The sequence below is a fragment of the Strongylocentrotus purpuratus genome, unplaced genomic scaffold (genome assembly GCF_000002235.5).
Source record: "Strongylocentrotus purpuratus isolate Spur 01 unplaced genomic scaffold, Spur_5.0 spur5_scaffold_11, whole genome shotgun sequence".
NCBI lineage: Eukaryota > Metazoa > Echinodermata > Echinoidea > Camarodonta > Strongylocentrotidae > Strongylocentrotus > Strongylocentrotus purpuratus.
This window is the reverse complement of record NW_022145596.1, coordinates 13,469,797-13,613,975: the sequence shown is the minus strand read 5'-3', so window position 1 is coordinate 13,613,975 and position 144,179 is coordinate 13,469,797. Positions and strand designations below refer to the sequence as shown.

Below are 144,179 nucleotides of genomic sequence, written 5' to 3'. Positions count from 1 at the left end.
ACTCATAAGCATGTTCTGAGAAAATAAAAATAAGAATCTGAATAAAAGATTGCTAAAGAAAATACCAAGTACCAAGTACGTCTTTATGAACGACATGTTCCTTGAACAAAAGCTTAAAGAAGAATTCTGAGAGAAAGGGAGAGGGATGGGAAGAGAGACACGGAGGGGGGGGGGGGGGGGGGGGGGTGGAGATACTAAGAAAGAGGGTGCCAAGAATTTCTTTTCATGGATAGCATCCTCCTCTGAGTCAATAATTGCACAAGCTAAACTGTATCGCCAAAACAACAAAAGACCAACCCCTCTCCCTTGTAACCTGGCGAGGCAAGTTTTGATGAATCTTTCAAAAGGCTGCCATTAAATGGAAAAATAGCACCCTACAGGCACATACTTGTCTTTGTTCTTCAACATATCTGAGAATACCTTTCCTTGAGCTGTCGGGAAAGGAAATTTAAGCCTTCAAATAAGTCATAAGATGGTCTTCCAAGAGTGCTAAATGCAGTAAGGATACCATTAAAAATGGGTGTCTTGCCAAATTGTATCAAAGTTTTCCATATGGGAATTTTCAAAATGTCCAACAGAATTCATTTTTTGAAAGAATGTTTGTCAAAAGCATTTTTCTTGGCTGTTAAATCAGAGTCTGTACTTGAATTAGTCTATATTCACAAATTCACGACACCCAAAACAGGAGATTTTAAACAAATGCATGCATACCTGTAGATTGGTGTGAACCAATACAAAACTAATTTACCCTTGATAATAAAAAAACAAACACGCAGGGTTCCAGCCAATTTGGTAAATGATCAATAAATAAATGCACTCCTTTGTTGTCTAACTGTCAATCAAGTTTGGAACAAAGCCCAATATTTCTATCAATCAAAAAAATGGGGCCAGTTTACAGACATGGGAAAAAGTGTTTACAGTTACTTCTAAGTACAATAAATAGTTTGTGTAATATTATGATGTAGCAGGCAACTAGAGTAACAGCTAACAAATTCACCTGCACTTGTTCTGTTAATACCTTGTTTTGCCCCAGTGATCTTGTACAAGTTACAGGAAATATGTATTTTTTATGATTAATTAGACTCTTTTCAAAGCACGACATCACTATCAAAAAGCATTTCCGAATTCTGACTATAAAAATGTTTTATGGGCCCTACATCTATGGTTTTAGGTAATATGGAAATTTATAATATCTAGCTTGAACAGGTTTATATAATACCATATAAATTACAAAAAACATCGTAAATTTTTCAACAAATCCTTTGGTTAGAGGGCAATGCCTGCTTTCATATAATAAATCTGCTACGGTAAAGCTGATCTGTGTCAGAATGAAGGAAGTCTTTCATTTCCGGAGGTTTATGGAGTTTGAAGAGATATTTAGGGGCCCCCTTGGCATTGGAACCTACTTAAAGATCAAGAACAGTCAACTTTGACTTGTCCTAAATCTGTATGAAAGCTGTCAATCTTCATTACAAGGCTAGTTAATATCCATATTATACTCTTTTCACACTGGTTTTGCTTAACCCCGTACTTTGCTTAGCCCCGTACTATCCTTAACCCCTGACTACCTTTTTTTGGCTTTTCTCACTGCAATTCCTTAGCCCCGTACTAGCCATGGCCATGGAATTCATTAATTCGCTTCACTGCGTAGTCCCGGACTATTTTTCGTTTCTGTTCTCATTCATTTGCTTGGCAACGCAATTGCGGAGTTAGCAGGAGTTAGCAGGAGTTAGCGCCACAATTGCGAGGTTAGCCCTGCTATTTTGCAGGGTTAGTTTACCCCTACTATAGGTGGGGTTAGCCCACTTTGGTAAATACGAGTCTGAACAGAAAGTGGAATAGGCTTACACCCGGACTATAGGTAGGGCTAAGACCCCCCTTTAACCCCACCTATAGTGTGGGGTTAAGCAAATTTTTGCCAGTGTGAAAAGAAAGTGGAATAAGCTTAACCCTGTACTATAGGTGGAGCTAAAACCCCCCCTTTAACCCCACCTATAGTACGGGGTTAAGCAACATTTTGCCAGTGTGAAAAGAAAGTGGAATAAGCTTAACCCCGGACTATAGATGGGGTTAAGATACCCTTTAACCCCACCTATAGTACGGGGTTAAGCAAAATATTGCCAGTGTGAAAACAGTATATGTGCACCTCTAAAGTAGACTGAAGTGATATATTATCTGTTTGGAGCCAAAAGGGTATTAACTCATATACTTTAAAACAGAGTTAATGCCCTTCTGGCTCTCAACAGATGACATAATTATACTGGATTACTAGTAAAGTTCATTCTTGCTGATTTAATTGTACAATGTTTAAATCTCTAAATCATACATGAATAAGCATGTGACGTAAACTTGTACAATAATATAATCTGTTCAAAGCTGGATGGGTTTTAATCCTGACTAAAGAATATTCCCTTCTGGATCTGAACATATGATAAAGGCTATGCATTAAATTGTCATACTAACATGTGCAGAGATAAACTGTGTGATTGGGGGGGGGGGGGCTAAATTAGGGCGTTTAGGGCCTATTCCTATTGTAAATTTAGGATTAACTAGTTGTCCTGCTGTAACTTTTTTATCTAATAAAGTATTTTCTACTAGAATATTATACTAACAAAAATTGATATTTCTATATTCATTTTGCACAGTACCTACTCCAAAAATAGGGCCTATAATACCCAGCAGTGCACCCAACGTGTAAAAGTAAGACAATAATATATAATTTGAATTTTAATGATCAGACTATAATATAAAGGGCATGGAGTTAATGAAGAAAAGACTACCTGACCTAAATATTAAATGGAGACACGGAACCTGTCAATATTTTGGTAAGATTACATCTAAAAAGGAAACAATAGACAGCGATTGAGGAAGTAAGGTAGTTCAGGCATATTTCCTGCTGCACGACCCCCTAAGAAGCAGACAGTCTAGCCGGTTTTTGTCCCTGTACAATGCGATTTGAATTCAAGAAAAAATGTTTGCCTTTTTGTTCTCTTCATTTGTATAGCTTCGATTCTCCTATGAAAATTGTTGATTTAGCTTCTTTTTATCCTTCTTTTTATTTCAAGTTTCTTAGGTTCTTTCAAAAAGTTGTTTTATTTCTGTGAACATTTTTAGAATCAGAGGAATGAATAACAACAGTATGTCATCTTGAATTCAATGAAAAGAAATAATATTCCCTAGATAAAAAAAAATACTTTGAAATTGGATATAATCAACATGCACCAGTTATATGGTAGGTATAATTTGTAGAGACAAGCAAATGTTAAATTCAAATCATCATGCATCCAAAATTGATTAACAAAAGAGAAATACTCATATTCGATACAGAATCCAATAAAAAGTCGGATATCAGTTATATATTTGTACTGATCTAAAATAATAATAAAAGTAATGTTGCATCAATGGGATTCATTATAGGGAAATGAACACATTATCTGCAGCAGCTTCTTTCATTACCTGTCTAATATAGTTTGCGAGATTGAATCCTATTCAGAATTGGATGGAAAACGATGCATGGATATTTCACATTTTCGCAATTATTCCTGTAAATTGACGAAATATGGGCAATCTCCACTGAATTATATCTCTTCTGTTAGTACTCCCTCAATATTCATCTCTCCTTTTCTTTTTCCATCATAACAAGACCCCCCATTTCATTTCATACCCTTTCACTTGCTTTTTTCAGTCAGGATCTTTTTTTTTTTTTTTTTTTTTTTTTTACACTTCTCTATGACTTTGAATAATTATATACATCATTTTGACCACTATTCACTTGTTCCATTCACATTTCTTTAAAAAATCTCCAATAGGAAAATATAATTTCTCTCAATCTTTTCACATAAATTATTTTATCTCATTTCTACTGCTTCAAAAATGAATGAGGATTTCCTTTTCTATATAGGCTCACTTTGTATAAACATTATATACTTGTGCCGTAGGCCTATACAGTATGTATCAACATATGCTAAAAGACCCTCGTAAATAACACAGAAAACAGGTAAATATGTTGAAATTCAACCATAGTTCTCCTCTAGAAATTTCCACCTGACTTCACGCCTAAATACCTAATAAGCAGCCATTTGAGGAGAATATTTACCTAAAACTTGTGATAACATCTATATCCTTTGCCTGAGTGATCGTGCTGTCTCCAGCCTTTGCCCAGTGACTGAACATGGAACAAACCTTGCCTTTCATAGTTTGTTGAAAATTCTTCCATTTTTAATTGGTTCTTCTGTAAAGAAACCAGATAGGTACCCATCCGCAAAAAAGCGCCACCTTTCTCTTTGATCGGAACCTTTTCGGTTCTACCGAGGATATGATTTGTGATGTTAAGCTGGCGTTACGAGGCGTAAATTAATGATTGGTAAATGATAACGGTGCTATATTCTTCTGGTGTTTAAATTAGCAAACAAACATATATATATTCTTTATCATAGCATATCTCATTTGGATACTGGTGCTATTCATTATAATAATAATAATTACAGTGCTTATATAGCGCCTAACACTTACTTTGTCAGAAGTCTCTAAGCGCTCTACAATAATGCAGCATAATTACCCTGGCTTTAGCAGTGCAGCTGTTACGCGCGCTGCGTTTCAAGGAATAAATTCCTACCAGGTACCCATTTACTTCACCTGGGTGGAGTGTGGCAAATGTAGATCAATGTCTTGCCAAAGGACATTAGTGCAGTGGCGGGACTCGAACCGCGGACCTTGTGATCGACAGTCCGGCGACGTATCCACTCGACCACAACACCTATACTTTTCTACTCCTGATCATAGCATATCTAATTGGAGATATTTTGGCTTTCAGGAGTGATATATTAGTCTTCAAGTTTGAAGTTTGATTAATATCAGAAAATGGAATAAAAGATTCTTCTTTCAGTTCTTTTCGTAATTGATATACTTCCTTCTGTATATGAGGTGGTATCTTTTTTAATTTCTTTGATCTATCATCTGTAGTGGAAATCAAGTGTCTCCAATTCAGGGCTAAATATCAGAATTAAAGACTAAATTGATGAGAACTAGATCTCTTAAATACAAATTAGGTTCTTAAATTTTTATATATCGGAATTGAGGACGTATACATGACAATTTGATTACTAAAATTAGAAGAAAAACAAATCCTAGTTTGTTATCAAGTATCACTGTATTAATCTGTAGGTGGTCTCGCATGAGCATGCTATGAAGGTTTTGTGGGTGACGAGACAGTGCCTCACCACAGTACTGACGCCATGCAGGCTGAATACTGTGCTGGTTGAGGAAAAATATTCAGAGGTTTATGAACTCATACCATTTCAAAACAATGTGAACTTGATCGACCCTCGTAAAAGTAGAAAAATGTCATGTCATTGTGTGAATGGCAAAAGCCATGCAATAGATTTTAGTCAATTTAAACAAATAATTTTTCAGTTTTACAGTGTAGGGATAGAGAAATGTCACAAAGTTGATATAATCTTTCTTTGTTTACAATTCAGGCATTGTACGGCTATTAAATCGAAATGTGTTACGTACAAGCAGTTCAAGAAAGTTTAAAATAATGTATTTTAAAAATTTAAAATTAGCCATGCATGTATTTATATGGCACCTTCTTCCAGGCACATGGTGATGTATGAAATAAAGTCATATGATTGGTTAGAATTTGATCTTTTGTTATAGATATTGGGATGATTTTGAAATGCTGGTGTCATGCTGAAAACATCACAGCTACGTCCCCTCCAACACAATGATTACCGGTATACTTAATTAATATAATAAACAATTATACTGCATAAGTATGTCCCTTTGCTTTGGGAACAAAAAGAAAAGAAAAGAAAAGAAAAGAAAAGCAAACAGGAAATGTGTTGCTGAGTTCCTTTCATCTTTTTAACATTTGGAATAAGATTGTTACTTTTAAGGGCAGACATATATATTGTATGAATGATTCTATGAAAGTTGGGGAGGTTATATTCCATAAAACTGGGGCAGCAAGGGCAAATGAATGTTCACCAAATGTTTTTGTCAGAATAGGAGGAACAGTGAACAGTTCTTTTGTTGTTTAAAGTACACACAACTGTTTAGGCATATTATAGGCCTAATTAGACAATACATCATTCCAATACTCATACCTGACATTAATGGACGCTGATTGCATATCTTGATAAATTAGAATTCCAATATCAATCATGCTTGCAAAATGCTTTACATCAATTCTCATAGTCTAACTTCCATACTCACAAACATTTTTATTTCAAGCCTTTGGAGAATTTGATGAGCTTATTTGTGTTTTTTGACAAAATGGTAGCAGGCATTATCACCTCATTTAACCATGACACATATATGTAGTCTAATTTATGCTGAAAATAGAAAAACTAGGGAGAAGATACTTTACACATATTTTGAGGAAAAGTGTAAGAACAAAATATGTTACAAAATGATGTAAGGCTAAAGGATCATGTCAAAATTGTATTGTTATATTCACGGACGTACTACATGTAGGTTAATTAATGCATCTGTACTGCATCATACAATGATACTCATTGTCATATTCATGATAGACGTATAGTGTACAAGGTTGTAGCTTCATTTACCCAGCTTATGATGCATAGCGATATTGATTATTTTTCATTCTGATCTCAGTGTTAATCTGCAATGTAACTCACACATTGTTATTACACCTTCCACTTGGGGCATTACTCATACATGTGTAAAAAGCAGTATCCAATGCATACTACGTCAAAATTGCATTAAAAATGCAATGTTGTTTTCATGATTTAGCTACCTTTCCAAGTATCTTATATATGGTACAACTATTCAACTTTAGAAAATTCTTCTAGTTATGATGCCATCTATTGTTATTTGTAATAGTAGGTCTGTGTTTGTATAATAGATATACCAATAGAATTCTGATTATACTTATTGAAAAAGAATCCCAACCATTGATCCTTTTTTATTGCAAATTTCAGAGGTGTTTGATGCTAATTGTAAAACTAAAAATTGCCTTGGTAGGTATTTTATTACTTCTTTTTAGACTGAACCTTACAGCCCACACTGTTGGTATTTTTTATACCAATCAAATATATAGATACAAATAAAATGTATTGTCTTGTGTAACTATAAGCTGAATTAATATATAATTTCATGATTACAACCCTTTCAAAATGGTATGATATGGAATTGTCTACTGAGCCAATTAAATAATTCAATTTTTACAACCATTGCAAAATGCTAACTTATCCCTTTAAGAAGGTGTACTCAGGTAAGATACAAATTGTCTGCCTAGGGTGGGAGACTACCATGAGCAGATAACCCAGTTTCTAACAGCTGCGTTCCTTCGTTTGTCACCTTAACACATTCCTTCTGCCATCCACGACTTCCAAAAATAATATGTTATCAAATAAGTGTCAAGATTATTTTCATGCAGCATATGAGACTATCCGTAAGGGAATGAATGGGATCTCCCAATGAGAAAATGAAAACACAGAAATTTGCAAACAGCATCGAAAATCATCATGTTTTTATTCTATCCTGAATTACATAATCCCATACCTCCTTGTGTGTAGATACATTTTGTTGGTTGAAAGGGCAATGTTACACAATTTTTTTTAAAATTGGGATATTTTTTCATAATATGAAAAATCACAAATTATCGTTTTCATTAACCCCTTTCTTTTATTTCTAATTTAGCTTAATGTCTCTGACCGACTGTCTGTCTGTCTGTCTGTCTGTCTGCATGTATCTCTTTCTCATGTTTTCTTTTTGCACATATATCCCTCAGTCAATTTCTTTCTTTTTTCATATATTTCTCTTTCATATTTCTCCTTTGCTGGAGAGTGACGGCCCACCCACCCTAGGGGGAAACCACTTCCTCTGATCACATTCATTCTGAACAAACTAATGTTAAGCGGCGGCAGACGAGACATCACACGTCAAAGGAGATGTATGTGGGACTGAAGATAATCAAATATTTGTTGAGATAATAACCAGGGTCCCCAAATTGATCATGCCCGGACAGGATGAGCTTTTGTTGTCTCTCGGCTAGCTTTGATCTCCCGTGTTAACTGATCCATGCTATGTACTTCTTTGGAGGCCTACATTCCTTAATACCTGTACAAAGATATATGGTCCGTTTGGAGCCAGAAGGGTGTTAACTCTGTTTTAAGTTGATGATTTAATGCCCTTCTGGTTCCAAACAAGAGGATATGCTGTAAATTGGGGGGATGTGTTTTTTAATCATTGGTAAATAAAAAAAAGATTAGATTGATACTTGACTGCAACACATCTTGAGTCTATGCATAAACATAGACCTAAAAATAACACAGACTTTTGAATTTAAAGGTAATACAAAGTTTTGGGAAATTTAGAAAATTGGGTGGATAATGAATCTTTACAATCTTGATATAATTGGATGCCCCTGTGGATGTATTATAAGCACTAAAACAACTAACCCCAGAAACACTTCTGTTTTGGAGAAAAATTAAATATAAAAATTTACCGGTGCTCCCGGTAAATTTTGGTAAATTTCAAATAGCGCCTACGGCCGTACAATGGTAGCTGCGACCATGAAAATCTCATAATATGTAGTTGTGATATATAATTTCCAAACGGGAATAGCTAATCGGTCGATTTTAGTCAAGAAACATTGTTTCATAGCTAAATTGATATCTTGACCTTGAGAGGGAGCTATACAACATAAAGAGTTTATTTATAATTTCATAACTTTAGACTCGATTTCAACCGGGACAACGATCAATGAATATTGTAGGAATGCATATGCTTCCAATATGCTTATTTGAACCAAATTCATGACCCTATACCAAAACTTTGTATTACCTTTAATGTTTATAGTAAAGAGTCTTCCTCTATCATATCCAGTTTCATTTCCTCACAATCAAAGTTCCTACGATCTATATAACCCCTCCAATCTTATGGAAGAGTAGAAGTTGTGTGGTTTTATAAACTTGACTAGAGATGCAAATATCTTGGGTTCAGGCCCTGTCACAGCACTAATGTCCTTTTGCAAGACATTGATTTGAATTTGCCATTCCTAACCCAGGAGTGGTAATACTGGTAAGATGCTTTTCTTGAAATTCAGAGCTATAGCTGAGGTAATAAAGCTCACTGGAAGCAGGCATAATTTCATAAAGTGATATACCCTTTTATGGAGTATTATTATTATCTAAAAGTTCATAATATTTATTCAACTATATGACAAAAAATAAATGATTCAGATAGTGAATGTGATGTTCAAAAGTGATTATATTAATGCTGAATTAAATGAAATTTTTCAAACCATTACAAAATAGTGTATCCCCCTCAATCTTTTTTCCCAAATTTTGAACGCACAATTAAATATGACTCATTTGTGCAAACATTAATAATGCAAATTAACTACAATTCCTCTTATTTGAAATATAGTGAATTCTCAAGGATTTTACAGTTAGTATAGTGCAAATATTGAGGTTTAAATTCCATAGATATACTCAATCATATACAATTCAATTGGCAAACATTTCTCTCTAAGGTGAACATAAAAGTCTTCTTCAAATGTGTGAAACATCTCACATTTTCACGAAAATGCAGAGTAAATTTGACAACTTCATTGATACGACATGTTTGTTTTTAATTCACAGCAAACAGTATTTGGTGTATAAGCAAAGTCTGCATGCTGATAACAAAATGATACAAATGCATTCAAGATGAAGAAAGAGCCTGGGAGAAAAGCAAATCAAAATCAATCAAATTTCAACCTTGAAATATGATAAATTTCCTCAGGTGATAGAGTATTTCTGGCGCTGTTTTTCAATTAAAAAAGACGAGAATAAAAGAACTGTACAAAGGACACTGTACAAACTGGACATCCACAAATCTACATACCACTGAGCCGACTCCCAAAACTTGGCAAGATCCGCCATTTTCTTCCGATACACCTTCCTCTTCTTCCCTCCGCTCTGACTCTGAGCCCCACCCTTGCTACTACCACTTCCAACACTTGATGCATCATCCCCACTCCTCTCCTCCCCCTGCTCTGCACCATGAGGAAACAGCATCGGCATGGTGACGAGATGCTGCTGGGTGGGTGGGGCTTGAAGAGGGTCTGTGATAAAGTCCACTAGAGGATGCGAGAGGAATTTGACGCAGGTTGTGCTGAGGGTTGTGACAAGGGTTGTGTCGTGACATCTGTCACAGTGAGCAGCATAGGTGATGTTGGCCCAAGGGTGAGAAGCAAATTGGCAGATTCTTTCTGTACCATGTCCACCGGAGCATATCCTCACTATATGGTTCATAGCAGTGTCACATATTTCTCTTGATGCTAACTCAAAACAACAATCATTAAATCCCAAAGAACATGTTTATACCAAAAAATGTGATAGTCTACGAAAAATGAAGGCCATAAGAGTCAATCTTAATTTAAATATCCATCACGAACTGAAACAATTTCAGTCAGTTATGATTTTAAATCAAGTCATTTTGACATTTAATCCTCAAAATCCACAGGTGGCCCTTGATCCTCACTCAACAGAAGCACTGGTGGTAGACAACCGCATTTAATGAAAGAGGACACTCCCTAGGAATGTTATCAAAGCAGAGTGTGTCACTTCTGCAGTGACCATAGCTACGGTATACTCCTGCATTCCAATGTGATGAAACATCAATCCAAGATGGCTGCCCCCATGGTCACAAAACAACTACTGATACTGCTGTAGAATTATAATCCGATATCGCATCAAGGACAGGGCACAAGGGATGCTGATATTCCAATTCTCCTGTGAAATCAGGTTAAATCCATCTGGCATTCACGAATTAAGAAACAATGTAATACAGGTGACTGCTTAATAATGAAGCAATTGTAGCATCACCCAGAACAGGCATCCAATTAATGCGATGATAGCCGCACTAAGTAAATACTGCCAAGCACAGGAATGGAGGCGTAACGCTGATGTGCTTCCCCATCTCCGACGACACAACACTCAGTAGCATGCTCGCAAAATGACCTTCCGACACCTGACTCATCCTCTACGTTAACCGGCGTGTACAGTGGGAAACACAAGCAGGCAGACAGTCAGTCGATGCTCCTAACATACACAATCTGCCAGGTCCTCTGGTTTTGCATAGCAACCACACATAGCGACAGCTAGGTTTCCTTTTATTTCCCTATATCGAGCTGCCGGCTTGCAACTTGATAACACCCACGACTTCAGACGAATACCCATGAATTATTTACACCCATTTTGTGTGTGTGTGTGTGATCCAAGCACCATTTGTACTGTACCATAGCAAAGCTTCATGGCAAAATCTGTCTCCTTACTTCAGTAAATGTCAGTAAAATTTAATTGATTTTTACATGCATACCTCGACTCATTATTGAGCTGCATAATCTGGACTTCACAAGATGACCGATAGGTTTGGTCAGTCAATGTATAGGCCTATATACCATACTAACGATGTACGTAGGAATAATTAATAGCCACAATGTAAATACACACAAGGCAATAAAATGCCACTAATGACCTCTTCTGCACATCAACGTGACATCCGAATTCAAATTAAGATGCTGATGACAATAACGACGGGATGCTAAGACTATGACGTGTACCATGCATACAGAGCATGCATCCTCGTCTCTGCAACGTACAGGCAATTTCACTACATCTCGATCTGCTCAGTGAATGCTCATGGAGTCAACACTTGGATGTATCGAAGTGTGCGAGAAGAATACGGAATCAAATATTCACAGAGATTAGGAGGTATTAAAGAAGCAAAATGGCTCCTACTTCCTTATGCGCAAAAACCCTTTGGCGATCAACAAAACACAAAGCTCATGCTCTGATCTACACTGTATCTTGCGAGTACAGCATAGAAAATATGAAATGAAACCCTTTTTTCCAGGCTAGATTTACAACAATAACAAAATATGAGTCTGTTATTTACAGAATACACACAATTCTACTTTTTTAAATGTATCACGGCAGACACATAAATCACTTTGTTCTCTTTTGAATGGTTTCTATAGCAGAAGTAATACTTTCACTCTAGTAAATTCCTTTAAATTTTTCTCACATATTGTCACCCCTCACAGTACTTTTTAATGTTTTCCTAGTTTTCAAAAGCTTTTCACTCCTGTGCATTTTTTTCCAGTCAATACTCGTTAACCTCTTTTCACAACGTTAATTCCACTCTAAAAGCTATCAAAGCTTCTTCCTACGACATCCCAGCATGCAGCTTGTGTAGACGTCTCCATGACGATAACATGCAAGCCCAGTCATTTAAAAAAAAGATAGCGGTTTAACATTTATTTGGAGTGAGTGATCACATGTATAAAGCGCAGGCAGTTATTAGGCAGTGAAATGGAAGAGAAGTGGGAAGCGAAGTGGGAGGAAATGGTATGTGAGATATTTTGAAGTTCAGAAACGTTTTTAATTTTTGATGGGTGGATGATATATATGTGTCAGAGATTAGGGTAAAGAGGTGCAGACAAAAGACCAGCCTGGTTTTCTATGATCCAACCTTGCCCTCATCTAGATGGCTGGAGAATCTGATTAGATTTGCAATGAAAATCTCGATCGAATGTGTGAAAGTGCTAGCAGTAGCAATTCAAAGAATTTTCTTTTCTTTCTGATAGCTATTGTGGCACTAAAAACATTTGACAATATCACTATCACTGATATGTTCATCATCACTATCTCTCAGTTAATATTTGAGGCTCATATTGAGAATAGAGTATTGATTACCACATGAAACTACTCTTAAAAATACTGAACAAAATACTATAATTAACTGATGCCTCATGCATAGGCCTACGTGTATACATACATTAGATGCAAAGCTTACCTGACAATGCAGCACACATGATCTCACGTACCAGACACAAGCCCCAATGAGAAAGAAATGAAAATGAAACGCTATATACATCCTGGCATCACATACTAAAAATAATAGCCTTGTGGATCATAACAATACTGTTGTTCTTAAGAAAGATTAGTATGTGCTGCCAATCATGAGACTAATTTAGGCAAATCTTAGTTTTCTCTTTATTTAACCTTGACTAATATAAGGTACTTGTTAGAATCATAGGGAGATATAGAAGAGGTATATGGCTTAGAGCCAGAGAACCCGGAAAAGAAATGTTTCCCATATTTAGAACACAAGGATTTGGCTCATATTTGAGCCGTAATTTCCCATTTAAAAAATGAATTAGGGAAGTGTCCATGAATTATTCTAAATTACTCTCGGTACATGAAGAAAGTATGAACACTTGCTAACTGTCGTAAGCACAATAGAAAAGTATCAACACAAATATGAACATATGGAGCAGTGTATTGTGTGTAATTGTTCTGACAGATTGCTCTTGAAATGCTTATATTTCATATATCAAAAATAAAATCATGGCTCATACTATACATCATTCACATGACACATGAACTCTGTTTCTCTTTTTATTTTCCCCAAACATTTCACAAGCAGAAATATCATAATAATATAAATTTATTGTATTGTATTTAATTTGTTAAATAACTATTCCCAGCTGAAATGGGTCCTCTCTATAGTATAGATCCATATATTAGACTTTCTCTCTCTTTCTCTCTCGTCTCTCTCTCCCTATCTATCTCTCTATCTCAAGATCATCATACCTATGAAAGGTAAGGGTATTGTATTTTGTAATGTTTTGACCATCAAGCAACATTCCAATGTATGTAACAGAACACACAATGTACCATCTAAATATCTAATCATTCCAGTCCTTTTCAGAAAGGGGAAAAAGAATGCCAATAACCTTACTCTTGGGAATAGTAAGGCATCATTGGCGCCCATTACAGTCATTACTGATTGAAAAACCAAATTTGTTTTTCACCTTTTTAAAAATATGTGGGGCACAGCCTAATTTAGTAGACACCAATCCTTGGCTAAATATAGCCTACACAATGATTTAACATTACATGTCATATCCAATGTATGTTCACTCATGCAGTACCCATAATTGGTTCAAAATAAATACATACCCCCCCCCCCTCAAAAAGTGCAGTAAACAAGCGCTCTTTTTTGGCTTTGCTTTGCTATTGGAAAGGTACAATTTCCACATGGTCAATTTCATATATTTGATTGTGTTTATATACAATGGGTGAGATCTTCTTATAACTGGCCAAGCCTATTAGAACTATTTCAATTATTAAAATCATGCTGCTCGCATATATGTCATGACAAAGCAATTATTCTTTTCTCTCCTCTTCCCTCATGTCTGGTATCATCTGTTTTTTGGTTTTTCCTGAGCGCATAGGGACTTAAATTTTGTTGTGATATGCCCTATATAAGTATAGTTTATTATTATTATATATTATTTTGATGCCCATAGCCCACCGGCTTCTCCTAAAGCAAGCATTTTTATCATAAAAACTCTCAACTACAAGCAAGAAGTGCTTCAAAAACATCAGTTATCACACTGAAGTATATAAGAATATAGAATATATTGGACTCAAAATTATTCCATGGCTTTACTGTTAAGATGGAGGGGGTAAAAGTTTGGGGGAAATCTATGCTTACATTTTTGTTATTGTTTTTTTTTTTTTTGGGGGGGGGGGGGCCAAATTACTTCTCCTCCCCCTCCTCTTATCCATCAAATTGAGTAAACTCACCTCCTGTGCAGCTTTGATCCTAAGTAACGCATCGCCCCAGTGTTGAATGAAACTGCTCGTCTGACCAGAGATCTGGGCGAGAGACTTCCTGGATGCTCCTCTCCCTTCATGTTGGGAGGTAACGAGGTTCTTTTCTTTGACATCTTGATTATACTAAACACTCTTCAACTTGATAAAATAGTATCATCCAATCACAAAACACAAGGTGTACTCTCACTGTAGTCTCACAGAAAGATAAACGATGCTGACAAATAGGTGCTGAAAGACAGTCTTGTCTCCATCTTAAATATTACTGGTCTATATATGCTCCAATCTACCGGTATATATTTTCCTCTTCCAAGTAAATTGTACCGTACCATCAAATGACGGAATAATTCAAAGGTGTTTGATACGGTGGTAATGTAGATTGCATTAGGATCGTACGATGCTCCTTGACACTAGCAGACAGACATTCAAGAAGCTTGATCTGTGCAGACCACCTCTCGCTGATCACTTGAATCGTGCTAAATAAACTCCTCAATTTCAGACAATGTTTGTGCTCTTCAAGCTGACAAAATCGCAGAGTTCTATTTCTTTAGGAGTACATCTTGAAACCCTTCCACAGCAGGGGTACATCACAGATCATACAGATTCACGGGCTTGAGAACTTCTTCACGCCTGTCTATCACACAACAACGGCTCCTCGTAAGAATGCTAAACTTCCAAATGGTATTTCGACCCCCTTCGCAGCACCCTTCACAGGTGGATTAAGATTCCTACCCCACCTGCAGAAGGCGGCATCGATGAGCTCTCGAAACCTTCAAGAGGGGTCTCCTTGCCAGGCTGTGCAACGGACACCACTTTTGTTTTCTATACCCTACAACTTGAGTAGTGGACTACAAATACAGTCCGGCATAGTTTCACATATAGCTACCTTCTGACTAAGAAATATGTTGTATGCATAGCATAGCAGGACAATTGTGGTAAAAAATAATTAGCTTTGTTCAATCATCCGTTGTCCACTGTTACTCCATATTATGTGGCCATAAATTGTATATTCGTGGGATGAGCACCATTGGTTCAACGAGTCTCGGAGGCAGGAACCGCTAATCCGCACAAAGGAAATACTTCAGCCATGGCATTCGCCCTCGCATACCTTCGCATCTCCAAATATGCAAATTGCACAATGAACATTAAAATGATTTTTGTCACAATAACTGTTGAGCTTTGTAATAAATCAAGCTTAAGGTCAATGGATCTGACAAATGAAATTATCATACCACAAATCTGATTTTGAAAAATGATTTACTGAAGATCGTTATCAAATTCTAAGCACAACTACATTGTATAGTTCTTGCAGTGATTGTAAGATAAGTGCCAGTTCACAATGAAGATGACAATGATGCAGCTTTGGTAATGTTCCAATCACCTAAATTTCACAATTTTTGCTCTAGTTTCAGAAACCGACATCAAAGTGAAGTGAACAGGAACAGAGTCTCGTCACCAGAGGCATTCTCGTTGACCCCACACCACAGACTGTTATAAATATGATGTCAAACATCCAGTGCAATGCAGTCTTAGTCAAAAAGAAATTCTTGATGACAAAGACAACTATCTCTTCTTGATACCTCAGTATCCTACAAATCCAAATTTGTCCGGCAATTAAATTTAAGAAAAATAACTGCTTTCAGAACATGCACCAAGTGATGGTAGTATAGTTACTCGGCAACTCCGATTCGCCTAGAGCACTTGCAAGGCTTCTTGAGTTGATTGCAACATTCAATCAATATCATCACAGCAGCAGACAATACCTGGAATGTCTTCTATGTGTCCTCAAGAACACAGAACACACTGATCATCACCAACCTGCCTGAACAGTCTTCCAGATGTGCACACGGGGCCAGTGGGCAGAGACGGAGCAAGAACCACTCCCGAGGAATGCCTTTGTCCGGCAATCGATGGACATTGATAGAGCAAAAAGGAAGAGGGAGACCATCCTCAAAGGAGTTCTTATTGATCGTGAGGTTGGGACTCACATGAGGCTTCACACTTCACTGCATGTGACTGTTGCAACGTTGCAATTGATTCAAGTGAACATATTTCTTCTATTCATTCAAAACAGTCCCCTCAGTTTCCAATGCCAGGACAGCTGAAATTGCTTTCAAAGGAAATATTATCTCAACACGCAAACCAAGAAGAAACCATCAAAGAGGTCACCATAAAATGTACAGCTCTCCAAACATCTAGAAGTTAGTGGTTACTGTTATATTCATTATTTTCTTCAGGACAAAGAAGTAGATCACCCAAACTACAGTACCTAACCCCCTTCTTAACTTTTATCCTTTTGGTCAGGATAGAAAACACAATACGACAGCAAGATTACAAGAACAAAACCAAAGGATGGTGGAACAGAAACAACTTCTGACCAGCATTCTTTCAAGCATTGTCCAAAGCTTATCCAAAAGTCAATACTATCTAACAGATCAGGGTTTTACCAAAATTTCTGAAGCCCTTGATGGCAGATGAATGCTACAGGACAATAGAGGAAAAGACCATCCAATCCATAATACATTTGACCATCTTGTAACAAGGGCCACTTTGGAAATGGGACAGGCCCTAACTTTGCCAGTGGTCTATTCTTCGGACAGAATAAAATTCAATGGATTGGTACTGGACTCAACATGTGGGTCCTACAAAGGATACCATAGCCTTAGATTGCAAAGATCCCAGAACAGAGACCACCGTGGAGGAACACTTCACATTTATTACTTTTCTGTCAAGGATAAGCTACTTTTGCCAGTTTTAGGCTGAATTACAACCTCCTACAAGTTCCAGACAAGGGTTTACATCCAAATAGGAGGGTTAATGAATGAAAACTTGCAACTTATAGGGTGTTAATGATGAAACAAATAGACTTTGGCCAGAAGAAAGACCCATGGGATTTTTTTCATGACACTTTTTTCTTGAAAAATGTTATTAGTGTAGATTGAGATTTTGAAGGGTGGTTTTTAAATCAGCTTCATGGCAAAAAAGAGCGATGCTCCAAATTTAACATAATAATAGAAATAGATGCATTCAATGTAGAAGATGAGGAAGCTAAATTAAACATTCTTGATATGGATGTACTAGTACAGCGGATTAGCTCCCCATATAACGAGAATTGTGCACTTTTTGATAAAAGCATGAAACTTCTAGCATAGTTAGTTTAGACCATAAGATTCATTTTCAGATGTGGAGGGAAGTCAGATTTGACCTCTGATGACCCTGAGAGGTCAAATTCAAAATGGCCGCCAGTCCGCATGGTCTAATGTACAAACACGCTTAACTTTTGAACCAAATAGTCCAGAAAAACATTTAAGGTGTCGTTTCCAACTAAATTGAGGATACCAATGCATTTGGTAATATTTTTGAGATCGCCAGATTTCGGGCTTTGGCATTTAGGTCAAGGTTAAGGTCAAAATTGACTAAAAATAGCAAGTTTTCAATGTTTACAACGAAACAAATCCCATTTATTTGTCATTTGTTCGCTCCTATGTTCTCAAATTTCTTTAAGAGTGGTTCCCCTGCAGACCATGAGATTCATTTTCAGATGTAGAGCGAAATCAGATTTGACCTCTGATGACCCTGAGAGGTCAAATCAAAAATGGCTGCCAGTCCGCCGCATAGTCTAATAATTGTCCAAACACGCTTTACTCTTGAACTAAATAGTCCAGAAAAACGTTTAAGGTGTCATTTTCAACTAAGTTGGGGATGCCAATTCATTTGGTAATACTTTTAGGTACGCCAGAACTCTGGGCTTTGCATGAAGTCAAGGTCAAGGTCAAAATTGACTAAAAAAATAGCAAGTTTTGAATGTTTACAAAAAGTTTTCCCATTTATTTGTCCCCCTTTGTTCTCACATTTCTTTAGGAGTGGTTCCCCTGCATAGTCTTCATCGTAATCCCTGTCAGTTAGTTTATTTCATTAATTATAGCACCAAACCAGTAGTTGTCTTGTAACTGACCATATGCATATAGCATGGTCAGTGGGCAGCTAGGCAGTATACGGTACAAACCTCAATTCAAGTCAGGGAAACTGCTCCTTTCCGTTACTGCTCAATAATACAGATGTTCTTTAAGTTACTTTGTGTTTTATTTGGTTTAAGTAATTTAAATAATCGCTACAGAGTTTGAGGAACATGCCATAAAGCAAACAAACATCACCTTGACCAGCAACCTGGAGTTCAGGCAGCATTCTTGAGGGATGGGAACTTCTGACAGTACTGAAAGAGATGGGGAATCCATCTCTAGAACAAAGTCAAGACATACTAGTCATTGGCACAAGCGACATATCATGGACATCCAATTGGCTGAAACGGGGAGAAGGATTGAGACCCTAGGTGAGCAGTACACAAAGTTTGTGACAGAAAGGCTAGAGCAGTGTACGACACCTAGCTGTCACACAAACACTTCATACGAACAAGTTGCCATTTTTCAGTCGGCAGCCGGCGAAGGTTATATATATGTTAAAACAGAAGGCACAGCTTGCAGCACTTAAGAGTGACTGTGGTCTCTTTTTGAGGATTTACATCTCGTGTCAGACAAGGGATGGAGATATGGACAATTTCTTCTCTCATGAAAACCAGGCAGTCCCGCCAGCTTTGTTAACTGGAGGTAAATGCGGTTTGGAGTTAAAGCAGATCTACTTCGCTGCCTGGAATCAAATCTGCTCGAAAACAATAGTGCACCTGTGGCCCAAGCAATAATTATTGATGGTGAAGCTGTGGTTCAAATGCTCAACCCTGGAACATCAAGAACATTTCAAGAGTATGGAGAAAAAGTGTTTGCCCCATACATCTTTGCTCAACTCGAGAAAAGCATCCGCATCGACCTTGGTGTATACTTACCTGCTAGCCTGAAAGCCTCAATAGGGCAGGAAAAGGGTGGCTCCTTCTATTTTGCTGCCAGAAAGCTGGAAGGACTTCCTTCGATTCAATGAGAACAAAACCGAATTGTTTGATTTCATGTCATGTGAAGCCGTTTACCTTCCTCTACCACAGGGCAAGGAACTGTATAATATGCAACAGATTGAAGTGGAGTAGTCTGCTCTGCTGCTGAGTCACACTTGGCAGGCCTTGTCCAATGGGTGTAAAAGGGTATCCATACGTATTGTTGGTACTGATGCGGTTGAACTGGCCGTGGCTTCATTTAGCAAGACAGCTCCTGATGCTGGGGATCGCTTTTGGTGTCAGATCAAGCTTTCGGTACAAGGCTTTTCATAAAATCATGATAGTTGCCACCATGAGTCTGACACAATGTATGACTCTTCCAATCTTTCATGTTCACCGGGTGTCACACTGTTTCTACATTCACAGGAAAAACTTAGAAGTCTTTCCCAGAGGTGAATGATTCCTTCAATGAACTCCTGTGCATGCCTAGGGAGGTCAGTGAAGGATCAATGTTACTGCCAGAGCGATTTGTGGTGCTAATACGACCGAACCAGTGAGAGCATGATAGTGAATGATGCCAGGAAACAGCTCTTCGCACAGAAGTCTAGAAACCTGGAGAACTTTCCTCCATCCCAGGCAGCACTCAAGCAGCACCTCAAGCGCACTTGCTACCAGGCCAACTGTTGAAACCAGATATTGGCCAAGAATCCAGAGATGCAGAGTCATCTGACTTGGGCTGGACAAACGAAACAACTGGGTGGCAGCCTCTTTGGACCACTCTCCCGGAAGCATACAAATTGTGGCATGAATAATATCCACTGTCGCTGCAAGAAAGGATGCACTGAACTGTGATCTTGTTCTGGAGACTGTTAGATTTTGATCGTTACCATCATTAGGATATGCATAAGTTGTGGACAGTGCTAAATTCATGTAAATATCTATAGCTGTGGTTATGAACAGGTTTTAGGTCGTATTTGGAATAGCTTTTTTTGTCTTCTGGGCCCAATTTCATAAAGCTGCTAACCGGTAAGCAAATTTTCGTGCTATAACTGTAGCAGACAAATTTGGTTAGCAAGAAAACAAGACGTCCACCTTGTACGTTCACAATGGATTGCATTGTTACAAAATTCATTTTCGTCCAGTAAGCAGCGTAAGGTTAATGCATTTTCGTGTGCTTACGGTTAGCAGTGCTTTGAAGTAGAAATTAATACGTAAGCACAGAACCAGCCGATAAGCAGCTCTATGAAATTTGGCCCTGGATAGTCAAAGTGGTGGTACACGGGTCTTTTTATTAATTTTTAAAATAATGAAACCTTAAGTGTCAAAATAGAGGCAAAGTTTATTTTAAAAAAGAAAACAGCACTTTTTTGGCCTAATATGACCTTTAACTTGACCTTATTGCAAATCCCTGAGTTCTGGCGATCTCAATGTATTACGTAATGAATTGGCATCCCCAAGTTAGTTGGAAATGACACCTCAAACGTTTTTCTACACTTTTTGGTTCAAAAGTTACCACGTTTGTACATTAGACCATGCGGACTGGCGGCTATTTTGGATTTGACCTCTTAGAGTCATCAGAGGTCACATCAAACTGTTAAATAAACTAACTGAAAAGGATTAAGGTGGAGAACTCTGCAGGGGAACCATTCCTTAATAAATTTGAGAACATAGCTAGGGAGAACAAATGACAAATAATGGGGATTTAACCTTCTGTAACCATTCAAAACTTGCTATTTTTAGTCAATTTTGACCTCGACCTTGACATAAATGCCACACCCTGAGTTCTGGCGATCTCAAATGTACTACCAGATGAACTGGCATCCCCAATTTAGTTGGAAATGACACCTTAAATGTTTTTCTGGATTATTTGGTTCAAAAGTTACTGCGTTTATACATTAGCCCTTGCGGACTGGCAGCCATTTTGGATTTGACCTCTCAGTTTCATCAGAGGTCAAATCAAACTGAAATAGACTACCTGAAAAGGATTAAGGTGGAGGACTATGCAGGGGAACCATTCCTAAAGAAATTTGAGAACAAATGACAAATAAATGAGATTTAACCATTTGTAACCACTCAAAACTTGCTATTTTTAGTCAATTTTGACCTTGACCTTGACCTAAATGCAAAACCCTGAGTTCAGGCGATCTCAAAAGTATTACCAAATGAATTGGCATCCCCAAGTTAGTTGGAAATGACACCTTAAACGTTTCTCTGGACTATTAATTGGTTCAAAACTTAAGCATGTTTGTACATTAGACCATGCGGCCTGGAGGCCATTTTGGATTTGACCTCTCAGGGTCATCAGAGGTCAAATCTGACTTCCCTCCACATCTGAAAATAAATCTTATGGTGAAAGCAAACTATGCTAGAAGTTTCATGCTTTTATCAAAAAGTGCACAATTTTCTTGCTAAGCCGCTGCACTATACTAGACAAACATACTAATGATTATAATTGTGTTTTTTATTTACTCTTAAAAGAAATAGGTTGCTTGATGTTTTAATCTTTTTGTTCTATTGATCAATTTTAGTTGTGCTCATGAAAGGACACTAAGAAATTCAACGAGAAAGTTGTTGAACAAGTCAACCACAAAAAGATGTACAAGCAAACAAGGAAAAACAAGTTTGTTTTTTTCTTCCTTCAAATGTTTAAGGCAAATAAAAGACTTGATGGCAAGAAAAGAGAGAAACACTTGAACTTTATTCTGATATTCAACAAAAGACTAGACATGGGGTTCAAGTGTTGGAACACTTTTTGTGTTTAATTAACACTCAGCAAACAATAAGTTGCACTTTGTATGTTTGCCGCAAGTTGTTGTTCTGCACTTTCGTCTGCAGCGACTTGATGAGAAGAGTCATGTCATCCTTCATCCAAAGTCAATTTCTATTTTTGGTCTTCCAAAGGTAGACAAACAAAGAAATGAATCACAATTGATGCCACTGATGCAATCATCACATTATCTTATTAAATTATCTCATCAAAAGTGATATAAAATTGAATATTTCAAGTAGTCGGTGGTAGATTACTGTTAAAATATGGTTTCAGAATTTTAAATAATAGATTGATGCATTAACCATATGCCCAAATCGACTGTTGTACAGTTAACCTGCATGAAACGATGATCCAATTAGAAACTGGCATTCTAAAGAAGGTTATGAACATTTGCCTAACCACTTGATATTTAAAAAATGAATTATCACAAGGTTTCTAAAACAACTTTTTTTTCATTATGATAAAAAGAGAAACACATGTATGACTATCATTTAAAGTTCCACATTTCCTCCATGGAAAAGTATTCTTAACTATCTTTCAGTTACACTCTGTTATCTTTTCCTTTCCTTTTTTCCCCTGGTAAAAATAAATTTGAGGGAAAAAAATGCAATACAAAGCTTTAAAATACATGTTTTCCAATAAAATATTGGTCTTTTAGATCATTAGTATCAATTTTAAGTTTAAATCAAGAAAAGCCTCTTTTTCTCCATTACCTGCACTACCATTTCTACTCTCTTAATTTGCATCCCACTCCTGACACCAAAAACTAAACAACTTTTCCCCAGAGATGGAATTGAACTCTATTACCCCATTATAAACAATCCATGGGGATCTATTAAGCATATCTGTTTCTTTCTGACAAACAAAAGAAAATCCATTAGACAAGGATTTAAAAGTAGCAGTTGCCCACTTGCCAATGACCACTTAACATCTTCAAGGGCAACCTAAAATTGCCTTTCTTGTCCATATGACATCCATTTCCAATGCAGAAATGTCCATTCCTCATGCTGTTTTTTTTTCCATATTAGGACCTATAATTTATTTACAAGTAGGTATTTTGTTGTTGTTATTTTCGTATTATCAGCGTTTCATTCTTTTTGAGAATATTTTTCTCTTCAAGTATGTTTTAACAATAGTTTTCTATTGAATTTGTGATCCAAATAACATTTTATGGCAAATGTTTGACGTGCGGTATGTACAAAAAAAAACATATAAAAGATTATTTAAAAAAACATATTTTATGAAGAAAAAACGTAATACTGTAATTTGGAGGAAAATAATTCCGGGAAAAACAGAATGGTTGGCAGCTCTGCATATATGGCAACATAAAATCTGAAATATGAATTTGGCAACCTAACTGTCTAGTTTGTCCCAATGACAACCCCAATAAAAAGCTGAATGACACACCTGAAGACCTAAAGGTTACCAGGTAAAGTAGCCGTGCTCCATGACTCTACAGTGTGAAGAGTGATAGAGACTGTTTGCAGTGGACTTACGGCACTGATGATGGGTTAATTATTCTAACAGCCAACACCAAACTGTGGATACTGTATACTTCAAAGGAATGGTGCATGTACTTCAAAATAAAAGTAAAGAGAGAAGTATCTAACTCTTCAAGGTACTTATAAAACTGAGGTAGGTATGACAAATTCCCACAAAAGAGGCTGGGACATCATGGTATCTACTAACATTGTGTGAAATATCCATCTCAGAAATAGAAATCTGTGGGTAATTTTGGTTCTTCCCTATACAAGTATGCAAAGCTCACTCTGAAAACAATGAAACAAGAAAGTAGGAAATATACATCAATTATAAAACACTTGATAATGTTCTAACCTAAAAGTGTCTGACATGCATATTGTAATACACACATAACCAACGACTTGTTTTTTGTACAATACAGGCTCGTTCAGGTATGATACAGTAAAACCTCTGCATATTTGTTATAATGAAATAATAAGCTTCATATTTCCCAATCTTATATAAGTCATCTGGTGCAAGCAGTTGCCTTTCATTTTTCATGTTAACAAAACAAAGCACTTTTTTTGCCGTGGTTTACCATGCTACATCTGAACAAGCCTTTAAAAGAATACTTAATACAAGTAGTTTATTTGATTGAATTAACTAATGAGAAGTTTGATTTTGGTTAGTTATTATTGCCCAATTAAGAACATGATTGCAAATGGACTTCATGAATTTCATCAGTCATTGAAAGAGATTTTGCTGAGCATCAGTTGTCAACAAGCCCTTTACAAGTTGGCTATCAGTGGATAGAGATCCCTAAGGCTGAACCTGACAGGTCCAATTGGACTTCAACGTCATCTTTGAGGACCTGACATTGACATTCTATTGTCAAAAGAAGATCTTGGTATGTCAAGAGGGTGCAAATAATAGACCCTTTCCAGTGTCAAGGAGATACGGTGGTGATTGGTAAGGTGGACTTTTCTCGCTGAAACTTGTAAAAGCAAAAAAAAAATGTTCCATTTTTAGAGTAAACATGTCCCTGGGTTCGTAACTGCAGTGTACATTAATAGAACTCTAGGCTTGGTGTAACTCAGAAGGCGCCTTTGGCAAACACTTGAAATCAAGTAGAGATTGAAATACTAGTATATTTCATACTAAGGAGATATTTACTCAGCTATTAAAGTGAAAAGGATGTAGATTGAACAAAGAATACCATATACCAACACATTTATCTAACCTTTTAACATTTTTGTGTTATTGTTACCTCTCAAAATGTACCTCTTCACACTAAACCATTAAAATGCAATGAGCCATAATATCCACCATTACTTTTTTTTCTTTTATTCACATTGAAAATGTTGCTAAATCTTCAAACTAGACTCCTCTCCCAGATAAATAAACAAACTGATATTCAATTTAAATCTCTCAGTTACTCTGCATCTATAATGATATAAGATTAAACTTAAAGTTCTAAGAAGAATCATCAATATTATGATTATCACTTGGAACTTTTATCCAAATAAGAGAGTATAAGAACACATTTAATATCTCCAGTTTAAGAAAAGAGCATGCACGTTTCATCCACACTTAAAGCCCCTCTAAAGTGATGGAAAGCCCAAATTCGCCAAAATATTATGGCAAAATTTCACTTAAATTGTATCATAATGTGAAAGAGGATGTAATTTAAGACACGCTGCTGCAAAGATTCCCCCCCCCCCCAACAAAAAAAAAAAAAAAATGTTTTTGAAGACATATATATTGCTACATTGCTAAAACAATACATAATTTGGGTTTTCTGTTATATGCAGAAAATCTCTTTTTTTTTTAAATTCTTTCATCAATATTCAACTACAAATACATTTCTTTTGAAAATCCTTGCAGAAATGTGTCTTAAATGACATCCTCTTTCACATTATGAAACGATTTAAGTGAAATTTTGCCATCAAATTTTTGAAGCATCCAACACTTGTAGGGGCTTTAACATGTGCAGTGCTATCAAAACATGTTGTGTTCTACAAAATGGAGAGAAAATACTGAATAGAATGGCTCAATTTGGGTCACATGGATCATAAGGATAACAAAGAGCAGAGAAATGTCTGAACAACAAGTGTCCTGAGGGCGAGGCTTTGAAATAACAATGGGAGGATTCAAAAGACGAGCGGCGCTAAATGTTCCAATTAAAACTTTGTCTGGAGTTGGAAACACGTCACAGTTTATTTCACAACAATTTGAGCAAGGAGGCGGATCATGATGCATGCTATGCCGAACAGAAGATTACTATATCTTGTCGTGTTTCTTATTCTTCACTTTGGGGGGAGGGTATAATTAGTCAATACCCCTGAGAATGCAAGTGATCCCCTATTTGTTGTCTCGTCCTTGATTTCTGATCATTTTTTTCATTTTTAGAATTATAGATGTGCCAATTTGGCTACTGTTGAGAATACTTTTCTGATTAAAGCATGATCATTAATCCAGGGAAGACCGCAACAAGGATAATCTGCAGTGAATCATCAAGCTGTCCTCTCTGGGGTTTGAGTTTCTTTGAGAAGCAGCCATTATTTGTTTGAGATCAAAGAGGAATAATCATTGAATACATTGTTAAATGTATCCATTCATGAAACATTTCTATTTACATCATAGCTTTGGCATATAATGTTAAAAAGTCATTCATTATTTCCAACATTTCATGTGAATCCTTACTTCATTACTGTGCGTGTAGATTGAAGACAATATTCATTATCGGTACCGTCCCACTAGCCATTCTCTTCTGCTTAGCCATTTTTTAAAGAGCATTTTCCCTATTTTTTAGTTTTGGTCATGTAGTACATCTAAAAATGGACAATGCAGAGGAAAGGGAGTGGATGAAGCAGCACTTTAACTACATCCATATTAAACTGTCTGTATATAATCATGTTTTTCAAAGTCTTGTATTTAATCCCTTTTATAAACAACCATGTTTCACCACTTTTACTAGGGATTCCACTTCATATTCCCACTAAATAAAGCTCCCACTAACCCTGAAGAGTATCATTAGCTCTTCAACTTATTTCATGAGACATTTTAAGGAGAAGTCAAAGAAATGTTAAAAATCCTCCAGTTTATTTTATTCTAAATCTTTTCCAGCCCCCACCCGCTCCCCCTTCAGCTTCCATTCACATGTAAGCTTTCTCTATATACCGTTAGTAGATTTATTCATGGAGGTATGTTCACTTTGCATCAAAAACTTTCTAAGAAACTAACTGTTGTTTACCTTCAAATTATCTGATTCTTATGAATCCTTACAAATAGGAAGAATTCCTAAACTTTCTATGCAGATATCTCTTCAAAATGTAAAACGGTAGGGTGACTAAGTGCCATTCATTGCACAGTTAATATTTAAAATGATAAGAATACAAGTGGGGATAAGTGATGTACTGGTACTCTTTTCTATGAATGCAGGCTACCTTGCCAAGTCGGATTGAACGGAGGTGTCAGCTTTTCTTGCAAACAATAAAAAGGTTTTAACGGAGAGGTGTTTCTTCCTATTGAATCTTTAACCAGGTTCTGAATACAACCAATCAAGAGCTTCACTTCATTCTAATGGAATATGTCAATCTTTCAGCCTCTCTCCCTTGCTCTGCCACTCACCATCTCTCTCTGTCTCTCTCACACTCTTTTTCATTCCCTCTTGTTCCCTCTATATCTCTCTCTCTCTTTATGTCTGCCCCTCTCTCTCATTCTCCCTTTATATCTGCCCCTCTCTCTCTTTCTTTCTCTGCACCTCTCTGTCTCTCTCTCTCTCTCTGCTGTCTGCTGCCAAAGTAAAGTGATGCAAGTTAATGTCTGGCTATCACAGTCTCATCAGACAAATATTTGTCTCTTTTCAACTTTCATAATGCCCATATATATTTGATAGACTTTAATTATGCCCCGATATCCTCAATATCATGAATGGTATAAAGCCTAACATGCATTGTCACAGACAAACAAGTGCATTGAAAGAAGGACTCATTTTCATAAGAGGGTTTAAAATCAAATCAATCTAAATGAAAGCCCAAAAAGTAGTTTTAATGATTAATCACCATTAACCACGTCAAAACAACACAATAAAATGCAGGATAAGAACTAGGAGACACAATTCTACAAATTATGGATTAGCTTACACGAAAATTGGCCAATTATTTAAAAACGCTTTCTTCCAGGTCTTCCCAACCTTGTCACTACAAAGCTTTAACAAGACAGAGAAGGACAAACGGTTACGACGTCTGCGCTATATTTTTTTTACGGAGGGAGGACATACCTGTAGTTTGATTTCAAATAGACATGCTTAAATGTTGTAATTAATTCCCAGGTCCCCCCCCCCCCCCCCTCCAAAAAAAAAAAAAAAAAAAAAAGTCAAATTATGTCTTCTGAGACAGACAACAAAAGCAGACATATAATCTGTCTCTTAATGATTCAATTAATATCATTCCATCTACTTTCGTTTTCATTCAATGACTGCTTCACAATAAAGATGACTTTTTAGTCCAGTGGGGTATAATCCTAAAATGACACACATAAAAATTGGCAATTTGTTGGTCAAGACTTTAATCCCATTAGAATAATCCTGATTCTTTACAAAAGTAATATCAAAACACCATAAAAACATGAAAAACATAGGAGTCACAGAGCAATCATTAAATTTGGGTAGAAAGGACGGAGTTGAATAGTCAATATACAAAGGATGGTTAATTTGTTTTATGAGTTAAGAATATCAACCTCATGATCCCACTTTTTAGATCAACATTTAACAATGCAAAACAACTTTATTACAACTTTCCAGTTCATCTTGCCACAAAGGAGGGCATAGATGAATAGTTGTGGAGTTTATAGGCCTGGTACAACAAAAGGAAAGAAAGAAATTAAAAATGGTCAACTCCATTGTGAAGATTTTAAACTCATTCGTAATATCTCATTCTATGTGAGACAGAGAAGGGACAAATTCATTACAATATCTAAAATGACATTTTGTTTGAAAGGGATGACTTTGGTAGTTTGTTTAAATTCCTGGAAACTTACAATAGACCAATTTGTGTTTTTATGACTCATGGTATCATTGACATAATCATGGACACAGAAAAGAATAGACATTCATTGCTATGAGGTGTCTACCATGTTTTATATCATCTTGATGTTTGTATGAGACATGGTCCACAGGTCCAGTGATAACTCCTCCATGGTCCATTCCTTACATCTGTCAAATTTTGAATTTAGACCCAACACTTACCCCACCCAGACCCTGAACCTAACCTAGAACACAACTGCAACACTAACCCTAATCATATATCCTTGGGCAAATATCACCAGAGCACGAGTTGAATCACTCATCTTGCCATAAGCAAGGAGGTTGATTTTGAAATTCTACTTGACCTGGATTTAAATAATAATAGTTTCTTTCTCCTCTCCTGTCACACACATGCACCAAGGTTTGTTTGATATCATTGGACCAAATGCATATTAGATTAACTAGAATATGAATAACTGCCCAAATAGGAATGGAATGACAAGTTGACAAAGTAAAAGGTAGACCAGATGACGCTGACCTTGGGGAGAATCTAGACGAAATGGGCCGAGATGAAATGGGAATAAGAATAGATGAATTAAGGATCAAACCAATTGTCATTGGACCAAGAAGGTGTTTACCCTGGTACAAACATACCTAGGCTTTTCCACGAAGGACTTTGTCAACCCCTGGACACGAGAAAGAACAAAGGATAGCAAACAGTCTAGTCATAGGCAGAATCCTGCGTCTATTGTGTACAGATGTGTTTTGGCTAAAGCTAAAAGACATAATTTTGTTTGTGGATATATCACCCTGTTGTCAAGTAAGGGTAGAATCATATATTTGCACTCCCATGAGACCATTTGAATGAACATCATTTGCCTCAGTAGACAATACATGCTTCAATTACAAAACAGAATGAAAAGTTTGAAACTGGGAGAGATAATGAGAACTACTTCATCACCGTTGTTGATTACATTTTTGTTTGAATTATCCCCCACCTAGAACTTCTGTATTTGCTCACCAACCGGTATGGAATATATTGGCAAATGAAATTGATGATTTATAATGATTATCCCATTATGCTGTGTTTTTCACAAGTGTAAGCTTTCACATGGACATCGATATAACGCCTAGGTCAAAAATCAATCTGTTTAATAGATGTGTTTTTTCTACTTGTACATAACATGTCCTTCCCTGGAATTGTGAATACAATTAAACTCAATGGGAAATAAAAGAGAAGGATCATTAGCTTCTAAATTTGGAAGGAGGCCATCGTGTAAGTTACCCCATAGCATGGTCCTCGGTCCGTTCTTGTTTACCGCAGGGACAATGGCGTAGCCTCCCCATGGGTCTAACCACAACAAATTGATTCCCCCCTCATCAGTCTGATGGGCATTTTTTGAGGTTCCATTTTGGACAATGAGGGTGACCGTGGACGTCCACCCTTTGGCATCTTGACTTTGATCCTCTTACTACCATTATTGACAGCATGATCAATGATCAAAGTAATGGCTCGAACCCCCACAAGTTGTTTTGCCAAAATTTCATTCCAGTATTCCATCAAATATGTTAAGAGGTGTTGTAGTCGAGTGGTTTCAACACTTGACTGGAGATGGAAAGGTCATGGAATCAGTCCCCAGCATTGCATTTCTGTCCTCAAGCAAGGCATTTCATCTACAATTGCTTCTCTTCACCCATGCGTTAAATGAGTACCTGGAGTATACTGCACAACGTTGTAGTTTGGTGAGCTGTAAAACGGTGAATGCCAGGAATGCTCCCTTGTGAGTGGAGAATGTGTACATATTGAATGCGAGCAAGTCTGAGTCCAGTGACCAGGGTAATAAGAAGTGCCAAAAAATAATATAGACGACTGAATGTATTAAGTGCTATATAAGTCTAGAATATTAACATTATCAGTTCTGGGCCCCATCTTACAAAGAGTTGATATCAATCCCAACTATGTACATAAGAGATAGGAGACTGCAAACTTGCGATTGATTGGGGGATTTATGATTGATTTGCATCAATCGCAACTCTTTGTAAGACGGGCCCGATGAGATTTGTTGAATAGATAGGTCTCATATTGCTCCATGTTGATCAAATGAGCTTAAAGTCATGCCATATATTCTTCTGTTCTTTCCATGAATTGAGATGGATCTAACGGCAAATATAGGAAAGAAATACAATTTGAAGCTTGTTGTTGTTGACGTTTTTTGTTCCTTTATTTAGTCAACCAAAACATTTGGTATTGACTTCGTCTAATGGACATTTAAACATCTTTGTACCGTATTTGCCGGCGTAAAGGCCGCACCCCCGATTTTGACATTTAAAAAAAAAAAAAAAAAAAAAAAAAAAAAAAAAAAAAAAAAAAAAAAAAATCATTTTTTTTGGTGTTTTTTTGTTGTTTTGCTGCCGAAAACCCACGCGTGGAAGGACCTTCATTTAACATCGAGGTGCAGTTAAAGGCGCTGATTTGTGCTTGTAAACTTGTCACAAATAATAGTAACAATGTCGTTCTTAGAAGAATGTGTAAGATCATTAATGTGAATTAAAAACAACTAGAAATTTAATTCGTCATGGGGACGAATTAGGTGGTCTGTCTTCAAGTCTTATGATAGATTATAATATTTACTATATTGAGAAAGGGAGAAGTTATATAGACATGTAAACAATGATCATCATGATGATCATGATGATGATGATCTTGATAGTAATGGTGATGATGATGATGATCATCATCATGATGATGTTGATGAGTATCATCAACAGACTACGATGACAGACTGAAAAAAATGAGAGAACATTTAGATAGTATTTAGTCTCAGCTTTAACATACTCAAAAATCAACAAAAATCAAGCCGAAATAACGGCGATATTGCTCGCAAAAGACAAGAATGTAGAATCCAGATTTGAGAAAAAGTCATCTTCCTTAAGGATTACACATTCAAAAAGTAATGGATCTAGTGATAATAGGGTAATGATAAAGTAAATATGGTTGTTTATTACATTATTTGCGATTCTACGTGTTTTAATATTCAAAGGAGATGGTACAGTGAAAGGTCAAAAAGAAAAAAAAGTGAAGAAAAAAAATTGTTGGAGACGCCCGGACTCGAACCAGGGACCTCGAGGTCGGAAGTCAAGTGCGTTACCGATATACCAAAAGATTTCCCATAGAGATTACACGTAAACGGAAAATGGAATTATCAAATCCCACTTTGTAAGTGAAATATGAGCATGATCCCGGCATCTGATCGAAAAATAAAGGGCACACTTGTGATAGCTTATTGTCTCAGCTACAACATACTCAAAGCTCAGCGTAAACAAAGATAAAACGACGGAGATATTGCTCGCGAAAGACGAGAATGTAGAATCCAGTTTTGAGAAAAAGTCATGTCCCATAGAGAATACACGCAAAATGTGAAAAATTGACATCCCTCCTTTAATCGCAAAAATACGCCATGATATTGTTGTCAAAATGAATTATTGTGTTGACTGCATTTGTAGAGAATATTCTAAGGTAGAACATATCAAAATTTGAAAGAAAATTGATCAATATTTACAGAGATACAATCAATTTTTCAAAAATCTGCTGACGTCATAATATGCAAATTGAAATTTTGAGTTCGGAGGCCATTATGATGACGTCATGAGTTAATTGAGGATCAAATGAGACATGAATTCATATCTCCAACTCATGCTTTTTCCAACCATGATATAAAAATTGGGGGTCAATGGACTATCTGAAGAGCTATTTTGATTTTTAAAATGGCATGTTTTTGATCAAATTTGCATTATATTGCCCATAGCAGCACGCGCGGATTTTGAACTTTGACGCGCGCTCACGGCCTTATGAAAGGTCAAGAGTGACTGAAATTAATGTAAATTGTCATTTACGGTAAGAGGAATCTAAATCATGTAAAAAAAATTAAATTTGACTTTTTACGCGCGCTGTGAGCGCGCGCAACGCGCGCGGGGACACTTACGGACGGAAAATTTTGAAATGCTTAAAATGACCTGAAACGTGTGCAAACAAAATTTGGGACGAATTGGAGCATTTTAAAAATTTTAAGCGGGCGTACGTGCGCGTCGAGGTGCGCGCACGGATTTTGTTGACATTTTTAGTTGACCTTTGACCGGAAGTTGATGTATACTAAATATGGTTTATTTTTGATTACTCGTTATTGAGATATGATAATGACCTGATTTTTACAAAATGGCGCCTGGATGACGTCACGATGACCCCATGAACTTGAAAAAGGTTTCGGGAACTTCATATCATAGGGCCTGATGACTAGCAGAAATTTGAAGGAAATTGACCAGGTCGAGTTCGAGTAAACGTATACACAAAAAAAGTGTACGGAATAAATAAAAATAAATAAAGAAAGAATAAAGAATAAAGAATAAAGAATAAAGAAAGAAAATTCTAACGAAATCAATAGGTGATCTGTCATCGACAGACCACCTAATAAAGTACCTATGGTACCAGTGGTGTACCTTGTGGTACACCATTTGTTATAGAAAAAAATTTGAGGAACTATTATTATAAACTACATATTGAGATCTATTAGAAAGATTACTTTCAAACCAAGATGACAGTCAAATTTTAGTGTTGTTGTAGTTTCCGAGTGGTGAGTCAACACACTGATTACTGAGCTGGGAGACATTGCCAGGCATAGCGCCATAAATCGAAACTTAAAAAAAAAAAAAAAAAAAAAAAAAAATTTACTCTTTCGCCGCATAGGCCGCACCCCGAATTTTTGATATTTTCTCTTCCAAAAATACTGCGGCCTATACGCCGGCAAATACGGTATATCAAATGAAGTTCTCAACTTTCAAGATAACAGTACAAAATTATTTTAAATCGCATCAATACACCTGAAGATAGTATGACATGATTTTTCATTATAATATCTGTAGAGCTCTCACGGTATTGTTTGTGTATCGTTTACATTATTTATACTCCATCGTGTATTTCATCATCCCTTCTACAGTCGCTTTCTTGATGCTGTTTTCACATCAATTGTCACCTTCTGCTTTGATCGGGTTCCATTCAATCAATGAATATCAATAAAACATGAGAATAAACGCCCCACAACTTATAACGGGCATTATCTTCCTTTCTCCCGATGTATTACTACCAGTGGAACATTTACATCCCTTTGAATTCATTCACGACATCGCGATGGATTGAATTTCTATTTTTATCCGGGCTCATTATTTCAATCCTGCAAAAGTATTGTAAGAACATCTTCCCGTCATGAATACCTCAGCAGGCAGAGGGGTCTAATCTTGGGACGGTGAAAGCTTACAAAAGCTCCCGTCGTTGCCTAAAAATTGGGATGAAAAGGAGAGATCAAAACATATTGATCTGGTTGTGAATCCACGCAGACCTACGGTAAGAGATTAAGAATGTTATCTTCCTTTCAGTTTGGTGCCGTCCATTGTCGGCACAGCTGAGACCATAGACCGCCAGACTATATTTGATATCATGTAATATTAATGAACCTGAGCCAATCAAGCTGAACGTGCCGACAAAGACACCAAAGAAGAGCTGGCAATTCACCGGGGACTGTCTATTTTGAATGCTCTTAAAGGGATCCGGTAACTTTGTCTCAGATTCTGAAACAAAATTCTGGATTTAGCTCATGATGCAATGATAATTATAAACCTTTAGGTCAGTCAGGAACCCCATGACTTTTACAAGCCGATCGCTTGTCTGATTATCAAGATATTTATGATTGGAATTACAGATTTTGAAAACCGTTCACCTGACGGTTTTCATAACACTACAGTCTATTGGGGAAAACGAGTATGGTAAAACCGGTCACTCAAAGATTTTTACTTTTTTGAGGCACCTCTTGATCATTTTGAAGCGCAATTTTTTTTAGGGCTTCAATATTACACCATATCACAGACACTGATAACACGTACAGGTAGGGCCGTGTATCTCAGATTTAACATTGTTAAACGATCCCTTTAAAGGAAAGGATCCACTCTACAATATGAGTAGGTCTTGCTGCAAGGTTTCAGACTACAATCATATTAATGAATTTTAAACAATACAATTTTTTGTGAGATTGAGTAAATAATAATTTTGCAACTAGGTTTTTTGGCATATACTTGTAATACAATACATACTACTAACTCTTAAAAGTAAAATGCCAGAATCTTAAAAAGATTTGTCCAAGTATACTGGGAATAAGAATAAGAATATTATCTTTGTAGGGTGTGCATCACATAAGCAACTTGTGTTTTTTTATGATAGAAAGGGCAAAGACATAGATCTATTCCATTTCCATGAAAATACACTGTTTTGGAAAAATAAAAACAAGAATGAGAGAATAGGAAGGAGTTTGCTGCCCATTTAAGGTGTACCAATCGAAAGGGATCACTCTTCGTGGACATTCATAACTATTTCATTACAGATGTCCATTCCATTTCAACAGAGTTCCATTTCAATGATTTTTAACAACATACATGTAAATGCAGCTAAGAAGTCTAAGACGATCTCTCCTTTTTAAAGTCACCTTGTCGATAATCATATTCGATGCAAAGACAGAAAGGCTTACTTTATTCTTAGACTGCTCATCTAGATCAATAGCAAGACAATGCCATGAGTCTATTTTGGGGATTCCGAGAAAGTGGCCCAGGCTCTAACATTGGAACTGGATTAAAACTCCATGTACATGTAGCCATACTTGCAATTCAGATTATGGCATTCTGCCTCTCTAAATATTTGTGTTATGAAGGTAGGACCATATAAACTTCATGAAAAATATGACATAGCAGTGTATAGGTTGATTGCTATTTTTCTTTTTGTCTTTTTCGGATGAGTTCTTTCAGAACTTATAAAAAAGTGAGATTTCCTCAGCAACTGTTTCATAATTCTTACTTTTTTTCATCTTTTTCATAGTTTTCCCAAGCAATTGTTTTAGTTTACTTACTTTAGTAAAAAATCAAATATAACATCAACATGAATGTTGCTTAAGGTTTCTGTGACTTTCCCTCCCATCTCTCTTGTTTCTTGCAGAGGAACCAACAGGCCTTATTATGAAGACTGTAGAAAGCTTATCAACATACATGTATCTGTCACAAGAGGGCAGCATTTGTTATTTGCCCACGACATGCCTGATTCATTTTTGTGTAATTCATCATCCCTCCTTTTCTTTCTTCTTTCCCTTTACCCAAAATTCAGGAAGAATGCTTACATTTAAAAAAAAATTTTTAAAGGTAGGAGGTCCAGAGTTTCATCACAGTACAAAGACATTTCATATTGATCCAGATCCAGGGCTAATTCTGCAGTAGAAGTGTTTACATTTAATCAGAGCTTCCCTCAATTTTTTTATTCCCCTTCAACTTTATTTTTAAATACTGCAATTAAAATCTGAAATATGGCACTTAAAGTTTGTTGTTGAGACTTGAGAAACCTCAAATCAGCTATTCGGCACAAAATTGCATACCAAATTCATTTGCCATATGTTTGTACATTTATGAGGTCAAGTGCAGGTGTAGAATCAGTGAAAATGGGGTCAGATTGTAATTGTTTACTTTTTTGGCTCTTAGCTTTGAACTTGCAAATATATGATTTCTTTAAAAATGTCTTTGAACAAATATAATAATAAGTAACAGTTGAGCAATGACAAAGAAGTCCTTTTCAAGCCATTTTGCTAACAAAGAAATGATGTGCATATAATTTTTATGCAAACAATAAAAGCAGTCTAAGGCCATTGATGTAAGCTTCCAGAATACCAATTGCAAACAAGGTCAGTTTATTTCGACTATACAAAAGATTGATAAAATATTCAATCATTGAATAAAATGGAGGGTATCTGGCAGACATAAAGAGTTCACAAATTAGTTTCATAAGATGTTAATAGTTTATATTTCGGAGCCTGGAATCTAGTTGACTTAACCTTGTTCGTTCTCTAACCATTCATTGAAAAGTATGCGGAAATTCATTGTCTAGCGGTAATCCATTTAGGTCTGAATATTTGTTTGTTCTGATCAGATTTCTGACCTTAAAGACTTCATTTTCTCCAAGACGTCTTGTCAGGGAAACAAATCTCCTCGTCCTCCTTGACAAAGTTCAAGATGGGGTCAAGTTTGGTGGCCTACATGTCCCAATAAGTTCACAGATTTAGGTTTTGAGGGGGTGCAACTTGAATTCCAAAATGGTCTCCTGCATTCTTTATATTTTGTTTCATGTTATATTTTCTATTGTAGTTAATTCAAATAATGGGTATTGCTTATTTCAAGGTTAAATTTCATGTAACCATCTGAGAGTTTGGACTAATTTTTCATAAAACTGACAGCAATTATTTGAAAAAAATATGATACAGCTTTTGAATTTTGAAACATGTGAGAATCTTATGTATTGTAAAATTGCATCTGTACATCATACAGAGGTTATTCTTTAAACCATGACAAATATTTTTATTTGTCAAGTTAGTGTTTGCTACATCTGATAAACCTTTGATACTGTACATGTCCTCAAATTTTGTCTAGATTGTAATAAAGCATAAAATAAAGAAATTCCTTTTTCTTTCTCTGTTCAAAGGACCATCACATGTGTTTCTACTTTAATTCAACGTAATCATAACTTTTGAGAGACTGAAAAATGTGAATACCTGTTGTGATGCGGTAATGCATGATTGGCCCACACAAATGTGGCCCTCCGGAGCTAGGGTTAAGCGGTGAGAACATGTCTCAACAAGAAAAAATTGCTTTCAAAAGTCAAGAAAAGAAATTGATCTTGGCTCTAATATAAAGGGAGTGCAAGCTGAAGGAATGTTAATTGTTATTCAGCCTCCATTGAGATATAGAACGTCTTATTTTTTCAAACAAATGAAAAAGTAAGGAATTGCTTCAAACTCCAAGAAGTTGAAAGTGACCAGAATACAAAATATGCTAAGAAATGAATCCCTTCTTGCTTTATGATAAAGATATTAGGAATTCACTATTATCACACACACCAAACAATATTGTTGCTTATATATGGTATTCTCCTGAACATCAGAAGAAAAAAACTAAAGAGTATGTGTATTTTAGAAGAGGTATGGCCAAGTGGTATTACGTTGGTCTCAAAACTAGGAGGTTCCAGATTCAAAACAAACCCCATTACAACCACCACCATGAAATCCTTTCATAAGGCCTCAGCTGGAGTTTGCCAAACAACCCGCTATTTTCAGACTCTGGATATTATCCTGAAGCTCAAAAGTGCATCTTCACCAGACCAATACGCTAATCAAAAACTAGCTCGGACGGGCGCAAATTAGCCCGCTATTTCCTAAATAGCGGGACATTTAGGAAACAAGATCAATATTTCTCGGTATATTTTCTTGACCAAAGATCCCGCTAATTGCAACTGCGTGCTGAAGACGCAAATTAACTGGCTAACTTGCGATCGGGATAGTTAAAATAGCGGATGATTTGGCCAACTCGACCTGATGAGGACAGGCCTATTCTTGCCTTCAACAAGTTGGGTAAAATAATTCATCAATCAACCATCAACAAGGAATCAAGGAAATCTCACCTGAAGAGTGTCAGCGATAGGGAATGATGAGCCGTTCTTACCAACTGGATAGCTTCTACGTGCTTGTCGCAGGGTACTCCATTGATGCCTACAACCACATCATCAAGCTTTACATCTCCTGTGTGATGTACTTTACCTCCAGCTTCAATCTGTTGAAGAAAAAAATTTAAAAAGGTCTTTAAAATTGTGGAAAAGTATGTGTCAATTAAACGAGGGATATGATATACAGAGGCTTCAAATGCTGATCTTGTTTCTTGGATATGTAATAAAAATAGACGAGATTGGCTTTAGAAATCCAAGTGACATTACTGGTACTTGATAAACCTGAATACAAATTTTGATGATGCTTTCATACTTGAATAAAACCCATCAGTTCTATACATTAAAATTAGTCTTTTCATTTATGTACTGCATGAAATCTTTAAAATATTGGGTAAGAGTTTGCTCAGCACAAGGTTATCAGGCATCCAACCAACTTAGGGAATTTTCTTCACCCAACTTGAGTAATATATTTTCAGATTAGGATCAAAATGTTTAAAAATTACTTGAAAATGGGCAAAATATTAACCAAGCTGATTGGGGGGGGGGGGGGGGGATACATAATTACCCTGTTGAAACATCTTTTACCCAGTACTTTTAAGAGTGCAGGTAAAGTTGGATCATTAGGCAATGAGAACACATTCATGCACACATTCATGCACACAACTGACATGCACTATAACTTAACATATCAATTAAATTAAATTATCAATGACATATATTTTAATCTCCTTTTATCGTGTAATGTCCCTAAAAATGCATACAGTATATGCACAAAAATACAGATCAAATAAAGCTCCCTTTGTAATTATATTATAAGAGTAAATGAATTCCATTCCCTTCTTCCCTTGTAAAAAAAAGGAAGAAATAAGCTCTGGAAATATACATTCTGATGATAAATAATCTCATTTCTTTTCATATAGGCATACAAATTGAAATTCTACCACTATGCATACATGTACTTGCACCAGTATTTCTATTTCACACAAATTTGAAGGACATACACTTAACAAAGTGTTTCTTTTAACAAGATCATCCCTAAGCTGACTCAGCAGTTCAAATCTATAGATTTATTCTACAAATAGCAACATCAATTGAACTAGAAACCTATAGACCATAACTGCGGGAGTCCACATTTAGAACAGCCGCAATAGCGCACTTCCCACTGGGAAAACGCTTAAAAAAAGAAGGGGGTAACTGAAAGAGCTATTTATAAAGCAATCCATCTTCACACCTCCCCGCTTATACTTTTCTTACCCCTTAATACGCTAATCAATACACTGGACAATGCATATGTACGTCAATCCCTTTCTCTGGTATTAGAGAAGTTAAACTGCTAGCCATTGATCAAACCTTTTCATATTAAATCGTCTTTGACAGGATAGAAGAGAGGGTTTTTACAGGAATAGGGACTTCAGTCGAGTTTGTGAATAGATGCTTTTTCAAAAAATGCGAAGCAGGATGCTTGAGTGTGGAATAGAGTGTCACTTGAGGGAGAGAGTTATTGTCGGAAGATAGAGAACTGTTGTTAAACATGCATTATTGACCAAATAGTACTGTTCTTTGGTTACTAAGTGCTGTTGTTGTCATAATTAAAGAAGGAGTGGAGAAATATTTGGCTGTGGAGAAATATTTGGCTGTGGAAAGCTGAAACGGGTGCCTGGGAAAACATGAGAACTACTGCATGGAAAGCCCTTTTTTTCAATAGAAAATCCCCTAAACGAGCTCCTGTGAACAAAAGTGTAATTTAAAACACTGAGTCATAGTAAGGAATGTTTTACATCGAGTCATTGTAAGAAACATCTGAACTGAAAGGTAAAGGAGGATGGGAGTGTTCACAACCAGGGGCATCACTAAAAAGGGGGGTTGATGGGGTGTGACACCCCCCCCCATAATATATTTGTTTTACACAAATTCAACGTTTTATGGGCTGTCAAAAATTAAATCAAAATCAACCATTTTTGTTATTGCGTTGTGCCTGATAGGAAAAATGTGTTTATATATATGTCTGCAAATTTGAAAATCTGATGACCCTCTTTTATTTTTGTTTGCTCTTTGGAAAATTTTCAGCTACTTCTTTAGCAAGTTCAGTCTGAAATCTCTGCCCTCCCTTCTACCTCAATTCAACATTACCTAGCTATGCCCCCATTCCCAGTAGTACCCGTTGATCCTTGCATAACAAGGTGAAAAAAAGCCTGTCACTTTTCCTTTTCATCCTCGGCACAATGCTGTGCGAGACAATGGCGATTGGTAGACACAAACCAAATTACGCCACAATGAGAAAATGTCATGGGAAATGTAAATATGTCATTGAGATTGGCATCTCCTCGCATATTCCCACATACTTTTAGGTACACAAAAGAAACAGCAGGTATCCTATTTTAAGGCAAAGAGTCATTGGGAACACGTACAGGTGTATCAGGATGCATTTCGCTATTAACCCCCTCTGAGCCACCATGTTTTTGACAACTGTCATAAATGGACTCTCAAGATTAAAATTTTGACTTGAATTGGTTGGTTTGATTGATAAATTCAATCATCTTCCATGGATGATGGATACAGTGTCTTTTTTTGCATTGGATGTAACTAATTCAGATTCAGGAAGTACTTTGCACTTTGGCTCACAGCATGTTGCTATATTGGTTCAAATATATTGTTTAGCTCTCTTTCTTTTATAGGACAGAATTCGCAACCCATGGGACCTCCGTACGTAAGGGGTTAAAGGTCTTTTACATATATTATTAGCCATGAGGTTGTACATGTGACAAGTTTTTGCTGTGCAATACAAAAATCATGCTAAACGTTGGTCAACAGATCCGCTTTTGTATAATTGGAAATGTTAACACGTACACCCTACAGGGCAACAAAAGATATTCCAAGGTAAGCATACATGGCGTGACAGTGAAATTGGCATCATCACAATTTAGACATAGTTCCTTTGCATATAAATAGAAACATAGAAATATATTTCATCTAAAATAGAAACATGGAATAATCATTTACATCTCCTATCTGTCACTTTGAATTGTACATTTCAGGCTGTCAATCAATTCTCCATCTATTTTGACATATTGCTTTTCAAAGTTGAAAATATTTTCTGGTAATTTTATAGCAAGATTGCAAAGGTCTTTAAACTAACAGTGTACCTGTTTGGATTAACAATTTTTGCAAAATGAAGTAGTAATCATTCATGTGAAACATCACTTAATTCAGATTTCATGTAATTCAATCTACACATCCTCTGCTGATAGCAAGAAGGGTGTTAACTTTATAAACACAGATGCAATGCCCTTTTGGCTCACAGCATGTTGCTACATGTATATTCTTTAACATACATGTACATACATACTGTATGTAAAGGCTTTATTAAAGGTAATACAAAGTTTTGGGAAATTTTGAAAATTTGGTGGATAGCCATTTTTTTACAATTTTTATATATTTAGATGCCCCTGTGGATGTATTATATAATAAGCACTAGTAAATTCAGCCCCTAAGACACTTCTGCTTTCAAGAAAAATTGAATATAAAAATTTGATGAATTTCAAACAGTGCCTACATCCGTACAATGATAGCTGAAAATCTCAGAATATGTAGTTGTGATAAATAATTTCCAAACGGGAATAGCTAATCGGTCAATTTTAGTCAAGAAACATTGTTTTATAGCTTTATCAATATCTTGACCTTGAGAGGGAGCTATACACCATAAAGAGGTTATTATTTACAATTTCATAACTTTAGACTTGATTTCAACCACGACAACGATCACTGAATATTGTAGGATCGCATATGCTTCCAATATGTATTACCTTTAACTGATACAAACCATTCAATTCGTCACCAGTTATTTGGATTCTAATCAATATGAAATAAAGAAATGATATAACCCTCTTTATCAATTCATATGTAACATAATTTTTTATTTTTTTTTGGGGGGGGGGGGGTGGTGGTGAAAGGGCCAGTGAATCAAGCAAGCAGTGGCATGTTAAAAGCTTTATCAAAAGTTATAGTCAATGAATAACAATAAAAGAGAACAAATCAAAATTCATCTGCCAAATATTTCTCTCCTTAGGAGTTCATTGGAAATTAAAGAAAAAAGGATAAAAGAACAGGATGTTCTTTCTGGGTGTTTTTTAAGACGAAACAGACCTGGATATTGTTTCTATCTTTCTTCTTGTTTGTGTGTGCTCATCAATTTGTTTTCACATTTTGCATGCTTCATGTTATCTGGGCAAACAGTGTCGAGGACGGCACTTTCTATGGGCTAGGTGTTACCATAGGGTCATGTGATCTCTCGTGCAAATGTTTGCACATGCTCACGACACAAAGAGGGCACTTGTGTCTCAGATGGATGCAGAGAGAGGGAACGAACAAGAGGGAAAGAACGAGAAGGGAGAGAGTGAGAGGCAGAAGGAGTAAGTAAAAAGAAAGGGGTGAAGAAATGGAGAGAGACAGCTTTGGAAAGAAAGAAAGAAAAGATAGAGAGAGAGAGAGAGAGAGAGAGAGAGAGAGATAGAGAGAGAGACAGAGAGAGACAGAGATAGACAGACAGAGACAGACAGACAGAGACAGACAGACAGAGACAGACAGACAGAGACAGACATACATACATACAATTAAATGTATACAGGGGTGAATCTGTATTGTCTCAAATTCAAGAACTTATAATATGAAAGGCTTTCTGATGACTGTTAACAACTTATGTATCAATAATCGCTGATCTGCACATGCCCAGCAGCAAAATAACCCTCATTCACTTTCAGGGGAAAAATGGGGAAAGGAGAAAGGGTGTGAAAAAGGGCCCCCAAATTGATGATATACTTGAATATACTTGAGAATATAGGCCTTCTTAATGATAAACTTGAGTTACAGAAACCTTGGCTTGAGGTATGTAACAAGGACACTTGAACAAACAGCTAAGATCAATCGGTCGGACTAAGAGAACAAAAGGCAGAAGACAATTTACTTTGAGCGGTGCGAATTTCAAGGAAGTCTGAAAAGTTTTATTAAAAGGCTGTTTGTTATTACAGTTCATTGCTATTATTGCAACTGTTTGCCCCCATTCTTGATGCTTACTGGGCTGCCATATTAGTCACACCTTAATATACCAATTTATAGAAAAGGTTTTTGCACTCCTCATGAAGTGAAGAATACAATCTGTGCAACAATTTTTTTTTTTTTTAAAGAATCCATATACATTTCAAACAAAGAAATATATTAATAATCCAAGCCTGTATTGAGGAATTACTTTCTTCACTGCAATATAAAAAATACAAATTAAGAAAAAACAAGTCAATCCCTCTTTTGAACAGAGGTTTTTGTTTCCCACTTTGTAGCATTCATTTATACCCACTTTTACAACAGAATTTAAAAAATACTCTTCAATCGTGCAACAAAATCCAATTTGCCAGAACACAAAGGTCAGGTAAACTCATTGTTTTGTATTTTCCTAAAAAAACATTTGCAAAAATCAAAAGTGGAATTGACTGACACAATATTGCTATAAATACTGAAGTGTAGACCGTAGGCCCATATGTTCTGTGAATGTAGTTATCATTGACTGTCTGTATTCTAACAGAAGAGGGCGACATTAGACTTAACTTCAAAGACATTTTAGAGTTCAGGTGCAATCAATTTGGCTGACTGGAAAGTAATCAACAAATACAAATGGACTTAAAACACATTTCACATCCTATTCTTTCATCATTCAAGGTAGGTATTATTCTCTTTTTCAACTACACTTTCAATTTATTTCCTTTACTATTCCTCTCTTTATCTCATCATCTCTCCTCCTTCCATTCCTTTCTCCTCTTGTTCCTCTACTTTCTAATCCTTCCTCCTCCCTCCTTCTGCTACCCTGCCCCACATCTCCCTTCTCCCTATCCCCCAGCCTCTCCTTCCTCTAGATCAGGCCTTCTCAACTGGTGGCGCGCGCGCGGTCAGTCGGAGTGGCGCGCGACTGTTGCAACAACAAAACAAAAAACAAAAAGAAAGAAAGAAAATATATATTTTAGAATTAAATACTCAGCTAAATCAAGAAGTTGCAGTCGAATTTGAGCCCAAAATGCCTGCTTAACAAACAAGAAGAAAGGGGAATTTATCGTTTTTTACCATTTTATCTAAATCTAAGGTCTGATCACAACAATTAGCTTACGATGGGATACCAATTTTAACATTGCCAATCTCTCGAAACATCTTGTTTTGTTTTTTTGATTTTTCACTTTATTTTGACATTTCCTGTGTTTATTGCACACACAAAACTACATATAAATATACCTCCAGTGTAATTTTCCCCAGGAATCGTACTATTTTTTTCACATCAATATGAAATTAAGATTGATTATATTGTGGAATGAAATGGTTTTAAAAATGCCCCATTTGGGCCTTTAGAAAGCCCTAAATCCAACAGCTTCAGGAGGCTCTGCCCCCTGCTACCCCGTTAGGGCTTCGCCCCTGGACCCCACCCATTTTCGGCGCAGTCTCTACGCTCCCTCACAGCACAGTCAACCATACATGGTGGCACTTCAACTACAAATTCTTTTTGTTTTGGCACTTCTAATAAACTAGTTGAGAAGGCCTGCTCTAGATCTTCCTCTCACTTAGTATTGCTTCTTCTGTATCAACTATTCTTTCTTGCTCACATTTTATTTTGTACCTTCTCTATTTTCATGCATCACCACTAGTTGTAGTCCTGTCCAATTTAGATAATAATACACACTGGAGTGTATTTTCCCTGCTCTAGTTTTCTTTTTCAAATTCATCTTTTCTCTTCTTCTCCTATTCAATTTCTTCTTCCAATATTCCTGTTATTATCCTCACAAATCTCACAACTGCTAATTTGCAAATTACAATATCTTTAATATTGATGTGAAAATTAGCCTGCAGTTACATGTACATGTGAAAATGCAGAGCTGCCAACCTTGTGCGACCAAAAAAAGGAATCATGATGGTAGAAAAAAGGAATTTCAAGCAAAAAAAAGGAATTCATTAAAACGAAACTTTCAACCACGCGCGACACACTTCCAATGCAGAAATTTCCATTCCTTAAGCTGTTTTTTTTTCCATACAAGGGTTTTTTTACTTTTTTTTTATTTTGGTATTATCAGTACCGGTATTTCATTCTTTTTGATAATATTTTTCTCTTCAAGTATGTATTCATTATTCAAGCATGTTTTAAACTTAGTTTTCTATTGAATTCGTGATCAAATCAACATTTTAGGGCAGTTGTTTGATGTGCGGGAAGGAAAAAAAATATATAAAAAAAACGAAATTTATGAAGAAAAAATGTAATACCGTAATTTGGAGGAAAAAACAGAGTAATTCCGGCAAAAATGGAATTTTTGACAGCTCTGAAAATGCGAGCACAATTTCATTTTCTCTGTGCAACCCCTCCCCAAAAATATATATACGGTATATGTTACAATCCCTATTTCAAATTATGTATACCATGCATGTTGGCCTTTTAAAAAAATTCTCAAGACCGACATCCACCCCCCTTCTGGCAGAATTTTAATTAAACCAAATGGTAGACGACTAGACAGATACTGCATTTGCCACCAAACCACCTGCACAGTACATTAGTATATGAAACCGATCTATTCACATGCTGTTAGTTATTCAATAATGTACAAGCAATCAGCAATATACCTCTCACGTTGTGGAGGCAACACCATCTGTTGCTTGTCTCCTGAATACTTGACATATTTGGAAGCGTGACGTCAGCTGCAATAGCTGGGACAGTTATCATGACGACCGTAGAATATTGAATTGTGAAGAGACTATCCTTGTTTATTCCTTTTATTTTAAAGCCTATCTGCACTAGTTTGGCTTGGAGGGGTTATACCTCCCTGCATGGTCACTGACAGGTGGTTATCTCATCAAATCAGCTCTCAATTAACATAAGCAAAAGGGGACCATGGGGGACCAACGGTAACCTATTAGGCATTGTTTGCTATATAGAGGGCGCAAGTAGCTATAAGTAGTGCAGTGGGGCTTTAAAACATCATGTTTTAACCATTATACAACCCTTTTTTTTTTAAAGATATGTATCAATCAAGTAAGATGACTTATGTCTAGAAGATCATTTTACACTGATCGTCAGTTTTCAGATAGGTCTCAGTACAGGATTTGAACACAGGACCTTTGTGATTTGATTAGATCAATTCTGATAGGAAGCAGGTTTACATGCCTATACATGCACACGAGAATGACGCACATATACAACTGAATTATTCATACCTTTACCAAGTTTTGTAACTTTTTAAGTATGTGAAAAAATGGATTTGTCCCAATTTCTTTTGTTGTTGAGAATGTGACATATTAGAGCGAACATCTAAAAGTATCCAACAATGAAAGGGCCTTTAGAATTAAACCAGTCCACCTTTCATTCCAAAACATAATATTAAGGAGGTAAGGATAAGTACTGTAGTTGTTGGGTTAGTTATGGGGGGGGGGGGGGTTCTTTGGGAGGAATTGTTCAAGGGGGAGGAGTTAATTTTCAAGGGGTACTACGGTATATTGTTGGGGTGGCTGCCCTATAATTAACTGTTCAATTTTTAAAAAAGTGCATTTAACAAGCTTGCATGAAATTTTCTCTAAACATTATTTCATTTTTTAAAATCATACAGCATGTATTGCTTGCTTAAGTGCTTGCTTAAGTCGGGTCAACTGCCCGAGCTGTGATGGCCATCCACACATTCCTGTCCAGCATGGCAGCATGACAGCATGTATATTAGGTATCTTTCTTAACCAAAGTATGTACTTACATACATGTATCTGCAAGTTCTTTATCTATCTCTGATCAGGTCTGTCTCCTTGGTAACAACAAAGTTTGTTTGGTTTTTTTGTTAACATTTCTGTAGCTCCCTTACTCCCTGATCAAAAGGGAGAGCAAAACCAATGTCACCTTTCTGACCCTGCATTCAGACTACAGGGATTCATTGTATAAATGTAGCCATACAAGAATCTAATACCTAAAGAATAAGTACTTAATTTGTTCCTAGTTTTAATCTTTTAAAGAAACATGGTATAACGAATCGCATTGTTGCGCAATGTTTTTAATAAAACTCAATAAGGAATCAGCATTCCGTTGCAGTCTAAATGTTGTGTTGCATGACCTCTTCAGAATTCCCTTCTCTAACTAACGATTCTTTACATGATGTTGTAAAATTGTTTTTTCCTGTAAAGTCTGCCTGCTTCTTTCGCTACATAATAATTCTTTATACGTTTCTTTATACAAGTTTCATATAAATTTCCAAAAGTCTAAACAGGGTTAAAAGGCTATACAATAATTTCTAGGCCACGCTCTTCAGTGGCTGTATTTAAATCTCCCTTCGTCTGTATGTATGTTTATTCAGGTCTTAAAAGCAAATATTAAAAAAATTGATATGATTATGTTACACGTGCCACGCATATATCCAAGACACCACAGCATATGACCAATCAATAATTTCAATTCAAATGAACTAGATGTTTTTATGCAAACAAAAGTTGTCCTTTTGTAGGCCAACTTTCTGTTATTTTGATATAATTATGTTACACATGCAATGCAAATATCCGAGACACCACAGCATATGACCAATCAATAATTTCAATTCGAATGAACTAGATGTTAAGTTAATCATGCTTTTTATGCAAACATAAATTGTCCTTTTGGAGGCAAACTTTCTATTATGTTGATATGATTATGTTACACATGCAATGCAAATATCCGAGACACCACAGCATATGACCAATCAATAATTTCAATTCAAATGAACTAGATGTTAAGTTAATCATGCGTTTTATGTAGTTTTATGCAAACAGAAATTGTCCTTTTGTAGGCCAACTTTCTTTCATATTGATATGATTATCTTACACATGCAATGCAAATATCCGAGACACCACAGCATATGACCAATCAATATTTTCAATTCAAATGAACTAGATGTTAAGTTAATCGTGCTTTTTATGCAAACAAAAGTTGTCCTTTTTGTAGGCCAACAAGAACCACTGCTGATTCATACGGCCTTCTGTTCCTCTACTGGTAGGGAATCCTTTGTCTTCTCATCGGGTAGGAATGCCACTGAAACTGATACGGGTGTGTTGATATAGTGAATCATTGTAGTGAATTAATTAAGCAGGACTACATGTATGTGGAGATATTCTTCCACTGGATATATATGCAAGTTATACATGTACATGTAAATCGTGAGTTTACAATGTACAAGCATTGTACGTTGTGTAACTAGGCAACTGTAGATGCAACATGCAGTAGCACAGATCTGTCAGAGAATCTTTCTACAATAAGGACTCTTGAGGAGGGCCAATATCTTTTGAATCAAGTTTAAACAAAAAAGTTCAAAACAACAAAAATATTTCAATGGGACATAAAAACAAGTGATACCTATATAATTACAACTTACATAACCAACATTTATCAAATTTGAGTGAGGACTCTGAGAATTGAATTAAGAATAATAGTAATTTCAACCTTTGTGAGTGCATGTACAGGGAATTAAGGTACAATTTTAAAATATTTGTATGCTAGAAATATAACTGCTAATTTCATTTACATTTAATACAGTCTACGAAGGAATAGAATGTACGAATAATCCTAAATTCTCGACTGTAGTACTGTACCCACTAGTCTATAGATCTATATGAACATGTAGTTAGAAATAGAAATAAATGTACCCTGCATTGTAAACGGTGGGAAATCACTGTGTGTTTTAGAAGCAAACTTAAGAATTCTTTAGGGATGCATTTGGGGGAAACCCAGAAGGATGAAGGAGAGGAATGGGAGGAGAAAGGGGGAAGAGAAAGGGGGAGGAGAAAGGGGGAGGAGAAAGGGGGAGGAGAAAGAAGGAGAAAGAAGGAGAAAGGAGGAGGAGAAAGGGGAGGAGAAAGGGAAGGAGAAAGGGGAGGAGAAAGGAGGAGAAAGGGGAGGAGAAAGGGGAGGAGAAAGAGTGGGAGGAGAAAGGGGGAAGAGAAAGGGGGAGGAGAAAGAGGGAGGAGAAAGGGGGAGGAGAAAGGGGGAGGAGAAAGGGGGAGGAGAAAGGGGGAGGAGAAAGGGGGAGGAGAAATAAGGAGAAAAAAGGAGAAAGGGGGAGGAGAAAGGAGAAAGAAGGAGAAAGGGGGAGGAGAAAGGGGAGGAGAAAGGGAAGGAGAAAGGGGAGGAGAAAGGGGGAGGAGAAAGGGGAGGAGAAAGGGGAGGAGAAAGGGGAGGAGAAAGGGGAGGAGAAAGGGGGAGAAAGGGGGAGAAAGGGGGAGGAGAAAGGGGGAGGAAAGGGGAGGAGAAAGGGGGAGAAAGGGGGAGGAGAAAGGGGGAGGAGAAAGGGGGAGAAAAGGGGAGGAGAAAGGGGAGGAGAAAGGGGAGGAGAAAGGGGGAGGAGAAAGGAGGAGAAAGGGGAGGAGAAAGGGGAGGAGAAAGGTGGAGGAGAAAGGGGGAGGAAAAAGGGGCAGGGGGAGAAAGGGGCAGGAAAAAGGGGGCAGGTGGAGAAAGGGAGGAGAAAGAGGAGGAGAAAGGGGAGGAGAAAGGGGCAGGAAAAAGGGGCAGGAAAAAGGGGGCAGGTGGAGAAAGGGAGGAGAAAGAGGGGGAGAAAGGGGGAGGAGAAAGGGGGAGGAGAAAGGGGGAGGAGAAAGGGGAGGAAAGGGGGAGGAGAAAGGGGAGGAGAAAGGGGAGGAAAGGGGGAGGAGAAAGGGGAGGAGAAAGGGGAGGAGAAAGGGGGAGGAGAAAGGGGGAGAAAAGGGGAGGAGAAAGGGGCAGGAGAAAGGGGCAGGAAAAAGGGGCAGGAAAAGGGGGCAGGAAAAGGGGGGCAGGTGGAGAAAGGGAGGAGAAAGAGGGGGAGAAAGGGGGAGGAGAAAGGGGGAGGAGAAAGGGGGAGGAGAAAGGGGGAGGAGAAAGGGGGAGGAGAAAGGGGAGGAGAAAGGGGAGGAAAAAGGGAGGAAAAGGGGGGCAGGAGGAGAAAGGGAGGAGAAAGGGAGAAAGGGAGGAGAAAAGGAGGAGAAAAGGAGGAGAAAGGGGGAGTAAAAAGGGGGTATAAGCAAGTGTGTTTACGATACACTTTTAAACTATGGAACTAATTTTCAAAGCATTGCTAAAAAAAAATTTAATGAGTCTTGGGTTGCGTTTATCTAGCAAATTTTTGGCTAGAATCAGGTTTCTCAAACGTCTTTCTGGCAAATTTAGAAGTAGATAAACGCAAAGCCTTTTTCAAACGTCTTTAGATATGGGCATATCTAAAGACGCAAAAAAGTGCGTTTTGAATGTGACATACAGCCAGAATCACGTTTCTGAGAGATCGATAAACGCAAAGCTGTTTTGAACCTCACATACAAATATGACCACCCAGGTGTTGTGTACAAGCATACGTGTGAAGTTGACTCCGAGAAACTGTCTGCTTCCCGGGTCAAAACAGCTGGGCAGACACAAGGCCTTTATTTTGAATCGTGAAGGGTAGATAAACGCGACATCCCGCAAATCACGATCGTATAGAGGGGTACGATAGTGGGGTTTGATAGTGGGGTACGATATGTACATATCTAGTGGCAAGCCTAGATAAACGCGCTCTTGGTTGTTCTGATATCTCCTAACAATACACCATTACATTTCAAATAAATTCCACTCAGCTTTTCACAAAACCCTGTCAACACACATACCTTAGTCTGCATTCCAGAAAGAATTGTTCACTTCACCACATAATCTTCATAATCCGCTTTAGCGTTCTTCATAAACATGTAAAGAATTAGCCCTAAAATATCACAAATCAATGCTGACATTTCTTGCAATGCGTTTCACATCAGCAAGCATTACATTTGCCCCATATCAAACAGTGAAACCTTACTGTCTGTAAAAATGTAGACCAATACTGTATCATCATTATTGTGATTTCTGATGGCAGTTGTATGGGTAAGGGGGAAAAATTGTGCATGCTTGTTATTTAATAGAATGAAGAAAAGAAAAGTCTTCAATAGGGATATAGATTAGAAAACAGATTATTGAAAAAGATTTTTTAAGACAAATCTGGAGAGAATAGAAAGTATTTAATTCGACAAGACATCATTTAATCAATTGATTTATTTGCTGCGTATGATGGTGAATGAATGAGATATATCTAAGGACTATATTCTTCATCCTAATTAATCAGTTTGGGCAATGGGCATCATTATTATTTCCATTATTGTATGTTGGGGACAGCCCATTTGAATGTCTATAACACAGGCACTGATTTTTAAGATTTAGCTTTTTCTGAAGAAGCACCCCACTTAGTCTTTTGAGACATTAGCCAAGTAGACAACCACAAGATTTAAGATGCCCCATAAGGGTTACATGTAGTAAAGAAGAAACTCTCTCATGCATTGAACGCACATGTTGGCTTAAATGACTCATGCACACAGTATGAACAGGTTAACGTTCCCAAGACATCCAGTCAGAGTTTAAATACATAGTCAGATCCAGTTGGGGGGGGGGGGGGGGGGAGACGGATTGGCCGAGGGCTATTTGCCCCCAAAACAAAAGAGCCTCTGTGATAGAGAAAAGCCCTTGTAAGAACTGCTAAGGGTTTGTAATGCATGATGTGGTAAAGTTAAGTTTTATTTTATTTTTTTGTTAACACCCCCTCCCCACCCTTACTCAACTCTTAACCATTATCTAGAATGTCCTGGGCAAATTAATTTAATACATGAATTAACACAGTAGGCCTAAGTTGTTATATCTACTGTAAATATTATATAAATCAGCATTACTTTGAGTTTGAGAGTTAATCAACATTCACAACATTACACACTTATGATCTAATCGTAATTGCAATTGGAAATATGTCCATACTACAGCACAAAGTGATTTTTTATTTCATACAATTTAAGTACCTCTCACAAATAAACTGGAAGTTCAATTTGTCACAATTAAAATATTTTGTTTTCTGTATTCTCTGTTTTTACAGGTCTAACAGTGATGGATTCACTCGATTACCCAGCAGAAACGATCCTTAAATGGGGTTATAACGATCATTTTGTCACTAATTTCTTCCTGTAATATTTACCGTTATCCTGCCCCTTTGCATTTTGAATAAAACATATCCTGTGGTTCCACATGACCAACCTCCATGGTTTCATGACTTTTGTTTGAAAGAGAGGAATTTGCAAACAAAGTACAGATGAAAATCATGCAAAAACTGTGAAATGGAAAATTGAGATTTAATATACATTGAACTCCAATGGTACACATGCACACGTGTTATTCTGTATCATTACAATCAAACCATCACAGATTCAGGAACAGACATATATGTACAGGGTTTGAAATTAAAGTGAAAACCTGTTTATAAAGACTGCTCAAAGAAGACAAGAAGAGTGGTCTTTATAGGCAGGTGGTCCTTATGTACAGGTTCCTTTAGCATATGTTCTAATAGGAAACAGTGTTCAAGAGAAACAATAAATGTTGTCTTAATAGACAGGTGGTTTTTCTACATGTATACAGGTGGTTGCAAAAAGCAGATTGACTGTACTAGGATCCGGTTCATGGTCCCCAAAGTTTCACTCTGCACCCCTAAAATGTTAAAATATGAACAGGTTTTGTGCACTCAGCCCTCCAATGTGTTGCTTTGGATCCACAGGAAAGAGGTTTGTGTGGATCCATGAGGTATTTCATATAAAACAAGTCAAAATATATTCAAACACGATGCATCATGCTACATGTAAATGATCTATATTACTAATACGCAAAATCGCCGCGGGGGGTCCAAACGGGTACAAAACGGTTCCTCAAAAACGTCTTTCCCGACCCCGCCCGCCTCCGCCGTGGCGCGGGGAGGGCGGCACAATTCCACGAGGTCTGTCTCCCGTAACCCGCGTGCCACGTCGACCCCGCGATCGACGTCCACGCCGTTAAACGCGGTTTCGGGGTGCCGGGGAGGACGGGCGGACGAGAGCACGGCGGGCGTCGCGGATTGCGAGGAGGCGACGAACCCGCGAGAGCGAGTCGGCAAGGCGCGCACCCGCCCTCTGTCTAATTATCAAAGAGAGACGAAGAGACACACGATGGACGAGAATCCACTCGCGTCAACGGGTGTAGCAAGTCTCATTGAAAAAGCTGCGGCGTATCCCGAGTAAGACCTCTTGCTATAGGGTTCGCTTTGTAGCGTGTAAGAGAAATACACATCAACAGACGACTCACCCGGGTGAGGGGATGTAGCCAATATGTATTCTCAACTGGTTGAGCTTACCCGTGCTATGCGTCTTTCTATAGGATATGCTTTGTAGGCCAGGCGCCCACAGTGTACGTGTATTACACGCTCTCAGGTCACACACATGCACACACCACAGTCGATTAGAGTCGAGGCGATTGCGACAACTGGCGCAAACCATGGACCTATTTTCACGTAAAATCTTTACTCTGAAAATAATTATACAAATTCTGTGATCTATTCCAACATAATCATAGTCCAAGCTTCTGTTTTATTGGTCTTTTCATGAAAACTACATCAAAATCACAACAAGAATAGCGCAAATAGATCTGTGATAGTACGCCTTCACGTGACAGTTCAGTTGCAAACTGCCTTGAGTCCACAGTGTATTGCCACGGCAGCTGAGCTCTGCTGTCGGCGGTGCTGTCGGAGCTGAGTGTGAGCATGGAGTAGCGGTGACCGGAGTAGCCAGGTCTGTCCGTGGTGTGAGGAGATTCTAAACAACACTTTGAAATTGCTATTATTGCCCCGATTTCAATATAGTTTCGTGAATAGATGTATGAAACCTGGGCTTGGATTGTGATTATTCTGGCCATGTATAGTTGTATACTGAATTTCGATAATCATTTTTCAAAGTAAAGTTTTCACAAGAAAATCAGACGGTCGTCATGGTCGTTTAAAAACATGATAATACTTTTAGTATGATACAGTTCTTGCATCAAATCAATTTTTAAAGTATGGGGGGGGGGGTCATGCAGGTAACTCAAAGCGATTTGAGTGCAGGCGTGGTGTCCACGGGTACAAAGGGCTGAACCCCCGAAAGCTCAGGGGTTTTAGGCATTTAATTACGGTCAGATGAGCATATTTTTAATGCCTTATTTGTGACACTGGCAGGTCGATCACTAATTGGCGTGGGGTCCATAGTAGAGTTGCGTACCAACTACGCTGAGCTGAGAGTACGCTGGCCTACGTTACTATACCCTGAGGGACGCAAAAAAGTACGCAAGATGGACGCAAACAATTTAATATGTTTAACAAAATTCGCGTACTTTCGGCGTAGAAACTTGACGCAGAAAGTATGCCTTTTTTTACGTAACACTACGCTACTAGACTAAACAAACTGCATCTTTAAATGAATTAATGAAAAATTAGCCCAAGAAAAATGAGCCCCGAAAAATAAAAAAAAGTAGCCCCCCAAATTGTTCCCAAAATTTGATATAGATCGAGTCCCCGAAAAAAAAAATCTTTCACTGGATTCTACGCTCACAGTCCCACACACAGTCGAGTCAATTTGTGCACAAACCGTCCGATTTTTCGCGTAAAATCTTTACTTTGAAAATAATTATACACATTTTGTGAACAATGCCAACATAATCATAATCCAAGCCTCTGCATATGTAGTCTTTTCATGAAACTACATTGAAATCACAACAATAATAATGCAAATAAATAGTAATTACCGAGATCCTATCTGACATAGTTTGTTTTACGATGCGCCATTCATGGTCAAACAGCATATATTATAAAAATTCTCTATATAAAGATAATCTAAATTTTGTTTGGATAGCACATAGGCCTCTATCTATCTACCTATTTGGCCCCCTCCCCTAGAATCCCGTGGATTTTCCACGGGTCCTGCTAGTTTTAAATAATATACACACGCAATATCCTAATTACTTTAATAATAATAATAATAATATTGTATACTTATAGAGTGCACACACCGTCCGGGGACGCTCATGGCGCTAGCTCAGCAACAGTTCTCTTTGATACAAGTAAGTAAACAATTTTGCAATATTCATTTACTGTATATCACCCATTTCAATCCTCAGCTCTGCTTTGTTCCCGCATACTTTGCCACTCTTCATAAAGTGCACAAAAGTGAAAGAAATGATGATGAAGGAAATATATATGGATCACATATTGGATTGGACCCATTCCCTATGATGTGACAGGTGTCAATTGAAAATTATAAAAGTTAATGTTTCTAATACAAGGTCAAATAGAAAGGTTACAATCATTAATAAGCAAATAGGATTGCAATTTCTCTCTCTCTCTCTCTCTCTCTCTCTCTCTCTCTCTCTCGAGACAAATCCCTCTCAAGACAAATTGCTCTAAATGTTTTACTTGACACCCACTGGTTCAAAAAATATAGTGAAGACATCACTAAAGAAATATAAAGAGCAAATGGGATGATATCCTGAGGATCTAGATAATTGTAACCTCTTGTTCGCTTTTAGTCCTCTTCAAGAGTCTGAGAATAACAACTTTCAGAAGCAACAATCATTTAGGTTTTTGCTATCAATCAACTTAATACTGACAAATAGCTTTTCAAGAATTGTTCTTTTAACTTTAGAAATTAAACGTCCATAGGTAGAATTCAATAAGCTTCTCCCCATGCTGTGAAATTTAGGAGGGTGTGGACCAACTGTGTTTTTTTTCTCTCTTCGCAAGAATGAAATGCACATATACTGCTGTGCAATCTGTTAAATCCTGACTTTTCTCCTAATCTTATTTTTTCATTAAGTGGTGGAAACAAAATCCTGCACAGGAATGACATGAATAGGGTGCTGTCACTGCTATGCATCAATAGTATCGTAGTCAGAGTCTTAAGACCCTCAAATCCTAATTCCTAGGACTTAATTCCCAGGGTCTGCTGGAGGTAACGCTGAAGAATGGCTGTTAATTGAGGACAAGTCTAAAAATATTCAAAATTAAATCATGTGGGGGGGGGGGGGGGCTGACTTGTGAAAGTGCTCGGGCGAGTCGCCTTGAACAGCCCCAATCGATCTTCTTTTTCACAGCTGATTTAGGAGGAGCCCAGAAACAAGATTCAAATTGAGATGGGGAAGGGGCTGTTCTTGAAAGATTGGTTTTGGGCAAGTCGCCCTGAACAACCCCTATCAATTTAATTTTTCATAGATAATTTTAAGAGCCTAGAAACAAAATTCAAAATTAGATTGGGGGGGGGGGGGGCTCTGCATAAAAGTTGGTGGCCTGGGGGCTAGTCACCCTGAACAGCCCCCATCAAGTTTCTTTTTCAGACAAGTAGATGTAGTTAAATGTTATTCCTATGACTATAATATTGGACATGTTCTGGTTTTGACTTTCAATTTTGAACATGTGCAATGTAGAAGCCTGCGATGTTACATGGTACATGTACACGTACATTCATACATTGACATGGTAATTTGCAGAACAGAATACAGATACTTATCAGCACCAGAAGTAGGGCAGGAATTGATGCATAGCCAGTGAATGAAGGCCTTCATTTCTTTAAATTAATGCATTGATTGACCATTCTTTATTTACAATTTTACATATATCTAAAAATAAACAATTCATTTAATAATTATTCTGAATTATTATCTTTTCTTTATCATTACTTATTCCTTCTCCTTTCATAACATTTCAAAACTGAAAAGAAAAAAGGGGGGGGGGGATCAACCATAATTTGTTTTCGCGCCTTCTACTGGTCACACATCTGATACATGGAATATCAAATTCACCAGATCAAAGAAGTTAAAGTATGTTTATGAAAACATAATTGTATTTACATTGGAAATGAAACTGTGGATGAAAGTGATGCAGGCATATGTCTATACTTTCAGAATATGAATAAATTGGAGCAGACTTGACAGGTTGCAGAAAGAGGGTGGCCTAGGTATGCGACCTTTGACCTCATGAAGATGTTTACATTTCCCCACCTGTAAATGGATACAGGTACTAGCATCCTACAGAGCTGTACAGTGGCAATTTGTGACTGTAGCAGGTTTCTTGTTTCACTTTCTCTATCTTCAACTCTCCATCCTCTGCTTTCATCTTCATCTTTCCTTGCTTCTTCCTTATTCTTCACTTTCACTTTCTTTCTATTTTACAACCTTGCTTTCTTCCCATGTCTTCTTTTTATTCTTCCTTCAAGATTTTTCCTTTCTAGTTTCTACATTAGGATTCATCACTGAAGCAGATTTCTGTTTCAATCAATCTCTCTCTCTCTCTCTCTTTCTCTCTCGCTCTCTCTCTCTCTCTCTCTCCCTCTCCTTTTCAACTTCAACTTCTATTTCTTCTTAAATCTTACATTTCTTTCACTGTGCCTATTGTTTTTCATCCCTGCATTTCTCCTTCTACTGTACATGTAATCTATCTCCATTATTATTTAATTTTGTCCCCTCCTCTTCTATATCTTCATGAATGATTAAGGTTCTGGTTAAAATATGAGGAATGTAATTCTAAATAATCTGGAATGATTGTCACAAAGCAATGTAAAATTTTAATTTCAGCTATAGAATTCTAGCTGTTGAAGTTCACTTGTCAAAGAACCATTAAATTATTGTACATAATTTGTGCAAATGTTCCTTTCATCATTTCAACAACAACAAAATCAAGAAACAATTCAAATTGGGAACACATGACCATGAAAACCATTGTAAAAATAAAAGAATACCCAATACCTACAATATCAATTAGTTTGATTATGAAGTTACAAAAAATTATCTGAGACTGCAAGTCCCACAGTTTTGGTAACAACAAAATATCTTGATCAAGTCCAGCAACTTAATTTCAGAAAAAACGAGAATCTGTTTCTTGATAATAAATAATCTATTGTGGTACAAAAACCTGTACACCTGAATCTGTTCATTGACTCCAAATTGTACAGATGTTGCATTGTCAAGCAAAACTGCTTGCTTGCAATGATGCAACCATTTTCATTCCTTCCTTCCTTTCCTCTCAACGAAACTGAGAAAATCCAACAATACAAAGAATGAGATCAACAAAGAATGAAAGGAGACTGTCAAAAAGGCCGGCTATTGATCCCATCTGATCGTCTGAATTGACCAACAAAGGACCCGTTTCTAAACAAGTCCTCTTCAGGTGAAGGAAGCCAGACTATATTTCAAGCTATTTTTGTCTGTTTAAAGGGAGAGATCTTACGAGTGTGTGTGTATGTTTGGTTTATTTCTACAATCATGCAAATTGTTGTAAATCTAATTTTCGTGTTAAGCTAATGTGCAGACGTAAAATAAGGGGAAATTTATTGCCCAAAATTTATACTTGAAAATTTTAGAAAGAATTTGAAGTTGTAACTTGTATTGCATGGACAACTGCAGTACAAGTATTGTACTTGGTGATGGTATAAAATGCTACATTGACTGATCTTTATCTACAAACCATAAAAACATCAACAATACTTCTCCTGAAAAAAAAAGATTTTGGCAGACTGATCCCTTCATAACCTCCTCCAACATGGATAAGAGGCATCATTTCTCAGTGGTGTAATACTATTGTAACCAGGATATCCAGGGTTTTTTAATATCATGCCAATGCGCTACATGTAGTATGCCTTGATAAGATCCAACTTCTTTTTCCAACAAAGTAATATCATCATGATCAAGAGGGGGGGGGGGGGGGGGGGGTCACAACTTTACAACATAATTGCCAAACTAATGTGGTAAAATAATGCACACTAGAAACATTCTACCTTAAGTGCCTACATACACGTACATGGTATAATGAAATTACAAACTGCATCCTTCTTTGCTCGATATTATTTTTTTTTTTGGGGGGGGGGGGGGGAAGGGGTCATATTTGTTTTGCATGAGATATCTTTATTACAGATTGCAGTTTGAAACCTAGTGGAATATTTTTATTTGTTGTCATCATTCATCATCATAACTCAAGAATACCTTTAGACCTACTATGAACATGGTGGAGTTTGGAGCAATAATTTGAGCTATTGGAGTTTACAGTGAGGTTAGCAATGGACTATAAAAGAGAAAATTGTCGTGATTCTGGGTAATAAAACTCTCTACATGTGTAATAAGCATAAGTACTCTCTACATTTAGAATTGTATTTTGCAAGATATTTGCTTTGAGCTTACAATCATGTGCATTGTACATGTAGATCACTAGATCTACATGTGAATACAGTATGCCACAATTAATTGCTCACTAAATTTCATATTATATTCAATATCTCTATATAGCCACATGTACATGTATGTGCACAATTGTCTTTTTACTCCCTTTTTGCCAGTAAATGAACACTACATGTACATGTACATGTAGAGTGGGTGAGTGAGTGCAGGTGATGGTGGTTGCAGAATGGATCAAAGTGCCCTAAATTTAGGATTTGTGGTTGGTCAAAAAAAGAAAGATAAAACATAATGTATTCAGATACAGGGGTCCCCTTTACAGTACATCTTGGCTAAAATTTATTAGGTGTCCACCTTTTTCTCTTTCAAAAGAAATGTTAAAAATTGTCCTTGCATTTTCTTTACTCATTCAGGTGTGAAATTCTATTCATCATGGTCTACCTGAAAATACACAATAATCCACAAGATCAATAAAAGAAAAAAACATACATTGTTTTAGAAGGATACGGTAAGACTTTCTATTGATTTCTGCTCTCATAGTATTGATTGGAATGTTAACACTATAATGGGTCAGATAAGCCTGGAAGCCCAGCTGCTGCCTTAGCATTCTTCCCGTAAATGTGGTAAAGCTAACGGCCATGATTATACATGACAATCAGTGTGCAATGTAGGGTCACATAATTTAGTACCGGTACCATTTGAAACAAATTTAAAACTGAATATAGTTTTGACTCTCAATAAGTAATTTTGATGATTTTTGATGATTCAGAATGTGAATCAGATCTTTCTCTTTTTCATGAGTGTAATAAATTCATGGAATTGAAAAGTGCACAAGGTCTGTAGATCTGTACTTGTTCAAAAAACCTATGAGAATCTAAAAGAAATTATGAAAATAAAATCAAACTGAGTGACACATAAAAGTGAATTAAAAGCAGTGATTTTATATAGTTACATGATATAGGTCTAGAATAGTCTATGACTTAATCAATCAAAAAATACAACTTGACAAATTCAAATGGCTTATCAATCAAATAGCTAGACCGAAAGCTTCATTCTCTGATATCGACGGTTGTTCCGCTGAGATTACATCTGGCTCCTCGATCCTCTGACTGTCTCTATGGGGAAGGCTGCCAAATGTCACTCAGTTTTATTACAGAATGACCCATACCAGACGGTCATTTCTGTCCATCGAAAGGCCGCAATGCTCAAAAGTACAAGTGCCAATCTAGTCTAAATTGACAGAATAGTGGAAACTTTATGGTGTATGTAAGGCATTATTATTTCAGACCACTGTTACGATACCAGACACGAGTCATGACATCAACACATTTATTTGCATCATACTCGTCACCCACACTCTACTCACTTATTCCACTTTTATTTGTTTTAACTTTTGTTTAAATCTCAATCATTTGAAGAATGTAGACTCTATCTACGAGTCAAATTATGCTGAGAGAAGTTGACGAGTTAGGCCTAAAAACAAGTTGCGTGGTTTTCTTTTTACAAAGTACAATAACAGCGTTGTAAATCTGTGTGAATCATCGAAAATCTGGACGCACAACGTACCTTCGCTATTGTGAGTGGGCAGTGATGCTCTGCACCGCCTTTCAACGAGAATCCCCACGGAGCGCCGCCCTGCAAAACCACCTCGATAGTCTGTCCAGAATTGATGAGATCGCCGATTTCATCCATGCTAAATCTGGGCATTGAGTCCTATTCCCACCGGTTCAATGTAACCAAATGTTGTCTTTAATCGACCTTTGGTCCCAATGATGATTTCACGCGTTGGTAAACAAGGGAATTCGGAAATTTAAATCAACCAAATTCTGGTCGAAGTCCGAAGGTTTGCTAGTCGCTACAGATTTAATCACATTCGAATATGCAACACATAATTATGATATGCGCATGCTGCGGGTCTTGATGATCCGGTAGGTTGGAGCGGGTATGTTAGTGAATATTTGCGCCAATTCGCTATGCTTGATTCAGTATCGAAAACGGGACAAAGATGAAATGTGATTATTTTCTGTAGATTTAAGCGGTTGGTACAGGTGCATCCCGGAAGTAAAATGCCGGTATGCAAAATCTTCCCCCTCGTAGCTGTGCATGAGATTGACAACGAACATTTATAAACAAAACAAAAGCAAATTAAAAAACAAAGAGAAGAGCCCAAAATGGTGAAAGTGAACTGTTTTTATTGGGCATGCCTTGTACTGAAGCTAAGCAATAACAACACGCATCACGCATATACTAGATCTAGACCACAGAATTATTTATTCATCTAGCTGTCACAATTATCATAATTGATGTGCCCGGTGTTCGCGTGAATCAGCTGTAGCCAGCTGTACAACAGACTTGAACCATGTAAATATCAACATTGCATCGCATCAACACGCACCGTATCGCTTACCGATGGTACATGCATTGAGTACGTGTAGAATCGAAGCATCTGCACGTTCGTCGTATGAAGATAGTGAACTAGTACTACTTAGTGTATCATCATTTGGACTGGATATTTTACTTTACATGATTTGGAAATCTACATGCAACATGAGGATTGGTGATTGTTAGATGATGCTATTGGTGGTAAAATGAAGGAGTATGGTGACAGACTGAGTGATGAAATCAAGATGAACAAGCGAGTGGTACTTGCATCAAGGCCGGGTAAATAATGCCAGTGACTATGTCAATGCACTATAACTTCAAACTGCTGTGCTGTGTGTACAAGTAAATGTAGATAAACTAATACTTAGATATTGACTCAGACTGGCCTTGGGGGAAATACAACATATATTTCCCAAACTAGACTCATATTGCCCCGAGTCAAAGACGAGGGCAATATGGGCCTTGTGAGGGCAATATATGTGGTATCTCCCAAAAGTTAAGCCAGTCAATATTGTTTTTGTTATCCACATCAGAGCAAATACATAAATCAACCATGACAATCTCAAATAACTGAAGAAACTTTGTCAAACTAGCACTGTGCATCCAGTGCTTGACGAAATTTTCAATACACTTCAAATTACAGTGTGCCTTTGGTGTGATGTCACGTCACAATAGATCACAATAGAGTGCGCGCAAAATGTGCAGGTTCTTGTACGCATAATAGATGCGCAATGAAAATGACAAAATACGGCACGATGAATATGAGACTTTATTTCCTACTTTTTTAACACGGCTTTTTCATGAGAGGGTAATATGGTCTTATATTTACTGATTAGCTCTTTTAGGATAACAAGAAGTGTAATATGATTTGTAAAACTACTGCTCAGATGTCTGATACGGGTAATAATGTGAAATATACTCATTGACTACTGATATATAAGCTTGCCAAATAGAAAGCGAAGTGTCTTTTTTTTCTCTCTCTTTAATACTAGATTTTTCATGGGTTTGAAGCAGGACTTGACACACGATAAATATGGTCTATCTAAACTTTTTTTTATCATAATCTGAAGAGTTGTGCATCATGACATGATATAACATGAATGGATCCCAAAATCATTTTTTTTAAATCTATTTTGTTAGATCAGAAATTTGTAAACATTCCATTTAAAATCAAATCATATTTTAAGCAATATGCAGAATCAAGATTTTCGAATTCTGAATATACCAGCATAATTTTTGAAACCCCAATGTAACTGTCAGAATTATAAAGAAAAAACATTTTATAACCTTTTCTCCCAAATCTTTTAATTTTTGTACATAACAGGAATCAATACAAAGCCTACAGTGGACCATTTTGAGGTAGAAGAGTGCCCTGTTCCTGAGATCAAAGATGGTACTATCATTGTCAAAACGCTCTGCCTGTCAGTAGATCCTTACATGGTAAGATTGATATGAATGTCAAGCAGTAAATCCAGGAAATCTGAAGAAATTTTGTAAGAAGGTCCTAAGAATATGTATAAGTAGCAAATAATATGGTTTGCATTGTATATATTAAACATTCAAATATGTGGGAGGCAGTGGTGGATCCAGGGGGCACATCCCCCCCCCCCCTCAGCCATGTTTTTCTCTTGCCACATAATTTTAAGACTTGTGCCCCCATGTCAGAGAATCCGAAATACCTGTAACCAAGAGGGGCATGCTTTATTCACCATTAACCCCCCCCCCCACACACACACACACACACACACACACACATTCATACCCTGAAACAGATAGGTATGAATGTCTTCATCTTTTGCCCTTACTTATTTAACTTTTTGTCCAACATATTTAAATTATTTAACTTAGAGACACAAATGAGTAATAGTTGTTTTTAGATGAAAATATATGAACTTCTTGATTTCTGTATTCTGTGAATTTTTTTTTACACCCAGCGCTGTCGCATGAACTTGGATACTGGAACAGACTACATGTCACCATGGCGATTACATCAGACCATTGATGGAGGAGGGGTAGGCATCATCGTGGAGAGCCAGTGTAGAGGATTCAGGAGGGGTGAAATTCTGGAAAGTTTTCACTGGCCATGGCAGGTGTATGCCCTTATGGAGTTGCGGGGAGTCAACTGCTTGCTAGTAAAGAAGGTGCAAGTCAATACTTTCTTTATACTTCTTGCTTTTTAACTTTATTTTGATTGAATAACAGTGCAGTATAAATTTGTCTTCATAACAACATCTATTGGGTGATAATAACAATGACTAGATGTAACATTGAACATTTAAGAATATGACACATACTGTGTTTATTCCACTGATAGTAAACTCACATTAAAAAAGATTGAAAGAGGACCTCAGGTAAGATGCCAATACTTCTTTACCTTTCCAGGTTGATAGTTCAATGTAAAACAAAATGTTACCAGTTATGTATATTTATGAAAAGCAAAAAAAAAAACGGAACAATAATATACTTTTATAATTTACTTTTAATAAAAATTCAAAATCATCTATTTATTTCATAAAGAAGTTCTTTGAAGAAGAAAAGGTCTTTTTGCTTATTCTTCAAGAGGACATTGTTAAATCCATATTTTTGTATGAATTGAAGGGAATGTGCATTTGTGCTGTCATTCAATGCTTCATCAAGAACTGTATATTGCATTATATCAGTGGGATACTGTACTTGGTACTTGGTTGGGTTATCCCTTTGGGAGCTTACTCAGGAAGCTATACTGGGATGTACAACCAGACTCATTTATTTCTCCGACCCTTCATATTATGCATTTGAAAAAGATTGTCTATAGAGGTCATCGATGTGAAAGTGATTCAAGTGGCTTCTTTACCTTATTTTATACAATACATTGGATTTTTACATGGGATAAAACAATGATAGTAGCTTTTATATACATGTGGCCTTTCTAGACAGTGTTACAGTACTATACCACCTTTGACCATTCCCTCCCCCTTTCATTTGCTCTCTTAGGTTGACCCCGCCCTGATCGAGAGACACTTCTCCCTCATCTGTGGTCTCTTTGGTCTTCCTGGTCAAGCAGCGTACATCGGTATCAGGGAAAAGGGTCATGTGATCCCAGAAGCCAGTCAGTCGTTTGTTGTGAGTGCCGCAGCAGGGGCTTGTGGATCACTTGCTGGTCAGGTAAGTCAGATATGGTTTGTCAACAATTAAGCTCCCATATTTCGAAAAGTTACTCTGAATTTTGCTCTTACTTGACTGCAATGTCTCTCAATACTTATCCTAATAGTAAAGCAATAAATATTTGTGCTATTTGTATTAAATCTTTAAAAAGCCATTTTCAAATTGTTATCAAATTAGAGATGGTTTACTAAAACATTCCAATGATAGCCAGATACAAAACGTCAGTAATTTCCACAAAAAACAGTCAAGTTGTCAGGACAAATGTGATATAGCTTGTTTATTTGTCTTACCGTGAGACTTTTTTTTTTCTTCAATTAGCAATATGATATATCCGTGTATATCTTTTATGAAAGTTTAATTCTCGCAAATATTTTCTCATTCATCTACCTCTTGAATTCTGACTGGGCACACCTGAAATTTCAAAAAAGGAAAATGAAAATGGAACAGGAGAAATCTCTGCTCTAAAATTACTGATCATAACTAAAACTTGTTTTCTTTTAAAAATTTTTTTTTATCAAGATTGCCCGTCTCCAGGGCTGCAGTCCCGTGGTTGGTATCTGTGGCTCCGATACCAAGTGCTCCTTCCTCCAGGAGGAGCTAAGCTTCCATCATGCCATCAACTACCGCACCCAAGATGTCTTCCTGAGGATCAAGGAGTGCTGCCCAGAGGGCGTCGACATCTACTTTGACAATGTGGGCGGAGACATCAGTAATTCTGTCATTAAGCAGGTAAGAACCATGACGGTGCTGATTTATTCCCATGACATTACAGTTCTCAACTTGCATTTCACAGATTACTTCTGCCATACTGCCTAAAGCAGGGGATCAGAATGATAAAGTGTAACCCCACTTTTGTAATGTTATGCAGACATGTTCTGAATCCCGATGGCTCCTGTTAAGAACAGATCAACAAAAGTAGTTGCATTAGACAAATATACCATGCACTGAGAGGCTCTAATTATGGATCGAGGTGGCAGGAAAAGCACTATTTTCTGAGGGGTGTAGCCCCGCAGTAAATAGTGTTATTTCTGTCGCCGAGGAATCCATAATTTTACTAGTGGCTTGAAAATGTGCATGATATATTTGTTTTATATTTTTCAAACTAATCTTCATAAAAATAATAATAATAATGTTTACTGTCACTGAAGTAGTGTAGAGTGCAGCGAGAGCAGCACAGAGAGACAGTACCGCGACCACGACCGATATCACATTGATCTTGATAGATCGCATATATATAACATCATCCATGGTATAGTGCCATGTATGACGTCACAGTTACATCATAGCAATGTTATGTTTGGTCACCTGATGCTATGTTGACCAATCACTGAACTGGATTTCATTGACCAAAAATATAATATATAATTTAACATCACAGATTAAGAAGGGTTTAAGCGCGTCATTAAATATTTAAATGTCCTCTCTATTTTTGCCTAACCATCATTAAATTATCAAATCAAGTGACTTTAAAGCTCCTTCCAGGATGTTTTAAACATTTCAGCAAAAGGAACTTGGCCAAGACGAAAGCCGAAAATCCATAGTTAGAAAAAGAATTAGCTTGAGATGGACTCCGACTGCATTAGTGTGCAAGAATGTTACAGAAGTTAAACTTGTTGAAAAGGTTGTTATGTACTTCTGGATGAGAAAAAAAAATACAATGGTATTTAAGTATTTAATTCAATTGGATGGATTTATTTTACTGTAGCTATCTACTCCAGATGTGAAGGTAGTCTTTTAAAAAAAGAATGCAGAAGAAACAAAATACTTTTGATTTCTGTATAAAGAAGAGCTCTCACTGTCCTGTGTGGTAAGGTAGCCTTATACATCACAGATTTGCCCTACCCCAACACCCCACACCCCACCCCCACCCCCCTCTGTCTCTCCCTCTCCCTCTCCAACTATCATATCACCACTTCCTGCAGACATTTGGCTGGTCATGCAGGACAGGAATACCACAGGGTTGCCACTCTCAATAATGAGCATTCTGCATCTCTGTGAAGCTCTTTTGCACCTTCCAAAGTGGTTACTTATAACACATAACCTTTTGACAAAATTAATGGTGTGCAAACATGACATGTAAAATGTTTCTAATTTGTTTTTTTAAAATGGAAGGACCAAACACAGATGTGCACTACCCTCTACAGCTGATCAGAGATCAATGGAATACATCAGGGATCACTATTGGGTCCTTTACTATTCACAAGCCAATTTGTCTTACTTGTGTTTGGTAGATGAACGAGAACTCCCATATCATCCTGTGTGGTCAGATATCCATGTATAACACCAATGTGCCCTACCCTCCACAGTAGATCAGAGATCAATAGAATACATCAGGGATCACTATTGGGTCCTTTACTATTCATAAGCCAATTTGTCTTATTTGTGTTTGGTAGATGAACGAGAACTCCCATATCATCCTGTGTGGTCAGATATCCATGTATAACACCAATGTGCCCTACCCGCCATCACTCCCTGAGGAGATCGAGCAGATTCGGGAGGAGAGGAACATCACAAGAGATCGCTTCTTGGTCCTCAACTACGTGGAAGAGTTCCCTGCTGCCATAGCTCAGCTTGCAGCATGGTGGAAGGAGGGAAAGTTAAAAGTAAGAGTATTGTTATTTATTCAAATATACTCCATATTTATTAAGATCCTCCTGATTTATGGCAAATAGAATAAGATTATTTTGAGGGAAGATATAATTATTTATCTAATGAATATTGGAATCAATCTGTAATTATGATAACAGAAATGATTTTAAAAATAGTAGGGGGGCAGAACTGGTGAATATGATGAGAGGTCAAAATATTTACTTGTATCAATTCTACATTATTATTCATGATATGTTTTATATACATTCATGTGTTACAATTTTTTGGTTGACACCTTTGGGATGGGTTACATATTTTACCATTTTTTAGTTAATTTGGATCTTATAACCTCTTACTAAATTATTAAAATGCACAAACAACATTTCATCTTAACCGAATAGCTGTAAAGTACCCTGACACATGTAATCATATATTTATATTTTTGATATACCATGTTTGATCCAGGTGTTGTAAGTGAGTACTTGATTTAAAAGAAAATTATGAATGTTATTCATTGATTGCCTAGACACCTAATTACATCAGATCAGCTAAAGCTATGGTGATGGGCACCTTGAACTTAGCAAACAACCATTGGTGCTAAGGACAATATGAAAACAAATTTAATCTGCTTGAAAAATTATCATTTTATTTACTTGTACGTTCTTTCGTAATATGCTCATTTTTCACAGTATAAAGAGACAGTGACACATGGTCTTGAGAATGCTCCATTGGCGTTTGTTTCCATGATGAATGGAGGGAATATTGGCAAGCAGATCATCCATGTGGCAGAACCATGAAACCTTTGCAAAAGTATCTATCTACGCATATATCATTTAAAAGGCTGAATACAAACTTTATATCATGTGCTAGGTATGAGTCCGTGATCTTATTTAACATGATCAAAAACTGTTTTAATAATTTTATTCTATTGAGAAATTGTAATGCCTTGTTGTAAACTTTTGGTTGGATTGGTGCAGAGGCTGTAACCCTTGTTTGTTTGTTTGTTTACTTGATTTTGTGTCAATTATGAGGACATTTTTTAAAATTTGCTTTAAGATATGATATTGGATGACTTTTGCTACTTATATAAATAAATATCAACCTTTTGCACATTCTATGTTTAAAAAAATGATTATATCTATGTAAATAAAGCAATGAAAAATTTACGCATTTTGAGAAGTGATCAGTAAACTACCTATGTATAAAAGGTCTATGTAGAAGGTAATAGTGAACACTGATTTAAAAAAATAATTTCCCCTTAATCATGGCATCTATGATTACTGTGTTCAGGGATTTGGGATAGATATCTCCCTGGTATCACCTGCAAAGAGTCAGAAACTAAGGCATTACCTCTGTGTAAAACAGTATGAGCTTTTATCATTCTTGCTCTGCACAGATGATAGGGACATGTCCTTGGGTACAAAATAAGCTGAAATTTGGGTCAGTGCTATGCAAGTTGATATTTTATTAGTTACAAGATTATTTTTTTATCAATTTGGGGTTTCTGGGAGTATTGTTCTTGTGTGTTAGAATTAGATCTGCCCAAGACCTGGACAATATGAATCCCTAAACACAATGGATTATGTTCTGGAGCATGCAATTACTTGACCGATTGTAGCATTACGTCAATTATTGGAATGGAGACAAAAAAATTGTCTGCTCCATGCATATGATAGGGATATGTCCTTGGGTACAAAATAATCTAATATTTGGGTCAGTGCTATGCAATTAAGATACATACCTTGCTGTTTATTAGTTACAAGAATATTTTCATCAATTTGGGATCCCAGGGAGTATTGTTCTTGTGTGTCAGAATTAGATCTACCTAAGACCTAGACAATATGAATCCCTAAACACGATGGATTATGTTCTGGAGCATGCAATTACTTGACCGATTGAAGCATTAAGCAACAATTAAATGAATGGAGACAAAAATCCATGTAGGTCACTCCATTTATTTTTAGCACTTGAATTCAAAGCATTTATGAAAAAACCCTGTCAGTGAAAAGGAAGGTTGAATTAAATTCCTTGTTGGGGTCATGATGATGTGAGATGCATCACAAGTCTGCATGAAACTGTAAAAGCAGCAATTTGTTTTTTGGGGGTAAGCAAGAAAAAAACAAATTTGATTGTAAAAAGAGACAGCAGAGGACCCCCCCCCCCCCCAACCCATACAAGGTGTGAAACTATTCAAAGTATCTTATGATTTTTTTTTTCTCTCTTTTTTTTCATACTTAACAAAAGATGTCATGGGTAGATAAATACTAATTAATCATAAAATAAGAATTAAATGCAAAATACGGCAGAACAAAAATGTGGTTCTTGGTGCCATGAATTGTAGTATCCACCTTTTTCCTCTTAAAAATATGCTGTTCGTGTGCACTGCAATCACCCGCAATCTCTTTATGCAAGTAAATTAACGGTAGGAAATGACTTTTCAATAGTGTATTTTGCAAGGTGAGGTGTAGAGATGATTGGTGAACACTTCTTGGGATTTTATTATTGATAATAAGTAAGTAAAATGATGAAAGAAGTTAATATGATACTGTAGCTAAATTATAGGGTACTATCTTGATGTGTTGTTAGACTTGCTAGAAATGTTATGTGTTGTGATTCTAGAGAACCAAGTGATTGTTCTTGCCCTTCAAGTTGTGACTTAAACTTAAGTATTCCAACGTGTTCATACATATAAGCCTATTTGGTTTGATTATTTCATTAGGTTTGAACATTTCTTACCAAATTCTTGTGAAACTTTTAGTGAAGTGAAGTAATGCAATAGCATGGTGCTTGTTAGCTGATATTCATTTATAAATTCTTTTGTAGTTATGGCATTTCATATAAGTATATAATCATAATAAGTTATCTGTATCAGTTCTCTCAGTTCAAATGTTTTGTAGCAATATGTGCTGAAGGCAAGAGCTACATGAAAGTATATATAGAATTTGTTTCTTCTTTTGCACTGTATGGCAGATAATCGACATATCAACAGTACACAGTATTGATTTGCAAGTCATCCAAGGCCAGTACAAAACTGTTTTAATTTCTTTAAAATAATCATCATAAAACCAGATGATATTTTTCCATTAGAGATTTAAAATACAAACGATTGTATTTTCTTCAGTACAATTCAAACCTAATGGTAATATGTTTTAAATAAATGAGGTTTTATGTCGATGTCAAGTTAATTGAATTGATTTCAGGGGTGACTTCCCCTTTAAAAACTGTTCAGCCAATAATGTTTTACTGAATGCTGTATTGCACAAATATGTCTAATTTCATACTTTGGTATGTTTTTATTTTTGTACTTAAATTATATGTGTTTCTTGTGCTTGTGTGTGGAATTGTGTGCAATAGCCTCTTGTATATTTTTTACCATGAAATTTAGAAGCATATATTTTAATCATTTTTAAATACATCTTGTTAACCTTGAAATTATCAGCTAGATAATGCCTCTTTTCAAGCTGAGGGGGGGGGGGGGGGTGGGGGATTATGACCCCCCAAAAATAAACTTAAATGTTCAAAAAGGTGATCAAAAAAATTATTGTATTAAATGTTCTTTCAGAAATGTAATTTATGGGTAAATATGTCACTTTTCTCAAGTCGAATACTCCATTTAAAAATAAATGTTTAAACAATAGTCACATATTGAATGATGATATTTCTCTTTGAAACATGCTGACAAGAGTTTTATGTAAAATGATAAATTGCAGAAATTATTGAAAAATTAATTTTAACCTATACATAAATAACTAATTTGTGAAAATCGATATTATTAAGTTATTGAGATCAATGCTGATCATACTAAATTGGTGTATAGTGACTGCTTCAGGCAATTTTTAATAATTTTGTTTACGTTTCTTTAAAAAGAGTGCAAGATGTTGCAGTAATACTAGATAACAAGGATTCAGCTATGTTTGTGTATTTTTTTTTATGGAAACATAAATGATATTTATAGATGGAAGTGATACTGTTATTTTGACTAATTAAGGATATTTTATTTCATTGTATAATAGGAATTGTGCACAATGGTATTGTTGGCAATATGTGTATTATGTGTCTCGGTGTATGCGATTAAATTTGTATGCTTTATATTTCGGAATATGTTGAGTTATTGATTTACTTTTTTCTATCTCCCCCTCTCTCTTCCACTTCACACATATGTGGAAGAGAAAAGGAGAGAACATATGTATCAAGAACATATATATTCAAGAACAGTAGAATAATTATTAAATGGGAAGTCCACCCTAAAATTAAGTTAGTTTTAATAGGAGTAGAAAAATGAGAGAAACAAGTCAGTGAAAGTTTGAGCAAATTCCGATTAAAAATAAGGAAGTTAGGATTTTTGAAGTTGTGATCAATCAAACACAAATTGGCAACTCTATGACGTATCATGCGAGCTCAACTTCCATTTGCTCAGTACTAAAAAAATCTAAAATTTTCATTTTCCCTCAAGAAAAATTTCAACCATACATGCACCCTAAATATAATAATTGCAAATATGTTTCTATACTCCCCCTGCAAGGAACAAATATATATTCCGTCATCAATAACGAAGAAAACATGATTTTCTGGATTATTATGCACAAAGCAAATGAAGGAGAGCTCGTATAATAAGTCACAGAGTTGCCAATTTGTATTTGATTGATCACAACTTCAATAATTCATAACTTTCTTATTTTCATTCAGAATTTGCTCAAACTTTCACTCACCTGATTTTCTTATTATTCTGCCTCTATCGAAACAAACTTATTTTGGGGGTGGACTTTCCCTTTAAACCCAGCAATCCAACATCGTTTGCAAACAAAAGAAAGGAGACAAAACAATTAGAGAATAGTGACATAAAAACATAATATAGTGAGAAAGTTGCAGTTTATACTTGCTCATCTCTTTTCACTGTATTCTCTCATTCCTGTTCTACATGTATGTCTGTTTTATACTTCTAGATTTCAACTCTGGTTATTAACTAGCTCCACTTCCATCCACTTTTGTATTTCGATGATTTATTTTATCACAAACGCCAGATATTTAAGCTAGAATAGTTCCGTTTATATCATAGAGATATCTCTATGGTTTATATAGATCGATCTAGACCTACCTCATATAAATCTATCAGTCTAGACCCAAATATGGTCAAGAGACATTTGAGGGTCAGAATTTAAGAAAACTGTCTGCACATATACAACTTCGATAGAGTCCTAGGATAATTACCCCCTGGACAACCGCCCACGGAAAAACTACCCCCCCCCCCCCCCCCCTCAATTCTTTGCCAAAATTACCGTTTATGTTACAGTTCCGTGGATGGCCGCGCGCGCCTGGAAGCGAAGACTACACTACTTCTGTCAGGTCGTGACCTTTTAGTTGCGGGAAATTTGCAAGTTTCGCGCGAGACGTGTTGTAAACAAGAACAAAATCCGGAATCAGCATCAATTTTTTGCCATCAAAATGAGTTTATGGGTGGATAAACACAGGCCAACGGCATTATCTAAGTTGGATTATCACAAGGAGCAAGCATCAAATCTGAAAAAATTGGTGAGTTGATCTTTTCTAGGTGATTACAAGAACGATGTGCGTGTGTCAGCTGGAGAATGTACATTACATACGGGTCCCATATACTCAAAATCTTGTTAGTCGTTCACAAAATTTGGGAAGAGTGTATGAACAAATGCAAATGTATCTAGATTCTAGATCAAGAATTATATTATGAATGAAAAATAAATGCCTTCTGCAGGCTTTTGATCAATTAAGACATATCTAACTATCTCCATGATCTCGAGGTTCTTTTCTCTCCTAGAATATCTATTCTTTCATTTTCAAGTTTCACTTGCTGTCGAGCTCTGCCTCTGCATTTGTTTTTGATTTGTCCAAGTCTGACTCGGCATGAACAACTTTGCGCATTGAGCGCTGTACTACGAGATTTACGCGCTCCCATTGGCTGATCCGCTCGAGTGGCTTCGAATTTAAGTGCGAGAGGAACTACTTTAGTACTTAATGTACTTTACTTAGCGCAACTAAGTTCAATGGCAAAGTCTATACAATGAATATGACTGAGAATTGTTCAAACCTAAAAAATACTTATAGGATCTAGTCTAAGTGAAACTTAAGTGAAAAAATCATAACAAATAGAGGGTTGACTGAAATATCATAATTTTGGTATAAAAAAAATCGGAAAATCGCAAGCTTGCTCCTCGCACAAATATCTTGTAGCATTGATTGAGTGAATAGAGAACAGCGATGGCCAATCTGAAGGGCCCATGTCGGCTAGGCCAGACGCCAACTTATGAAAATGAGGCTGAGATCGGATGAGCTATCTGCGCATGCGCTTAATGTAAGATAAAGTTCTTTGTGCTCGGCTGACTCTGTCTCTGACTTTTTTTCTTTCCATCTTTTTGTTAATATTATTATTCAATTGAATAAAATCAAACTTAGTCTAAGTCTGAATGTTACATAAAGTAAAATTTTGCTGATCTAGGTAGATCTACTACCAAGGTCAAGTCTAGTCTATGGTCTGTTTGGTATTCATTTCAATTTTCCAACTTCTAACTAAGTTCAGGATTCCTGCTTAGATTTTTCAGATTAATCTCAAACTTATACAATAAGTTATATGACAGAAATTTTCCAATTCAAATTGTTTATTTCAATTTGAAGTCTGACATCTGTTTGAGTGGATTAGATATATTAATTATAGACTATAACATTATGTCGAAACTCTAAGCAAAAATAATATGACATAGGTTTCTAGTCAGGATCTTTTATATCAAAAATCAAAACATTAGATTCATTGATATTCAAATGATCTAAGCATATGCATGTGTCATAACATGCATGATAATTTACTTATATATTGTTTACATTACAGGTGCAATCGGGTGATTTCCCTCATCTGATGGTGTATGGACCGTCAGGTGCGGGAAAGAAGACGAGGATCATGTGCGCCCTCAAGGAGCTATATGGGTCAGGGGTCGAGAAGCTGCGGATTGAACATCAGACGTTCACGGTAAGGCTACGATATGAACTGAAGTTTGTAGTTACAGTAGTCAGCGAACATTAGAATACTGTTCAAAATCTTCACTAACGGGTCGCTAGATTTTTTCACACTTAAGTGCAACTTAAGAAGTTAAGGGATCAAGTGAATCATAATAAACTAGATTTATATCGTGCTACAAACTGTAATGCCCACACCGGCTATGGTACAGGATTCTTTGGAATGAGAGCATACATGTAGAGTCAGGGAACCACTGGAGATCCACCAACACAACACTGTTCCCCAGGACAGTGGTTTTTGTTAACATTTTTTTTTTTTACGATTGATCCTGTGTTTATTATTATTATTTTGTTTTGTTTTCTTTCTCTGTTTCACAGACACCGTCTAAAGCAAAAATTGAAATCACCACAATTGCGAGCAACTACCATATTGAAGTCAACCCAAGGTTTGTATCTCTTTCAGTTTCATGTGAAATGAAGTTAAGAGAGCAAGTATAGGTGATGAAAAAATAAGTGTAATGTGTCACGGTCCACTTTCATGTAGTCAGTCTACTTAATTCTCAATCTCATTCATTTAAACATGTCACAAAACTTTATGGATTTTACATACCGGTAGACTTATTAGCAGAGACATAAAGAGAAACTTGTTAGATTAAATTGGCAAGATATAACAAATCTCCGTTAATCATTAATAGCCATTTAAAATCATTAATTTTACATTGGGAAGAGTTTGTCAAATCTTTTCTGATTACTTCATTTTCCTTTCTTTTACTGACATGCCACGTTTGAGTATGTATCTTGATTTTCTGTTTCCATCTTTAGTGATGCTGGGATCTATGATCGTATCGTGATTCAAGATTTGATCAAGAATACAGCTCAATTTCAGCAGATGGAGACATCTGCACAAAGGGATTTCAAAGGTTTGTTGAAAATAAGACATCATTAAATAGATTCTTGAAAACCATCAAAGCACACAAGATTTATATGGCTACAGTATTCACTCATTCAGTTCATCATATGTATAATATAATTTCATGTTGCATTTTGAATATTTCATTCTTGTTAGGATCAAACTTATCACGCCTGATATTTGAAATCAATAGATGACATATATGCACTGTATAGGAGCTCAAACGGTTAATCAAATAATTTTTTGAGAATTAAAATAAAGTTTCATTCACCTAAAAATAACTTTGTGACATTTGATGTGACACTTTCTTCATTAAATTTGTGCCCCCCCCCTAAATGAAACTGTTTCTTTTGATATGCTGTAACATAAGCAAACACCACTGTTGTAGAATCTTGGGGGGGGGGGTGAAAACGTGAAATATATTTCAGTTCTACTTATTTTAAAGTACTTATCAAATGAAATATGATAAAACAGAGAGTCATCTTTGATCTTTTATACATCTTATCTAGTTGTGGTGTTGACGGAAGTGGACCGCCTAACCAAGGATGCCCAGCATGCTTTGCGCAGGACCATGGAGAAGTACACAGCGACCTGTCGTCTTATCCTATGCTGTAACTCTACCAGTAAAGTCATTCCTGCTATACGAAGTAGATGTCTAGGGGTCAGGGTTGCAGCACCTTCTATAGCAGAGGTAATAATAATACTACAGCATTTGTTATGCACCATCGATCTAGTAAACTATTCTGAGGCGCAGAGGGAGATTATTACCCTGGCTTTAGCATGGCTGCCATTACGGCGCTCTAGCGTGTCAAGAAATTAATTCCTGCCAGGTACCCATTTTAAATCACCTGGGTTGAATGTGGCTAATAAGGTAAGGGAGTTTATTTCCACATCATGCAGTGTAAAAGAATCTCACAGCAATATATGAATTTTTGTATTCTGTAAAAGTGGTGTTTTTATTTTTATTGTAGTGACAGCTCGTCAAAAGAAATCATTTAATCTTGCAAGTCATTTCTGTATTGTAGGAAGTAAAATCACCTATATTTTAATCTTTCATCACATAGAAATAATGAATTGGTGGTCTATCCTTTTCTCTCTTGTGAAAATCATGACAGAACTCCCATTTTACCTCTAGAGTTGGAATCAACCATATGCAGTCTTTCATCTTCTATTTTTGTTTCCAGATCATGTTTTTAGTGAATTTTACTTGGAATGAGGACCTCTAAGTAGGACACATTGAGATGTACATTCTATTAGTTTAATTTGGTATGAATCGTACCGATAATTGGCCTTTGCTGTTTGTTTAATTGTGCACAGATCACACAAATCCTCCAAAATGTGTGCAAGAAGGAAGGTTTGAATCTTCCATCCGAGCTAGCCAAGAGGATTGCTGAAAAGTCAGAAAGGAACCTCAGGAAAGCCATCTTGTCATGTGAAGCATGCAAAGTACAACAGTAAGTTATTACACAAAAGCCTTTTATCTGTGATTATATAACACAGTCACAACCATGTGTTTGACTTTCTTTCTCTCTCTCTCTCTCTCTTTTTCTTCCCCTCTTTGTTCATCAGCCCCTGACTTCATCAATCAATCATCAAAACTTTAAACATCACAATGTAAATATTATTTCTTCAAAACACTTACTGATGGATTAGTTGAGTTTCTCCATTGCTGTTGATTCTTATTCTCATTTCCAAACTGTGAATACCTAAAAAAAAGATCACTTGTTTGCCAAATTCAAAGCAAAGTGAAATCAATTCCTGCATACCGTAAGTGAAATGTTCCATGTCACTGTGCCTTTCTTGGGTACACAAATAAAAGTGTGCAAGTTGTTTACCGGACTGCATTACAGAACCCTTCCATGTGATGTTCATATGGTTTAATACCAAACCCCTTCTGAAGCAGGTGCACTGGCATGTCTTTTCTTATTCACTGACACTATGAACATGACAGACAATGAAAGCGGACAAAATATACAGTTCCTCGGGTAGACAAAGGGACATCCCTTCACTGCTATTATGTAAAAATGTGTAGAACAGGTGTCACATGCATATTCACCTGTTCTTCACATTTTTACATAATAGCAGTGAAGGGATGTTCCTTTGTCTACCTGAGGAACTGTATATTTTGTCCGCTTTCATTGTCTGTCATGTTCATAGTGTGACAGGCCCCCTGATTACCAACACAATAGAGAGTCAGACAATGAACCCTGACACAGCAGAATAAATTTCCATTTTAATGCTTTATTATTAATGGCACACATGTCTTTCACACTCTTTCACCCTATCCCCCTTCCCTCAAATCCTTATTTGCCTTATTACCAGAAAGGCAAATAAACAGCCTGTTCATGCCACTAGTTCCTTGAGAAACCAGTGCAAGGAATGGTTAGAGGGATATACAAATCTACAGAATTTACATTTTTTTGATAGTTCATTATTATCTTGTTTTTCCCTCTTAATTTACATCTGTTTCATAAATCGCATACCCTAGTACAAGGTCTTGAATATACCTTTTACAATGTAAGTCACTTTTTTTCTTCAACAATGTACTTTGTGTCTTTGTGAAACACCCCCCTCGTATGGCACTTATGTCTGTAAGCAAGTCATTTTTTGTATCTGCTTCTCTCAACTCATATGTTAAATGGGTACCAGATAGGATGTGTTGAAGGTCATTATGATTTGTATTAGTGATGCGAGTGTCTGTAAAATTGCACAAGGCTACCCGGGCAGTGCAGAATCTGTATGCGGGTTAGCCTGAATCCGATAAATGGTATTATATCTGTAATGCACTTGGAAACCTTTATCAACCTTGAGGAGGCGCGATAGCTCAGTCTGTAGAGCAGTGGTCTCGTTATCCGGTGACCCGGTTCGAAACCAAGTCGATGCGCTAGTGCCCTTTGGTAAGGCATTAATCCTCATTACCAGGTCCCTCAGAGAGGACCTTAGGCCGTCTGTCTTCTGGTTGCTTACTATAACAAGCATTTATTGCTTTCTTAGCAGTCAGGTGAAATAACCACCACTATCATTATGGAACCATCCAAAGCTAAAGAAAGTTTCTCTATTCTTTGATCAGGTATCCATTCAGTGCTGACCAGGACATCCCTGAGGCTGATTGGGAGGTGTTCCTCAGAGACACGGCCAACCATATCATCCAGCAACAGAGCCCTCGGCAACTGCTAGAGGTCAGGGGTCGTATGTATGAACTCTTGACCCACTGCATCCCGGCCGATGTCATCCTCAAGGTAAAATAAAAATAGTGCATTTGTACAACTTGTACTATTATTACTACTACTACTACTACTCCTACACTACTACTACTACTACTACTACTACTACACTACTACTACTACTACTACTACTACTACACTACACTACTACTATCACTATGAAGACAATGACAACGACCATTGCTGCCGCTACTACTACACTACCACTATGAAGTCTATGACAATGACCACTGCTGCTGCTACTACTACTAATTTCTCAGGATTAGTTGTCCAGGGATAATTAAGATTGTGCTAATTAAGAAAGTGTGCTACAAAAGGTGGAGGGGGGGGGGGGGGTCACAAGAGGTAAATTTCACCCAGTTGGTATTATTTCTGGGGAAAAACTGTGTCAGATGCTTATTACCTTCACAGGGAATGCATCAATATTCAGGTATGCCAAGTGACTTCAATAGACTTCATGAGAACTTGAATGTTTGCTCAAATTTGTAGAATTTTTTGTTCTTTTTTTCTATAAGGGCCTTCTTCGAGAGCTGCTCAAGAACTGTGATGGTCAACTAAAGACACAGGTAACCCACCAGGCTGCTTTCTACGAGCATCGCATGCAGCAGGGCAACAAGGCCATCTATCATCTGGAAGCATTCGTTGCCAAGTTTATGAGCATCTACAAGAGGTTCCTTGAAGAGGGCTTTGAAGCCATGATGTTTTGAATGGAATGAGACGATAAATGTTACTCGATTCCTCCTTCCTGCTTTGACCATACAACAAAGCGAGTATGTGGGATCGAAATTAGAATATGATCCACGATCTGCTTTCACAATGCATGAAAGAGAATGTGTGGGACTTAAGTTATAGATTGTATTCCCGTCACCATTGCGACTATAAATTGGATGGATTGTATAGGACTGGTGTACTAAACTATAGCTACCATTTCACCTACTTTTGACTAGACATGGAAAAAAAAAATATGGGGACTTACACTTTTAATCACCTTGCTATGGTTAAGGTGTGGAAAGAAGGAGTATAGTTTACTAATATTCTAAATCTGATCTACACCTTCCCTCTTCTAAAGGACCAGGGATAGAAAAAGAACAAATGGGATTGGAGTTCTACATTATACATCTATATCTGACCTAATTCTTCACCCTGATGTGACAGCATGGAATTGAGTGTATGGGACTGACATTTTAAATGTGAAAGAAGTGTACGAGACTTGTATGTTAAATCATATCAAGTACTTACTGTGCAACTCCCCTCCCCCTTCTTATGACTAAGATTGTAAAGTTCAAAGTGCCTCAGTTTGGGGTCGAACCCTGCATCATGGGCAATTATACCTTACCTTATGTGTCAATAAAGAGAACTATTTCTGTTCATTTTGTGCTCATAAACCTTTCAGGCAAATATTTAGAAATTCATAGGACATTCACAGTTATTGCATGGGCATTGTGAAGTCAGTTTGTCTATCACGTTTGTTTTGGTAATACAAATTACAAAAACAAAGAGAATGGAGAGATATGTCAACCATAAAACAAATTCCTCGAGCATCAACACGTCCATGGTCCCATGTTTTTAGGTTATCCATCTATTTCTCCATCCATTGTTTACCATATGACTTACAATCTTCAAAGTATGCTCAACTATGCATATGGCAAATATCTTGAAAAAACCTTTCTCCTTTCACATGTATGTAATTTTTGTTAATAAAACCTTGTACAGGCGATTTGCTACGTCTTAATTGTCTATAATTTTTATTGAGATTTTGCTATTTATGAGGAGGAGGAAGAGAACACACCCTTTCATGATTACAAGAGTGCGCATGCGCTGACATCAAATTACGCCCATGTCAATGTGATCATGAAAGGGTGTATTCAGGGATGGATGTATTGTGACAGTGAAAGTAATTCAGTGTTCTTGAAGGTCATTGTTACGTCCAATTGCTCGACTGAATTAACTCATTAATCAACAACCCTGAATAATGATACCAAAGTATTCCAGAAATATATTTTAGGATTCAATTTAATGTAACTCACATAGGACACATCATATCAGTGTCGTTTGCATTCAATACTTCAGTATCATGTAATAACATCATGATATGAGGTTTAAATTAATGTTTGTCTTCTCAGAGTTTTTGAGAGTATTGATCAAATACTATGATTCTGTAGATTTAAAGTTTATACTTCGACTTAGCCCAGACTCTGAATACCAAGAAAGGATTCAATTTCAAGGACTGAAGAGAAGCCATACGAGGAACGTCGACTGCCATGATGAATGAGCCTGAGGATGATCAATGACAATGACAATGATTTTTTATTTCTTTAACGGCCCCTTCTGGGGCATGGAAGAAATACAGTTGATTTTTTTTTAAACACACAGAGAAAATCTTTAAAAAAAAGAAAATCTTTGGCAGTGAACAATGAACAAATGAAGGCAAGCTTAAAGGTAATACAAAGTTTTGGGAAATTTTGAAAATTGGGTGGATAGTGATTTTTTACAATTTTGATATATTTGGATGCCCCTGTGGATGTTTTATAAGCACTAGAAAATTTAGCCCTTAAAACACTTCTGTTTTCGAGAAAAATTGAATATAAAAATTTACCGGTGCTCCCGGTAAATGTTGATAAACATCAAATAGCGCCTACGGCTGTACAATAGTAGCTGTGACCATGAAAATCTCAGAATATGTAGATGAGATATATCATTTTTAAACGGGAAAAGCTTATCGGTCGATTTCAGTCAAGAAACATTGTTTTATAGCTTTACTCATATATTGACCTTGAGAGGGAGCTATACAACATAAAGAGTTTATTATTTACAATTTCATAACTTTAGACTCAATTTCAACCGCGACAACGATCACTGAATATTGTAGGATCGCATATGCTTCTAATATGTTCATTTGAACAAAATTCATGACTCTATACCAAAACTTTGTATTACCTTTAAGGATATAGATCTACTTTAAAAAAAATACATGATACCCTACATCTCAACTGGCAGTACTAACACTGCTATATACATGTATGTACACTATGCTACTAAAAACGGCAACAACCAACCACAACTCTTAAGGTATTAAAAAGGACAAAACAAAGTATCCAAAATTAAACACAATGATCTTACAAAATTTGGAAAGGTTCTTTAACTGCTTAACAGAATTTGCATTGAATAACTGACGGCAACGGCGACGGCGACGGCGAGTGACTGCCATGATAAACAGTAGAGAGAAGAAACCCACAGTAAATCAACATCTCATGCAAATATCTCGCTCCATCCACCTTTACAATTGTGCTTACGCTAATTACTTGGTCATTTGATAACAGTTTTTGCCCCGTCTCCCGGATCACCAGTTACTAATATCCATTCCATGTTACATACAAATATTTATTTATCTTTTCCTATTGAGGAATAATGTGTTGCTTTATATGAAATTTTTTTTTAAAAAGTATATCACCCCTCTTAGGTTGGGGGTGGGGGGGGGGGGCTTCAAATATTTGCTGTTATCACTGTCCTTTACTATAGGTATCTAGGTCAAAATGGTGCCCTGTGGGTTTTCAAATTAGGATGTTTTATAGATCATTTCCTTCAACGACACAAGTTTCTTTATTTTTTGTTCTCCATTTTTCGGATCCTCCGACAGGCCATTATATTGAAAATCAATCTCTAAATAACATTTGAATATTATATAATACTTCAGAATAAGATATACATAATGAATGTCAACCATAATAAGTGATTACTGAAAGTGTAGCATATTGATAAGAATAATATGATAATAATACTGTATAGAACAATGCAACATCAAGACTGAAATTAATTTGAGAACATTCAATGAAATAATACTAAATGATCAAAATCCTCTCAAAATTTATCAATTTTTTATCAAAGATAAAAAAAAATTCTAAAAATTTCAAAGGTCAAAAGCACTCCTATATGAAATTTATTCGCAGTCTCCTCAATGTTTTGAGTTTATGTTATTGTAGTTCATATGTCTTCATATTTCATTTACGCCACATTTTACACAATTACAAAGTCATACTAGGAATTATAATCTTACGGAAGCACATTTTTACTGTTATGTCCTGTACTCTAAGGTCTTTGGCAGAAATAGCTGACCTCAACTAACTCGGAAGTAATTGTACCTTGGCTTCCATGTATAATATATTAAAATTTTAGTCAGGGAACACGGGTATAAAGGAAACTAAACCCTACAAATGACTTTAATACCGGTATGTAATTAACGTAATTGTACTTTTACATCATAGCATTAAAAGTTAATGTTACAAGACTTAAAGGCGTCCTTAATAACAAATTATCATTTTGCTTGAAACTATACACTAATTTCATATTAACAAAGGGTCTAAAATATATAGGCCTACGATAAGTACATGTATACACATTTCACAATACGTTATAATTTTAAGAGGGTAAGAGCTCTAATTTTTTATTTTTTTTTTGGGGGGGGTCCAATTTTTAAGGATATATTTAGTGGCGACTCAGCCAGCCGGTGAATAAGTGGGTGGGTGGGGGGGGGGGGGGGGGAAGAAACACTCATTTTTTTTTCTTCTTCTTCGAGCGAATCTTTTTTCTTTTTTTGGCCAGGGGGGGGGGGGGGGGGGGGGGTGGGCGGGCCCGTTGGCCACCCGTGGATCCGCGCCTGATGTAAAGTAATTATCAGTGTCAATCTTTTTCCTTCTCTACTGTTTTGTGGCTTTGCTCTTTTTCTGTGGAGCTGCCTTGCGCTTCTTGTCTTTCATTTTCTTTGAAGTGTCCTCATCCTCGCTGAATGTGGAGGCCTCGATGCGCAACAAAGGACATGATTTCTTGGTGTCCTCATCCACGGACAATTCTTCACTTGAGGACGCAGTCTCAGATGTCGTTACTGGTTTTCACTTCGGCTTTTCATTTGAGACATCGTCTGATTCTAATGATGTAAAGTAATCATCAGTGTCAATCTCTATCCTCTTTTTCGTGGCTTTGCCCTTTTTCTGTGGAGCTGCCTTGGCCTTCTTGCCTTTCAAGTGTCCTCATCTTTGTCATCGTCGCTGGATGTGGAGATCTCGATGTACAACAAAGGACGTGGTATTTTGGTGCCCTCATCATGGCCCTTTCCTCTCTTCTTCTTACCATCTCCTCGATTCTTGCCATCCCCACTTCCACCGCCTCCTGTTCCAATCTGTCTCTCACCATCAGTCCAGTCTTCATCTTGTTTTGCCTTCTTTTGAGCCCTCTTCTTGCGCGAATTTTTGTTTTTCTTGGCTCTCTTATATAGGTCCCGATTTGGGTCCCTTCTTTTTGTCTTCTTTTGGGCCTTCTTCTTTTCCCAAGGACGTAATTTCTTGGAGCCCTTATATGGGCCTGTTCTTTTCTTCCTCTTCTTATAACCTCCTCCATTCTTTTCATCCCTACTTCCGCCGCTTCCTCCTGTTCCATTCTGTCTCCTCTCACTATTATTCAAGTCTTGGGCATCAGGTACATTCTCAGAAGCATCATCGCTATCTATTGCACGGTTACATTTTCTCTTCAAGCCTCTAATGCTCTTATGCCTCTTCAGTTCCATTTCCTCTTCAGAGGCAGAGTCTTTATCTTCCTCCTCCCCTCCTTCGTCCCAAGAGGATCCGGAAGAAGAATCTCCAGGAATTCCATCAAAACCAGATTCTTCTTCAAGATTACTTGATTCCTCTCCTGGTTCTTCTCTCTTTTCGGCCGTTCCATACAGTTCCATTTCTACTTCAGAGGCATAGTCTATCTTTTCTGGTTCACATTTCTCCGTTTTCCTGCTTAAATTTCTTCTTCGGGGCTTGGTATTATCATCACTATCCTCAGAAGATTCACTTTCACTCGCTGCAGAGCTATGTCTGCTTTTTCTTGTGACTGTCACTGCAGACAAGTCCTTCTTTTTCTCAACTTTATCTTCCTTCTCCCCTCCTTCGTCCTGAGAGGCTCCTGTAGAAGACCCTTCAGGAATTCCATCAAGGACAAAATCGTTATTGTGGGCATCGCCGTGGAGCTGCTTCTTCACACAGGCCTCAAACTCTCCCAGATCAGACTTGACCTTGCCGATGTGCTTTAGAAGCATCTGGAGGTTCTGCATGTCAGGCATTGAATTCTTGAGTCGCACCAAGTTCCTCATAAAGAGAGCTTCATTGCTGATGTTCCCTAAAAGAAACTGAAGTTCCTCAGCTATGGCTGCATCCTGCATCTTATCCTTCTCATGTGGATTCACTATATTCTTGTGTACATAAACATTTGCCTTCTCTTTCTACTTTTGCTCTGTTTTAACAGACCATGCAAGGAGAATGTTTCAATTCGTCTATTCCAAATGTGTGCATGATGCACTGCTTGCAGAATGCATGTCTTGCAGCAAAAGTCACAGTAGAATAGGGAACCGCCTTGCCCACACCAACGACACTCTTCCTCGATGTTGTCTTCATCCTTCTTCCAAAGACTTCTGTTGTAGAATTCCAAACATCCCTGAAAAGACAACAAATTTAAAGACAATTTTCCAACTGTTACTGATTGAAAGGAGTGAATCAATAATGATTGCTGACAATCCATAGACAAGACACTTACTCACATATTAAACGTCATCACAATAATCATATCACTGACATCAGAATATCTTTATCTAGGATAATTAGAGAATTCTATTTGTCTCCATGTAGGTCCTTCATATCATCCATGAGCATTTTCAACCACATGGCTTGGCTACCTCCCCCCCCCCCCCCCCCAAGATATATCTTCCCAAATTTGAAATCCAGTTTCAACAAAGAAGTTGAAGAAAAACAAATCCTACCACATCTTAAACAGGGGCGGATCTAGGGTTTTTTGGCGGTTTAAACCCCCCCCCCCCCCCCTTGGACGGCAAAGTGAGAAAAAAGGGGGAAAAAGGAGAGAAAAAAGGAAGGAAAAAAAAGGGAAAAAAGAAGAAGAAAAAGTAAAATAGTAAAATGGCGCGATTTTTGGAAAATCCTGGATCCGCCACTATGTCACCCCCCCCCCCCCCCCCCCCCCCCCCCCCCCTGGCAAAAAGCTAGATCTGCCCTGTTAAACCATACCAAATACAGAATTGAACAGAAACAAATGCAGATATTTGTGTCCTCTATTACACACAAGTGTTATGGGTGATTTAAATTCTTGCATTTTATTAAATTACAAAGTTCTTTATATCAGAATTTCATTGTGACCTAAGCCAGCAAATACGCCCATACTTTAGGTCTGAAAAAGATTTTTTTTTTAAATATAAACTGATATACTCTACACTTCAAACTGTTATTCCAATATACAAAAGTGATATGTGAACATCTGTGTAAAAACTGAGGTCTGATCAAGTTGGAGGAAATGAGAAATCTGTTGAAGGAAAAGGGCTCTCATAAGATTTTAATAGGGGTATTTATCAGTTGTAAAAAGGGGCATTTTGAAAAGGGGAGGGGGCTTATATCAAAAAAGAAAAAGGGGCACTCTCCTGAAGGATTCAAAGCAAATATGGTACTTATTATAAAGGAAAAGGGGCAAGTGTCAAAATAAAAGGGGCACTTATAAGAGGTGAAAAGCACACATAGCAGCATGAGTATACTTTTTGTGTATTAAAACTGACACAGGACCTATTAGTCTCAACATTTCAAACACCACTTTACAAAATCAACCAAGTTCACTCAAAATCGCTACTATATTGACAATTGACGACACCTACATAGCAGTAAATTATTAAAAGAAGATGCTAATTGGATTTCATAGGCATTTGCTACGTCGTCGTGGCAGCATCTCGTTGCTGGTTCTCTGTGGTTCGATCAACTGACCACCTGTTCACAAAAGACAGTGATATGTCCTCACCCATGATTGAGTACCTTAATCCTTATTGCATTAGCATCGCATGTTCTTTTCATGGTTTTGCTTGGGGATTTCTGACATAGCACCTGCTTAAAATGTTATTGAATTTTGCGAGTGGGCATTGTATACAAACATGCAATGCTATTGTGAACATGTGGTCAGTTGATAGGAAGGGACATAGCAATGTATTTTGTTTATCTAGCTGACTGATGAATGGCTGTAAACTGGCATGTGACAAATATACCTTGGAAATATACCTTGGAAGTAGGCATTTAAAGTTAAAAACTTATTTGCCTCTCGTTGACATTCAGATGAAGAATCCATATTTTGGCACATGTTTAGTGGCGCTATACAGCAATTGACGAACATGGACAAGCAAAGGACTCCTCTGGGTCAAATTGATCTTTTCTTGTTGACCAAAACTTCAACAAATTGGATTTAAATCTGTTTAGTGACTTGCTCTCCACAACTACAGAGGAGAGGTTGTTCCATTCATTGATACTTCTCTGTGAAAATGATCCATGTCTAAGCTTCGAGTAGACTTTCTTCTTAACGATCTTGTATCGATGGCCACGGGTTCTATTATCAGTTGGATGGTCAAAGAAGTGTGCTAGATCTAGTTCATCTAGGCCATGCATTATTTTGTATATCTGTATCATGTCTGCTCTATGGCGTCTGTAGGCAAGAGATGGTAAGTTGAGATGTTTTAGTCTCTTCTCGTAGCTCAAGTGTCGTAGCATGTGTATTTGGCGTGTTGCTCTACGCTGTACCTTTTCTATTTTCGTGCTGTCTTTTTTCAATACAGGATGCCACACCGTTGAGCAATACTCGAGTCTTGGTCTAATAATTGATTTGTATAGATGTATAAAGCCTGTTTTGTCCAAATTAGAAAATGTCCTCTTGATAATCCCTAGCTTGCGATTTGCAGCAGCACATACTCCATCCACATGACGTGAAAACCTCAATTGCTGGTCAAAGGTTACCCCAAGGTCTGTTTCTACTTCAACGGCAGGAATAGGTATATCTTCGTCTGACATGAAATAATCATAACAAGGATTTCTTCGACCATAGTGGATTACCTTGCACTTCTCTTGATTAAATGGTAGTTGCCACTGATGGGACCATTTTGTGAGCTTTGTTAGATCTGCTTGTAGATTTTTGCCATCCAATGAAGAGTGAATTGGTGAGAAGATTTTGGTGTCATCTGCAAATAGTTTGACTTCTGATTCAGTGTTACATATAATATCTGGAATGTCATTAACATACAACAAGAACAGTGTCGGCCCCAGCACGCTTCCTTGAGCTACGCCGCTGACAACTTTTGATGCACTCGATGGGGTACCGTTTATAACTACCCGCTGAGTTCTTCCAGTCAGGAAAGACTTGATCCATCTATGCAGATTACCTGTTATACCGTAGGCCTCTACTTTTTTCAGAAGTCTAGCATGTGGGACACTGTCAAAGGCCTTGCTGTAATCCAAGTAGATACAGTCAATACTTCCCTTGTTGTCTAATTCCTTTGTCCAGGTTTCAGAAACATTTAGCAACTGTGTAGCACAAGATCTACTTCTTCTAAATCCGTACTGTTCCTCCGTGAACAGAGAGTTCTCATTCATATATTTGACAATTTCATCACGTACAATGGTCTCCATTAGTTTGGAAAGAGAACTGGTTAGACTGACTGGACGATAATTTCCTGTTTTCTTTTTATCTCCTTTCTTAAAAATAGGAGTCACATTGGCTTCTTTCCATGAGTCACATACCACGCCACTCGACATAGATTTGTTAAAAAGATGGGCAAGTGGCCGGGAAATGTCGTCCACTAATTCCTTCAGGATGCGATTGTGAATGTTATCTGGTCCAGGAGATTTTGATTGGTCCAATCTCATGATAGCTTTTTTGACATTTTCATAATTAAAACAGACCGTATCCAGTTGCTTGTCACGAATTCTCAGATCAAGGGCTGGTACAAGAGATAAATCCTCCTTAGTAAAGACTGATGCAAAGAATAAGTTCAGTGTTTCTGCTTTATCTGCATCATCGCTTGCAAGGGTTCCATCAGGCTTTTCCAAGTCACCAATACCCTGTTTAAATTTGTTTTTACTTTGTACATATCTCCAAAAACTTTTAGGATTGGATTTTATTTCTAAGGTCAGCTTACGTTCAAATGACTTCTTTGCTATGTTTACTTTATCGGTTGCCTCATTTCTTGCTATATTGTAGGATACTCTGTCGGACTCACTTCTAGATTTTTGGAAACGGTTCCAAGCTTTATGTTTACATTTGATTGCTTGACGTACATCGTTGTTCATCCATAGTGGCTGCTGATTATTCCTGGCTTTGACCTTTGGTATAAACTTGGCTGTTAACTCTTCCAAGCAATGTACAAGAATGTCATTATCCGTATTAACATCGCTGTCCTGCACCATTGCTGAAACAAACATATCTTTTACTTTCCCATGCTTCCTCATACTCTCATAATCTCCTTTGAAGAATGCAAAGCGTTCTGTTACAGGTACACTTGTAACCCCACCAGGCAGAAAAAGTCTGAAATCTAGCACCATGTGGTCACTTTTACCAATCGGTGGTGATATCCCTAAACAGTCGACCATGTCTACTTGGTTTGTAATGACGAGGTCTAGAACGTTGGACTTCTGCCCGTCTCTCATCCTAGTGGGCTCTTCCACAAGTTGTGAAAGATACAGATTTTGTAGAACTTCCACAAAGTCTCTGGCAAATTTATTTCCAGTTCCCGATACAGACAGAATATCCCAATCTATCTTTGGTAAGTTAAAGTCTCCAACAATGAATATATTTGTGTAAGGAGAATTTTCTATCTCATAAAAGAGTTTCAAGAGAGCCTCATTATTTGGGTCCGAACTATTTGGGCTTCTGTAGACACATCCAAAGAGAAAATACTCTGATCCTGATGAAATTGCACACCTCTCTCTGTTGTTGTCCCTCCGCTTTTCGGAGATCAGCGAGTATATCGCATTCGAAGTAGTAGGCTGCTGTAAATATGTTATAAAATCCTTAGTTGGAGGGTATGGAGTGCAGGCGATGGGCATGAATTTTGTAAAGATAGTGAAGTGTCATCTTTAAAATAGAATCATTGACAGTGGAGGGAAGGTATGGATCATATGGCAAGAGAATAGCGCAAGTCAGATGGGAAGGGTCCTGGGTGTTGAGCAGTGGTGTATTTGGTGCAGAGTCGAGGACATTATGCAGGAGTCTACTGGCTCTGTCGATAAGGTCTTCCAGAAGGTTGACAGTAGTCGAGCAGGAAGCCACAACGTGAACTACGGTATCCTCCTCAAGATTGCAGAGAGGACACTTTGTGTTGGTTGCTTTCTTAATCTTGGTACATACACTTTCCATACACTTTCCATGAAGTCACTGTCTTTGAAAACTACTTGCTTTGATTGTAAGTTCTTTTTGCAGTAAATTATAACTCCTCTCTGACTTTCTGCTGGCAAAAACATATTGTATCCACCAATCTGAAGTTCACAATCCTCAACTGGATGAAAAAAGTTCTTTGGAAATATTTCAACTAAGGCTATGATGTCTGGGTTCCTCACAGAGATTCTTGCTTCTAGTTCTGATTTCTTGTTGAGTAAAGAATCTACATTGCTGTACATACAAGTTAAATGTCTATTATTAATAATACTATTTACATCTGAAAAGTTTCCTGGGTTGACTGCTGTGTTAGGCATCCTGAAAAGGCTGTGGGCCTTTTTGTTTACCTTTGTTGCTTGGCTGAGATGAGGGATCCTTTCTCTTCACAAGTTTTTCACCCCGAATCATCCAGTTGTTGTCACCCTCACTCTTCCTCCTTTTCATTTCCTTGACGAGTTCGTTCCTTGCTGCACGTTCTGTTTTTGTGAGATCTGCTTGGATATATAACTCTTTAAAGTCTTTTGGTCCAAAGCGAAGCTTACTAGCTTTCCTCTTTGCTTCCGCACTGGAGTCTGCATTTGAGAATTCCACAAGCACCGGTCTTGGTCTCGAGCTAGTTTCGCTTGCATCCAGTTGCCTTCTTCCCAATCTAATCACACGTTTCACCTCTCCTTCGATTTCCAGGTAATCGAGCATCCCTCGGGTAGAGGCTGTATCATAGTACTGCCTCTCTTTGCCGTCCTCAGAATCATTTTCTGCCAGTCCATAGACAACTATGTTATGTTTTCTTTTATCTTTTTCACTTTCTTCCTTAACACAATCTTGGAAGATTGACTGGACAGATGATGCCAGGACATCTTGAGCTATGTCACTTGGTTCCATTCTCTGCTTATCTGTAAGGGAGCTCTTGATTTCTTTGACGTCAGATTCAAGCCGCTTGCATAACTCTTCCACCTTAGACCAACCGTTGCTCATTTGTTCAAGTTTTTCAAGTCTTTTCTGTGTTTCTCCGAGAAATTTCTTGCACCGTTCCTCAACAATCTGGTCCATTTTGACAGCTTCCAAGGCCTTAAATTCACATGGAGGACAGAACCAGTGAGCTGCATTCACCTTGGTGAATAATCCAAACTCTTCCAACGACAAGGCACTGCATTTCAAGCAGAACCATTTTTCACATCGCTCACATTCGATGCTGTCCTTTCCACTAATGAGTTGTGATTTACAGGCTCCACCACACATTCGGCCGGGACTTCCGCCTGTTCTAGGCTTATCATTCTCTGTGTGAGATCCCTGACCCCTAGACCTAGTAGTAGCCGACGTCTCCTTTAAGTTAGCAGGTTTTTCCAGGATTTTAGGTTGGGTCTCTGTATTAACGGCGCTACTTGATGAGGATCTAGTGTGAGGTTTACTTCGCAGATCATCCATAGCTGATGATGTATTTAAACAACCAATATAGATCTATAACTCAAACTTGAATTTGAAAAAACTTGATTTGGATTTCCTTGATCAAGTACAAATAAGGCTAAGTCAATCTTCCAAACATCCACTCAAAAACCCCAAAATAGATATGCATTTATAATGATGTGCATAAGTATTGTTAAGGTTCTGGCAATAACAAGGTTGGTCACAATGTTAAGTCATCCCCAAGACATATCATTCTAGGCAGATGAAGCCTGATCCTTCTCACACCAAAATGAATGAATGGGATAGTGCTAAGAGCAGCATAGCCAAGTATACATACAGTTTGCTGAATAATATCCATTAAAATCAAGCTGAAGAACTGGCCATCCTGCTTCAATCTTCCTAAATCCTGATTGTCCAGATACTCAGAACCCTTGAATATCCACTATTATGTTCCAGTCTTCCCACAAATGGTGAAATTTTGACCCTAAAAACATCTCAGTCTAGAGCCCTAATATTAAACATGTTCCTTGCTGCATAGCGCCCTCTGTCCTTTTGCATTTGCTTTTAGAGGTTTTTTTTTAGGGGTGGAGCTAATTAAATTAGCAGGTAGAACAATTAAAGTAATAGAAAATAATATAAAATATAAAACATAAATGTACCTCATGAAGTCAAAAGATATGTGCTGTTTGCATTATTACAGTTCATAAAAAACAAAACGATTTTGTATTCACACAATTCGTACTTGAATGTGCACACACACATTAATCAATATTTTTCTCCCATTTATATTCGATCATCATGCACCTATCTAACTCGATCTAAGCTGTATATGAATATACTCACTTCTTTCGCGGATAAAACTAGCGACTCTGGAAACCAATTGCCATCTGCCAAAATCCGGAATTCTGACCTCAAAATTATCGTCTGACGAACTAAAATATCAGGTCACATCAATGAAAATATGCTCTGCATGATGACCTTGGGCTTTACTTTAGGTCAAGGTTACTATGAACATGGTATCTTTGAATGATCTGAAATAAGCAAAGAACTTTTCATGTTTCACTGAAGCAAAAGTGTTGTCTTGAAAGTTGAATGTGAGCAAACTACGATACAAAATTGTCCAATCTCGATGTTGGAATCATCAGAGGAAATGGTGCAATAATAATGGCGTGCACGTGAACTGCACGGCGGCGTTAGGCTGGCAAGATCATGCACATGCTGTAGTAACCAGTGACGCCATGACTGGGAAATCCCCGTGTAGCATTTTTCATGGTCTCACAATGCAGACCCTTTACTTTCTTTCGTCACAGGCGCAGGCACAGGCTGTTGTAAAACAGATAAAAGGCTGATGCATGTTAGTCTTATCGAAAAAGATTAACGAAGGCTGATCTGCAGTCATTATTTCAGCGGTGCTTTATTTTCTTCCTTCTTTACCTTTACCTAGTTACTTTCAAGTCTCAAAAAAAAAAAAAAAAAAAAAAATCACTTCTGTTGTTCCTTCTTGATCTATTTTTGACCCAAATACTACCATAATCCGTTATTAATTAGGTTTTTTTTTAAAGTTCACCCTTTCGTAAAACTTTTACATTTTCTTCATTTTTCTAAAAACGCATGGTCAGATTTTAACCAAACTTGGCAGGAATCATCTAAATGGCAAACGTGGACATACGGACCCAGGGTGAGGGCCAGAAAGGGCTAAACTTAAAGGTGTAACAGTTAAGGTATACCTTCTTAGGTGAAGAATAAAAGGTGTTCTTAAAAGTTCCCAGCGTGGCCCCATTGGCCCCCTGAGGGGGGGGGGGTAGGCCTAACTGGTTGGGGAGGGGGGGGGGCTCAATATTAAAAGTAACTGTGTCATCTGCTTCAAAACGCAGTTTCCGGCAGGTACATATTCGTACAAGTCTACACATTAAACAAAATGCACCATGAATTTGGCAGAAAAAACGGTTGAATTTGAGGGACTTAAACTGGTTTCTCTCACGTTTCTTAATCACAAACACGATTTATTATAGAAAGTTACACTGTGTAATGTTTAACCCAACAATGAAGACATATTATTCCCTTTCGAATCGTATTGCATATAGAAGTCGAAAGGACAAAATATCTTGCTACATCGATATGTCTGAACGTTTTCTACGTGTAGGCCTCAGGGGAGGCCGAGCGACTTCCAAAATGGGGGGGGGGGGGGGGGGCACCATGAAAAAAGGGCATCTACAAAGGGAAATCTCAAAGCGAAAATATACAATGTTTTGAAAATTGGTATTTACCCCTACATTGTGATTACCATTATCAGGGTGGATTTCAATATTTGTTTCACTTTACACACCATCCAAGATATTGCTTAAGCATCATGCTTTGCAGGTTGGTTTGATTGTCTAAAAAACTGTTTGCGAACGAGGGAGGAAATTTTTTAAGATGTGTGAGGTCGCAGTGCGAAAAATTACATCTTATAAAGAGGAAAAAACCCAATCCTAACGGGGTTAAAAGCACATTCTCATAACGGAAGACTGAACAGACCTTTGATAATTAACATAAGTATATCATCTATAGATATGTGCGAGCGAGCTTTGGGGGGAATTGCTCTTAGTCGCTAGTTCGCGTTTACTGATGAGAGGAAAAGGGGACACATGATCAGGAAAGAAATTAACAGATGAAAAAGTCAGTCATGAGAATAGGAAATGGGCATTTGTCGACGGAAAAGGGGCCCCCATCAGATTTTGATAGGGGCATTTATAAGATATTATATATTGTAAAAGGGGGAATTATCAGAGGTGAAAATAGGCACTTATCGCACCTGAAAAGGGGCAATGACCAGATATGAAAAGGGGCACTTATGTGAATGAAAAAGGGGCACTTGTAATAAAGGAAAATGTGCATTAGTTAAAAGAAACTGGGAACCGATCAGATTTTAAAGGGGTATTTATCGGAGGTGAAGGGGGCACTTGTCTGAAGTGAAAAGGAGTAACTTCTCGTACCTGAAAAGGGTCATTTACCAGAGAAGGGGTACTTATGGGAAGGAGAAGGGGCACTTATCAATTAGGAAAAGGGCACTTATTCGAAAGGGAAAAGGGCACATGTGAAAATATGAAGTGCGCTTATCCGAGTTAAAATGGGGGTAGTTATTAAAATGGGACTTCTTACATAGGAAAAGGGGCACTTGTCAAAGTAAAAAAGGCACCTCTCAGATTTAAATAGAACCATTATCAGAGGTGAAGGGGGCACCTATCAAAAGTGAAAAGAGGCACTTCTCGTACCTAACTAGGGTCACCTACTTACTAGAGATTAAAAAGGGCTCTTATGAGAATGGAAAATGGACACTTATTGCAAAGGAAAATTGGCACGTGTCCAAATAAAAGGGGCACTTATCCGAGTTGAAAAGGGGAAGGGGCACGTATACAAATTAATAGGGGCACTTGTCAAAGTAAAAGGGGCACTATTCCTATGTAAAAAGGGGCACTTCTTAGAAAGTTAAAGGGGCACCTTTCCTAGGTAAAGAGGGGGACTTTTCGGGTGGTTGAAAAAGTGGGGGGCACTGCGCCCCCGGGAGGTCCGCCTCTGGTAGGCCTACTATCTGACATTCTTCAAGCGAAGCTTTCATATTCCTTGGTTAAACTGTTGTTATAAAGTATCAATGAGGGGGAAAAGTATCCATGTCTTTTTCTTAATGTTTTCTTGTCATAACAGTCTTTGCTGGAATGAACATGAAGATGGGCCTGATCAGTGGCGGATCCAAGATTTTCCAATGAGGGGGGGGGGGGGGGGCGGAAATTTGAAAATTGCGCAGACCGTGTTTTTGCTTAATGGGGGAGGGAAGCGAGCTTCAATCTTCTTTTTTTAAAACTCAAGTAGAACTTTATTATCCTCTCGAATTAAGTGAGAGAACTTGTCATTCCAAGGTTTGATTAAGGATGGGGTTAGAAATGAGACGACAAATATCACAGTACGTGAAAAGGGGCACTTCTCGTACCTAAAAAGGCAGGGGCACTTTCAAGAACGGGAAAGAGGCATTAAGATTTAAATAGGGGCATTTAATTATAAGAGGCGAAAAGGGGCATTTATGAGAAGGGGAAGGGGCTCTTATAAAAAAGTGAAAATGTTTAATTATTACTCAGGAAAACTGACACTTGTCAAAGTAAAAGGGGCACCTCTGAGATTTGAGTAGGGGCACTTATCAGAGCATAGGGAATAAAATGGGCACTTATCTGAAGTAACAAGGGGCACTTTTGGGGTACTTGGAAAAGTGGAGCACTTTGTCCCCCTACCCCCCTGGGAGCACCGCCTCTGAACCATTATATAACGTGCATTATGCTCCTATACATGATACTAACGTAATCTACTCGCTGTTTGCCAATTTTATGTTTTTGATCTGATTTTATTTCATTTCTGCATTTTCCAAATGAATTGAATAACAAAGAAGACATAAACGAAATGCATCATACAAAATATACAAACAATAATAGCATCATGTCAAAATGTTTTCTACGTATATACATGCTATAACGAAACTTAATGTTTGTTATAACATGTTCTTATAAATATGAAATATAAAAAGTGCAGGAGACCGGCAATCATAAGCGATGCTCGACTAGGATGTCGGCCTAAAAAAATGAAACAAATACGAAAAGCATATCTTTATTCCTTCTTTTTAAATTTCGGGTACAGTAATTTTAAGAAAAATACATGCAAATATCTCACTTCATCCACCCTTACAATGGTATTGTACACTTAGGCCTACGGTACCCCATGTGTTTTCAAACTTAGGACCATTTCCTACAACGATACGACACGACTCAAAAGTGTTTTTTTTTACCCTTCGACAGGCCATTTTATTGAAAATCAATCTCTGAATAACAAATTTGTATACATGTACTAATGAATATCAACCATAATAAGCGATTACTGAAAGCGTAGCATATTGATGAGAATAATATGATAATAAGAATACTGTATATTTTACAGAAAAAGTCTCTAAGAAATATAACAAAGTCACAAATGCAAATTCCAAAACCACCCTTTAAACAGGTGCAAATCTTGCCTTTCTACGATCTGATTACATTAAGTACTATAATCTTTATGTACTCTGTAAGACATAACATTTTTCGTGTGGAGAATAGTAATATTTTCATTTACATCAACCCAAAGTAAGACTTACTTCTTCAATTAATTCATGGGATGTTGCTGGCTTGAAGAAAAAGAACTAATTACCCACTTCAATATAATTAAGTTCACATTTATCCCGTTTTAAAAAGCTTTGTCGCAAATACCTATTGGACGATTTGTAACAATACAGTATTTCGTATAGGTATGTGTGACTGTGTGTGTGCGTGAGTATGGTGACTGAATTGCATTTGATTTATTTTTTTTATTTTGTGGGGAGTACCCTTTTTATAAGGAATTTGCTTTTTTTGTGGTCCTGTCCACCTTTTGTATTTTTTATGAATTATATTTTCTATTGTATGTTATGCTTTTACATGTATATGGTTTAATAAATTCAATTCAATGCAATCCAACATTATGTCTGGAAGGAAGATGTGCGACTAGAACAAAATAGAGGTTTTTTTAAAGGTCAAAAGCACCCAGATTCCTTCAAATTTATTTGCAGTCTCCTCAATGTTTCAATTTTATGTTATTGTAGTCCATGTCTTCATATTTCATTTAAGTCACATGAAATTTCACACAATAACTAAGTTATTCTAGGAAATTATAACCAGTCTTACGGAACCATGCTTTTACTGAAATGTCCGGTAATCTATAAGCAGGGGCGGATCTAGCCGGCAGCGAGGAGGGGGCCCTATAAAATATTTAGCAGCGACTTAGCCGACCGGCCAAATAAGCTGAGAGGGGGTTTATTCGCTATTCATAAGGACCGCTATTCATAAGGTCCGCTATTCATAAGGACCGCTATTCATAACGTGTAAAAGCCTGTACTTCCTGGTCCGCTTATTCATAATGGTAAAAGAGGGTCACTATTCATAAAGAAAAAAGGTTCGTTAATCATAAGGACCGCTATTCATAACGTGAGATGAGGGTCGCTATTCATAATTCATATTAAGGGTCATTAATCATAAGGACCGCTATTCATAATACGAAATAAGGTTCACTACTTATAAGGGTCGCTATTCATAACACGGGAAGAGGGTCGCTATTCATAATACGAAATGAGGGTCGCTATTCATAATATGAGGAGAGGGTCGCTATTCATAATAGGAGAAGAGGGTCGCTATTCATAATACGAAATGAGGTTCGCTATTCATAATAGGAGAAGAGGGTCGCTATTCTTAATAGGAGAAGGTCGCTATTCATAATACGAAATGAGGGTCGCTATTCATAATAGGAGAAGAGGGTCGCTATTCATAATAGGAGAAGAGGGTCGCTATTCATAATAGGAGTAGAGGGTTGCTATTCATAATACGAAATGAGGGTCGCTATTCATAATAAGAAATGAGGGTCGCTATTCATAATACGAAATGAGGGTCGCTATTCATAATAAGAAATGAGGGTCGCTATTCATAATAGGAGGGCGAGCATTTTTTGTGTGCGGGGGGGGGGGGCGGTATGGAGCTCTATCTTTTTACCATCCGGGTCCCCCCCCCCCCCTGGATCCGCCACTGTCCATAAGGTCTTTGGCAGAAACAGCTGACCTCAACTAACTTGGAAGTGTGTTCCTTGCATAATATATTAACCTTTTTTGTCAGTGTACAAAGGTTACAAAATTTAAAAATTTATTACAAAATTTGGTTCAAATGAACATATTGGAAGCATATGCGATTTTACAATATTCAAGGAGCGTTGTCGCGGTTGAAATCAAGTCTAAGGTGATGAAATTGTAAATAATAAACATTTATGCTGTATAGAACCCCTTAAAGACTGATATTACTTTAGCTCTAAAACAATATTTCTTGACTACGATCGATCGATTTGCTTTTTCCATTTGGAAATTATATATCAGAACTGCATACTCTGAGATTTTCATGGTCGCAGCTACCATGGAATGGCCTTAGGTGCTATTTGAAATTTACAGAGAGCACCAGTAAATTTTTATTATTCAATTTCTCAAAAGCAGAAGTGTTTTAGGGGCTAAATTTTCTAGTGCTTATATACATCCACAGGGGCATCCAAATATATCAGAATTATAAAGAATTACTATCAATCCAGTTTTCAAAACTTCCATGAAACTTTGAATTACATTTAAACAAAAGTGAATGAAACTAATCCCTACAGATGACTTTAATATCTAATTAATGTAATTGTACTTTTAACTTCATAACATGGTATAAAAATTATAGGCGTCCTTATAACAAATGATCATTTTGCTTAAAACTGAGACTATATACACTAATTTCATATCAACAAAGGATCTAAAATATATAGGCCTACCATACATGTATACACATTTGACAATACGGCATAACTTTTTTTCTTCAAAGGATGTTTCTTCAATGTTGTGTAGATTCTGTATTTCAGATTACGTGGGTGGATGGATACCGAGAACACTCATTAGAACCGTACCTTCGCTTTGACGACCGTTCGCAAAACGAGGACATCCTCGGTTCGTAAACCCTGTAAATGAAAAATTTAGGCCCTTAATTAATTTTGCATAGAGGGGCACGTAACACAATTGCAACTACTTTCGAAAAATCAACATAAGGCAATTTCATTAGCCTTGTGTGTCACTATTTTGTGCGAACATGACGATGAAGTACATCGTATTCAAGTTCAAGTTCAAGTTCAAATAAGGTTTTATTCATTACTTGTCAACAAGTCCGAAGACTAAAAATGCAAGTTTACATCAATATAAAAAGCATTCAAAAACATATGTACATATATATATAAAGATAACATAGCAAATGAGGACAAATATATAACAATGCATACATTTTTAAAACAAAACATTAAAGTAGTAACAAGAAAAAAAAAAATATATATATATTGTTAGCAAAAATGAATAAATGTTTACATCAAAACAAATAAAATGTAATCCGAACATGATTTCTATTGGATGTACAATGTGGTATTGAAATTGCCCTAGAGTTGATTTATCAAAAATAGTTGCGAGCGCATTTAAGTGCCCTATTTGCACCGGGAAAGTAGCTAGGTCCTTGGTTATTCAGTAAATAATGTAATAACAGTTACTGATGTGTATATGAGTCCTTGTTTTACATCGGAAACGCCTATAAGGTGGCCCAGCTATAATAGGAGCTATCCTAAAGGGTCAAGTTCTTCGCCGCCCCCCCCCCCCCTCCCTCATCAATTTTACCCTGATTATAAATTAATCTGAGTGAGTCACGTACGTTTAAAACAATTATTGCAATAAGAAACCTCCATGCCCCCAAAGCTGCCCCTCCCCCCAAATAAAAAAATGATTCTTCTTGAACCGTGCCTGTCCAGGCCATATGGGAATGGTTTCATTTCGTATGAATTATAACACAGCTTTTTTTAAATAATTGGTTAGCCTCCCCATCGTAAATGAGGGCCTATTTGTTAATATGCCTACCGGTAGTAGTTGCTTTGGAAATAAGTCCATACTATAGCTAACAATTTTGACAAATTTTGATATAGTGATCTCTTAGGCATCCTTCAGAAAGACATTGAAAATGCACAAATTCTTCACTGAAACAATACCCTAGAGAGAGTATTTTGTAACCAGAATAATCAGTAACCAGAATTCAGAGCACTGAATGAAAATAGAAGTGTAAATAAAGAAGACTTAAATTAGGTCTTTAAGACAGCTTAAAAAAGAGAATGCTTCTTCAGAAAAGAAGACATGAAATATTAATATATACTAGTCTTCTTCAGAGTCTGAATCATAAGCTACATTTGTCCGCCTCCACTTCTTTCCTTTGCCTCGTCACCAACGTTTTTTTGACTTGGTTTCTTGACTCAAATCTGCCTCCGAGCTGGTGCCAGGTTCCTTCCTCCTCGCCCTCCTCTTCTTGGGTTTCTTCAGTTCCACGGACGATTCTTCACTTGAGGACACAGTCTCAGATCTCGTCACTCGTTTTCGCTTTGGCTTCTCATCTGAGACATCGTCCGATTCCGATGATGTAAAGTAATCATCAGTTTCAATCTTTCTCCTTCTCCTCTTTTTGTGGTTTTGCCTTTTTTTTTGGAGCTGCCTTGGCCTTCTTGCCTTTCTTTTACTTTGAAGTTTCCTCATCTTCCTCATCCTCGCTAAATGGTGAGATAACCAACAAAGAACGTGATTTCTTGGTGCTCTCATCTTGGCCCTTTCCTTTCTTCTTCTTATCATCTCCTCCATTCATGCCATCCCTACTTCCGCCGCCTCCTGTTCCAATCTGTCTCTCACTTTTAATAAATTCAACATCTTCTTTTGCCTTCTTTTGAGCCTTCCATTTTTTCTTATATAGGTCCCAAGTTGGGTCCTTTCTTTTCGTCTTCTTCTTCTTATCATCTCCTCCATTCTTGCCATCCCTACTTCCGCCGCCTCCTGTTCCAATCTGTCTCTCACCATCATTCCATTCTTCATCTTCTTTTGCCTTCTTTTGAGCCTTCCATTTTTTCTTATATAGGTCCCAAGTTGGGTCCTTTCTTTTCGTCTTCTTCTTCTTATCATCTCCTCCATTCTTGCCATCCCTACTTCCGCCACCTCCTCCTGTTCCAATCTGTCTCTCACCATCATTCCATTCTTCATCTTCTTCTGCCTTCTTTACGGCCTTTTTCTTGCTCCGCTTGGATCTGGCACCACCCACTTCTTCATCCTCATCACCCTTATCATCATCATCGTCATTATCCTCCTCATCACTACAATCTAGCTCATCCATCAGAAGGTTTTCTGCCACTTCCCGGCTATCCCACTCCTCGTTGAGACTCTTCCAACTCACCCCATAACAGCCGTCACTCTCAGCATTAGACTCGTCATCTGAAGAAGAGTCGGAACTGAGAAGCTCCCTGCTCTTGAGGTCTATCTTTGCAGGAGATTTTCGGACCTTCTTTGCTTTCTTAGATGGATTTCCTTCTGATTCAGACTCCTTCTCAACATCAGACTTTTCCTCCCCTCTCTTCGCAACACTCTCTGTTTCACCTTCTTCAGGTTTATCTTGGGCATCAGGTACATTCTCAGAAGCATCATCGCTATCAGTTGCACGGTTACATTTTCTTTTCAAGCCTCTAATGCCCTCGTGCCTTTTCAGTTTCATATCTTCTTCTGAGGCAGAGTCCATCTGTTCTGGTTCACATTTCTTCTTTTTCCTGCTTAATCTTCGTCTTCGGGGCTTGGTATAATTATCATCACTGTTCACATATTTACTCCCAGAAGAATCACTTTCACTTGCTGCAAAGCTATGCCTGCTGCTTCTTGTGACTGTCACTGCTGACAAATCCTTCACTTTCCCAACTTTATCTTCCTTCTCTCCTCCTTCGTCCCAAGAGGATCCTGAAGAAGACTCTCCAGGAATGCCATCAAAACCAGATTCTTCTTCAGGATTACTTGAGTCCTCTCCTGGTCCTTCTCCCCATTTGGCCGTTCCATTCAGTTCCATCTTTTCTGGTTCACATTTCTTTTTTTTTCTGGGCTTGGTATTATTATCAACACCATCACCTTCTGCTGTTTCCATTGCACTCTCCTCCTTTGCCTCGTCTATGCCTGCCAATTCCTCCTTCTCCTGAGTTTTAACCTGTGTCTCTTCCATCTGGGACTTGGACTTCTCCTCAGGCCTTTCACAGTCAACTTGATTGATTCCATCAAGGGCAGAGTCGCTCTTGTGGGCATCGCCGTGGAGCTGCCTCTTCACACATGCCTCAAACTCTTCAAGGGCAGACTTTACCTCACCGATGTGCTTTAGGGACAGGTTCATCTGGAGGTTCTGCATGTCAGGCACCTCTTTCTTGAGTCGCACCAAGCTCCTCATGAACTGAGCCCTATTACTGTTATTCCCTACGAGATACTGAAGGAATTCCTCAGCTATGGTTGCATCCTGCATCTTCTCCTTCTTATTAGGTGCCTTCACTCCCTTTTTCTGTACAGAAACATTTGCCTTCTCTGTCTCCTTCTGCTCTATTTCAAGAGACTGTGCAAGGAGAGCACTGAAGTCGTCAACAAATACTTTAAGGGGGCGAGGATCACACACGTAGCACCTCCACTTCTTCTTTAAGATACGTTTCAATTCGTCTGTTCCCAAGTTGAAAGCGATGCAATCCTTGCAGAATGTCTTGCAGCAGAAGTCACAGCAGGATAGGGAACCGCCTTGCCCACACCAAGCACACTCCTCCTCGATGCCGTCTTCATCCGTCTTCCAGAGACTTTTGTTGTAGAATTCGAAACATCCCTGAAAAGACACAAACATTTAAAGACAAATTTCCAACTGTTACTGATTGAAAGGAATTAATCCATAATAATTGCTGACAATCAATATACAGAGACTTACTCACATTTAAACGTCATCACAATAATCATACTACTGACATCAGAAATTCTTTAGGACAATTTGAGATTTCTATTTGTCTCCCTTTACGTCCTTCTCATCACCCATGAGAATTTCCAATCACATGCATGGCTTGGTTTTCCCCCAAGATATATCTTCCCAAATTTGAAATCCAGTTACAACAAAGAAGTTGAAGAAAAACATATCCTACCACATCTTAAACCACACCAAATACAGAATTGAACAGAAACAAATTCACATTATGGTGTCCTCTACTACACACAAGTGTAATGGGGTAATTTAAATTCCTTTATTTTATTAAATAACAAAGTTACTTTACATCAGAATTGCATTGTGACCTAAACCAGGAAATACGCTCATACTTCAGGTATGAAAATGATTAAAAAAATAAATAAATATAAACTGATATAATCAACGCTTCAAACCATTATTCCAATATACATAATGTTATTCTCATGAATATCCAAAATGGCACTTGTGGTGATCTCTAATATACACGAACGCTCCTAACCATCATAAAAACTTTGGTCCTGATAATATGAACTTTGCTTCTGGCAAGAAAAAAATGACATGTGAACATTTGTGTAAAATCCGATATCTGATCTAAGTTGGAGAAAACATTTCTTTGCCCAAATCACATCACCCCACTCTCCTCACCCCTCCCAATAAACAAAATCATGTGAAAATCACGTCAATATCAAGGTATCGACTTGAGGAGAGTTACGTTCTTCAAACACCTGACATTTACGTAAATGTGTTAATACGTTTATTGCACTAGGGGTGCGTTTATTGGGTCTTGCCACTAGATATGTACATATCGTACCCCACTATCGAACCCCACTATACGAAAGTGATTTGCGGGATGTCGCGTTTATCTTCTCTTCACGATTCAAAATAAAGGCCTTGTGTCTGCGCAGCTGTTTTGACCCGGGAAGCAGACAGTTTCTCGGAGGTCAACTACACACACATGCTTGTACACAACACATGGCGCGCGCAAGCCTCTGAACTGGAAATTAACCTGGGTGGTCCAATTTGTATGTGGGATTCAAAACAGCTTTGCGTTTATCATCTCTCAGAAACGTGATTCTGGCTGTATGTCACACACAAAACACATCTTTTTGCGTTTTTAGATATGCCCATATCTAAAGACCTTTTAAAAAGGCTTTGCGTTTGTGTCAATAAACGCAACCTAGGTCACTTAAAACACACGTACACTAAATCACGCAATCGTCACTGCAATATCACCGTTATAATAACGTGATTATCCCTATCTTGGAGACCATGGTTTGTAAACCCAATACTCCCGTGTTTGTTTGGTTATGAAATTACATCTTCATAAACGAAATTATCGCGTCACAGAAACACGTGAAGCGTTAGTGATAGTTTTAGTCAAAATATCTGCGTGAAATTCATGTGAATATTACGAGGCTGACTTGAGATGAATCATATGTTCTTCATTCACGTGAAGCTTACGTCGAAGAGGAAATATGTTATTGTAACCCGCGTTCAACCCAATAATTACGCAAATGTTACACAATAAATGAACCAAAATAATGACGTTTTCATCCCGTTTTCTGAACATCGTGTTTTGGATCTTACGTCCAGGTGCGCTTGAAGCAGTTTGGGATTAGAGGGGGTGGGGGAGGGGGGGTAGGTGCGAGACTAGTTGAGACTGGTCCGGTTCATGAACCAGTTAATGCCAACTGGTAACCCTGGAAATTGAAATGGGCTAAATGATCCATTTGATCCAGGCCAGTTAGAATTCAACTGGTCTAGCTGAGCAATTAGAACCATTTGGTAAAACTTCCAACCAGTTGAGCGGCAACAACACTTCAATACTGGTACGTCTGTATTTCCAATGTAAAGGCATTGGTAATAAGTAGACTTACATAATTTAATTAATCAAATTTTTTTCATATACTTGTATTTTATTGAAATTATTTTAGTTCATAGTTAATGTTTCACTTATTCATGTTTAATTAAATGTAATTTATACGAAGTAGCGAAATGTCCTAATAACTGGTAATTTATATTTGTAGTATTTTCAAAATGAATTGCGTATAAATAAATCATCAGTAATTAAGAAATATGCTGTAAATTCAGATAAATTGTTTAAAAAAAAATAGATCTGCACGCACCCCATATTCAATATGCAAATTAATTGGTGTCAGCTGGTTCAACTGGAAATATGCCTGTAGCGTATAACTTGCCAATCGGACTGACTGCACTTCAATAAATAGCGACAATTTCAAGCATGATGCGATACCGTTCACAAAAGGCGATTCAACAACATTGGGCTTGTCTGGAAATACTAAATATTGATCGCAATCAGAAAGATGACTTTTCCCAAAATTGAGAATCATTTGCAGCTAAATTACTACGCCCCCAATCGGCAGACTAAAAATTCAATCAAAAAACCATCGCTACTGACGTCATAACTCGATCGTCAGGCAAAACAAAAAATGTCCTTACAAAACACAGATTAGTATCTTACATTCCGGCCCCTAAATGTGAAGATTACTGAACATTTACTTCTCTAATCTCTTCTTATTCTCAACCTGGACTTACAGGTATATATTTTATCCAAAATTCCAAAGGAATCCCAAAATTTAAAACATAGCTATCTATCTATACTGAATGCCTTCATACACCAATTAACAAATAATCTAATTTACATTAATGTTGATGAACACCTAAGCAACCAAACAGCTTTCTTTGCAAACGAAAAAGAAAAAAGTTGTTCATGTCTAGATTTCCTTGTTACAACACCAAAAAGGACTACAATTTCCTTTTCAAATAAACTTACAACAAAGTTGGTTGCCATACTCCCTGTATCAATGTATAACATGCTTCAATAACTTAACTTTATAAATTCCCACATTAAAATATAAAAACCAAAATTTCACTTTGAAAAATCTCTGTTGGCAACTGTTACCACTACAACTACTTCTTTCAATCCCATACAAACTAAAGGAGAAATCTTGTTATGTGTCACCCAATAAAAGGAAATATTGATTCTGTAATCAACACTATGTACGATTTCACAGATACTGTTTGAAACTGAATTGAATTCACATACCAATTCCAGTACACATATAGTCATGTTGTTGTACCCAATTATATCTTCACAAGACATCATCTGCTAGAAAATATAAACTTTCCTAGTCAACATTTCCAAGTCCCTACATAGACAAATGCATAATCTGCATATACCATTTCAATCTTTCTATCCACAATCTGCATATATGACATTATCGATCCTGGTATTACATATTCTACCAAATAGCCAATGCCATGTAATTTGGTTGTCATGGAAACAGTAATAAATGACATATCATCAACACGTATAACTGATTTGAATGTATTCTGCAACTTTTAGCTTTCTCCTCTGGAAATGAACCTAATATAGAATACATATATATACAAAATGCATTCATCATATGAATATAAAGGAAAATCACATTTACCATTTCTAATGAATATAGAGTTTGTTTAGAAGGTTGAAAAACAAAAACATTTACTTTCCAATATCATGCTAACATAAATTACACCATGTCAGTCTTGCATTATGGTATAATCCATTTTCTTCAAAAATCTTGTTCTTTGACATTCTCTGAGTTATTAGAGGATCAGAATAATATGTATTTCCTCTTATGACTAAATATCAACTTTGTCTTGCAACATATTTTCTTGCTTAGAACTTCTTCTGAAACGCTGAACTTTCCTCAAATTTCTTGTAAAAGTCTCTAAAAATTCTCTGAAAGTTGCTCAAATGTTGACACTCTTGTCCATGATGCTGAAGCACAAAAATTCCTCAATTTCTCGACTGATCAATGTTACTCTAATACGCGAAAAAGGATCGATGTCAGTTCCACTTTCTGGTTTTAAGAACACAAAACACAAATACCTCTACAATTGGCACGGGACAGCGCTAGGCTTGACCCCTCATCTTAGAAACACAGAAATGTCTCCAAGAATCTGCCTCCAAATTAAATAGAGCTTTGTAACTGGTCTCCCCTCAGTACGCTGGTTCAGGTCTTCACTTCACACTGTCGATCGAAGCCTTTCTCTTCTGGCCATGTCTGAAGGACTCTTCCCAAAGGCCAAACATTGCGGTGTGAGTGCTCGTCGACCACCAGTACCAAATTGTAAACCTGGATGATGAGGGAGGTATCGACATGTTACATCACCTGGTTGACAATCTTGCTCTTCCATCTCCTCTGCATAACCTTCTGTGTACTTGTAGTGCAGAGCGTCATCTCTACCTAGCTTCCTTCTAAGACTCCACAACTTGTGTTCTGCTAGTGCTACCAATCGGTTGTCTGTCAAGCTAGGTCGTTTCTCCTTGAAGGGTATGTGAAACTGGTACTGTTCCATCTCTTTGCACTTCCCTTCATTCTGTATGTCAAGAGCCTTTCTGTCCTTCACCGACATTCCTTTATTGTCTGGAATAGCAGCAGCAGGGCCATGCAAGGACAACAGTTCATCTTCTCCCTTTCCTCTACGAACCTCTAAGGGCATCAGAGCAAATGGCACATCTTGCCATATCAGGAGTCCCGCTTCTTGTCTGCAGGCAAATGGTAGATCCAGACCCTTTAAGTGCTGCCATCCTTCTAAGTCTAGCATACTGGCCATGTGGTCGCTCAGTATGTCTGTCTTCCTGTTGGTGAAAACCTTCTGAAGCTTCACTCTTTCTGTCATGATAACTGTGTCGACCATAAGACTGACAACTAGAGTCTGGATCCTTCCATCAGGATGGTCCAAGGTTGTTATGGAAAGTATGCGCTCTTCCTCCTGTACTGACACTTTCCTTGCTAGGCTCTCTGTGCAGAAGGAAGTGGTTGAACCAGAGTCCAGTAGAGCGTAGGTACGAACACATCTATCTCCATCTGCTGCCTGAACATGCACTGGACCAATGGGAAATACACATCGCATACCGGCCCCTATGGCGATTCCATAACTTGCTTCTGACCCAGTTAGTACGGAGCCATTCTGTTCTGTGGTTTCACTCTGGTTCGTGGTGGTTACATACTTCAAGGGCTCTCCATGCTGGGAGAAGTCCTTGTCTGTTACAGTAGCGCTGACCATGTTGGGTTGCAACTCTGAGGGCTGTCTCTGCTGGTAGACAGCCTTCTCTAAGTCTGTAGCCATGCTGGGCTCCGTCGTCAAGGCCCCTTTTCGTTGAGAGACATCTTCATCTGCAGAAGCAGTCATGCTCTCTCCATGCTGGGAGAAGTCCTTGTCTGTAGTGCTGACCCTGTTAGGTTGCACCTGTGAGGGCTGTCTCTGCTGGTAGACTGCCTTCTCTAAATCTGTAGCCATACTGGGCTCCGTCGTCAAGGCCCCTCTTCGTTGAGAGACATCTTCATCTGCAGCAGCAGTCATGCTCTCTCCGTGCTGGGAGAAGTCCTTGTCTGTAGTGCTGACCCTGTTAGGTTGCACCTGTGAGGGTTGTCTCTGCTGGTAGACAGCCTTCTCTAAATCTATAGCCATGCTGGGCTCCGTCGTCAAGGCCCCTCTTTGTTGGGAGACATCTTCATCTGCAGCAGCAGTCATGCTCTCTCCATGCTGGGAGAAGTCCTTGTCTGTAGTGCTGATCCTGTTAGGTTGCACCTGTGAGGGTTGTCTCTGCTGGTAGACAGCCTTCTCTAAATCTGTAGCCATGCTGGGCTCCGTCGTCAAGGCCCCTTTTCGTTGAGAGACATCTTCATCTGCAGAAGCAGTCATGCTCTCTCCATGCTGGGAGAAGTCCTTGTCTGTAGTGCTGACCCTGTTAGGTTGCACCTGTGAGGGCTGTCTCTGCTGGTAGACTGCCTTCTCTAAATCTGTAGCCATGCTGGGCTCCGTCGTCAAGGCCCCTCTTCGTTGAGAGACATCTTCATCTGCAGCAGCAGTCATGCTCTCTCCGTGCTGGGAGAAGTCCTTGTCTGTAGTGCTGACCCTGTTAGGTTGCACCTGTGAGGGTTGTCTCTGCTGGTAGACAGCCTTCTCTAAATCTATAGCCATGCTGGGCTCCGTCGTCAAGGCCCCTCTTTGTTGGGAGACATCTTCATCTGCAGCAGCAGTCATGCTCTCTCCATGCTGGGAGAAGTCCTTGTCTGTAGTGCTGACCCTGTTAGGTTGCACCTGTGAGGGTTGTCTCTGCTGGTAGACAGCCTTCTCTAAATCTGTAGCCATGCTGGGCTCCGTCATCAAGGCCCCTCTTTGTTGGGAGACATCTTTATCTACAGCAGCAGTCATGCTCTCTCCATGCTGGGAGAAAACCTCTTCCTCAGCTCTTGCCATGCTGAGTCTTGTCTGTAGCTCAAGCTTACACCTTCTATGCTTCAGCTTGAACTCCTCCAGTTCAAGAGCTTGTTGTTCGTTGAGAGCTGCTGCCTGGGCTGCCAAGGCCGCTCTCTTTACCATTGCTTTGACTCTAGCTCTGGAGGTACTGCTTGTGCTGCTCTTGCCAGTCTGGCTTGCTGAATCCCCGGGCTTGACGGACTCTTGATGGGACATATCGCTCATGTTGACTTAAAGCACTGTTGTTGAACTTAATGTAGCGTATAACTTGCCAATCGGACTGACTGCACTTCAATAAATAGCGACAATTTCAAGCATGATGCGATACCGTTCACAAAAGGCGATTCAACAACATTGGGCTTGTCTGGAAATACTAAATATTGATCGCAATCAGAAAGATGACTTTTCCCAAAATTGAGAATCATTTGCAGCTAAATTACTACGCCCCCAATCGGCAGACTAAAAATTCAATCAAAAAACCATCGCTACTGACGTCATAACTCGATCGTCAGGCAAAACAAAAAATGTCCTTACAAAACACAGATTAGTATCTTACAATGCCAAAAGTCAGTCATTAACTGGTGCAACTGGAAATATGCACACAGACCAGTTATCAACGTGTGCAATGAAAAGATGCCAACAGTCAGTTATCAACTGGTGAAAATAGAAATATGCCAACTGTCACAGGATTATCACCATGGAACTTAGATGGTAACTGTGAAACCATCAAGACACCCAAGAATAACTCATTTTTCACACCTGGAAATCACAGAATACCCAGCTTATAATAATAATCCGTTTGAGTCACGAGATCATCACCGCGGAACTGCTGGCAACTTTGACTACCATTTAAATAGGTGTTTTAAGACACCTAATAATGACTAATTTTTCACACCTAAATATCACGGATTCACAGCTTAGATTAGTAATCAGTTTTAGCTACGTGAAAATCACCAAGAAAGTTATGGTAACTTTGAAACCATTTAAAAAGGTGTTTTAAGACACCTAATAATTACTAATTTTTCAAACCTAAAAGTCACGTATGCCCAGCTTAGATTAATAATCCGTTTGAGTCACGAGATCATCACCGCGGAACTGCTGGCAACTTTGACTACCATTTAAATAGGTGTTTTAAGACACCTAATAATTACTAATTTAAATAGGTGTTTTAAGACACCTAATAATTACTAATTTTCACACCTAAATATCACGGATTCACAGCTTAGATTAGTAATCAGTTTTGGCTACGTGATCATCACCAAGAAAGTTATGGTAACTTTGAAACCATTTAAAAAGGTGTTTTAAGACACCTAATAATTACTAATTTTTCACACCTAACAGTCACGTATGCCCAGCTTAGATTAATAATCCGTTTGAGTCACGAGATCATCACCGCACGACTTATGGCAACTTTGACTACCATTTAAAAAGGTGTTTTAAGACACTAATTTTTCACACCTTAATATCATGGATTCACAGCTTAGATTAGTAATCAGCTTGAGCCACGTGATCATAACCAAGAAAGTTATGGTAACTTTTAAACCATTTAAAGAGGTGTGTAACACACCTCAGAATTACTTATTTAATATAACCAGAGATTCACGGACAGAACAATAAGACGATTAGCCGGTGTAAGTAACGTGATTATTACCATCAACCTTGGATAACCTGTGAAACCAATCGATAAAGGTGCTTACAAGACCAAATAATTACGTATTTATTACCACCATCGGTTAACGGACAAAAAACTTGTTGCTTGGTCAAGTGGTTATTTGGTCATAAACACTTGATTTACAGAGGTAAGTGGAATCACGTTACTCCAGTCGCGTGATAAATTGGTGGTTTTTAGGTTAGATGAAAACGTGAACAGGAGTACCTTTCTTGTTTAAATGAAGGTGTCAATAACGTTTAAATCTAGTTCAAAAGGCACCATACTTTAAAATCACTTAAAATACACTCCCAAAAGAGGTTACTTTTTAGTGTTTTGTTTATTGGGCTCCCTCAAATCACATTTAAGCTTCCCAAATAAGTAGATAATTTAATTTGATTTATCAAATGACAAATTAATTAGATATCATACCTTACAGATTACCACACTCAGAACTGGGTGACGGAAGAAGGATTTTCTGTCAAACAGGTTGACTATGATGCCGCATACCGTACACAACACAGATTTGACAGTTGGGGGTGCATCTGCAAATGACGGAATCCATTAATAACTGAAGAGTAAGTTATAGAGTAAGGGACAATTCTGGATTTATTGTGTATGCAAATATTCATGAGGCTATAATCAATATTTGAAGACATAAAATTCATGGTTTAATAATTTTTCTCTCTAGTAATCAGTGGCGTAACTTCTCAAATAACAGATGAATTACAAAGAGGGGGGGAAAAAATCAGTAAGTGGGCAAGTCCAAGTTGTTTTTTTCTCACATGATACTGACCACGTTACAGATTTCAGTACTTGATGGTTGTTGATAAGCCTACCAAAAGCTTGGATCAGACTAAACATCAAACAAATGATACTTTCAAATTCAAAATCAATTAATTAAGTTCTCTGTACCACAATCCTTGGTCATGTATGGAACACCAAACAAAATATAGTCCTTGGCCTTGACTACCTATTTGAATACGAGGGAAAGGAGCGGTTTCTTACTCTTATTGTTAGAATCTTTTCTTTTGCGTGGACTCTGTTTTCTTAATTCCTTGCTCTTGTACCCATCTTGCTCTCCATCCGGTGCTGCCTCTGGCGGGACGATGACTGTACCTGAGGTTAGAGGAAAATATATTTTTAAACTAGAACAGACTTTTTCTTTCTTATGATATAAGTTTTGCTTGGTGATATCAATCATACACTCATAAAAACAAGGAATTCATGCAGATAAAGAAATTGCAATGATTTCAATGTTAACCTAATAATGTTTAGGTCTTATCTCCCAGAATACACACCAAGGCTGTAAAGAGAACTTTTTCATTTTGAAGGAACCTATGTAACAAAACTTTCATATATAATACAGTATAATGTTGTCTGAAACAGTTGAAAACAAACGACACTTGAAAGTGCAGTGGCAGATTACAAACCTAAAGTTGTTTTGTTAGTTCTGAATTCTGGATATTGGTACTGCCGTAAGATGTATCTGGCCGACTGTTTGATGTACAAAGGAGGGGTGAATGGGTATGGAGGGTATTTCAGAACATGCCTACAGCACAGAAAATGAAAATAGTAGTAAACCGTAATGGCAACATGCAGGCACAAAGATGTATACCGGTACAGGGATGTGCATTTGAAGAGGACGACTATAAATACATTGCCTAGGAAATTGCTACCATGTAAACTTGACGGTAAAGTCATATTCTCAGTACACATTCTCCATCACCTTTTGCGAAAAATCACTAACGTAATGAAACTGGTCAATTCATACATTGTAACAATACCATATGTGAAATATAACTGCCATAATTAATGCTATATAATTTAATGGAGAAAAAAAAAAATTAAAACTAGATAGATCTTTGACTGCTCGACTGCACGCAGTCGAAAATGATGCCTCCGCCATTGAGCGATTTTACAAACAAAAACAGAAGCAATTTTTAAAATTCAAGTTCAAGTTGTGATCCATTAACAGTTTCTCAGAATATCATGATGACAAGCTATTTTTCATATACCGGTATATGTATGACCCTTTGATCTTTGACCTCATGACCCTAAAATCTAATCAGTTCATGAATTGGCTCTGCAAGATACATACATGTCCTGAGGTTGATAGTATCCATCTGTCGGTTCTAATGATGCGTTCGATCACAAGCTATTTTTTTATACATAATGAGCCCCATGACCTTTGACCATTGACCTCATGACCCTATAAAATCTAATCAGTTCATTGGCTCTGCAAGATATATACATGTCTTGAGTTTGATGGTAATGCGTCCATCGGTTCTAATGATAATGCGTTCGATCACAAGCTATTTTGCATACACAATAAGCCCCATGTCCTTTGACCTTTGACCTCATGACCCCAAAATCTAATCAGTTCATTGGCTCTGCAAGATATAAACATGTCCTGAGTTTGATGGTAATCTGTCCATCGGTTATAATGATAATGTGATCACAAGCTATATTTGCATACATAATGAGCCCTGTGACCTTTGACCTCGTGACCCCAAATCTAATCAGTTCATTAGCTCTGCAAGATGCATTATGACCAAAGTTTGACAGGAATCCATCAATCGGTTCTTGAGATAACGCGATCACGAGAACGGGACATACGTATGAACGGAAGGACAACCTGAAAACATAATGCCTCTGGCTACTTCGTTGCGGAGGCATAACATTTTCAAGGAATGATAATAATAATAAGAGGAAAAATTAGCTCAATTATATAGCGCAGCTACCTGGCAATCCCAAAATCTGATCATATTTCTCCCTATATGGTGATGCATAAGTTCTATTGAGTTCACAGGTCAACAGCTTGAAATAGTTATTGATATGGTGATAATTAAGGTTTGAAGAAGAAAACATATCTAATTTCATGTACATTGAATTGCTGACTTTTGACTCTCTTAACCCCAAATCTCAAACAATTTGTCGAATTATGTGATACATACTAATACCATGTTTGAAATTCATGGCTCAAATCATTCTTGAGACAATGTGATAATGTGGCTGAAATTTCATGTAAATTGACATCTTTGACATTTGACCTGCTTATGACATAATTATGATACATAATGTTTGAAGCTCATATACCTCTGTTGCTTGAGATATCATGATAATGAGGCTTATATCTGTAATTTCATAAATTAACCTCTATGACGTACTTAATAACTCTAAAATCTACCGTAATCAAATGGTGTTTTATGGTGATAAGTCCTATCACCGTGTTTGAAGTTCATACCTGAAATGGGGCCTGTCCCAGTCTTCTCTTTCTTAGGTTTGTCGATGGGAGTACGGGAATGGGACGGTTGGTTGATGAAGATGTCTTGTACAGACTCTGATAAGCCGCTGTCAGAAGACACACTATGGCTGGCGACGCCTGGTTTCCTCCTGCAGAGATCAGTTTTATCGGTTTAGAACTTACTACTGAAATAGAACAGATCAGAACCTCTGACCTTTTTATACAATGTCATGAAACACACTAACATCACAATTTGAAATTATAATATATTTTCAACAGCGCGGCCGTGATCTGGCAAAACAATGTATGTCTGTTTTGGTACTTCCAAGATATCAGAGACTTTCAACTTTCCAGTTAAAAGTGTTCTTATTTTTCTAAAGTTGAATCATTTTCCAAGATATATTGTCTACATGTAGCGGATAATATTCTTTTACCATGCAGGGTAGAATTATTCAATAAAACACTTTTTTTCTCAATCTATCAATGATTTTGTAGAGATACCTTGTTTTGCCAGACTTACCCTGCATCTTTGACGTAATTTGGCAAAACAATGTATGTCGTTATGCAAGCTCCATGCCGCTACGCTGTGATCTGGCAAAACAACGTATGTCGTTATGCGCACTGCGCTGTCAAAACGACTCTTAAGCTCTTAAGCTATGATCACAATTCAGAGCGGCGACCGACCGATTAGTAGCCTGCTCGGTCGCTGCTGGAATTTAGGCATTGCCCAACGATTTTTGGAGAAGTCAAGCAGGCTGTAGAGCCCCAGCGATGCCTGGGCGATGCCCTGTCGATTTCCCGTTGGTTGCCGGTCGATTTTAGGTCAAAACTGGGCGAAACCGGGGAGCTTCTCCGAGCGGCGTCCCGGCAGTGACCAACTGATGACCCACCGGCCACCAGCTGATTTTAAAATAAGTGCCTGGCAACCAGCCGGTGATCGGCGGGGCTCCAAAATATGCTCTGTGCCCGGGTGTTCGTCGCCCGGGCACCGACCTAATTGAGCGTTCGTAGTTGAGTGATTTAGGTCAAAAATCAAAGCTGCTAGGTCAGGCTGTCGGCCGATTTTGGACTCACCGCCCAGTGACCGACTTATCACCCCACGCTAAAAACCTCAGCAGCGACCGAGTGATGCCCTATATAAAAACAAGCAGTGCCCGGGCGGCCGTCGCTCGGTGCCCGGGTGAAATTTGCTCAAAACTCGCCGCCAGACCGCCGACCAGGCTACTTTTAGGTGCTGTGACCATAGTTTAACCGGGACGTAAATATTTTGGCAAAACAACGTAAGTCGACATACGTTGTTCTGCCAGATTATTTGGATAAAAATGGGAAAATTTATGAACTTTAGATATGAATCTAAATCGATTTGAAAACTGAAATTTTGACAAATTTTGACTGACATGGTTCAAAATGGTTTTAAAATCTCACTTAATCGAAATAGATTATTTGCCTGCTTATACCTATAGGCCTACAGGTTGTCTGGACACTTGATTTTAACCAGCTTTAGGTAGGCTACAAATAATAATGTCGATCATAAGGAGCGATTTTTGAACAATTTTCTTTTGAGCCTATAGGTAAACGGGATGTGCCGCTCTAAGTAATGGGTGACTTTTTTGCCAAAAATCCCTAAACATGGGGTATGGTTCAAGGGCCGAAAAATCCCTTTCCATGGGATATGATGTTGTAATTTCACTCTTTAGACTGGATGCCAATTTTGTCGGTAAGATACACAATTTTTGTGTGGATGAAACCCTCCCCCCCCCCCCTGATAATAGGTACCCTTTTCTACCAAAATGACCCTTAAAATCAGGTACAGGTTTGGTGGCTTCAACGCCACAGCTCCGTCTGAACCAAATCTGCCAAGTGCCCCCCCCCCTCAGCAATTGGTAAAAGCTTAATTATAATTACTCATTTATCCCTTTGATCATTTATTTGATGAAAGGTCAGTCAGTACAGGTAAAATTCGAAGACATTAGGATTGTGATTTTGTTTCATCCAACCCCCACCCGGCATACCTCATCATCATCATAGGCCTACACCGACGCGTAATTCTGCTAGTATGTTTAACTCTTAAGCTGCCCCCATGCAATTCACCCAGTGCTAATCCCTATTGTGCCAGCCACTAATCTCCTGTGTGCCAAGTTAATTTAGGGTTGGTTCAAATGCGTGTAGTTTAAAATTGTTACTATGTTTGATCCACTATAACATCTCATCTGTATATTGTATTTTAAAAAATTGTACGTTAAAGTTGTAGGAAATTTAACCCTCTTTCTGTTGATACCAATATCATTTCATGAATCTGTAATTTTGGTAAAGTAAATAAGCACAATCAGTGAGTTGTCAAACCAATCCGTTGTCTCATTTCCCGAACACAATCTGAGGGGCCATGATCAAAACTGATAAATTTGATGATAAAATATCGCAATTTTCTCAGGAAAATCCAATGTAACGGTATATGTGAAGCACGCAAAATCAAAACAACAATAAACCCCCTCCACAAATACATGTAAGCATTCATGCGTGTGCGCAATGCGCATCGCACAATAGGCATAAACAATTAGCGTGTGTACTTATGCACGAAAATGTGTCCGGGGCACGCGAGCGAATGAGAGTTTATGTGTGCATGGCAAGTCAACAGAAACCCGATTATGTGAGCGTGGCACGCCAGCGCATGCACAGAACAGTGTTCTTGGCACGATAAGAGTTAAAAGGGCTAATAAAAAAAATGTTCATCCTTCCTTCTCTTTATACTTACATAGCTTTCTGTTGTCCTTTCTCCTTTTCTGCACTTCCAGGTACTGGAGTAACATTGCTTCGTATTGCAGTACGAATGGGTGCTGTCCTCTCTGGCGACGATTCACGACCATGACTCTGTCCCTCGCCATGACGTCTAAATAAATGTCTTTTGAGGTCATGGCTGCACTTGGTTGTGTAGAAGCAATGGGTGCAGCTGTGTCTTTTACGTGCTTTGGGCATGATGTACGAGTCAGATATTCCTACATAAGGGAGAAAAAGAAGAAACAATGGAAAAAATAATCCTTGTGGAAATGAGGTATGCAGAGTCAGCAAAAAATCATCTCAGTTCAATACGGATGATTCACAATCCACAGCGCCATCTAGTGACACCAGTGCTTAGTCGATTTTCATGTGATGCGTTATGGGAAAAAGTCAACAAAAATATTCGCTAGGGGACTGTTTTATACCCTATAGGAGATAAGGGGATCTAATCATTTTTTGTTGTGGAAGGTTTGAATAGCTTATATATTTGGGGAGAAATTTTGTAATAATTCATAAAAAATATATCGACCCTACTGCATTTTGGTCATTTTGTCCGCTTTTTGGCAAAAATTGACAATTATTATCATAGTCACTTTAATTTAGTCAGGGGTAATTTTTCCAATCATTATTATCAGCAAAGGAGATTTGATGGGCCTATTCTATATAAAAATGTGCTCTGATGCCATGAAATGTGGTTAAATTGACCCCCAACAACAACAATCTTAAGGTAATTTCGGTCAGTTTTTGGCAAAAAATTCAACATTTGTATTGATGTTTGTCAAAAATCAGGTAATATCTTCAATCAGAATCAATCAATCCCAATTCCGCAATATAAAAATGTGCGCTGATATCAAGACAATTATTAATCTCATTAAAACTAGAAATATCGCACTCTGTATTGCCACGCAATGCGAATGTATCCCCCGGCAGTGGCAGCGATTTTGCGTCATCCTCATGTTCGAAGGAGGCGGACAAAGATCCCCTCTCCCCTCCCTGAAACAAAAGGATAACGTAGACATATAGAAGTTTTAGCACGGTATACGCCTTCGAAAATAAAAAATCTGTACTCTTAACAGGCGTTCGCACATGCAGCGGCAGTGTAACTGGCAGTACGCGGTATAAATCTGTACAAAAAAGCGAATAAAAATTCGCTGCTCAATCACGCAACCCTTCAACGCACGCAATATGTGAACTCTCACATTGCGGCACATGATAAAACAAGTTTAATTTGGCTTACCAGTAGGCAACAACAAAAAACAACAACAACAACAACAACAAAATTTTGAAGAAAAAAAGAATATTCCGGATTTTGGGGTCCTAAAAATCCAGAAAAACAGAATATTCCGGACTATTCGTAAGGGTTGGCAGGTATGCGTAGAGATCGCAACTATATAGTGACTCAGACGACTGTCAAGACTAGGAGCAGCATCATCATAACATTTGTGTGTAGATTAGTTGATTAATAATGCATCTCTGTAGAAAAGTTTGTGCGTGTGTTTTTGTCTGTCTGCATGGCTGTCTTTGTTCAAAACACTATTAAATTCCTCACCCAGCAACTTGGCGCAAGTGAGATCTGGCAGTCTTGTAAAGATTGTCTGACGTTCAGTCATGAATGCAGAGATTCAAATGAAAATGGTACCTAAATGTACCAGGAGGATAACTCTATCAAGACATATCATGAAACCCATGATTAAATATTCAAACAATACAACTTTTAAAAAGTGGGACATTTTATCTGACTCACTCAGGGGGGGGGGGGGGGGGGGATCAACCAAGCTGGAAAGGACACCAAGTATTTTGTGAATAATATTTTAAAGAAACCTTGAACCACCATGAGTTTGGTGTCATATGAAAGAAAATTAAGTTATCTACTTGTTGATACCTATTTCAATGAGATTAGGGTTAATTAACATCGCAAATTTAAGTAAAAAACATGATTTATGGTGATTTTTTGGAAATATTGAATTTTTATCAAAAAACATTATTTTCAATACATCAAAATTGGAGAAGTGGATTGTTTCATAACTTTCCAGAAATTTGCTTATGTACAAAGACAATATCCTGTGTGAGGGATAGGTTTATATATCTTTTCAGTAAAAAGTTATAGCAATCCAAAATTATTGATTTGATTTCCACAAAAACAGCATTTTTGCCCACATGCGTATTAACTGTATGCATAATACGTGCATTAGTGTATTAAGGACCTGTTTGGTGTGTTTACATCAAGTTTTAAAGATAACTTTTAACTAAAACCTCTAATCACCATGTATTTGGTGTCAAAAGATGGATAATTAAAATACCTTCATCCTGATATCAGTTTCAATGAGTAAAGTAGTGTGTAAAATATAAATTTTGAGCCAAAAATGTGCTGTATCGTATATACGGTATTCCTCTGATTTTGGCCAGTATCTCGGTATATTAACTGGACAAAAGTGATTAGACATTTAGTAGTGCAGAAAGGTCAAAGGATTTGGAGCGCTGAGTGCAATTGATAAGTTCCTCTCTGTACTCTGGGATGTTTCAGGAAATGTGGACATTGGCAGTTAGGGGCGGGGTACATCATCACAAGGAAAAGGGGCATTTATTACAAGTGGAAGGGGTAGTTCTTACAAAGTAAAAGAGGCACTTGTCCTATGTAAATGGGGCACTTTGGGGGTAACTGAAAAAGTGTGGGGGGGATATTGTGCAATGTGTATCATCAAGATACGGCAAGTTCAGATCTAGCGTAGATTAATTGTTGTATAGTGTGTACACCATATACCAACGACAGTAGCGCATTGCGTCGCGCTGGCCAGCTGGCCGGCCGCGCCCATAGGAGCTGCATTGCACTGTCTGGACTTGGTATGCACTGGAGGAAAGGCTTACGCTGATTGGATGGAAGTCACAACACAGAGACAAGAAGAGAAAAAAAGGTAGAGCGAGACAGAGATATTATTATATCTAGCATTATTCTAAAACTATGGCAGTGTCAAATTATGTCAGGCATAATGCTATAAATTGATCTGATATCTAGAATATTTGAAACACACTAAATAAGGGGTTTTCAGCCATAAAAAGTGGAAGGGGGGGCGGAAGGCCATTCCAGCCCTTAACCAGGCTGCGCTAAAGGCCATCCCCTCCCCCCCCCCCTCCCCCTCCCCCATTTCCAATGCCAGTGAATTAATTCAAACAAACATGTTTATACCTTCTGGTATTTCTACATTGAGTGAACTGTCAACCGCATTTGGTTCCTTCTTCTTCTTCAGCTGATAAACAGAGGTGATATTGACCCCCGTCAGAGCACACATTGCCGTCTTGCTACCTATACCAGCAGATTCTGACAACCCGTTGCTGTTAACGTTGAAGCGCACAAACTTCTTCTTTTTGGAGTCACCTTTTGGGGTGGGGCCTATCCTGGTCTTCTCTTTCTTAGGTTTGTCAAAGGTAGTACAGGAATGGGAGGGTTGGTTGATGAAGGTGTTTGGTAAGGACTCTGATGAGTTGCTGTCAGAAGACATTGGCTTCCTCCTGCAGAAATTAATTTGTTTAAATTCAAAATGATCAGTTTTATCTGTAGAACTTACTCCTGAACTGGAACAGATCTGAAGTGGCCAAACCTCCTTACTTTTCATACAATGTCATGAAAGTAAACCCAGGCATTTCTTTCTTTCTTTTTCTTCAGTTTTCAAAGTTCAATCTTTAGAAGCAAGTTAAGCATTGCTTGAAAATGCATGGGTGAGTTTCATTAATGAAAACTAGAATGCTTTAAAGAGAAGGTTAAGTTCTGGGAAAGGTGGAAAATAATTTGTAAGCTTTTTCATTCTTTTTATGCGAGTGTGGAAGTTTATTATAGAAAATGTGTCCCTGAAAAAGGATGGCTCTTAAAAGGCCCTCACATTCAAAATATGACAAGAAACAGCTAAAGGTTGTGGACCACACTTAAATAAGTACCGTATGCAACATGTTTGTGTAGTCCCATATAGACATTTCTGTGCGCAGTGCATGTGCCTTTTAGCAAGCGTGAGCAAAATTCACAATGATTCCAAAAACAGTAGGCTATATACCAAGAATTATTTCCAGTCGCTTCCACACAGTTTCTTTCACAATGCATTTGCATTATCAGACTCAGCTTATCTTTAAAAGCAATTATAGTAATAAACAATACATGCAGGAAATGGTTGAGGGGATGAAGATTTTGGGCATCCACATCCAATCTATCTTAAAATGGGACGAAAAGGTTGATAACGCGCTCAAAAGGCTAATAATAAAATGTTCATCCTTCCCTTTCTTTATACTTACATAGCTTTCTGTTGTCCTTTCTCCTTTTCTGCACTTCCAGGCACTGGAGTAATAATGCTTTGTAGTGCTGGACGAATGGGTGCTGTCCTCTCTGGCAACGATTCACGATCATGACTCTGTCCCTCTCCATGACATGTAGAAAAATGTCTTTTGAGGTCATGGCTGCGCTCGCTTATGTAGAAGCACTGGGTGCAACTGTATGCTCTACGTGCTTTGGGCATGATGTACCAGTCGGATATTCCTACATAAGGGAGAAAAAGAAGAAACAATGGAAAACATAATCCTTATATGGAAATGAGGTATGCAGAGTCAGCAATAAATCATCTCAGTTCATTCATGTGATGTAGTATATGCCTATTACTGTTTGTCGATTGGCCATCAACAAAATTTTTTATGTATTTATTATTAATGCTTAAATTCCCAGAATTCCCTACGATTTGAGCATGAAAATGAGAACAAATGGCGGTTGTACGAACTGCAACTTTTAACTTATTCAATATGAAACTTTCTTGTTTTAAGTGAATTTCTCTTATATAATAGAAGTTTTTCAAGTATATCTCAGTTAACCTGAAAATCTTCAGGCGAACATTGACATCGAATTGATACCATATGATACCAAGAAAAGTAAGTATATAAAGATCCATTTTGTGTGAATTTAATCTCAGAAATGATTGTGATGTGTTCGTCATGGCAGTCACAGACTCTTTGCATTCTCACAACGTATTATTACCCCCTATCCCATATCCCCTTTTCTTTTGTCTGACCAAAGAATATTAGCTGATTGAATGAACTCTAATTTAAGTCGTCGATGGTAATATTTTTAGAAACAATCAGAAGTTTACCGTAGATTATATCATTTGAGCACATCTCGCTTGATTATCGATGATAATCAGTGGTAGATGTGGACTTGTTACAGAGACTGCGCAAATGGCTCATTGCTAGTTCAAGCCGATGAGATCTCGTCGAGCGGATTACGATTTTTATGTTGCCAATGCTAGCAGGCGGTAACAACCACCAAGAAGTGACTGCGTTTTCTGAGCTGGCGTGGCTATAACTTTGCATACAGTGCTAAATCTAGACCATGAGTGGCCAACCTTTTAAAGCTCGCAGGCCACAGCTAACGATTGGCATAACTTGGTGGGATGTAGGTAGTCTTCTCTCCCCCCCCCCCCCCCATACACACATACTCATGCAATACGTGTACACACCTGCAATTTGCAAACATATTTCTTGATCGATTCATAACATTTTTATATTTATAATCGTACTGCGTGCAGAAATTACAAACTGAAATGAACACGGCAAGTGATCTTAATGTATTACCTTTAATGTAATGAGAGGAAATTGGAGGAGTTTTGTATCAACCATGTAACGAATATATTGTGAATGATGAAAACAAATTATGGAAATAGATATTGCTGTGTGTAAATGTTTTACCCCATTTCATCGCTGCTATGCGGACCGCATTTCATTTATCATCTTTTTTTATAATTATTTTTCCAATGCTCCGCGGGCCGCAGGTTGGCCATCTATGATCTAGACTATAGACTAGTATAATCTAGATCTAACACTGAAGTCTAAACAGCATTTATCCGCACATCAATAATGGAATCCTGTAACTTGAATCGTGCTATGTACATGTACATTCTAATTACAAAATGACTGAATAAATGTCTGGTTTAGGAAGATCTATGTGGAAGTTAACCAATGGCAATGTTGATTTTTAAAGAGGAGGCAGGGGGCACAACCCTTATGTGCCCCTTTTTTTTCTTCAGATGTGGCATTGCCAGTGGCATAGACGTAGTCACCTACCAATGGGCAATTATAGCTTGTGTTATGCTAGACCGAAAATTCTGTCTCTTTCGTTCGTTAGCCTCTTATTTAGGCAGGGTCGGCTCTATACCTACGACTTTATCATATGCCTATCATATGGACCTGATCATCAAATGTTATGGTGTAGATCTAATTAGGAACAGCTAAGATGCCTAGAAGTTGAACGATTACACCTAAACCAAGCGGTCGTTTCTACTACGTTGTCGCTACGATGTACAGGACCATACTACGTTGTTATACAGACCAAGAAGACTGTAGGACGATGTCACTGCGCTGGTGCTGACCACATTACGCTTCTAGTACGCTTCTACTACGATTTGTGACGATGTCTATATAAATCTGGGATGTTCAAGCATTTCTTCAGTTCTTTCCCAACTTCGGAGATGAACGGCCTAAAGCAGCTCAAAATAGTTGCAGTCGGTGCTGCGTTTTTATTACAAGTCTTTTACACAGAGGTCTCACCAGGATGCTGCTTGTACGATAATGGCGTTCCCACTATGTGCTTAATAAGACTTTGCCCCGCTTATTATTGGCCACAAATCTGCTATGCTTATTTTGTGCACGTTAGAAATAAGCATGGGGAGACCAGGCAGCTTCCCTACCTAGGTGATCCGACCCCGACCAAATCACGCTCATTCCATCGTAGTAGAAGCGCATCTTTGCGTGATCGGGTATTAAGGATGTCATTTGTTAAGTCATGAAGGTAAAAATTTCATCAATGATCTTCATATCATATGCATGCCAGTCCACAGGGAGGCAAGTAAAGTGGTCTTTATGAGCAGGTTCCTTGATGCCTATGTCGCATTTGCTCTACGGCTAGAATATGGCGGACGTACGCCCCCGAAATCAAGAGATACTTGCGGCGGCTCAGGGTCACCCTAGGCGTATCTTTACAGGCTGTACGGGTCACTGTGGGATTATAACGCGTAGTTATAACTGTTTTCATTTCAAAGTTTGCTGTAGCGAATAGACACGTTGTAGCCATGCCGTAGAGCGGCAACCATGGGTTGGGTGTACCGTGGCCTTGCGTTTGTCATGAGGCTCCACTAGGGCCTAATGAATTACAATTGACTTTTGCGGACCCTCAAACAAATTACAGTGACCGCAGGAATTCCACTGGCGTCCTAGGTCAGCCTTAAGGCGACCCTACGGAGCCCATACGGTGGCATTGCGGGTGCCTTGGTATTTGTCAAAAACCTACGGCCGCCGCAGGGACCCCCTAAGGCAGCCGTGTGTCATCTCTTCAAAGGCCGTATGGCAGCCGCAGGTTTTCTCTCTCCACAAATTCAAAAAAAGCTGTGCAGCTACCCTACCATATGTGACCATGGGAATGCTGCGACGACCCTATAATTGCTATTGGCAAATGTGACCTAGTCATAAGCTAAAGCAAAAGTTCCCCCTATTATAGTATACACTATATTGGTTAATTAAAGCTTGATCAGACTCAGAGTTATACATGTGTGAAGTATGAATAAATCTGAAAATCAAATGAAATATATTTATCTTCCTTGTGATTATTTAGGACCTAGGAGCAGCAAAATATGGAGAGACGAATGAGAGATGAAAGAGAAAGTGAGATGTGAAACAGGTGTGAACATAAAAGAATATTTATTTTATTGAACTAACCCATTAAGATTTATGAATTCTGCCATTGTTTTTTTTTGTATTGCTCTCTCTCTCTCTCTCTCTTTCTCTCACATTACGTGTTTGTTTATGCTTGTTTTTTTGTTTTTTTTGTTAGTGCTGTATTCGTGTCTTGGTATTTGTTTTCATTTTCCATTCCAGTCATGTCAGAACAGAAAATGATGAAGATGTGAGAATTGAAAGAAAGTTGACTAATCAATAACAAGATAGAAGAAGCAAAAGCAAGCAGTTATCCCTGTTTATCAATAAAGAGGGATAGGGAGAGGGAGGGAGAGAGGGGGTATATTGATTGATTGAGAGAGAGAGAGAGAGAGAGAGAGAGAGAGAGGAGAGAGAGAGAGATCACACCCTGATATTAAGTTGGGTTTTCATAGAAGCAGATAAATGAGAGAAACAGATCAGTGAAAGTTTGAGCAAAAAAGCGATTAAATAATAAGAAAGTTACGAGTTTTTTAAGGTGCGATCAATCAAACACAAATTGGCAACTCTGTGAAGTAATCTTTTTCATTAACAATATGGAATTCCTCGATTTGAGTAAAAAGTGAAAATTTCATTCTTATTCTGAAATGAGAGTAACGAAATTGTATATTTTAAGTATTTGCGAACCAAAGCTGTTACTCAATGTTTCTTAGTTGATAGTATTGTTGATTTCAAGAAGTTGTCGATTTTTCATGGCTTTGAAAAGTGTGAAATGGGCTTTGAGCTTGTGGTGATATGACTGAGACTTTCAAAGTGCTCAAAATATATGATTCTAGCATGCATGAATCCTCTCTTTGAGCTCATGAGTACCAGTAGCACTATGCGTAACAGATTTAATCTGACAAAAGACTTTGAAAGTTAGTACATGAAAAAAGCCTTCCAAACCAAGTTGACGAGGCTGTTACTAATTCTAATCTCTAAAACAAGCTGGATAGGCTTTGGCAAAATGCGATTACAGGGCAGCTCCCCAGATCGCGCCTATAAGTTACCGCTGGAGAACTACATTTACATTTACATTACCAGAATCTGGACATTGAGGCATCTGAACCTGCATCTAGAAGTCAACCTTAAGTACAAGTCCACTTCACTGAAAATTTGAGCTGATTAGAAAGACACAAATCTAAAAAGCCCAAATATAATTTGGTTTTGGAAAATTGTGCTCAGATTTATTTTTAATAATTTTTTTTAATGAGCAAAAAACAAGTTAATTATCGAGCCAAATCTCCCCCACAATGCATTGCGTGGCATTTTTTGTGATGTAGAGTCCTCACAACACAGACGTACAGAGCTGTCTTACTATCACCCATGGCTGATTTGAACAACCGTAAGCCTGACACATCGGCATCTTGAATAGGCTATTTCGTAAATTCGTAATGTAACCAAATTTAATGTATACCTCTTTTATTTCAACAGTCAGAATGCAAACTGCATATATTAAGTGTTGCTAGGTAGGGCAAGTCATAATGTTTGTCCAACCTGGCAACGACTAATATTGCAATTTGGATACTATTGTCTATTGAAATACTATTATTCTCATAAGGTGAATGAAATAGTGTATCGAGGCACTTCACAGAGACATATGCATTAAATTTGGTTACATTACAAAAATAGCCTATTGTCAGAATGTATAATGCTGGCACTTTCGTTGTGAGAGGCATACGTCACATCCTTGCGGCAAATTAAATAATATGTTTTGCTTGAAATAACCGAAACAAAAATCGCTCTTAAAAATTGCCTGATTGAAGTACACACATGATTTTTGGCAATTTTAACCTTTGATTTACAATACAATATGCTATCATTTTTGAAAATTAGAGTGGACTTGGGCTTTAAGCAACCTTAGGCAAATTCAAAGTATGATTGCCATGGTGTCGGTTTAGTGAATGACCCCAGTACTCTTTAGTAAGTAGTGCTAGATCAGGCATGAAATCTAATTAGTCCAAAGGCATACCTGCCAACATTTGAAAATGAGAATTAAGAATTTTTAGCATGGTATGTCTTCGAAAATAAGAAATCTGTACCATTAACCGGCGTTCGCACATGCAGCGGCAGTGTAACTGGCAATACGCGGTAAATACGCGGTAAATCTGTGCAAAAAAGCGAATACAAATTCGCTGCTCAATCATGCAGCCCTTCAACGCACGCAATAACTCTCACATCGCGGCATATGATAAAACAAGCTTAATTTGGCTTAAGCAACACAAAATTTAAAATTTAATTTTTTTTTTTTTTTTTTTTTTTTTTTTTTTAAATTTAAAAAAAATATTTTAAAAAATCTAAATTTTGAAAATCCGGAATAGTCCTAAAAATCCAGAAAAACAGAATATTCCAGATTATTCGGAAGGGTTGGCAGGTATGCAAAGGTATACCATTTACAAAGACATGCATTGTATTTGTAGGAGTGGGCTCAACGATCATCTGAAAGTTTAACTATCGTAAGAAATAACACGTTAGGTCTAATGTTATAAACTACCGGTACATAATTATATAAAGTCTCTTTGTGGTAGAGAGGTGAACGGCCAATTTGGTAGACTCTCTCCCATTCAAGAGACTGTCTGCCATATTGGAGACAATGCTTACAAAAGACGACATCCCATAAAGAATGAACATAATTGCAACGCTTTTATTTCTCAAATCATAATGAGTTTAGTGTATATAACTGTGATGGAATTTTACACTATTCAAAAAGGGATATGACCCCCATTCTGATAACTAAATTATTTTGTTTGTAAGTACACAGGATAGGGGTTGATGAAAAATCAAAGAAACCACACTTTCAAATTAAAAAACCTCCGGAATGACACATGGACGTCATTTGTTCCCTCTTGAAACACTGAACAGGCCGCGGTGTATACAGCTGAAAATACAATGGCGTCTTATTTTGTTTACAAGCGACGGATTCCCTTTTTTTTTATCCTTGCATTTTTCATCAAAATAATACCATGCATGGGGTTAGAGTGAGGCAATAGATTAAACATTTCCCCTGAGGGTATTGAAGTAAGAGAAATAACTGAAGAAAAGATGACAAAACAGGCACTGAAATTGTGTGAGATGTCATGGGATATCGTCTGCTTGTGCACATCATGTTCAACATGTGATGTTGTATCTCAGCAGCGACCTGGGAGCTTTTCAGGTGCTATATCAGGGCTGTATCTAAGCGTTTTGTAATTGTTAATAATCATTACTTTGAATGTTTCCAAGCATTGGCTTTAGATAACCTTGGCCAATCAAAGTGTCACCTTTGCAATAATGACATTAAAGTTAGTTTTTTAAATCATTGAACCTTCTCTTTAACAAAAACTGTTATGAAAACAAAAGTAAACAGGTAATTTTGCATGAGAAACCTGCTTATCATCTTTTCATCTGGGGCTGATTTGATCCCTTTGCAGCAAATGTAAATAAAGGAAATTGGTATCTCAACTGAAAGACTCACCCCAAAAGGCTACAAAAAGTCTTCACAATGTCTCTGACATTAGAGACAGTGTCCCAAATAGGAGAAAGTCTACCATATCGCCTATGTCGTTGGCCTCTATAGTATGACGTGGTGACGAAAGTTCGTGGAGATTAAAACAAAATATTAGAAATGTGATATTCGACCCATGATTTCTCATAATTATACACCAATATATTAAGTTCCATTATTATCAGCAATTTATTTGGTCGGTGAACTTTAAAGATGAAGTTGAGTTCTGGTCATGCGATTGCATTGTGAAAGAAACGGTGTGGAACCGACCAGAAAAGGTTGATCATCTAGCATACAAGAATTTGTGTGTATTGCAAGGTTCTGGAATCATCAAAATGATAAGAAATTTGGCCAAGTCTTGGTAAAGTTACAAACACTTGCACAGAAAGATGTATATGGGACTACACAAATTATTTTTCACCTCTTCCCAGAACTCAACCTTCTCTTTAAGACTATATCGGTGCAACTAGAAAATTTGTCGTCAAAGAATTCCAAAGATATCGCAATCTCAAAATTCGCACTAGGCCTGTATTTATCAGACCGAAGTTGCAAAATAACCCACGTTTTTTAACTAGCGCGATCTCAAATTAGCTAGCTATTTTGCGTTTTCATCAGCCCACAATTGCAATCTATATAAGTAATACGCTAATACTCCGCCCGAGGTCCTCCTCCGTGTCGACGTCCAGGGCGAAAACAGACGCGATATGCATAATGCATGATATGCGTGACGACAGAGATACCTCATGCATATTACATCCGTATCATACAGACACACGACAGATGACCATCAACTCACATTATGTTGCGTATCAAATTTATGATGCAATGTGTCGGGCTTACCCGAGTAAAGCATCTTTCTATAGGATATCCTTTGTAGTAGCTGCACAGGCCAGACAGATACATGGGGCTTCCCGTCCACGTCCAACTTAGAGACCTATTTCCATCATCATTTTTATGCAACACTACGCTACTGTACGCCATGCCTATGCAACAGTACGCTACCCTACGCCAGATCGACAAAGCAGTAAAAGCTTTCCACACAGTAAGCAACCATAAGCAAACCTGTACGCAAGCCTACGCATAACATACGCAGGGACTACTGTGAAGCCTAATTTCTGCATAGTCGGTACGCCACACTACGCAACTCTATGCAGTTCCAGTGTAAAAGAGGCTTAAAGAATAACTACCGGTAGAGTTGGATCTTTTTTTTTTTTTTAAATGGCAAATAAAGTTCTAGGTGGTTTTAATTTAGAGAGTCTCTATATATATTTACACCCCCGCCCCCCTCTAGAATCCCGCGGATTTCCGCGGGTCTGGCTAGTTAGAGTTATATTTGGTCAAGAAAATATCCCAAGAAATCTTGGTCTTGTTTCCAAAATAGCCTGCTAATTTGCGCATGTCTGAGCTAGTTTGGGCTGAGCGTATCGGTCTGGTGAAGATGCAATTTGAAGCTTCGGGAAAATATCCAAGTCTGAAAATAGCGGGTTATTTGTATCTTCGGACTGATGAGGACAGGCATACCGACTAAAAATTAATAAAACAACAAGCTATAATTTGTGCACAGAATTTTACAGCTGACTTCAAAAAAATTTAAAACGATCCATATCACATATAAGTTAATTACATAATTTGTAAAGCCAAATATCACCCAATCATTTGGTCTCATTTTTTACTTTAATTTTGATGACATCCTCTCTTGATTGAATCTGACCAATTTTTTTTAGACACAGAACTTTCTGCGTATTTAGATCACGTGCGAACTATGGTCACTTCACCATTATTCATAGTATCGGATTCCCTATCATGAGTATGAGAGTCGGACTGATCATAATATATCTAAAATACATAGACCTAGATATCAAATGACCATTCATTCCTTAGCATTGCCATATTGCACCATTGGTTTCATTCTGATTCTGCAGAAATCCTATTGTTCTCCCGGCCTTCGAGCTCTGGCGTCAAATATCTTTCACACCGGTCTTATATTATTACAGGATTATAGTATCTTTCTCAAACTGCAAAAAAAAATCCAACAACCAATAAAATTGTAAATATCTCTTTCGAATTCGCAAAGAAGATCATATTTACCTTTCAAAATAAAATCAACAGTGACTATAAAAATCAGAAATCATACATCAAAAGTTAAAAAGGAACGGATACGCCCTGAAAATGGAAAATCCTTCATTTTCCTGCGATATGAAATTTTGTGGCACAGGCTTCCATGTTCTCTCTATAATTAGTCCACAACATAGGCTGTTTCCCAGTGTCGTATAGCGTAGGCGATTGGTTCCTGGTTAAGGTTCCAGAAGAAATATTTACAGGCAGGTTTTCTTGGTATGATACTCTAAATCTTCAGATCATCAGGGGGATATCAGTTGCAATTTTCCCGCCAACAAGTTGTGGATCAGGGGAATTTGAATATTTGCATTGGTATTTGGAGAAACATGCTCAAGCATCCCTGCACGTACACACACACACACCCTCTCACACACTCCACCCGCCTAACATGCACATCTACATCTAAGGTGGTACTGGACAGGACCAATTAGTATATACCTCCAGACTTCCGTGGCATTGCAAACTGTCATAAAACATCACAACTGAGGGTGCAGAGTTCAAAAATCATATAAAAAGGTGTTCATAAAAATACAGTGGGCCGGTTGCAGACATCATCATATTTTAACAAACACATGTATATATACACATTATCAAATAGAGCTTGCACCTCCTCCCTTGTCCCTAGTGTTTGCAGCCATCTTTTAACACCTTGATCTGACTCATCCTCCATTATGTTAACTATAAACGTGCATATCTATGTGTGTTATATATGCCTAGCTAGCCGCATGCATTGCAATAGTAGCAAGTTGCGCGTATATTCTGAGCGCCCCAGCCATCCGCGCAAAGAAAGCGGGAAACCCGTCAGCATGTAGGATATGCGCATGCGCCTAAGTTATTCAATCCAGTTCGAGGGAAAAGGGAATATCATAGCCGCTCTTTCATGAGAGGGAATCGGACGGGGATGTCGTAACTATACAAGTCAGCTCGTTGTAGATGCAGCTTTCACTCTAAAAAGACTGGGAACTTACTTGTTCATGTTTCACTTGTATACTAGTGCACACGCTAGAAACCAGCGAGATTTTGGCGACGTTCCTGGTTTTGAGTTTTTAGGGCGACGTTTGCTGTTTTAAAGGAAGGGGGAGAAGAAAAAAAATCTGACTGACAGACCCAGGTTCTGGCACCTAAAGGGCAATACAACATCTTTTTTTTAGGCCTAATTATTATAGGGACTTCCATCCAAAATGCAACGCATGTTTAAGGTTTTTCCATACCGGTATTCCATTTGGATGAATGATTTACACTTTCACATACCTTAATCCTTAATTAGGGGGGTGAAATTACCAATTTATAAATTAATCAGAAGCGTAGCTCAAATTGGTCAGAAGCGGAGCTCAAATTAATGATATTGATAAATCTGTGCAGCCTGATCGGCGAGGACTTTGGATGAAAAACTATTTCAATTATTTTTGCGGGCTTTTGTATCTGGAATTTTCACTTTTAATAATAATAATAATAATAACTAGACTTTAATTCGTCACTTAGACGAATTAGGTGATACGTATGATAATGGTTTACATAACGAATAATGCATTACACGATATATTATTTTGCTTCTCCCATTCATATGTTTCTCCCATTATGATCTATTCATATGTCAAGATTAAATTGTGTCTCCTTGATCATCATGGATCTAGGGAAGATAGATTGAAACAATATATGACCTTTGACCCTGTGCAGTAACCAGTTACACATTTGACTCTAATTTACATCATGAAGAACACCTTTTGACGATTTTATCTTATTCAAAGAAATGAAAATGTAATTGATAAATGATTAGCATCATTATGATAATGATGATCGTGATGATCATGATCATGATCATGAGCGCGATCATGACATCTTATTGAAAAAATGAGGGTTGATTTAGATAGCATATAATCTCAGCTACAACATACTCAAAAATCAACAAAATCCAAGCCGAAATAACGGCGATATTGCTCGCAAAAGACAGGAATGTAGACTCCAGATTTGAGAAAAAGTCATTTCCCATAGGGATTACACGCAAAAAGTAATGGATTAAGTGAAAATAAGGTAATAATAAAGTAAAAAGGGTTATTTATGACATTATTTGCGAATCTACGGGTGGTATTCTCAAAAGCGGCCTAAGTTAAACCGTGGTTTAGTTAGGCCAGGCTTATCTTAGGCCGCTGACCTAAGTCATTTTCATTTCTCGAAAGGTGGCCTAACTGATCCATGGTTTAAACCTGGCCTAACTTAGTCCATGGATTATTCACCATGGTTACGGTTTCTGCACATGCTCAGTACCGAAGCTGCGACGTCACAATGCACTAAGACAATGGATGCGCGCAGTGTGGAGAGGATGCATCACCTCGATAACTTGAGCAATATGACGTCACAATGCACTAAGACAATGGGCTAAGACAATAGATGCGCGCAGTGTGGAGAGGATGCATCACTTTGACAACTTGAGCAATATGACGTCCAGGGGCGGCGGAGCGACTTCCAAAGCGGGGGGCAGCACCAACAAAAAGGGCACTTGCTGGAATTGTATCATTGTTAAAAGGGAAATTATCAGAGGTGAAAAGGGTCACATATCACACCTGAAAAGGGGCATTGAACATATTTTAAAAGGGGCATTTATGAGAATGAAAAAGAGGCACTTAAAAAAAAGGAAATGTGCATTTGTTGTTAATAGGGGCACCTCTCAAATTTAAATAGGGCAATTATCAGAGGTGAAGGGGCACTTCTTAAAAGTGAAAAGGGGGCACTTATTGCAAAGGAAAATGGAAACTTGTCAAAGGAAAAGGGGCGCGTGTCAAAATTAAAGGGGCACTTATCAGAGGTGAAAAGGGGAAGGGGCACTTCTTACAAAGTTAAAAGGGAACTTTCCTATATAAAAAAGGGCATTTGAAAAAGGGGGCACTGTACCCCCCCCCCCCCAACTCTTTCTCCCTATCTCCATCTCTCTCTCTCTCTCACACACACACTATCTCACATCATTGTTTATTTCTCTCACCATTAAATTGTTCTTTCTCATTTGGTTCCCTTTCTCTTTTACTCTATCTCTCTCTCTCTCCCTCTCTGTTCTCTCACTGTTCTATTTCAAGACTTTTCCATGTATAATTCAATGAACCCAACAGTATGCACACTTAAAATCAAAAGATATGAAAGGAATATTGTATATAACATATCAACAATTATGTTCAATTTATTTATTTTTCTTAAAACAGAAAAGATTGTAATTCACAATGAATACGATTATAAAATTGAAGGTCAAATATAAAGCTCCAATAGCCTCATAATCTGCTACTTGAAACTATTAGAATTAAATGTTATGTATTTGTTTCATTACTTTTTCCCATTTTTTTAAAACAAAGCATAGTCTACTTTTGAGCCGTGTTTCATGACTTGCACTATATTATAAAACACATCATGAAACATGATTTCTTAAATGATTCTAAATCACAATTTTTCCAGTGAAACAATGAACATCTGATGTACATAAAAACATCCTTATGAGTGATGGTTGCTTTGTGGTTCACATACACAACAAGGACATATCAGGCTTTTTATCAATGGTTGCTTGTTTGTTACCATAGCTTCATGTTATGAGGATTATAATACAAAGGTTTTGATCCCCATGCAGTCACAGTTACAGCAGATGGAGTCTGGTTCATTGGAGAGGCTAAGTAGAACTTCATAGTCCTTGCAAGTATGTCTGTTGAATGAAAAGAGAAAAGAATGAAAGGAAGCACATTGAAACCTATTTCTGTTAAACATTAAAAAGGTCTTGCATGTACATTGTGGTAAAAGTGGAGTGCATAATCAATTACATGAAAGTATTGATGGGAAAATGTGAATGAATAAATGCCATCCTTGAAGTACCTGGGTATACAAACAACAACTTAGTCGTACAGCCTACCTGTCAGAAATTCAGCAGCTCAGTAGTTCTCCTTCTTCTCTCTGAATTTGTCTCAGTGATCAGGGAATTCGCCTTCATTTATTTTACTGAAAAAAACATAATCCTGAAACAAAAATAAAGAGGTTTAGACCTCATTAAAATATCAAAGATCTACTCCATCGATTATTGGTCTTAGTTATAGTGTCAATCATATTCTAACTTTAAAAAAAAATTATGGCGCCTTTCATGTAGGCAGTGACTAGGCACCCCCTCCCAACTCAGTTACTAGTAATCATTGATTTACAGAATGACTACCGGTATCTCTTTTAAAGTCAAGAACAAACATATACATTCTTGCAGTACTATCTCATAAATGTGCTTGCACCAAGTTGTACTTGCCATATCATGGCCTAAGAAAGCCCTAAGTAGTAAAAGTCTATAGCCAATTTAGTCCCTTTCCTAAAATCAAGTCTAGAGGTCTACATCTTACTTAGATAACCAGCCGAAAGTTGGCCTAACCTAGATTTAAATGCAGCCTGGAATGGAGATTTTACAAGGCCCTAATCGTTAGACTCCAACTTTTCCATTTTAGTTCAATCTTAATACATTAGACCAAAGATTGTCTTTGTTTATGTTATCTCCAAAAATGAGCTTCGTGAAAGGGGAAAAAGTAAAATGAGTACTGTACTGCAATCTGTAGGTCTCTAAGTCTTATATGGTCCAGAATTGTTAGTGGTAGGTTTAAATTTTCTTCTGACCCAAATTCGAAAGTAGTTAATCAACTGTTGATTATTTGTGTCTTATTTTCAGATAGTTCCGCGCAGAAATCTAGGCCAAGCTGTCACTGTCAGGAGTGACTGGTAGCCATGGCAATTGAGCTGAAAATATTAGCTCGTGCCCATGTAAAATGAATAAAAGTTTGAGTGTAGATTGCACCTACATTCATCAGACAAAACAATTTTAAATTACTTCATAATGTACCTGTAGACACATCTGCAGATTCATAAATTCAGCAGATCTTTTTAATAAAAATTGTCTAAACATGACTTAGTTTACAAAATTTAGGCGTAATTACAGCTTTACTCACCAGCAGACTTTCCAAGAAAAATGGAGTATCTATTTTTCCTGTTCAGGAAATAACTGGTGTTGGGCCAACAATAGCAATGTTGGGTGTGCACTCTGCAGGACTGCCTCTCTTGTTGAAGGAATTGAGATGTATTGCTCCAATCTCCTGGCAATGGCTATTGAGATGGACTTCACAAGGCAAGAGGCCTTCTTTTTTCATCCCCATGCATCAATTGAAAAGAACCTGAAATAGCAGAAAATCAAGATGAAAAATATGTTAATATTTGATAAGGAATTACAATTTTGCTTTCTCTGTAGTTTACTAACTTACTAATATTAGACTAAACTCCTGTAACATTATCAGCAAATGTATGTCAAAAAAGGAAGTTTCTGTCCATTTCCTTTCAATTTCTATTAGTCCTGTCTAGACTAGACTCTTCTTGATGAAATTTAGATCTAGACTAGGTCTAGTAATATTGTTTTAAAAAATGTTTTCTTGGGGGGGGGGGGGTGGGTGGTTATGAAAATCATCATCATCATGAAGAAAATTATCGCACCAACAGCCACAACTAGCACTGCAGCTCAGGCAGAGGTAATACCAGACCGATATTTCTGTCTCTTTCGTTCTTTAGCCTCTGATTTGGGTAGGGTCAGCTCCTGAAAGAGAAGAGCCGACCCTACCCAAATCAGAGGCGAAAGAGACAGCTAAATCTAGATTTAGGCATAGATCTAGATCTAGTGCTAGTCCACTTTTAGGCAACAGTGTCTCGAAAATCCACTATAAAAGTAGTTTCTACGTCTAGCAATGATAGTTTTAGGGTGGTGTTAAGGTGGTATATGCGTACGAAAGGACAATAGTGCCAAGAAAAAGAATTCCCGGTAAGAAATTGCTCAATCTCAGGAAACGAAAATGCTAACCGACAATTATTTGCACGTATGGGACTGGTCTGCGAACACTGTGAACATTTACCAAGTTTCCTCCAAATTTATTCAGTTAAAAGCATTTTAGAATATCACCAGTACAGCAACATGAAAGTAACAAAAATATTTTATTAGCTGGTGTAACTTTCATGAGCGCTTATCCGATACAAAAGAGTGTAAATTGTTATCAAATATAGAAATTCAATGCAAAACTTACCGTTCACTCTCCGCGGACAGTCGATTTAACTGAAAAAGTGACGTCACGCGAAGTTAGGCCGAACTATGACGTATTTAAACCTGCCCTCTGAGCGGCCTAAAGTTAGGCCGAACTATGACGTATTTAAGCCTGGCTTATCTTTAGGCCACCTTCGAGAATAGCAAAAAAGATAGTCCATGGTTTAAACCAGGTTTAGGCCACTGATTTAACTTTGGCCGCTTTCGAGAATACCACCCTTTGTGTTTAAATAATCAAAGGAGATGGTACAGTGAAGGTCAAAAGGAAAAAAAAGTGGAAAAAAAAGTGTTGGAGACACCCGGACTCGAACCAGGGATCTCGAGGTTGGAAGTCAAGTGCGTTACCGATATACCAAAACATCTCCCATAGCGATTACACGTAAACAGGAAATGGAATTCTGAAATCCTACTTTGCAAGTGAAATATGAGCATGATCCCGGCATCTAATCGAAAAATAAAGGGCACACTTGTGATAGCTCATTGTCTCAGCTACAACATATCCGAAGCTCAGCGAAAACGAAGCTAAAACAACGGAGATTTTGCTCGCGAAAGACAGGAGTGTAGAATCCGGTTTTGAGAAAAAGTCATGTCCCATAGAGAATACACGCAAAATGCGAAAAATTGACATGCCTCCTTTAATCGCAAAAATACACCATGATACTTTTGTCAAAAATAAAAATTGTGAAATTACATTTGTAGAAAATTGTCTCAGCTAGAACATATCAAAATTAAAAAGAAAATTGATCCATATTTACAGAGATACAATCGATTTTCCAAAAATATGCTGACGTCATAATATGCAAATTAAAATTTTGAGTTTGGAGGCCATTATGATGACGTCATGAGTTAATTGAGGATCAAATGAGACATGAAATCATATCTCCGACTCATAATCTATCCAAATATGACAAAATATTAGGAGTTTCTATCTATTCTAAAGAGTTACAATGAATTTTATATAGGCATGTTTTTGCCCATGTATTGTGGATAAAGATAACGCAAATCCGCGCGTGCTGTCAACTTTGACGGACGCTCATTGCGTTAATAAAAGGTGAACAAATTATCAAAATGCTTGGAAAAATGTACCAAATATGATGACAGAAAAAAATCGGCGATTCTATGTTGCAAAATGCCAGTACGCGCGAAAACGCGCGCGCATGCGCGTGTGCGTAATTTTTTTATCAAATGCTCCATATGGCCTGAAACGTATGCAAAAAAAATTTGGGATGATTTAGAGCATTTTTAATTTTTGCGCGCGCGTAAACGCGCGGACGAGCGCGCACGCGCGCATTTACGCACGTTTATTGACCTCAACTTGACCGGACGGATATTGATCTTAATCATGATAAATATGAATGAAAAATTATTATTCGTTATAAAGATATGATCATTAGTTGATTTTCACAAAATGGCGCCTGGATGACGCCACGATGACTTTGAGTCTTTGAAAAGTCACGCAGTTCTAAGTTAGAATAAGATCTATCATCATTGAAAGATTTATAACAATGGCTTCGTTCAGTCTTGAGATATCCTGCGAACAAATTCGAGGAAGAATAATAATAAACTAGACTTTAATTCGTCACTTTGACGAATTAGGTGATACGTGCTATTTTGTTATCATGAAAGTGTGCCGATGATGATCTAATGATAATGATCATAAATACGATAAAGACCATGATTAAAAGTGTTTAGCGCCCCCTTCAGGTATTCAATAGAGATTTGTAGAATCCGGATTTCAGAAAAAGTCGCCAAACACGCAAACTAAGAAAATTCTGACATGTCGCCTTTAATTGATATTTTCACTATGATAATGTCATCGAAATGATAAATAATGTCCATCATTCTTATAAATAATTTGCTTAGCTATGCCGTATCAAAATTTTGGACGACATAAAGCACAAATAAGCTAGATAGTGCTCAAAGATCAATGTCATGTAGATTCATGATGTTAACGAATTTCACCTTCCATACACATAACACGCAAATTGAGAAAATTCCGACATGTGGCCTTTAATTGAATTTTGTACTATAATGACGTCAATAAAATAACAAGCAGTGTGTATTGATCTTGTAGGCAATTGCCTCAGCTACAATATACCGCAATTTGGAAGAAAATCAGTCAATATTATGAGAAATACACTAAATTTTCAAAAAATATAATGACGTCATAATATGCAATTTTGTATTTTGACTTCCAAGGTCATTATGATGACGTCAAGATGTATTTAATGGTCAAATGAGCTATGAAATAATATCTCCGACTCGTACTCTATCAAAATATGAAATAAACTTGGCAGTCCTTATTCATCCCAATGGACTTTTTATAGGCATGTTTTTGCCCATATATACTATGTAATACATGAGCTCGCGCACACGGATATTTATCTTGAACGGACGCTCATTCCGTTATTAATAGTGATAAAGAGATGAACATGGTGTCAAAATGCTTGGAATAATGTGCCAAACATGATGACAGAGAAAATTTGGCAATTATATGTTGCAAAATGCCAAAACGCGCAAAAAATGCGCGCGCGCGCGCGTTTGAGTGATTTTTTGTCAAATGCTTTATATGGCTTGAAACGTATGCAAAAAAAAATTGGGATGATTTGGAGCATTTTAAATTTTTGCGCGCGCGTAAACGCGCGGACGAACGCGCACGCGCGCATTTGCGCACGTTTTTTGATCTGAAATTGACCGGAAGGATATTGATCTTATTCATAATAAATATGAATGAGAAATAACTTTCCGTTATGAAGATATGATCATAAGTTGATTTTCACAAAATGGCGCCTGGATGACGTCATGATGACGTTGAGTCTTTGAAAAGTCACGCAGTTCTAAGTTATACTAAGATCTATCATCATTGAAAGTTTCATGATAATGGCTTTTGCCATTCTTGAGATATCCTGCGAACAAATTTGAGGAAGAATAATAAAAATAAAAACTAGACATTTAATTCGTCATGGGGACGAATTAGGTGGTCTGTCTTCAAGTCTTATGATAGATTATAATATTTACTATATTGAGAAAGGGAGAAGTTATATAGACATGTAAACAATGATGATCATGATGATGATGATGATCTTGATAGTAATGGTGATGACGATGATGATGATGATCATCATGATGATGTTGATGATTATCATCAACAGACCACGATGACATCAGACTGAAAAAAATGAGAGAACATTTAGATAGTATATAGTCTCAGCTACAACATACTAAAAAATCAACAAAAATCAAGCCGAAATAACGGCGATATTGCTCGCAAAAGACAAGAATGTAGAATCCAGATTTGAGAAAAAGTCATCTCCAATAAGGATTACACGCAAAAAGTAATGGATCTATTGATAATAGGGTAATAATAAAGTAAATATGGTTGTTTATTACATTATTTGCGATGGTACGTGTTTTAATATTCAAAGGAGATGGTAGAGTGAATGGTCAAAAAGAAAAAAAAGTGAAGAAAAAAAATTGTTGGAGACGCCCGGACTCGAACCAGGGACCTCGAGGTCGGAAGTCAAGTGCGTTACCGATATACCAAAACATTTCCCATAGAGATTACACGTAAACGGAAAATGGAATGCACAAATCCCACTTTGTAATTGAAATATGAGGATGATCCCGGCATCTGATCGAAAAATAAAGGGCACACTTGTGATAGCTTATTGTCTCAGCTACAACATACTCAAAGTTCAGCGTAAACAAAGCTAAAACGACGGAGATATTGCTCGCAAAAGACAGGATGTAGAATCCAGTTTTGAGAAAAAGTCATGTCCCATAGAGAATACACGCAAAATGTAAACAATTGACATGCCTCCTTTAATCGCAAAAATACGCCATGATGCTTTCGTCAAAATGAAAATTCGTGTCTACTGCATCTGTAGGGAATTGTCTCAGCTAAAACATATCAAAATTTGGATGAAAATTGATCAATATTTACAGAGATGCAATCAATTTTCAAGAAATCTGCTGACGTCATAATATGCAAATTGAAATTTTGAGTTGGGAGGCCATTATGATGACGTCATGAGTTAATTGAGGGTCAAATGAGACATGAAATCATATCTCCAATTCATACTCTATCAAAATATGAAAACAAAATTGGGTTCATCTTCCATCCTAAAGCGCTACAATGGATTTTGTATAGGCATGTTTTTGCCCATGTATGCTATGTATTACAAGAGCTCGCACGCACGGAAATTATCTTAAACGGACGCTCATTCCGTTATTAATGGTCAGAAAAAGGTGAACAAGGTATCAAAATGCTTGAAAAAATGTGCCAAATATGATGACATAAAAAATTTGGCGATTTTTTGTTGCAAAATGCCATTACGCGCGAAAACGCGCGCGCATGTGCGTGCGCGCGTTTTTTGCAAAATGCTTACAATGGCCTGAAACGTATGCAAAAAAAATTTGAGACGATTTGGAGCATTTTTATTTTTTGCGCGCACGATGACGCGCGGACGTACGCATGCGCGCACGTTTTCTGACCTGAAATTGACCGGACGGATATTGACCTTAATCGTGATAAATATGAATGAGAAATGCCTTTCCGTTATGAAGATATGATCATGAGTAAAAAGTACCAAAAAAAACACAAAATGGCGCCTGGATGACGTCATGAAAACTTGATGACCTTGAAAATGTTACTCTAACGTCTCATGACAATGACCTATGACTGTGCCAAAATTGAACGAAATTGACTAAACTGATCTTGAGTTATCCTGTTAACAAAAAAGTGTGAAAATAAATAAAAATAAATAATAATAATAATAATAATAATAAAGAAAGAAAATTCTGACGAAAACAATAGGTGATCTGTCGTTGACAGACCACCTAATAACTAGAATTTAATTCGTCACGAAGACGAATAAGGTGGTCTGTCTAAGTCTTATGATAGATTTGAAACAATGATGATCATGAAAGTAAAGGTGATGATGATGATGATAATGATAATGTTATATGAAGATAAAAACGATAATGTTAATGATGATGAGCATAAGCATAATCCTGACAACTGATTAAAAAAAATGAGGAAATATTTAAATAGCAAATAGCCTCAGCTACAACATACTAAAATTTGGGAGAAAACTGTTGAATAACAACCGAGATACTGGTCAAAACACATTGTCATGCAGATTCATGTTTTGAAAAAAGTGGCCTCCCATAGACATAACACGCAAATATGACAAATTATGCATTGTCGCCTTTAATCGAATATTTAACTATAATGACGTCATCTAAATGAAAAATAAATGACATATTTGTGATAGAGAATTATCTCAGCTACAACATATCAAAATCTGGGAGAAGATCGATGACCGATAAGTGAGATAATCTCAATTAAACAAAGACAAAAATGACGTCATCAACAAAATACATTTTGTTGAGTTTAAATGCCAATATGTTGACTTTGTTACACTTTGTACGAGTCAGGGTGGTATGAAATCATATCTCCAACTCATGCTTTCTCCAACCATGATATAAAAATTGGGGGTCGATGGACTATCTGAAGAGCTATTTTGATTTTTAAAATGGCATGTTTTTGATCAAATTTGCATTATATTGCCCATAGCAGCACGCGCGGATTTTGAACTTTGACGCGCGCTCACGGCCTTATGAAAAGTCAAGAGTGACTGAAATTAATGTAAATTGTCAATTACGTTAAGAGGAATCCAAATCATGTAAACATTTTGAATTTGACCTTTACCACGCGTTATGAGCGCGCGCAACGCGCGCGGGGACACGAACGGACGGAAAATGTTGAAATGCTTAAAATGACCTGATTCGTACTCTCGTTTAATAGTTAAGTGATTTTGAGCAATTTTAAATTTTGACGCGCACATACGCGCGCGTCATGACCTTTATGTGACCTTTGATGACATGACCTGTTGACCCTTGACCTGAAGTATATGTTATATTAATATGAATGACCTTTGCTTATGCATCATGAAGATATGATGGATAACGTGATTTCACAAAATGGCGCCTGGATGACGTCACGATGACCTGATGACCTTGAAAATGTTCCTGTCACGTCTCATGACAATGACCTCTGACTGTGTCAAAATTGATAGAAATTAACACAACCGATCTTGAGTTAACCGATAAACAAAAAACGGGAAGAAATAAAAATAAATAATAATAATAATAATAAATAAAGAAAGAAAATTCTGACGAAAACAATAGGTGATCTGTCGTTGACAGACCACCTAATAATAATAATAAAGAAAATCTTGACGAAATCAAAAGGTGATACGTATATTTCATACGTATCACCTAATAATCTTTCCCAGTGTCGTATAGCGTAGGCGATTGGTTCCTGGTTAAGGTTCCAGAAGAAATATTTACAGGCAGGTTTTCTTGGTATGATACTCTAAATCTTCAGATCATCAGGGGGATATCAGTTGCAATTTTCCCGCCAACAAGTTGTGGATCAGGGGAATTTGAATATTTGCATTGGTATTTGGAGAAACATGCTCAAGCACCCCTGCACGTACACACACACACACCCTCTCACACACTCCACCCGCCTAACATGCACATCTACATCTAAGGTGGTACTGGACAGGACCAATTAGTATATACCTCCAGACTTCCGTGGCATTGCAAACTGTCATAAAACATCACAACTGAGGGTGCAGAGTTCAAAAATCATATAAAAAGGTGTTCATAAAAATACAGTGGGCCGGTTGCAGACATCATCATATTTTAACAAACACATGTATATATACACATTATCAAATAGAGCTTGCACCTCCTCCCTTGTCCCTAGTGTTTGCAGCCATCTTTTAACACCTTGATCTGACTCATCCTCCATTATGTTAACTATAAACGTGCATATCTATGTGTGTTATATATGCCTAGCTAGCCGCATGCATTGCAATAGTAGCAAGTTGCGCGTATATTCTGAGCGCCCCAGCCATCCGCGCAAAGAAAGCGGGAAACCCGTCAGCATGTAGGATATGCGCATGCGCCTAAGTAATTCAATCCAGTTCGAGGGAAAAGGGAATATCATAGCCGCTCTTTCATGAGAGGGAATCGGACGGGGATGTCGTAACTATACAAGTCAGCTCGTTGTAGATGCAGCTTTCACTCTAAAAAGACTGGGAACTTACTTGTTCATGTTTCACTTGTATACTAGTGCACACGCTAGAAACCAGCGAGATTTTGGCGACGTTCCTGGTTTTGAGTTTTTAGGGCGACGTTTGCTGTTTTAAAGGAAGGGGGAGAAGAAAAAAAATCTGACTGACAGACCCAGGTTCTGGCACCAAAAGGGCAACACAACATCTTTTTTTTAGGCCTAATTATTATAGGGACTTCCATCCAAAATGCAACGCATGTTTAAGGTTTTTCCATACCGGTATTCCATTTGGATGAATGATTTACACTTTCACATACCTTAATCCTTAATTAGGGGGGTGAAATTACCAATTTATAAATTAATCAGAAGCGTAGCTCAAATTGGTCAGAAGCGGAGCTCAAATTAATGATATTGATGAATCTGTGCAGCCTGATCGGCGAGGACTTTGGATGAAAACTATTTCAATTATTTTTGCGGGCTTTTGTATCTGGAATTTTCACTTTTAATAATAATAATAATAATAATCTTTTAAAGTCCACTCCAAATTTTATTAAGTTAAACCGAAAATGGAAATTCTTTTTGCCCAATTGATCGTGAGCCCGACAGCCACCGAGCAGCGCAAGATCAACGTTGCTCTATCCCTTATTGTTGAACGCCAACAAAGTAATGGGCTAGTTATTATCCTGATGAAAGAGTAACCCATGTTAAAACAAAGATCTGAAAAGTGGGGGCACTTTTAGGGATTTTGCTGCACAAAATCATACCGCATGTTTACGGATTATTTGCAAAAAAATAACCCATTACATACCGTATTAGGCCAAATAAAAATAAAAACATGTTTTGCGTCCTGTTTTTTTGAAAAATAGGAAGGAGGAGGCCCATTTTTTCTTTTTATTTCTTTCAAAATGGCCAACATTTTTTTTTTTTAATTTTAAATCAGAAATAGATCCATTTTAGCAGTGTTTTTCATGTTTTTTTTCTTTAAAAAAAAAAAAATTCAACAAAAAAAATAATTCAAAAATTTCAAAAAAATTCATTAAAAAAATAGGAGGCGGCCCCAAAAAGGAAGCGGGCAGGGACGCTAAACATGTATATATTTGTTAA

General features: G+C 37.6%; 5 protein-coding genes across 7 annotated transcripts; 2 read left to right on the top strand and 3 right to left on the bottom strand.

The window, feature by feature from the left end:
• Window positions 1-37,485: 37,485 nt before the first annotated feature.
• LOC757301 (LIM domain-binding protein 3) lies at window positions 37,486-61,274 on the bottom strand. The gene is made up of 2 exons (XM_001197818.4): window positions 60,944-61,274; window positions 37,486-38,453 (listed from the first exon to the last, which is right to left on the bottom strand). Exons 1-2 carry the CDS (start codon window positions 61,082-61,084, stop codon window positions 38,301-38,303), a joined length of 294 nt encoding a protein of 97 aa, XP_001197818.2. The 5' UTR covers window positions 61,085-61,274; the 3' UTR covers window positions 37,486-38,300.
• Window positions 61,275-61,499: 225 nt separating this feature from the next.
• LOC578367 (prostaglandin reductase 2) lies at window positions 61,500-68,681 on the top strand. The gene is made up of 7 exons (XM_778538.5): window positions 61,500-62,038; window positions 63,084-63,199; window positions 63,694-63,900; window positions 64,733-64,903; window positions 65,423-65,632; window positions 67,297-67,506; window positions 68,182-68,681. The coding sequence occupies exons 1-7, from the start codon at window positions 61,966-61,968 to the stop codon at window positions 68,287-68,289; spliced, it is 1,095 nt and encodes a 364-aa protein (XP_783631.4). The 5' UTR covers window positions 61,500-61,965; the 3' UTR covers window positions 68,290-68,681.
• Window positions 68,682-72,836: 4,155 nt separating this feature from the next.
• Window positions 72,837-80,324, top strand: LOC576419 (replication factor C subunit 3). Its single transcript, XM_774819.5, has 8 exons — window positions 72,837-73,021; window positions 74,349-74,486; window positions 74,852-74,919; window positions 75,296-75,393; window positions 75,893-76,074; window positions 76,701-76,837; window positions 78,454-78,622; window positions 79,123-80,324. Exons 1-8 carry the CDS (start codon window positions 72,935-72,937, stop codon window positions 79,312-79,314), a joined length of 1,071 nt encoding a protein of 356 aa, XP_779912.1. The 5' UTR covers window positions 72,837-72,934; the 3' UTR covers window positions 79,315-80,324.
• Window positions 80,325-83,205: 2,881 nt separating this feature from the next.
• Window positions 83,206-92,861, bottom strand: LOC115922235 (YTH domain-containing protein 1-like). Its single transcript, XM_030980695.1, has 2 exons — window positions 92,078-92,861; window positions 83,206-85,078 (listed from the first exon to the last, which is right to left on the bottom strand). The coding sequence occupies exon 2, from the start codon at window positions 84,804-84,806 to the stop codon at window positions 83,622-83,624; it is 1,185 nt and encodes a 394-aa protein (XP_030836555.1). The 5' UTR covers window positions 84,807-85,078; window positions 92,078-92,861; the 3' UTR covers window positions 83,206-83,621.
• A 7,504-nt stretch (window positions 92,862-100,365) lies between these two features.
• LOC593921 (transcriptional regulator ATRX) lies at window positions 100,366-121,105 on the bottom strand. 3 transcript variants are annotated; one of them, XM_030980693.1, is made up of 7 exons: window positions 120,870-121,105; window positions 119,776-120,098; window positions 116,569-116,809; window positions 113,817-113,965; window positions 111,578-111,688; window positions 111,002-111,114; window positions 100,366-102,519 (listed from the first exon to the last, which is right to left on the bottom strand). In XM_030980693.1, exons 1-7 carry the CDS (start codon window positions 121,088-121,090, stop codon window positions 100,372-100,374), a joined length of 3,306 nt encoding a protein of 1,101 aa, XP_030836553.1. In that variant the 5' UTR covers window positions 121,091-121,105; the 3' UTR covers window positions 100,366-100,371. The 3 variants fall into 3 exon arrangements, with proteins under 3 accessions (XP_030836553.1, XP_011678767.2, XP_030836554.1); XM_011680465.2 differs by lacking the exon at window positions 119,776-120,098 and having other exon boundaries at window positions 120,870-120,957; XM_030980694.1 differs by lacking the exons at window positions 116,569-116,809; window positions 119,776-120,098.
• Window positions 121,106-144,179: the final 23,074 nt, after the last annotated feature.

Coding starts and splice junctions, on each gene's coding strand:
- LOC757301 (XM_001197818.4), bottom strand. CDS start 61,084: ATGCCCAGATTTAGCATGGATGAAATCGGCGATCTCATCAATTCTGGA. Junction 38,454..60,943: donor GCCCACTCACAATAGCGAAG/GTACGTTGTGCG, acceptor TTTCTTCAACAG/ATTGAAGCTGGAGGTAAAGT.
- LOC578367 (XM_778538.5), top strand. CDS start 61,966: ATGAAGGAGTATGGTGACAGACTGAGTGATGAAATCAAGATGAACAAG. Junction 62,039..63,083: donor GGTACTTGCATCAAGGCCGG/GTAAATAATGCC, acceptor TGTACATAACAG/GAATCAATACAAAGCCTACA. Junction 65,633..67,296: donor GTAATTCTGTCATTAAGCAG/GTAAGAACCATG, acceptor TGTGTTTGGTAG/ATGAACGAGAACTCCCATAT.
- LOC576419 (XM_774819.5), top strand. CDS start 72,935: ATGAGTTTATGGGTGGATAAACACAGGCCAACGGCATTATCTAAGTTG. Junction 74,487..74,851: donor TTGAACATCAGACGTTCACG/GTAAGGCTACGA, acceptor TCTGTTTCACAG/ACACCGTCTAAAGCAAAAAT. Junction 76,838..78,453: donor GAAGCATGCAAAGTACAACA/GTAAGTTATTAC, acceptor TTCTTTGATCAG/GTATCCATTCAGTGCTGACC.
- LOC115922235 (XM_030980695.1), bottom strand. CDS start 84,806: ATGCAGGATGCAGCCATAGCTGAGGAACTTCAGTTTCTTTTAGGGAAC.
- LOC593921 (XM_030980693.1), bottom strand. CDS start 121,090: ATGCCCAAAGCACGTAGAGCATACAGTTGCACCCAGTGCTTCTACATA. Junction 120,099..120,869: donor AAAGGACAACAGAAAGCTAT/GTAAGTATAAAG, acceptor TAATTTCTGCAG/GAGGAAGCCAATGTCTTCTG. Junction 116,810..119,775: donor CAATGTAGAAATACCAGAAG/GTATAAACATGT, acceptor TCCCTTATGTAG/GAATATCTGACTCGTACATC.